Source organism: Podarcis cretensis (genome assembly GCF_951804945.1).
Source record: "Podarcis cretensis genome assembly, chromosome: Z".
NCBI classification, from domain to species: Eukaryota; Metazoa; Chordata; class Lepidosauria; order Squamata; family Lacertidae; genus Podarcis; species Podarcis cretensis.
This window is the reverse complement of record NC_137184.1, coordinates 37802334-37946512: the sequence shown is the minus strand read 5'-3', so window position 1 is coordinate 37946512 and position 144179 is coordinate 37802334. Positions and strand designations below refer to the sequence as shown.

At 43.0% G+C, this 144179-nt stretch overlaps 8 long non-coding RNA genes across 13 annotated transcripts in view; 4 read left to right on the top strand and 4 right to left on the bottom strand.

Annotated features, from left to right (window-relative positions):
- The window catches only part of LOC307208120, an 11913-nt gene extending 3575 nt beyond the window's left edge, over nt 1-8338 (bottom strand). Inside the window, exon 1 of the long non-coding RNA XR_013834997.1 lies at nt 8242-8338. This is a non-coding gene — a long non-coding RNA (uncharacterized lncRNA). The remainder of the gene's footprint in view (nt 1-8241) is intronic.
- Nucleotides 8339-49765: 41427 nt separating this feature from the next.
- Nucleotides 49766-50060, bottom strand: LOC307208121. Its single transcript, XR_013834998.1, has 2 exons — nt 50011-50060; nt 49766-49980 (listed from the first exon to the last, which is right to left on the bottom strand). It is a non-coding gene; the product is annotated as an uncharacterized lncRNA (long non-coding RNA).
- Nucleotides 49949-127499, top strand: LOC307208100. Of its 3 annotated transcripts, XR_013834968.1 has the most exons (12): nt 49975-50042; nt 51819-51949; nt 73579-73686; nt 75362-75445; nt 104450-104513; nt 106842-107066; nt 107381-107413; nt 108429-108475; nt 110399-110492; nt 114204-114270; nt 115265-115347; nt 124257-127497. It is a non-coding gene; the product is annotated as an uncharacterized lncRNA (long non-coding RNA). The 3 variants fall into 3 exon arrangements; XR_013834967.1 differs by lacking the exons at nt 51819-51949; nt 73579-73686; nt 108429-108475 and having other exon boundaries at nt 49949-50042; XR_013834966.1 differs by lacking the exons at nt 51819-51949; nt 73579-73686; nt 106842-107066; nt 108429-108475 and having other exon boundaries at nt 49968-50042; nt 124257-127499.
- LOC307208094 lies at nt 78162-81847 on the bottom strand. 2 transcript variants are annotated; one of them, XR_013834958.1, is made up of 4 exons: nt 81753-81847; nt 81067-81463; nt 80721-80881; nt 80665-80679 (listed from the first exon to the last, which is right to left on the bottom strand). It is a non-coding gene; the product is annotated as an uncharacterized lncRNA (long non-coding RNA). The 2 variants fall into 2 exon arrangements; XR_013834957.1 differs by lacking the exons at nt 80665-80679; nt 80721-80881 and adding an exon at nt 78162-78657 and having other exon boundaries at nt 80986-81463.
- On the bottom strand, nt 82275-83504 carry LOC307208097. The gene is made up of 4 exons (XR_013834962.1): nt 83410-83504; nt 82724-83120; nt 82337-82491; nt 82275-82289 (listed from the first exon to the last, which is right to left on the bottom strand). It is a non-coding gene; the product is annotated as an uncharacterized lncRNA (long non-coding RNA).
- Nucleotides 94073-98994, top strand: LOC307208093. Of its 2 annotated transcripts, XR_013834956.1 has the most exons (4): nt 94073-94174; nt 94464-94860; nt 95093-95129; nt 95177-95191. It is a non-coding gene; the product is annotated as an uncharacterized lncRNA (long non-coding RNA). The 2 variants fall into 2 exon arrangements; XR_013834955.1 differs by lacking the exons at nt 95093-95129; nt 95177-95191 and adding an exon at nt 98980-98994 and having other exon boundaries at nt 94464-95017.
- LOC307208096 lies at nt 95771-97263 on the top strand. Of its 2 annotated transcripts, XR_013834960.1 has the most exons (4): nt 95771-95865; nt 96155-96551; nt 96802-96838; nt 96886-97263. It is a non-coding gene; the product is annotated as an uncharacterized lncRNA (long non-coding RNA). The 2 variants fall into 2 exon arrangements; XR_013834961.1 differs by having other exon boundaries at nt 96802-97263.
- Nucleotides 98992-99630, top strand: LOC307208107. The gene is made up of 2 exons (XR_013834981.1): nt 98992-99068; nt 99190-99630. It is a non-coding gene; the product is annotated as an uncharacterized lncRNA (long non-coding RNA).
- Nucleotides 127500-144179: the final 16680 nt, after the last annotated feature.

The window sequence follows — 144179 nt, the reverse complement described above, 5'->3', positions numbered from 1 at the left end:
TCGATTGGGAGCCACCCAGAGTGGCTGGGGAGGCTCAGCCAGATGGGCAGGGTACAAATAATAGATTATTATTATTTAATTACTGTTAGCCATTATTATTATTATTATGAGCTTCTTCTCCTTTACAGTGGTGCCCCCCAAGACAAATGCCTTATTATTAATTATTATAATATTAATGCCTTATTATTAATTATTATAATATTATTAATATTATAAATCTATTGCTACCCACCTTCACACAGAACTTTACTTGCATGTTAATTTACATCTATGTCATACATTTATAGCATATTTAAAGCATATTGCTTTCCAGAAAGAAATGCTGGTAAATGTCATTTACCCCTTACAAAACTACAATTCCCGGCATCCTTTTTTAAAAAAACTACAGTTCCCAGAATTCAGAGAAGCCATTTTCTTTGAATGTTCTTAACTGTATAGTATGGAATGTGGGTTTCTTTGGGGGTTTTTTCCCTTTGCGGCTACAATGGTTTTTGAAGAAAAAAAGAATAGGCACATTTTATCTTTCAAAGCAACTATTCAGAATGCAGGCTCATATATATACATTGCAGGTTTCAAAAAAGGAAAAAAAGGCAGCAAAAGAAACAATAGCTCAACAACAAACCAGGCAATGTATTTTAGCCCTGTAGAGAACTTGATCCAAGTCCAATTGAAAAAGGCAAGATTAATCCTGTTTAGTGGGTGTAAAAGTATTTCATTGCATTTAATTACGTTTGTCTAGACATTTATGGGATGTAACTAAGTTGTCGAAAACGTACGACATCAAACTGCTGTGTGTGCTTCGTATTAAAGGGCCTCCTTTTGGCTCAAGAACAGTGAAAAGTTATTTTTTCTGAAAACAACTTCTGAGGCTACAATGAAAAACATGATTTCCATTGTCAAAGGCTTTTTTTTCTGGACAAACTCTTTTTTAAACTTAAACAGATGCTTTAAAAAATGTATGCGCTGAGAAGCTGGTTGAGATCTATGGAGGGATCACAACACATATGTGTTAAATGAGTCTTGCTTAATATGAACAAAGCAATTCATTATGTTTTACCCTGTTTTCCTAAGGGAAACAGAAGGAAATACGGTCACATAGAAATGCCAAAATAATCTGCTTCCTTTTAAAGGCTCAGCTAAACAAGGTTTGAAATAGAAATTCTGAACGGGGGGTTGTTAGGCAAAGAGGACTCAAATCATTAATAAAATGCAATTTTCTGGCATCTTGAATATTTTCCTGTAGCTATCATAAGCAATGTCTTCCTCTACATGTGCGCACACAAAGGAATCCAAACTAGCGGCACCTAGATTGAGGATTCTTTAGGAATCCACTTCAAGGGCCATATCTCATGATTTGTAGACAAAAAGTCCTATAAATGCTACATAAGGCTGGAAAAGACCCTTTTATGAAACCCTGCTAGACAGTGTAGAGCAGGAATAGCCAACATAATGGCCTTCCGTCATTGTGGAACTCCTGTTCCCATCATGTCTCATCACTGGCCATGATGGTTGTTGAGGCTTAAGGGAATCAGAATCCGGCAAGATCTGAAGGGTACCATGTTGACTACTCCTGTTGTAGGCAGTACAGAGCAAAATGGGCCAATGATCTGACTCAGAACAACAACAACAACAATTATATTCCTCCCTTTGGAGTATAAACAAACAAACAAATAAATAAATTATACAAGTCTTTTTTGTTTTTATACTGTGACTTTGTAGGTTATATCCAGCAGACAATTCTGATCCACTGACCAAGTAGGCATACAAAGCCAGGCTGCAGGTATTTATATAACAAGTCTGGACAATCTTGAAGCTTAAATGTGCCTGCCTGTTACTAGGCACAGTAACAACCAACCATATTCTCTTCCCATGCCTTAACTTGTGCCTTAATTGAGAGGTTCAGACTTATGTCACAAAAACCTGAGTAGGTTCCATAAGTTTCCTAATTCAAAAACTGGATAATCAACATCCTGTTCAGTTAACATCTCTGTGAATCAGAGTTCAACATGAAAGGCATGCGCTCTTTCTAACTTAATGGCAGAGCAGATTTCATTCCATGAGGCTGCTGAACAGAGGAAAGATAAGAAGCACTTCTATCGCCTCTAGTAAAAGACCATTTGTCTTTTGTTTCCCACAAAACTGTCACCTAGCAGCAGCCCCCACCCCTGCTTCCTTTGTATGGCATGTCTCTTGCACTGTAAGCCTCGGGACAGGTAAGTCTCTGGCTACAGATTTTTGTAAGCCACTTTGGGAGCCATTTCAGCTAAAAATCAGAGTTAAAACATTTTAAATAAAATGCATTTTGGGAATGATCTAGGACTTTGCCTGGCCAGTGGATTCCAGATTGTCTATCTAGTTTCAAAAATACTGTGATATGAATCATACCTAGATAACGTTAGGGACTAGACAATCTGTTTCACCTGGGTTGTGAAGAAGGGCAAATTGAAAATGTAGAGGTGAGAGGCTAGCTGGCTGATTGATGTTCAGATGATTCAAATTACAAAGTAAAAAAGCAAAAGATGAAGGCTTCATAAACAAGGCAAGTTGGGGGAGGATATAGGGAGTGTCAAATGAACATCAAAGAATGCATGCTTGTCAGTAGTGGGGAAGCATCCCAAAGCTTTGACAAGTCCAGCCATTTGAACATTTTAAAACAAAAAGCCAAATTATCTCTCAAATCCTAATCAAAAGAGTATTTTGGACTGAATGGTAAGGAGGATATATGAATTATGTATTAGGTAATTATAATTAATGCTATATATAGTATCTTCAATGTGCAACTTTCTTTTAAAAACTCACCCCTTTTCATCCTCCCACAAATCTTTTAAGATAGGTCATTTTCTATTTTACAAACAGGGAAATGGAGGCTAAGAAACCCTGAATTACCCAAGGCTAGCCAGTGAATCAGTCTGAGGCTTGAATCCAAGATGTTTAATATGTGCGTAATAGATTGTTTCCTATCACATGCAAGTAATCTCTATGTCTCAAGCTAATGGCTAAGAAAGAGTATGATCTCATGGAAGGTTGATTCACATTCTCAGGAGGAAGTGACAGACATAGATTATTGATCAATACATCTACATTGAGAAAAATATCAGTAGCTGGTAAAATATTTGCATCTATAAAATCACATTCTTCCATCTCCATTTCTAAAGAAACAGGGGCTGGGAAGAGCATTGTCTGAGTTCCTAAAGAAATGTAGACATTATATAGGCAGAGGATTGGTTTGTTGAAGGTGGAGATGGGGGGACTCCCACATTGTTTATGTCAGGGGGAGCTGCAGAGAGATAGAGAGGCAATTACTAAAGTCCAGGAGCTGCATTGGAATTGATGGTTGGCCTATCTCAAGAGGTAGCCCAGGCATGGGACTTCAGATGTTTCAGACTACAGCTCCCATCATTTCTGACTATTCCCATGCTGGCTGGGACTGATGGGAAGTTGGCATAGCTCCATTGGAAGAGCATGAGACTCTTAACCTGAGGGTCATGGGTTTGACCCCCATTTTGGGCAAAAGTTTCCTGCATTGCAGGGGGTTGGAGTAGATGACCCTCATGATCTCTTCCAACTCTACAATTCTACAATTCTATTTATTGCTATCAATATTTGACCTTTTAGGCTTGTGAATATGGCTTACATCTATATCTAATCAGGGCTGGGGAACCTCAGTCCTGAGGGCCAAATGCAACCTTTGGAATGCACTTTGGCCATGTCATCTTCTTAGGCCACATTACTCACCAGCCCTTGTTATCTGTGCTTAGTGTTTTTGCCTGGCTGGAATGTGTCCTTAAGTGGGTTCCCTAAATGAAGATATGTAGATGAACCTTTGGCCTCTGTGTAGCTAGTATAATGATTACTGTAGAAAGGAAAGAATCCCTGGAAGGTTTCTAGGAGAGAATGCAGTCCTTCTGGCTTCCTGTCTTTGAATGAGGGCTCATTCAAACTCCCTTTTGCACCACACAATCTGTGGAAAATCTGGTGGCTGTTTGTGGTAAAACAGGTTTTTTCAGGGGAAATTCTGGGACCAAAAAAATAAAAATGAAAAACACCCACATTTGGACAAAGAGCTTTAACACTCAGAACTGTGTCTAGAAATGCAATACCAAAGAAAGTCTGGCTGAGCCCTCGTAGCTATCATATTTGTTTCACCTATAGGGATTTCTGGCTCAGGTGAACTTTGGGTTAGGCACAATAATTTCTTTGATGTTTCAGTCATTGGTTTAGGACACACATTTACTTCTCAGTTCTCTGTTTCTTTCCCCTTGCTGCCTGGAGTAGCAGTAGACTGCCTTTGAAGGTCTCCACATGTACTGTCGGTAAATCTTAGTGCTTTAATTGCATTCATCTGGGGACTTGTTATTGTAAGATTTAATAGACTTTGGGGTGTTCTCTACTGCTGCTTTAAACGCGTTGGTGCCATCCTGCTTGTAGTGAGATTGAGGAGAAAAATGGGACCTATGGGAATGACGCCAACAGTCTGGTGACTAAAGAGATTCAAGATTTTTGCCTTTAAGTGTCCCCTCAATGACCAGCAGGCTCTACAGGGGGTGGTATGACTCACTCAAAGCCTTGGAGACGAAATATCCAGCGATAGCGAATTATCTTGGCAGAGGGGATATTCATCACTATCTTTGGATAGACCCCCTAAACCAAACAAGCTTTATTTTCTCCTGTACCCTACCAAGAAAACAGCTGTTGTTATTTGCAATCTAGCTGGTCCAGTAATGCTATTTACCGAGTGCTCGTTAAATGCTTCCATAATTATTCACAGGGACATAATGAACAGAACGACACATTGAAAGTTTATGGGCCGTGATAACTGCCCAAGCATATTCTGCTTTTGTTGTAAGCTGGTGACTCATTCTTCTGTTTATGACACAGAGCATTGGGGATATCTGAGCAGCTTTGACTCAGTCTGTGGAGTCGCATTGTGGTTCCTGTCAATTCACCCACTGCCCTTCGTGGGGTCAGAAAGTGCGGCTGAATCATGACACAATATCTGAGCTGAGCTAAAGTTCCTCAGATAACATTTTTTTTCTGAAAGAAAAAAAATCCTTTTTTCATTCCCCACACCCCAGAAAAAGGAGAGCACCTCATAGAATCTCCTTTGTATGTGTGGTGGGCTCCATTCTCTGCCCTGACCCCCCCCCCCAAAAAAAAAATCAGGGATATTTTTCAGATTCAGATGAAACCCAAACCAAATTGGACAATTTGAGTGGACTTGGGAGTGGGTCAACCCATTAGGAGCTACCCAAGGCTGCCAAAAGGACAGCCAGTCAGGCAGCAGAGGGAAGTAGGAGAGGACGGTAGCCTCTGGAACTCTTGCTTTGCCGGTGCAGCCAGAAAATCTCTGAGAACTGTCTGGAAATCCATTGGATCCATCAGCCTCTGAGGGTGGACCATCCTCATAGGTCCACCGCCTCTGTGCAGAGGACAAAAGATGTTATAAGTGTAAATCTTATCAGGAAGTGATGTGACAAAGAACTTATGTCAATATCCCCCACTTGCATGTCGAGGTCCCCAAGCCACCCCTCAATAACTCGCAACACACACATATTTTTTTTTGTTTAAGGTTTTTGGCATAATTTTGGCCACAACTTTATTGAAATACATAAAATGTGAGCGGTTGTTTAGGCATTGGTTAAGAATATCTGTCCCCCCCACCCGGGGACAGAACTGATTTCCGGACACCACCAAAAGTCAGTAAGGGAAAACAATCTTGGGGAGAAATGGAGCTGAGGCACAGACCCTCACCTCTCCCCACATGCTCCCCAGGACTTGCCGGCCCTAAGCCCATTCCAGGGATTTGGACGAAAAGATGGCAAGCCCCCTGGATTTCTTTAATGGAATTTCCCTTTCTGCAGCAACCTTGGAGGGGCAGGCCCAGCCAATCCTAACCCCTCCACCAACCAATTGATAACCAATGCCTAACCACAACCTTACAAGTTGTGACAATTTGCTACGCAGTAGGCAAAAACCAAATGGCCCCAGCCAATCAGCCAGATGGACAAAATTCCTACCAGACCCCTGCCCCAATGGCAGACGACCCCATGACAGGCATAGCAAGGTCAGAGCAACCTAAATTTAGGGTGGGTGGGTGGGTGGGTGGGTGATCCGTTGCATGCAGCGAAAGAGACCGCCCAAGCTGCGAGCATGAGATTTAAAACCTCTGATCCCTCCCACCAAATTGCAACATAGAATTTGCCCCAGCAACCCAGCCATCCATTCGTTGTCCCAGGATTCCATAGTAATCCTGCCTGGCAACAGAGGGGTGGCCCGGTAGTCCCCACCGCAACACGTGCTCTCCATGAGGGAGAACACGCTTTTAAGATCACTTTCTTCCTGCCCAGTTGATGACATAGAGTGTGCATGCCAAGGGGCATGTCCCCAGTTGTGGGGGCAAGCCGGTGCTACTGCTGTCAGTTCAGGATGGGAGATGGCTGGGCAGCAAGGTGGGTGGTAAACCAGCAGAATCCCCAATCTGTCCCCATTTCCCAGTGCCAGGAACACACACTCTAGATATTCCTGACTGGACAGAGAGGCTGGAGAGAAAGATGGAATCTCTATAGACTACAGCAACTCCCCCTCTCCAACCCTCAAATCTGCCCTAATGCTGCACTGAGTACCACAGTGGGCACAGCTGGAAGGGACCAGATCCACCCTGGTCACTCACCCAAGTCTCTGTGATACAGACCAGATCTGTAGCACTCTGCATCTGATACAATCAGATCATGAATGAGGGGCGTCTTACTCTGACCTGATCTGGCATTCAGCAACAGCAGCCACAGACCCAAGGGCCAGTTGATAGGACAACTAAGATCCCCCAAGTTACCTGTCTGTGTACCACTTACCTGGCCTGCCCCACATTCCACACCATGCCTCTCCCTACCCTGAACCACAGCAACTGTTCCCACCCTGCTCTCCCCCAATGCTGCTATGCTAGGATAGCCATATTTCAAAAAGTGAAAATGCGACCACAAAAGTTGTTGAGCTATTTAATGAAGCTTTCTTGCGGCGGGGGGGGGGGGGCAAAGTTGTTGACTTCCCCCCACCTCCAAAGTTGCTGAGCTATTTTTAAGGGGGGGAAATCACACTTTTTTGCAAAAAAAAAAAATAAATGCACTTTTGACATGGGTGCCATGCATCCGGACATTTCAGCAATTGCTACCCAGACCCTGTTTCCAACAGTCGAATCTGGGCTATGTCTAGGAAATTTCGGATATAAGGCAACCCTATGCTATGCTCCTCAATGGCCATGCATGAGTTGCCTCAGCACTCACTACCCTACTGTCTAAGAGCAGCCAGTCACTCGTGGTCCGAGTAGGAATTTGCTTTTTTAGTTCTTTGGCTGTTGACTGGATTGGCAGGAAGGATATAGTTCTCCATCCCATCCTATCTCTTTATCTCAGGAGGACTGGCAGCTGATATAAGGTGGTGCCTAAATAGTTTGGTTGGTCCTGACAGCAAGGCATTGTGTGAAAGTCTGTTATTAATTCAGCTGATTTCCCCCGCAAGCACACACACACACATTTGGTCACAAGGGGCAAACACAAGGCTCATCTGTCCATTCCTAATATAAACAGTGTTTTAGTGTAACTGTGCGATTAACCTTCACTGCTGTCCTTAATACTTTTTTCCTTTGTACGTGCAGAAAACCTGCAACATATTTGTGTGCCATAATAAATGTGTGGCCTGTACTTTTACCTGTAATTGGTTGGGTTTTTTTTAAAAGACATCAGAAGCTTCTTGTGACATCTACCCCAAAGGAAACTTATTTTTATGAGAGTTCCTTTGAGGCTCGAGCCACTTGGGGAACAGGAAGCAGAAGACATAATTAATATTTTGAAGGAAAGATAAATGAATGCAGAAAAAGAGATGTTTTCAGAGAAGAGCACAGAGCAGATGGAGAGTTGATGAGGCAAGAAGATGCCATCTTGAACCTCTATCAAGTTAGACAGGTGGCAAGCTGCAGTGTTAGGACCTGATCCTGTAAAGTGCTGAGAGGGAAGTCTTCTGTTAACTGGGACATCTTGAGGTAAGTTGGGAGATTTAGGCATAGTTTCAGCGGCTGCTCAGCACCTTACTCATTGTGCACCAGCAAAATGGGTTTCTGTGTACATGTGAGGACATGATATTATTTCTGCACATCGGCATCCATCACGAACTGTGAGAGATTTGCTGCAGTTGTGCATCCAACAGGATTTGAAAGGATGCAAGAATCCCCCCTGACCTATAATACCCTACCTTGTTCTGTTTTGGGTAAGATTACCTCAGCTCATCAATCTCCGATCTGCTTTGACCTCCTCTCACCTCAGCCTTTTTCCTGAAACATCTGAATTGGGAACCTATAAACATATGACAGGGTGAATGTGAATCCACTTTTAATATTAGCACAGGAAGCAACCATATACAGGATCAGAGCACAGGTTCATCAGTCTGCTGACTACACTGGCTGGTAGCAAATCTCCAGTGTTTCAGGCACAGAGCTATGGCCCTTCTCCAAAGATGCAGACCTACCTGAAGACACCAGAGACTGAACTATAGACTTCCTGCATGCAAAGTAGATGCTCTATCACTGAGCTAAATGTGACTGCGGCTGCAATGAGGCCAGAAGAGTTCACTTCCCTTTAGCTATGTTCATTTTTATGTGTTTCTAAAAATGCTGTAAAGATTTGTGTGGTGCTACTGTAACACTCCCTGGAAAAGACCCTGATGTTGGGAAAGATGGAGGGCACAAGGAGAAGGGGACGACAGAGGACGAGATGGTTGGACAGTGTTCTTGAAGCTACAAACATAAATCTGACCAAACTGCGGGAGGCAGTGGAAGACAGGAGTGCCTGGCATGCTCTGGTCCATGGGGTCACGAAGAGTCGGACACGACTAAACGACTAAACAACAACAACTGTAACATGCTCGGAGGGACACAGGTGGTGCTGTGGGTTAAACCACAGAGCCTAGGGCTTGGTGATCAGAAGGTCGGAGGTTTGAATCCCCACAACGGGGTGAGCTCCTGTTGCTCGGTCCCTGCTCCTGCCAACCTAGCAGTTCGAAAGCATGTCAAATTACAAGTAGATAAATAGGTACCACTCCAGTGGGAAGGTAAATGGTGTTTCCATGCGCTGCTCTGGTTCACCAGAAGCGGCTTAATCATGCTGGCCAAAAGACCCGGAAGCTGTACGCCGGCTCCCTCAGCCAATAAAGCGATATGAGAGCCGCTACCCCAGAGATGTCCACGACTGGACCTAATGATCAGGGGTCCCTTTACCTTTACCTTTATTGTAACATACTGGCACCATAAGGTGTGGTTTATGGCCTTCATGGAAAAATTGACACAAAAAATGAGAGTTCTGCATGGGACTCTGTTTCAACATGGTGTTCTTTTATTGTTTATGTCAATAATAAAAACAGCAGTCAACATCTTCCTACAGATTACACAAAAATTGGAACACTTAACTTTATAATTTTATGATCCTATGTTTACTCAAGTCTGTATTCTCTATATTGAAAACATTTTTCCTCATTCTTAACTGTAAATGGCTGTCTCCTTTTATTTTGTCTCCCATTAAGTCTTCTCTTTAAATTGTTTCAACTGACAGAACATTGATAGTTTCCTCAGCATTTTAGCTTTGATGTTCCCCTGCTGCATCTTTTTTCAGACCCGAAAAAAACAAATCAAATATATGGTTTGCTCAGGGCAGGGGTGGGGAGGAAATTGGCCTGAACTAAGGATGGGAGAGAAATTAGGTTCAGGTCTCATTTAAATCCAAAGCTATCAGATTTGCACACTTTCCTCTAACATATTTTTTTTAAAAGGTAAACATTGGTTGGCGGATTGCATAGAAAAAATTGAGCTCTGCTTCAAAATCTGCACTTTTTAAAAAAAAATCCTATGTAATCCACAGCCAATGTTTACAAAAAAAATGCATATGTTAGGAGAAAGTGTGCCTTAAAAAGTATGTATTGGTGGGAATTACACAAAATGCATATTAGGGAATATCTCTTGCCAGAATATATAAACATTAGTTAAAACTGCATATAAACATGTGCCTGTTAGGAGAAACTCACAGTAAAATGCTGGTAATTTTACACACAGACTTTTTCTAAAAAGAAAGAAGAAAGAAGCATATTGATGCAAAATGTGGAGAACTGCATTTAAAACTGGGAAAATTAGAAAAAAGGGGGCACTGAAATTGCCAGATCCTTCCATCCCTAGTTTGACTGGCTAGAGCTTTGTAACTGGAATTTGCATCTACTAGAAAGACGAAACCATCATCTAAGTACAATTCAAATGGACTCTTTTGACATCGCATCTTAGAGATATGGATTATTTCACCATTGGTTCACACTGTACTTCATCTAAGGAAGAAGTTTGGTTTGGGTTTTGTTTTTTTGGTAGTCTCAGATTGCCAGAAAAACATGGGGCATCACCAAATGGCCGAAATATTGGGAAATTCTGGAACAAGAGGGAGATAGATTAAAACTACAGAGTTTTGAAAAACTAAAAAAATAGAGTGTGGGATTGGCTCCATTATTATCAAATAATGGAGGCATATAATCTGGACAAAAAAATTGGCTTCCAGGTGGAAAAATCAAAATTGGAAATAGAGCTGTTAGATCCCAAAAGTAAGAACTTGTCAAGAATGTATAACTTACTGTTGAAATGGAACACTCAGGATGAAACGGTGAAATCAGTTATGATTAAATGGGCACAAGATGTTGGACATAATATTATGATGGCTGACTGGGAACAGTTATGGACCACAGGTATGAAATTTACGGCATGTAATGCCTTAAGAGAGAATATAATGAAAATGATTTACAGGTGGTACATGACACCAGTCAAGCTTGCAAAAATTTACCATTTGCCCAATAATAAATGTTGGAAATGTAAAGAGACTGAAGGCACATTCTTTCACCTTTGGTGGACATGCCCAAGGATTAAGACTTTCTGGGAAATGATTTACAATGAAATGAAAAAGGTATTTAAATATACTTTTCTGAAGAAACCAGAGGCCTTTCTCCTGGGCATGGTCGGCCAATTGGTGCCAAAGAAGGATAGAACTTTCTTTATGTATGCTACAACAGCAGCAAGAATACTTATTGCAAAGTACTGGAAGACACAAGATCTACCCACCCGGGAAGAATGGCAGATGAAGGTGATGGACTTCATGGAACTGGTGGAAATGACTGGCAGAATCCGAGACCAGGGAGAAGAGTTGGTGGAAGAAGATTGGAAGAAATTTAAAGTTTATTTACAGAAACATTGTAAAATTAAGGAATGTTAGAAGGAGGCTGGAATGAAGTTATGTGGCTTTAGTGGAAATATTATAAAGGATTAAGTAAAAATAGATTGTTAATGAATGAAAGGAGAAAAGGTAAAGTTACATTATATTAAGAGAAATTATAGGATAAAAATTGGGAAAGTTGGAAAGGATTTCCTGAAATAGCTAACCGAACTAGAATACAAAAAAAGGGAGGCGCGAGGAGGTCAAGGAAACAAGTAAATGAAAGATAAGTTATGGGATGGTTTGTTGTGTTTTTTAATTGTTTCTATTTTTCTGTTTTTCTGTTTTTTATAATTTTTTCCCCTCTATTCTCCTCTTTCTTTATTGTGATGTGTTGTTAAGTTTTTGTTTAACTTGGAATTATCTCTTTTTCCTTTTGTAACATTTAAAACTTTAATAAATATTATTTTAAAAAAGAAAAAAAAGAAAAACATGGGGCATCAGCCCCCAACCAATTCTCTCCCTTAAAACCATGCTAATGACCACATTTCCTCTACAGGGCAATCTTAATATGTTATGAAGCCCACGACTCTTCTCAGTAAGTTAGACCGACTCTTTAATTTTTTTTAATAAACCTCTGCTTGTGATTTATTGACAACCCTTTTAAATCTTGCTTTCCACCCACCCCCAAGACATTTGTAATATATATTGGCAACAGGATTCATTGGTTTTCTCTGGAATTTCTCACTAAAATATTATCCATCTGTCAAGACTGCATGGTATTAAGCTACCCATTGTGTCGTAAGGATATTTTAACAAGGTTCCACTGTGTCCTGTGTCCTCTGGGCTTTGGAGAAGTATATTTAAAACTGCCTTTTATTTATCCCCCCCACCACCACACACACACTGCAAGAGAAGGCTAAGGGCTTTTGTTGTTGTTGTTGTTGTCAGTAAGGCTTAAAACTCCACCCACTCATACATACAGATACAAAAGTCAGATGCTAACAGACACTCACCTCTGGTGGCACCCTATCAGGATTCATATCTGGGGAGAAATTACCCAAAAGACAAAGGTGGGAAAATATTGTTTAAAAAGCTGTCGTCATAGGTATATCACTGTATTCAAATCTGAATCGTCAAATTGTGTTATTATTTTTATTATGGTTTTTGTTGTATGTGTCTTTTGCAGTTGATGTTTATATTGAAAAAAATGATTAAACAAATTTTTTAAAAAAGACATGCTATCCACTAGGAGTAAAAGACTCCCATGATCCATCTCTGAAAAACTGAATACAAAAATGGGGAGGCTGACAATTCGAAATCAAGGTTTTGAAGTGATATTCAGTGTTCTGAAATAACACAGTATCTCCTGTGGCAGTCAGACTCTCAAACAGTTTTATTTGTAAAACAGGGCATTTGCTGACTTTTTTTAAGAGCTGGGGTAGCACCAATTTTTCTCTTATTCCTGTCCCTTTCCCTCAGATCTAAACTGATGTCTCCAGGGAAACATTCACTCATTAATATTGCAACTGCAATACCAGCATAATGCAATCAGATGCATCTCAATTCTCTCCTGAGTACGATGAAATTGTGTTGCTTTTAGTCCCAGGAGACCAAGAAAGTACAAACACACACACACACACACACACACACACACACACAATTGAAGGTTTACTAGATAAAAACTTCCTCATATATTATGGCAACATTACAGATGAAAACAAACACTGATACATACATCCACACACATCTATATAGTCCTCCTGCTCATTCTATCTGGCTGAACCTACTTAAAAACATAACTTGAGTTGCCAGCAAATTGCACCTGCAGTGAAATGTGAGGTGAATCTGAAAGGTGTTCCTACTTGGCAAAACATCTGTGGAGATTTCCAAGAGTCCTGTGTGTATAGAGAGTAAACTGGGGGAAAGACATGACAGCTCCATTCAAATACCTTCACAGCTGACACAAAGACAAGGATGCTACAGGGGTGTCCAACATGGTGCCCTCCAGATGTTGTTGGACAACAACTCCCACCATGCTTGCTTGCTGCAGCTGATGTGAGTTGAACTTCAACAACATCTGGAGGCCATCATGTTTGCTATCAGTCACATGAACCAGTGGTCACATGAACTAGTGGTTTGAGTCAGTATAAAGTAACTTCCCATGTTCCTATGGCATACAGGACCTGATCCAAGTCCAGTGTGTGTGTGTGTGTGTGTGTGTGTGTGTGTGTGAGAGAGAGAGAGAGAGAGAGAGAGAGAGAGAGAAGCTTTCTGCTTCTCCAGATGGCAGATGCAGATGTAAAATATTTCCAGGAAGGTATGTTTCAGTTCAGGCTCAGCCCATGACAGTAATGAAGGATAATGCTATCAATGGGTACTAGTCACATAACTATGCTCTTCCTCCACGGTGCCTCAGTGAGAGGCTGTATGCTTCTGAACACCAATTGCTGGAAAATGCAGGAGGGCATAGTGCTCTTGCATTCAGGTTCAAAGAATCATAGAATTATAGAACTCTAGAGTTGGAAGGGACCCCAAGGGTAATCTTGTTCAACTCCTCCAATGCGGGCATCTCAACACATTGTCTCTCATCCAATTTGAAAACATACCAGACCCTGCTTAACTTAGCCAATATGTTTGCCGTTTTATTGAAGCCCACCTCAGCTGTTACTTGTGGGCTTCCCGCAAGCATCTACTTGTTAACTACGAGAACGGAATGTTGGACCCAATGAGCCATAGGCTCCAGCAGGCTCTTCTTCTGTTTTTATTTGGCCCCCCAAGACAAAGAGCAAGTTGATGCTTTCCCCCACTCCATTTGCAGAAGCTTCAACTGGAGTGGTTGAAGGGACGCGGGTGGCGCTGTGGGTTAAACCACAGAGCCTATGATTTGCTGATCAGAAGATCGGCAGTTCAAATCCCCACAACAGGATGAGCTCCCGTTGCTTGGTCCCTGCTCCTGCCAGCCTAGCAGTTCGAAAGCATGTCAAAGTGCAAGTAGATAAATAGATACCACTCTGGTGGGAAGGTAAACAGCGTTTCTGTGTGCTGCTCTGGTTCACCAGAAGTGGCTTAGTCATGCTGGCCACATGACCCGGAAGCTGTACGCCGGCTCCCTCGGCCAGTAAAGCGAGATGAGCGCCGCAACCCCAGAGTCGTCTGCGACTGGACCTAATGGTCAGGGGTTCCTTTGCCTTTACCTTTACTGGAGTGGTAGTTGAATGCAACTTCAATGCTAGCAACAGGATAGCACTCTCCACGGCAATTAATTGAGGTGATTGCTACATTCCACCTGATGGTAGGGCTGGCCCTGTTTCCACTGAACATGGTCAGAACAGTGTAATAGAGAAACTAATTAAAATACCTGGGGTGGGGTGCTTTCCCTCATTGTAAGTGCAGGCTACATAGCCACCTGTCGAGAATATTCTACCTCTGGCTTAGTGAATCAGATAAGGAAAGTCAGTAGCTCAATGGTACAGCATGTGTCTCACATGCAGAAGATCCCAGATTCAACCCCAAACAAGTCCAGATAGGTCTGGCAATTAAGAGTAAACCAAAGTGAGTCACATGAACCAGTGGTTTGAGTCAGTATAAAGTAACTTCCCATGTTCCTATGGCATACAGGACCTGATCCAAGTCCAATGTGTGTGTGTGTGTGTGTGTGTGTGAGAGAGAGAGAGAGAGAGAGAGAGAGAGAGAGAGAGAGAGAGAGAGAGAAAACACCCCTTGGGTCAAATCTGCATTTCTATCATCAAACCCTAGAACATAGTCTGCCTGTCTGCTCTTTAGACCTGAGTGTGACAAACGAAAGGAAATGATCAAAGGACTTCAAAGTGTCAGAGAACTTCACAAGATACATGGGAGCCAAGGTGTTTGGTTTCATTTTGCAAGTCAAAAAAGGTATTAAAGATGCATTTGTCAAAAGGCAAATCTTCCCATTTTTCTCTCTGTAAATACAGTTTTTCCAAGGGAAGGGGGTGAAAAGGTTTGACAAGTTTAGCCAACGTGAGTAGGATATGGATTCATTGATTTTCAGTAGAAAAACGAAGCACTTTGGAGAACCTTTCTTTGAAATTCTAGGATAAAATGTAGAACTTTCTTTAGAAGTTATTTTTAATTGTGGCAAATGTAGCTTGTGCTATGTCTAAAGTTTTGTTTTGTGTTAACCATTCAACAAAATGATTTAAAAACAAATTGAAAGCCTGTTTGGTGTGTTAGAGTGCTTGAGTAGAACCTAGGAGACAGGGGATTACATCCTCACTCAGTCATGAAACTCAGTAGGTGACCTTGGGCCACTGACAATTTCTCACCTTACACAGTTGTTGTGGGAATAACTTAGAAAGATGCTGGAGACACCTCTGTGGGGAGGGAATTTCTTAGCTGCCACAGAGAATGTCCTCTCCTGGGCTAACACCACCCAAACTTCTTAGGACAGTGGAGTTATCAAGAGGGCTATCTCCATTGATCTTAACACTCAAGAGGGTCTGCAAGGAAGGAGATATTCAGATATTTAGAACTGAAGTCATTGAGGGCTTTAAACACTAATACCTTAAATTGGAGTCTGGAACAAATTAGCAGCAAATTTAGCTGATTGAAAACAGGAATTTTGTGAGCTCTAAATAGAATTCTAGTCTAGACAATAACCTAGCTGCTGTGTTTTGGATCAGTCAAGATTTCTGGTTTGTCTTCAAGGGCTGCCCTACACAAAGTACATTACAATAATCCAGTTTAAGCAAGCTTTCCAAAAACACATTTATCATAATGTGTACTTTGTCCTTGGATGTCTTGAAAATCTTTTACAAGGGTTTTCTCTCCTGTCAGTAAGTGCAACAGGGCTCCATCACAATATGATTGTTCCCCCAGAGAGCTCGAGAGAGTCAGAATTATTTTGGCTATTGTTTTTCATAAAAGAAATAATATTGTTCAAAACGATTGACTTTCAAAAAAAATGTCAAACTAAGTCATTGTATTCTACTTCCCACTACATCCCAATAACAATAACCAATAGCAATACCAATTAAGAACCTGCAATTATGTTCTCTCCCCACTTTTAATAACTCTTTCTATTTTGGGAATAATACAACTCCTGTGAATAGATTATTCTGTGATTTAATGAAACAGAATGAGCAGGTGGGCTCATTACAAATGGGTTTGATCGAAAGGCATTGTGCAAGCACAAGGTGTATTTTGGATGGAGGGGTTGAAGTAGAATGGAAGTCTCTCCCCCCCCCCCAGTTATTCAAAGGAGAACTCAGAAGAAAGTTTTTGGGTTTTTTTTAAAGAAAAATAATAATAGTTCAGATATTTATTTTCATTTCTCAAGGACACCTGCAAAGTATGCAGAGTCTTCGAAAATAGTTGCATGCAAACATGCAATCAGATCTATTTAGCTATCTCCTACCTGCCTATTTCTATGGTGGCATAGACTATTATTTTCCAAAAGATGCCAAACAAATAAATGGAAACTTAGAAGCAATTAATTGAGAAACCAATGTGGGATGTGGCCTGGCAATCTCAGGCAGCAGCTCTGTGGGTGGCTGTCTTACCCCTGCCGAAGCTGCATGCAGCTGGAAGCATGAAAGCCTTGCCCTGGTTTGCTCCTCTTTGGGGGCAGGATGAGGAGAGGGAGTAAGGAAAGAGGGGGAAAAGAAAGGAAAGAAGCAAGAGGCAAGTTTCTCCAGCCAAGCCAGCCTTCCCTGTAGGAATGGGGGTGGGGGGGTATTTGGAGAGGATCCCTAACCTGGCAGAGAGGAGGGTGCAGAGAAGCAGCAAAAGCAGCAGAGCAGAAATACAGAACAAACTGCATCCTGTATTGAGTATAGCATTTTACAATGGGACAATCTTGTATTGTACAGGGCAGTTAGCAACTCTACCTGTTCTCCAAAAATTCTCAAAGATTATAGACAGGGGTAATGAGACTACATCCGCAAGCTCCTTTAGTACCCTTGAGTGCAGCTCATTAGAACCTGGAGTTGTGAATGCATTTAAAGTAGCTAGGTGTTCCCTTACCACCTCTTTTCTTAGTTTGGAATATAACTCCCTCCTTGCATCTCTCCCCCCACCCCACCATTATCACCAGCTGTGCACTGCTTTTCTTTTGAGTGAAGACAAGAGGCAGCCACACCAGTTTCTTTAGATGCCTCTCACTTTTCTTTCTTGTTGGGAGTTGTCTTCCTTTGTGCCTTCAGTAGTTCACCTTTTAAAAAAAACTCCCATCCATCCTGGGCTCTCTTCTCTTTAAGTATTTCTGAGTATGTGATGATATTGCCATCATGGACAATATAGTCTAATGTGATCTGGACACTGCCACACTGACTGCCCCTGAAGTAAAAGTACTGCAATATGATTGGGAAGTCCAGAGTTCACAATCTCACTCCACAATGAACTTGGACCAGACAACATTTCTTAAGCTAACCTAAGCATTGTTTTGAATATAAAGCATGGGTGGCATATATTGCCTTTCACTCCTTGAAGGAAAGGTGGAATATAAATGCAATTAAGAAATCATGATCATATTTTGTCACTGAGAAACAACACAAGAACATCTTTTCCATGGTGAACAAATACCCTTGCTTTGCACCAATTTCAGCTGTTCATTTAGCAGTGGAGTAGAGGAAAGATAGCTTTAACCTTTTCTTCTTGGGACTTAGAGCAAGTAATTCCTTTTCAACAGTGGAAATAAACTTCTGGGGTTTTTTTCAACTGCTGTTTCTCCATTATAGCTTGCCACGTATTATTTCTTTCTCCCTAATTACTGTAGCCATACGGGTGCATTGGATGACATTGAATGTTGAGCGACATTGACATAAATATAATGGGCTTTTAAAAGTTTACAACCCAACAACTATGTCAGCCAAAGTGCCAGCCTCTGGAGTCTTTTAGTCACACAGACCTTTTAATCTGGGGCTAAACCTCAAGGAAAAGGCAGGTGGAAAGGTTAGAATGTCTAAAATGTCTTCACCAGTGTGGGCAGGTTTAACCATATCTTCTTAGGAAAATATGAAGCTGCCTATGAACACAGGAATTAAGGAAATCATTGGTTTATCTAGGCCAGCATTGTCTGAACTGACTGACAGTAACTTCCCAAGGTTTCAGATACAACATTTTCTGAGCCTTAGCTGGAGATGTAGGGATTGAATTTAGGACCTTTGGCATTAACAGCATGCATTCTGCCACCAAACGATGTCCCTTCCCCAAGAAGCGGGGAGTTGTTACCTTCATATCTTGCTTGTAAGCTTTCCAGAAGAACCTGGCTGGACAAGGCACAGCTTTCCCCAAAACAACTTCATCCTTCTTACAGGCAATGGCTGTTTTCTGTTTCAATTCTCTCTATATGGTGATTAGCAATGGACTTACTTGGCTTTAAAAAGTGAGGGATTGTTAATTTCTATCAGTGGTCATTATTGTTTTATGGAGATAGATGGAACCATAGAATTGAAGAGTTGGACGGGACCTCAAGTTTCATCTAGCGCCTGCAATGCAGGAACCTCTGTGATTTGATGATGGTTTATTTTTGTGGAAACAATGAAAAAAGAAGTGCAATTTCAAGAGTATCATGTCCTTCTCTCTCCTGACTTCCATCTCCACCCTCATTATCCTCCACATGTTCAAATTGTCTGCCTGCAATGGGGAAGACGTCAGTACCCATGGATTTTCCTCACATAATTTGGAACCCTGTATAATTTGGAACACCAGTATACCAGGCTCTCCACCATAAATAATCACCTTGAGACACCTTTTAGAATTCAGAACAGCCTTTTCACAAGTATTCGTCTTTTAAAAAAAGAATAAACTTTTATTGAATATAAACAACAGAAAATACAAACCACCACCCACTACAATATGCATTGTAGGCTCTGATTTGGTAGATCTTGAGTTTCCATTTAGTACTGCTTTTTTAAAAAAAAACATCTTCTGCAAACTTGCTCTTTAAAACTGTTTTTTAAAAAACAAAAACAAAAAACCACACCCTGTTTTTATTATATGTGCCTTGTCCTTTCATTATACATCTTCCGGTGTGTGCTAAAGATGCATCTCCTTATCCTGGTTTTTGACACTTGAGGTATAGATATAGAAATAGAAATAGATGATATAGATATAGATAGAGATGATATAGATATAGATAGGACTCATCTTATTTTTGTGATTCTAAATCACTTTAAGCTGTTTTTAATATGGTGTCTTAATGTTGCAATCTGGGACCTTAAGGTGAAGGGTAGGTAAATAATGTTAATATAATAATAATCCTTAATACATCACTTTGTGACATACGTGGAAAGAGCATTAAATCAGCATTAAACCACCAATATCCATGCACCAGAAATAGATTTCATCCAATTTCCATAGAGTGAAATAAGAACACTTATGACTTTCTGGTTCCATCATGCGCTGTCTTTCTTTGCCGTCCAGAATGGAATGGAAAGCAGGTGATATGTTTTCAGCGCCTTCTCCTTCCTCCCCCTTGCATACCATTTCCCTCAACATCCACACTGAGTTTTGTATCTAAAAGGGAAGATAATATTGTTTGATGTGATGCAAAAATAAACTAAAGCTGTGCCAAAGTGGATAAGAATGCTTTGAAATCATTTGTATGTGATTGAAAAAAAAAAAAACACACACACACACACACTTACAAAATATACACCTCCTTTATTGTTTTGGAATGCAACAAAGGAGATGCATATTTTGTAAATCTAATCATGCTGCAAAAAATGAAAACTGTTTATTTGAAAGGACTGGGTTTTCTTGTTGTTGCACTTTGTAAAATTTATCTATGGAGTCATGGTTATGAGAAACATATTAACTGCGACAGGGAGCATAGCACTAACCTTTCCTTCAGACTTTTTTTTTAAAAAAAAGGGGGGGGAGAAAAAAACCCACAACCAAATGCAAGGCTGTGATGTTTGATGTTCAAAGATTTCCTTGCATGTTTGTTATCAATAACAATTCCTTTGAATAATGTTCTCCCTTGGACTCCCTGAGTGCACATATGCTTTCCATCTCTTGATTTGCCATGCCAAACTGATTTGACAAGTTTGCTCCACAGATACATAGATATGCTGTTCCAGAAAGAGAAAGAGACTGAAAACTCCCTCCTCCTTTTGTGAGGCAAGCTACTTACACAAGGGTGGCTGGTGTGCATTGGGACTGGTAGGGCAGAAGGCAGAGAGAGAAGCTAATTTTTTTTTTTCAGAGGTCACCTCTCAGGAACTCCTGGCATCTCTGGACAGCTGTACTGCATGGGGAACATTTGAACTGCAAGACGCAGCTTTTCAGTGATGTATCTTCAGGCCCTAGACTGGTTTTGCTTAGCCAGGCTGATAATGTGATCCTTCTGAGCAGGAAAAAGTGTAAGCAGTATGAAAGGGCTTTCTGTTCTGCAGGAGGCTTGCTTGAAGCAAAAGGGTTTCCCTGAACTCTGGTTTGCTTCCTCTGTTTTTGGTTATTCTTTGGTCCTGACTAGGGATGGCCAATCTGTCAGTCTCCGTTTCTCTCAGATTCTCATTATTCCAATCCTATATTCTGTTTGCTACATTTCCGCATTAGTTTTGCAAAGAGACAGAGAAAGGCCTCATGAAAATTTGTCAGTATTTTAATGCATATTTCTCCTAATTTGCATGATTTTGCAAGCAATTTTCTCCGGTAGTATTTATTTTTATTAAAGTAATTCTGTGCTGCTGTATCATAAAATATCAGGGTGAACCGCAATACTAAAACATAAAACACAATTAAAAACAATACAAATAAACATTAAAATGAAAAAAAAAAGCTACACAGGCCTGTCAGTATAAATACATCTTCAAGAGAGCCCTGAAAGTCAAAAGCTTCATATAGCACTTTAAAGGCTAAAATTAGCAATTTGAACTGTACTATGAAATGGAAACAAAAAGTTTGGAGCCATTTCAACACTGGTGCGGTAGGTTGTTGTTTACTTAATTTTTTGCCAAGAGTTCATCATAAGGTTTGAGGGAAGGTTACAACAATGTAAATAAGAAAAATTATATTAAAATCATTAAGAATAGGGCAGGTCCTAAAATATCTCTCTCAAGTCTGAATATCCAACCCAAAAATTTACATCTTCAGCATGATGTAGAAATTATACACTGACAATAGCCACTTACCATGCTTTGCAGTGAGAGGCAGTTGAAGGCCCGCCACAGCGCCTCCTCCAGGTTGCTTCACTGCACTGCACCATTTTCTGGCTGTTTCTGCATCCCCCTCAGCTGCTGAGGGGGCTCACGGGTTCTGCCAACTTCTCTAATTCAAACAAGCCCATCTGCAATGGCCTAGGGGGCATGGATTGAGGAGCAGCCCTGGATGAAGCAGGCTTCACTCAGGTCCGCTTGCCAGCTATTTATTCCAGCCAACCCTGCACACAGCAGATCAGTGAGAGAAATCTGCATTTCAAAGGATGCTACAGAGAATGTTCTCTTCAGGCTCATCATTTCTTGTGCTTTGGAGGGCCTCCTCAGCTGATCTTAATACCCAAGACAATGGAACAATTTGGATGAAGTAGGCTTCCGGATTAGCGCCTCTGGCAATGGCAGAATTCCTCTGATTGGGAGGAATTTGCTTCGTGGAAATCCGGGTCTGGTCGCCACGGCGATGGCGGAGACCCACTAGAAATCACAGGCGGGTGAAGCCTGTGAACGTGGGATTCAGCTGGCACCTTTTGCGCCTCCCCTACTCGCAGGGAAACCCGGTTTCGGGGATCTGGAGTGACGTGGGGTGAGCGGCGCGGTGCTTCAAATTGCCTGCTTCTTTCATGGAGCGAAGCCACACAGCTGTTGCCGGAGAGCGCTGACTTTTTCCTGTGGACAATTTGATCTTAAAGCAACTACCCGTGAGTAGAGCGGAGAATTGGATTTTTAAACGTTTTAAATTGGTGCCGAAACGGGGAGGTCTAAAACAGGAAGTCCACCTTCCCCTTTTGTAAATAGGTTGAAGCAATGAGGATGCAAGCTGAAACCTCGGAAAGCACATTGTAAAGGACTAAATTTCCATCAGTAAAAAATATTAAACCCCCCTTGGTAGCAGGAGAAGAGGGGGGAAAGTTTTGGACTGAGTATACTGGCAGGAGAGAGCGAACAGAGTTAATATACCACCACTCCAATCCTGGAAACAGGCTGCCAACAGGACTGACGTGTGCTGGGAGGCTCATTGACCATGATTAGAACGTTTACTGACAGTTAGCCAAATAAGAGGAATACATTGTTTCCACTGTCTCCGTCTGCGTTTAAAAAGGAGTAAAAGTAACAGAAAATTGAAACTAACTTTATTGTTTGAATTGAGTTTACAAGGATTTACAAATAGAAACTGTTTCCCTCTAGAGGAAGCCTTTGAAACTGTCACAAGAGTTGAGCTGGGGGGATTTCCAGCTGTAAGATAAAAACTTGTGAGATTCTGGGGACCTTGAATCAGTTAAGAATGTCGACAGAAGAGGCCTTGGCGGTTGTAAGATAAGTGACTCACTGGAACAGCTTCACAAAAAGGTGGATGTGGTAACTACCAAAATTGACAATTTGGGACAAAAAGTGAACACTAATACAGAAACTATTCAGAAAGTGACACAGGGATCTACTTTGACATGGCAAACTGCGGAGAAGGCTAGGGAGGAAGTTATTGCCGTTGAACTTAAAGTAACACAGTTGGAGAGAGAGAGAGTCCCAGCCTTACAGATGCAATTTGATGACCATAAGTTGATGCCTGTTATGATTGAATTTAAAGAAAGTCAGACTTTGAGGATCAGAGCCCTACCTGAACTGGAGAAGGAAAGTTTGATAGATTTCCTCATACAGGAATTCGATGATTTTTGGGACCGGGACTTGGGTCAAGAAGAGATTAAAACTGTGAGGGGCTTCGGACTTGGAAGAGGAGGTAAAAAAGAGAAGAACAAAATAAGAGACTGTTGGAACTACCAGAAGAACTTAGAAGAACAACAGCCAAGAGTGGAAATTCTGAAAGCCGTTCTGAAATATCTTTTGGATCTTAGATTTAACTATGGAGATTTGGTTGCCCTGTCGAGAAGGAATAAAATCATCTTTAGGTGGGAGTTTCCCCAAGATCTACTCTTTAGCCTCAAAGGAAGGAAAATGAAAATAAGATCAGTGGAAGACAAAGTAAAGTTCATGTCTAAATATGAAGAAGACTCGCAGAAGGGACTTGGAAAAGAGTTAAGAGCATCGGACAGAAGATCACCAGGTTGATGGACTATTTGGAATTGGCGGATATGACTGGCAGAATCCGGGACCAGGGAGAAGGGTCGGTGGAAGAAGATTGGAAAAAGTTTAAAGACCATTTATAAAAATATTGTAAAATTAATGAGTGTTAGAAAAATGTTGGAAAGGAGTTATATGGCTTTAGTAGAAATGTTACAAGGATTTTTAGAGTATTAAAGGGAAAATAAGGTTAAAATATGTTAAGACAATTATATATCAAAGGGAAAAATAAGGTTAGAATATGTTAAGATAAATTACAGGACAGAAAACAGAGGAAGATGGAAAGGAATTGCTGAAACAGTTAATTAAAGTGGAATACAAAAAGGGAGGTGTGAGGAGGTCCTTGAAACAAGTGAATGAAAGTTAAGATACTGAACTTATTAGACGTGTTTTAAATTGTGTTTGGTTTTGTTAATTTAATGTTTTGATGTTGGTGTTGTGGTGTTTTCGTTTTTGTATTGTAATATATTGTTTTGTTTAATTTTTTCTCTTCTTTTTCTCTTTTTTGTAGTTCTTAAAATGTTAATAAATATTATTATTATTTTTTTTTAAAAAACACCAATCTGGATGAAGTAATTGAAGAGATGCTCATCAAATATGCAGATGACACTAAAGTGGGAGGGGTGGTTAATGCCACAGAAGACTAAACTGGGATTCAAGATGAGGGATTTCGTATATTTAGCCTGGAAAAGAAGAAACTAAGAGAAGATATGATAGTCATCTTCAAATATCTAAAGGGATGCCACATGGATGAAGGAGCAAGATTGTTTTCTCCTGCTCTGAAGGGTAGGAACCTAAAAATGGCTTCAAGTTATAAGACAGGAGATTCTGACTAAACAAATGGAAGACCTTTCTGATTATAAGAGCTGTTCACCAGTGAAACAGACTTCTTTTGGAGGTGGTGGACTCCCTTCATGGCAAGTTTTTAAGCAGAGGTTAGATGGCCATCTGCCATGGGTGCTTTAGTTGCACTTGATGTCCTTCTTTTTTATAATAATTTTTATCAAATTTTCCATTTAACAATCCAATCAAATCACATTAATTATTCCAAATTATACCAATGCATATTACAGAATCCGAATATTTTGCCAAATTTTAAATTTTTTTCGTTGGGGGTTCCCATATTTCGAGCTCAGTAAGAGTCCAATCATCTCATATTTCTACTGCTTTTGATGTTCACAAATCCCATCTTCCAGTCTTCTTGTTGTTATCATTTTTCTTCTTAATAGCCTCTGGGTTGTTTCTGCACTTGATGTCCTTCAGGGTCCCTTCCAACTCTATGATTCTATGAATCTCAGGCTGTCTTTCAGATATTTGGCACCTAAGTCATTGTCATAGACTGGTTGGTCACAGAGGAATCAAATGGGAAACCACCAAGGGAAGAAGGCTCAGAGCCCAGAGTGGCAGCACAATGATGAGTGGTCACTGGGAGATGAGGGGAAAAACTGTGAAGAGGACTTGTGAGAAGATGAAGAAATAACAGGGTTTAGTGAGCTGAGAAAGTCTCTGGCAGAGAGTAGTCCAAAATTGGAGGCAGAAGCTGTAGCAGGGAAGGAGGAAGGCCAAGAGGCAGGGATAAGCTAGAGTGGGGAAGAGTCACAGGTATCTCCCTCTCCTGCTGTGACAAGCTCCTCTCCCGCCTTGTCTCCCTGAACCAGAAGAGGCATGAAAAGGGCAGAAGAGAGATTGGCTGCAACATACACAGTCTCCAATTGCTTGGGAAAAACCCTGGAGAGGATGGGACTCTGGAGAGGCAGCTCTGGGGTGGTGGGGACCTTCAGCAACTGCTTCATGGGGGTAAGATCTACTAGAGATGAGTTGCTTTGCTCATTAGGCCTGGCACTCCACCAAGTTTGTGCAGATGTGTTTTTGCTAATAAAGACACCAAAAACTTGCCTGATGTGATTTACTGCTGGCTCACTCCTGGCTGCCATTTAGGACACATCAATGTGAATGCATTAAATTGGGTCTGGAAAGAAATGGGCTAGCTGTTTAAAAACAGGGCCTCCCTGTATGTTGAGTGTACTTCAAGACCTCTATAAGGATTCCAACATAGTTCTCCTAGCTTCAAATCTGCTGTTCTATACACTGAACTGGCCAGCACCACGCAAAGATTTCGAAACATTCAGCCAGAACTGAAACCATTGCCAATCTAGTTACAATGCAAGTTCAAAGATTAACCTGTCCTTTTACATAAAAAGTCAGAACCAACAGCTTAATTTTGTGCTAGCTTAATTTTGCAGAATTCCATTTTAAGTTTGTATCAATGTGACACAAACCTCACCAGAATGCATTGCTCTCCCCTCCCACCCATTGTTTTTTACACTGAGTTATAAATATTACCTCTTTACTTGCAACAAGCCCACTTCGTTGAGATTCTGATTATATTTGATTCTCGTTTAGGGTTATTCATTTTTGTTCTTTTTGTTAATACTGTCCCAAAGTGCCTTGAAAGAATTGACTCTATTTTCATAGGATATGAATTGTAAAAATAAATGGGGGAATAAAGAGAGAGCAAGAAAACCGCAACACATTAATTTCCGTGCAGGTGTGCTAGTATTTTCCCGGGGCATCCAATATGAAATTGTGCTTCTCACTGGTCTCCTGGGGTCCCTTGAGTAATCAAATTGTCTTGTAAAATGTTAATACAACAATCTTATCAGTTCATTTACATGGCAGGCAGCATGTATAATGAAGGAAGACCGACTGTACATGTGCATTTTACAGACCCCGTTTCTTTTATTCTTGTGTCTCTGCTAGCAAAATTTGTATTCAGACATCTTGATCAATGGCTATCAGGGATTGGGAATTTTTTTTTGGTTTGGTTTGCATTTTAATATGAATTTAACTAGTTTGAATTACCGAAATGAAATGTGGGGGGGACTGCAACTACCCTTTGAAATCTGCACTTTTCCCAGTTCTGCAGTTCTCCACAATAGGAAATGCATGTAATAAAGTAATAGTCAATTAAAATTCACATATCAGTTAAAAGGATATAGACTAATGCATTATATTCAGGAAAATTGCTTGAAAAACGTGTATAGCAGACAAAATTCCATATAAAAATATGTACATTAGGAGAAATGTGCACTAAAATGCTGAGGAATTTTCATGAGGATGTTATTTAAAAAAATATTTTTAAGCTGATGTGGAAATATGATGAACTAAACTCAAGATTTTAAATTGAGAAATTGAGACAAACTGAAATTTGGAAGGCTCAAACTTCCATCAGTCCCTGTAGTCTAATATGATCCGGAGGGCCATGTATTGGCAGCCCATGAGTTAAAGTACTAGAATGTGTACATAACGCTGTGATGAACTTGGACCAGTCACCATCTTTTAAGTCACCCTAATTATTGTTGTGAGATAAAATATGAGTGGAGCATGCTGCCTTCCACTCCTTGGAGAAAAGAAGGAATATAAACACAATTAGTCCAGTCGCAGATGACTCTGGGGTTGAGGCACTCATTTCACTTTACTGGCCAAGGGAGCCGGCGTTTGTCCGCAGACAGTTTTTCTGGGTCATGTGTCATGTGGCCAGAATGACTAAGCCACTTCTGGCGCAACGAAACACCAAAACCAGGGCAGCGTACATAAAGGCCATTTACCTTCCCACTGGGGTGGAACCTATTTATCTACTTGCACTTTGACATGCTTTTGAGCTGCTAGGTTGACAGGAGTTGGGACTGAGCAACAGGAGCTCACCCCATCACAGGGATTCGAACCGGCGACCTTCTGATTGGCAAGCCCAAGAGGCTCAGTGGTTTAGACCACCCGCGTCAAGAGGGATACCTAGAACTAAACAGATGAGGTACGTACTTCTGTACCAAAGTCAAACATAATAAACTATGATAAAGTAATCTCGCAAAATTCCAAGGAACACAACTGGGTTTGCATTATCATGTACCTTATTACTTCAGTACATTTTAAAGATACTTATCTTGTCTGCAGAGGAGCAGAAAACAAAAGCAAAAGAAACCATGATCATACGTTGTCACTGAAAAAAAACTTGGTGGGATCTTTTCCATGGCAAAATAACACTGTTGCTTTACACCAACTTCAGTTTTTCATTTAGCAGTGAGGTGGAGGAAGGGTGCTTTTAACCTTTGCTTCCTGGGACTACCAGCTAGCAATTCCTTTTTACCAGTGGAATTAAAGTTTATTTTCCCTTTACTGCTGTTTCTCCATTACAGCTTGCCACAGATTATTTCTTTCTTCCTAATTACTGTAGCCATACTGGTGCATTGGATGACATTGAATGTTGAGCGACGTTGACATAAATATAATGGGCTTTTAAAAGTTTGCAACCTAACAACTAAGTCAGCCAAAGTGCCAGCCTCTGGTGTCTTTAGTCACACAGACCTTTTAATCTGGGGTGAAATTTCAGAGAAAAGGCAGGGGGAAAGGTTAGAACACGTAAAACGTCTTCACCAGTGTGGGAAGGTTTAATCGTATTTGCAATTTCCCTATACCATGAAGATGTTGGTGTTTATTCTTAGGAGAATAAGAAACTGCCTATAAACACAGGAACACAGCATTAGTCTATCTCATGGGTAGGTAAACTAAGGCCCGGGGGCTGGATGCAGCCCAATCACCTAAATCCAGCCCACGGACGGTCTGGGAATCAGCGTGTTTTTACATGAGCAGAATGTGTCCTTTTATTTAAAATGCATCTCTGGGTTATATGTGGTTCCTGCCTGGTGTTTTTACATGAGCAGAATGTGTCCTTTTATTTAAAATGCATCTCTGGCTTATTTGTGGGGCATAGGAATACGTTCATATTTTCCCAAAAAATATAGTCCGGCCCCCCACAAGGTCTGAGGGACAGTTGACTAGCCCCCTGCTGAAAAAGTTTGCTGACCCCTGGTCTATCTAGGTCAGTATTGTCTACACTGACTGACAGCAACTCTCCAAGGTTTCAGACAAAGTTTCTGAGCCCTACATGTAGATATAAATATTCAATTTGGGACCTTTTGCTCTCTATCACTGAACTTTGTCACTTTCTCGAAAACAGGGTAGGAGGTGTCACCTTCATACCTCACTTGCAAGCCTTCCAGAGACCCATAGCTGGGCAAGGCTATGCTTACAGTGCTCCTTACAGGCAGTGGCTACTCTCTATTCCAATTATCTTGATATGGCAATGGGAATGTGGCTTTTGTACTAATTTATATCAATAGCTATGATGTTCTTTTCTATGGTTCTGTCCCATGGAGATAGATGTGATCTGTGATTTGATTATGGTTTATTTTGGTGGAACCAGTGGGGGGTGGGGAGCAGAGCATAATTCCAAGAGTATTGTATCATTCTCTCTTGGGGCACCCCATTTTCTTCCCACCAGTCATTCCATACACACACACACTCCCACAACACTCCCTTTCCCTCCTGTTGATCATTCCAAAGTATGTACAGTTGCTGATTTGAGCTCCGAAAAGCATATAGAGCTAAAGAGGGCAGTGATAAAGTCACTCTTCCAACTTCCTCATTCAACTCTACGCACATTTTAAGGGTGAGGGGCAATCACCATCAACACCTCATGATGAAGGGAATGGTGAAGACGGAGTGGCTCAAAGACTGCAGATTTTTCAGACAACATGGGATTCCCTTAAGGGTACCATTCTGCCCACAGGCAGTACATTGGTGACCCAAGGGTAGACAATACTAAGCTAGATGGTGAAGGAATCTGATCTGATTTTAGGCTGCCTCCTATGTTACTAGGACTTTCTGAATTCAGAGCATGTGCTCGATCACAGATCTACAATGGTGCCCCTCCAAACGCATTTGCAAACACTCTGCAAACAGAAAGCAAGCACATCAAGAGGAAAGCTTGGGGTTCATCCTTCCACAAATTGAAATCCCCTCTATAATCTCCAATTCATGTACATGTAGACCAGGCCAGTTGCATTCATCCAGCAATAGGCATGCATGTCTGAACCAACAGTCTGTGACTGCATCTGTTCTTTATCGGTGGCACAAACCATTGTTATTGCTTTGTGCGGCATGTCCAACTTGGATGAAGGTAAGCAAATTCCAGTGCCTTTATTTGACAAAGAAGAAGTTATATTTTACTTCTCCAGGATTATTTAATGCTCTTCTGTCTGGTAAAGAAATATGGTATCTGTATTGCAGATCAAAGGGCAGCTCATCTGTTTGTTCCGTTCAATAGCTTGCTCTGAACTGCCCTTTCGGATACTTGGTTCTGCTCAGCAAGAATACATTTGCTACAGCAGTTGCATGCAGAATAGCCATTCTGTATATACCGTACTTTAAAATTCACACTGCAGCAGTCATTACAGTTTTAAGAGGCTAGTTAAGACACACCTCTTTTGGTGGTCATTTGAAGGAGGAGAGACATAAGAAGAGCCTGCTGAGTCAGGCCAATGGGCAATTCCAGTCCATCAAGCTTTTCTCATAGCAAATAGTCTTATGCCTATGGAAAGCCTGGCAGCAGAACCAGAGCTCAACAGTGTACTCCCCACTTGTGATTCCCAGCAACTGGTATTCATAGGCATACTGCCTCTTAGCTGACTTGTTTAGTTGCTCCTGCTATTTGTCATGGATTTTATGCATTATTTGGGGTTGTATGTATAGGAGCTAAATAGATAAAAAGGTAAAGGTACCCCTGCCCATAAGGGCCAGTCTTGACAGACTCTGGGGTTGTGCGCCCATCTCACTCAAGAGGCCAGGGGCCAGCGCTGTCCGGAGACACTTCCGGGTCACGTGGCCAGTGTGACATCGCGGCTCTGGCGAGCCAGAGCCGCACACGGAAACGCCGTTTACCTTCCCGCTGGTAAGCGGTCCCTATTTATCTACTTGCACCCGGAGGTGCTTTCGAACTGCTAGGTTGGCAGGCGCTGGGACCGAGCAGCGGGAGCGCACCCCGCCGCAGGGATTCGAACCGCCAACCTTTTGATCGGCAAGTCCTAGGTGCTGAGGCTTTAACCCACAGCGCCACCTGCGTCCCGTCCGCTAAATAGATAGCAACTAGTTAAATAAATATGTCCATGTCTTGCTTACAGAGTTCCCAGCACTATGTGTATGGCCATTGTTGGCATATTGTTGGACTAGGTGGTTCATGGATTCTCCTCCATAAAACCTAATTTTTAATTTCAGAAAGATGCAAACTACACCTTGCTGCTATTTGCAACTAGAGAGTAAACAACAAAAAAGTTCTATTTTTGCACTATGTAGTTGTGTAAACCTTAAAATATCTGAAATCCTTTTAATGTTTCCTTCTCTCTCCCTTCTGAAATATATGTGTTGACAGGTAAATATACTAGCAGCAATAACAGCAACAAAACCCTGTAAAAGTGACTGACAGCCAACACAATCCAAAATCAGATAAAAGCTGTCTTTTTGATTTTGCTTTCCCCCATTCTTTTGATAGGTTGGAAACTTATGAGGACGTCAAAGGATAAATCTCTCTCCCCCCACCAATAAGTTACTTTCTTTAAGGAACAAAAATATTTGGAGTGTATTTCACGGAGGACCTGTCGAAATAATAGCTTTGTGATGTGAATTCAGAACATAAAAGACTTCTATTAGCAATCAACTAGAGACAAGAGATAAACCAATCTTTGCCGGATACAGTTTTGTTATCAGACCTATTTGTTATACTCCCTAAGACTGCTCCAAATCCATAACATTTACATAAAATTTACATCTGGCACTAGCATGGTATTCAAAGAGATCTTTGTGATTTTCATCTTAGCGGGATTCACAGTTCAGAAATACACACTATTGATTGATTTGCAGTCTCCAGATTACAGTTTTGTGTTTCCTAAAGGAGCAGACATCCCAATCTTTCACCTTTCAAACAGGAGTTGGAGGAAATGATGGTGCTGCAGTGTGCTAATACTGAGGTGCTTTGGGAATGACCGCTCCCCACATCAGATGGGGGCACTTTTTGCATGGTCGCGCACAGCCCCCCCAACCCCAGTGCAACTCCTGGTAGTTCAGGCTGCCTTCATCCTCCCCAGGCTGGATACCTGGAAGTCTCCACCTACCTCAGCCAATTGCCCAATCCCGCCTGGGGAGGCATTGCCAGGGGATTGACCAGGTAAGGGGAGGGGCCGTTCTGCCACACAACAGGTGGAATCTTAACTGCAAAGCTGCCGTCGGCTTCAGAGCTTCTCCCACCCTCCCCTCCATCAGTTAAGCCTTCTATTGCAGGTTAACCTCTTCTCCACAAGTACGCAGGTGCTGCTATGTCAGGGTCGCTGTTGAAGGGGTGGAAAGGAATTTTCTTGCATTGGCAGGTTTTGCCTTTCCCATAGCAAAGCATCACAACTTTGGCGGTTTCAGGCCTTGGGCGGAATCCTTTAGTCTACCTTCCTAAATGGGGGGGGGGGGGGGGCTGAAGCGGTGACCCACGCCCCCCCTTGCAGCGGTGATACCAGAGTTCCCCGTTAAAGGGGTCTTGAGGGAAGGCATTGGCCATACGCCAAGAGGTTGTCATTGCTCTCCCCTCCAATGGTGGCAAAACGGGGGGCGGGCTCTCTGCTTGAACATATGTTCTCCAGAGCCAGCCCAATCCCCACACATTCTGGGTAACCCTGAAGTCTCCCAGATCCCCGTTTGGGGACTGGGAAGTATAAATGCCCAATGCCTGAGCCAAGGTCTCCCTACATCTGAAACTTAATAAAGTCGTGGCCAATTTTAATCCCATAGCACATTGTCTTGAGTTGTTATTCCACTCGGGGGTCGCTTGGGGTTAGGGGGACTCCGCCTGTCCATGCAATAGAGCCCCTCCTGCTGAGGCTCTTCCAACAGAGATTGCAAGCAAAACCAACATAAAAACACTGTGGCGAGGTGTGTTGTTGTCTGCAGCCAGCTAGCCTGTCTCTCTTACAGGACATTCCATTCTATCCCTGCCCCCAAGAGTCACAGATGCTCAGCACTCATAGGACAGATTTTGCTTTCTGCCCACAACCCCAACTACTCTGATGTTACAAGGAAAGCCAACTTAAAGAAGGAGTGGACAAAACATATCTCACCTGAAAGATGAAGAATATTGGGATTGAGAACCTGGGTATGGGTGCAGAAAGACAGTCATGCCAATTACATTGTCAGATGAGCAGAGAAAAGATAGATTGATAGATTGAAATAATATTTTCTCTGGTCTTTAGCTTAGCCCTATTCCCACCACAAAAACGGTTTGACTTACAAAATGCTACGGGAAAAGCAACAACATTCCCTGCCATCAGCCTTGTAACATAAAATACATGGCACGAAAGGAAAATGAGTTGGAGGAAGGAGGAAATAAATCTCAGGTACCAGTTCTTAACTGCAAGTCCTTCTGCTGGCCAAGTGAGATAGAATCATTACAAAGAGATAAGGAGACATTGCCAGTCTATTAACAGCACTAACAGACTGACCCCTCCTCTCCTCTCTTCCTTTTCGGCCAGCGGTGTAGCTAGCCCCTTGGGCACCTAGGGTGGTGTGTGTGCCCTGCATGCACACACTGTGCCTGGGGGCAGGGTGAGCCACCTGGGGGCAGCATGGGGCAGCGTGCACTGCCAGAATCCCAGCACCCAAGCTGCCGGGTTCTGCTCGGGTGCGCTGCAGGCCCTCAGCTGGAGGGCGGCTGACGGGGAGGCGGTGGGCGGAGGCCAGCCCTTTGCTGCTTTTTCGGGTGGCATGGTGCCTGCAGGTGCCCGTCCACCATGTCACTCCCAAGAGACACACCATGGCTCAGGTGTGCTGCGGGCCCAGTGCCACTCATGGGGCCAGTGTATGACAGTTGTGTCCTTCTCAGCTGCCCTCTGGCAGCTGTGGGGGAGAAGCAGCAGCCCAGCACCCTGTGAGCCCAGCCCCAGACCATGCTGCTTTGGGACTTGGGTGGCACCTTGGGCTCCAGCATGCCGTCCCCAAGGTAAGTGCCTTGCAGCACACCCCACCCTCCCCCCACCCCCCTAGCTATGCAACTGTTTTTGGCTTTAGGCTCATGGAATGACTGCTGCCAGGAAAAGGCCTATTTGCCTATTTAATTGAGCTATGAAACCCAGTTGAAACATTCTTATGACTGTTAGGGATGCCAGAAAATTCCAAAGAAAATGGAAATAGAAGCAGCAATTGCTGTTCTGAGCTTTTTTATCCCATGCATTGAGTAGAAATCAATCCAACAAATGCCAAATGGTATTCACCATTGTTGTTTTTAGCCTGCAAATGATACATATTTGTTTACTCTCTTATCCCCCTTTCGGTTGTGCTTCCTTTGCATTGAAATGAATGGCGTGGAAATAATTATGTCATTTTGTTCAATTCACAACTTTTTTTTTGGGGGGGGGGGATAATTCATTGGAACTTTCTCACATCCCCAGCAGCCACAACAACATTTCAACTTTGTTCCAAAGCTAAATTACATAGCTAAATTGCAGTGGAACAGAAACAGTGCTGAGTGTGATAAAGACAGTTTGGAACAGAAATTGCTGTTTTCTCAAATTCCTCTGTCTGAAGACCTTGTGAGATTAAGCTATGCATGAAAAGAAAATCAATAAGGTTACTTGTTTATCACTTTCCAGAGAATAAGCCTTTGTTTAATGAAAATTATTTACTTCAACTTCAGTGATGCTGGAGGTAGATTTGCGTGTTGAGGTCCCCAATCCACCCCCCAAAATAACTCACAACGGACACGTAATTTTTGTTTAAGATTTTTGGCATGATTTTGGCCACAACTTTATTAAAATACAAACTGTGAGTGGTTGTTTAGGCATTGGTTAAGACTATCTGTCCCCCCGCCTGGGGACAGAACTGACTTCCGGGCACCACCGAAAGACAGTGCGGGGGAAAGCAAGTCGGGGAGGAATTGGAGCTGAGACACAGACCCTCAACTCTCACCCGCCTGCTCCCCGAAGGCTTGCCGGCCCTAGTCCCATTCCAGGGATTGGACGAAAAGATGGCAAGCCCCAGGATTCCTTTAACGGAATTCCCTTTCCGCAGCAACCATGGAGGGGCAGGCCCAGCCTATCCTGAACCCCTCCATGGAGGGGTAGGCCCAGCCTATCCTAACCCCTCCTCCACCAGATTTATAACCAATGCCTAACCACAACCTTACAAGTTGTGACGATTTGCTACGCAGTAGGCAAAAACCACCCAGCCAGCCAATTTGCCAGGTGGAAAAATTCCTACCAGGCCCCTGCTCAAAGGCAGACGACCCCATGACAGGCATAGCAAGGTCAACGCAACAAACCCCTTATTCTAGGGCGGGTGGGCGGGTGATCCGTTGCACGCAGCAAAAGAGAAAGTACAAGGCTGTGTGCAGAGTATTTAAACCTTTTACCCCTCCCACCAAAATTGCAACATAACTTTTGCCCCAGCAACTCGGCAATCCAATCAATGCCCCCCGGCCATCTTGGAGAACTTACCCAGCAACAAAGGGGTGGCTCAGTAGACCCCACCGCAACACGTGCTCTCCCTAAAGGAGAACACGCTTTGCGTGTTGAGGTCCCCAATCCACCCCCCAAAATAACTCACAACGGACACGTAATTTTTGTTTAAGATTTTTGGCATGATTTTGGCCACAACTTTATTAAAATACAAACTGTGAGTGGTTGTTTAGGCATTGGTTAAGACTATCTGTCCCCCCGCCTGGGGACAGAACTGACTTCCGGGCACCACCGAAAGACAGTGCGGGGGAAAGCAAGTCGGGGAGGAATTGGAGCTGAGACACAGACCCTCAACTCTCACCCGCCTGCTCCCCGAAGGCTTGCCGGCCCTAGTCCCATTCCAGGGATTGGACGAAAAGATGGCAAGCCCCAGGATTCCTTTAACGGAATTCCCTTTCCGCAGCAACCATGGAGGGGCAGGCCCAGCCTATCCTGAACCCCTCCATGGAGGGGTAGGCCCAGCCTATCCTAACCCCTCCTCCACCAGATTTATAACCAATGCCTAACCGCCAATCGAGCCCTTTACGCTCGCCGCCAACCACTCACAATCCCAACCCATTCTTCAACCCTTCAATTACCGCATCCAACCAGACATCATTCCCCAGCTCGGAAAGATGTACCCCATCATTGCGGTAAAGGGCCAGAGCCTTGAAGGTAATATCCTGGTGGTAAATCACCAAACCACCCAATTCCGTTACCCTCTTGCTCACTGCGGAATTAATGCGCTTCCTGGCCCTTTCAGCAGCCTTGGGTTGAGAAATGCCCTGCCAATTGCTCCTTTGCAGCAATTGTGACCAAAATATTTTAACGGTAGGTATTAAGGTCACCAACTCCCCCAAGTCTCTTTGAATCGTGGAGCGCAAAGTGGAGCAATCAACCTTTGCCATATCATTCTTCCCCAACTGCACTACAATCGCCAAAGGGGGACCATGTGAAAGCACCCTCCACTTAATTAGTGGGATGAATTCACTCCACCGCATTCCCCGTCTGGATATCCACTACACCTGTACGTGCTGTGGGAAGCCAAGATCCGGTCCCCTTCCAGACTGCCTCGCTCTGATGCCAGCCCAGTAAACGATGCTGTGCCCCACAATCCAAATGCGGACTGGAGCTAGAAACATGGGCAGGAAGGCCAAGATGGCGCTCCCAGTCCAGACTCGTCAGGGTGCTTGCCAGCTCAGTGCATGATGCTGTGGCCGACAATCCAAATGCGCACAGCTGCTCCTATGAGGGGAAAAATAAAAGGAATAACAGACAGGCATCATTGGCAATGCTTCCTGAGATAACCTTTGTCAGCATCATACTTCCAATGACCCGTATTCACAATCCTGTCTACTAACAGGCCCCAGTGCGCAGCCTTTGCAGCAGCACCTATTTGGAAGGAATGAGGCGTGTTCAGCAGTAGGCAAGCCACAGGCTGCAATAACTAGCGCACGACGTGAGCAATTAGATGCCCGTCGAACTGGAACCCATTTCTGTGCACTAGGATCGAGCCAGCCCCCAGGGGAATGAAAAGCCAAATATTTCCGGTATCCAATAACAGGGCAAGGGCCCACCTCACCTGCGACTGGAAGCCTGATGGTGGCAACCCTGCTCACTAGGTCTGACTCAGAGCTCCAGACACTTATGACAAGCTCCAAAGCAGATAAGGAAAAGTCCTGAGGCAATAAGCCTCCAAACTTCCAGCCCCGTGCTGGCTCCAACACAATTTCCCCAACCCTCAGTACACCAAAATTACAATGGAATACTGAAATAAGTCTCGTCTTGATCTTCAACCAGCCGACAAGTCTTAACTTGTTGCGGATACTGCATAGGTCAAAGATTGACCGGCTTCCTGCCTGCTGTCCTGTGAAGGTTGGAGCTTATTCCAACCTTCCGAGACCCTGCGCACGACACACTTTTTGAAGGGTCTCTGAAAAATTAAAGCTTTACTCTAGCAGACATTGCAGCGGACTGAAGTCTGATAGTTTTAACACTGCATCCGATCTGCAGCAGGTGGGCGAATTACTGCAGGTCCTGCTCAGAGGATGGGGGCAGGTTCCTCTGAATGGCCGAGGACTGCCAGCTAAATTTTAAGAAATCAGTCCAGGCCTTCTCATAAGACCTGAAAGCGAATGGGGAAACGTAAGCTACTACTCCTCATAATTATTAATTGTTGCCAAGTGCCACAGGAGCTCCAGAAAAATCCAGCTATAGCTGGGTGTCCAGAGCCCAGGGTCTGAAGCTCTCCAACTGAAAAAACGGGATAGAGCAACCGCAAAAACATTAGATGATCCCGAAATAAAGCGAGCAGAAACACAATATTAAACCTTAAGCAGTGCGAAGACTCTGCCAGAGCATGAGGACTGTTTTGCCAGGACTCTCACACTGCCTGGTTGTCAGACCAAGACAGACCCGACGGTCTCTAAACTCCTCAGTCCAGATGTGCGCTGACACTACAATGGGGAAAACTCACGAAAAGTTAGGTTACATGTGATTGCCTTGCCCTGCCAGGCTCAAGGCCACTGTACATGATGATGAAGGAACCCCGGGCCATGAGACCACCTGGCCAAGCAGGAATGGAAGGGGCAGCCTGGAGCAACCACCCTGCATGCAAAATTTAACTGACCTAGGAATGATAGGATCTGACAAAGCAACACTTGCTTCAGAGGAAGCATTACAAGAATAACATCCTTCAAGGCAAACAGCTTTTCCACAGGCAAGCAGAAGTTTGAGCAACGGTATCCAGCTAGCCCCCAAATACATTAAAAGGGGCAGTAGGACCCACTGTCCTCCATTGCCAACAGAACACCCAGCTCCTCAGGGAATAAAGGGGCATCTAGTAAGCTAAGCAGAGGCTGGTGTCACATGAACCAGCCAGTAAAACAATCCACATAACGATACCCCCAGCTAAACGAGTCTTGACTCGCAATGTACAATCCAGAAAGGCACTAAAGGACTCAAGTGCTGCACAGCCTATTGAGCAACCACTGGCATCGCCTTATCAATATAAGGACCATCCAATTAAAGCCTAACTACTTAAAATCTTGAGGGTGAACCGGCAGTAGCCTAACAGCCGATTCAATATCGCATAATGCCAACAAGGCACCTCCTCCAATTTGTTGGTAAGCTCAACTGCCTGATCCAAAGATGCATATTTCACGGAACAATTCCGGAGGGATAGCATCATTCACTGAGGTGCCCTTGGGATGCGATAAATATGGATCAGATGGAATTATATGGGGCTTTCTTTGGGACGATCCCCAATGGGGATAAATGAAAATCGGGACTAGAAGGAGAATCAAGGGGATCCCACCATACGTCCCAATGCAAGCTGCTTCCTAACCTTCTTTCTGGCTACCACAGGTAGCTCTCTAACTGGCTTTTGAGTTGCTGTATTCTGAGCCACTGGCTGAAAAGCCAGAGGAATCCCAAACCTTGGGGAAACCCTTCCCACAAGCACAAAGCTACTGACCCATCTAGATAACCTTTTAGCCAGACTTTCAAGGGCGATATTTTTACGGAAATATGGGCAAGAGGTATTGAGTTATTGCTTGCCAGCCCCCGCTTGGGCAAGATGCCCTGCCTTGTGTTGCCACCATGATGTGTAAATTTACAGGGCCAACACTGGCCAGAAACCCTAAAGAAGTCCCAACAAAGCTGCCACCAGGTCAGCTTCCTGCATACCAGCTTCCGGTTCTATTGCTCAGGGAATTTCCATTTGAAATGTGGAGCTGCGCAAGTGGTCCACATGTCCCCGTCCCTGTGACCCTAGCGAGCTAAGGGGATGATGGCGGCCCTGCGTCTAACATTCCCATCATAGTGAATTACCACTTATAGAATAGTGGGGTTGGAAGGAACAGTAAAAGCTTCCCTAAACAGGGCTATTTTAGATGTCTTCTAAAAGTCTAGTAGTAGACATCTGGTGGGAGGGTGTACCACAGGGCAGGTGTCACTTCCGAGAAGGCCCTCCAACTGGTTCCCTGTAACTTGGCTTCTCACAGTGAGGGAACCACCAGAAAGGCCCTCGGCGCTGGACCTCAGTGTCCGGGTAGAGTGATGAGGGAGCATGCAGCTGTCCCATACAGGGACCAATCCTGCAACCTAGGCATTACCGGCACCATACGCTGACCAGCTGAGCTATCCAGGATGATCCCTAAAGACCTGGAACAGCCTCACCCTGACCCCTGGAGAGGTCCAAGGTGATGTCTGAGTCATCATCAGAGCCCAGTGGTGATTTACCTGCAAGGAGGTGTAAGCATCATCCCTGCTCCGCTTTTTCCTGCCTCTGAAGACCTTCCTTCTGGAAGAAGGCATCTGGGGCATCAGCAAGTCATCCTCTGCAGGAGAGACAAGCTCTGGAGGCATCTGCAAAGGCCCTGTCAGTCTGCAAAAGGAAAAAACCTAACCAATGTGGGAAACAGGTGAAACTAATGCTTTGTGCACCACATGGGGACACTATTCAGGCCAGAAACGCTGCCAGAGGCCATCAAATTCTAGGGCCAAGCGGGCCAAGCCCTAGGATCACCTGCCAGGCCAGACATAAATGTTTCCAATGAGATAACAAACTCGAGGCAGCCCACCGCCTGTCCAGGTACCCCTGTTTGCCCTTTAGAGGGAAGCACCCCCTCAAGAAACCCAAAGTTTTTTTTTTTTTTAGTTTTTTTTTTTTGGGGGGGGGGGAGCAATATCACAAATGGGCCAAACTACCCAGCAACAAAATAGTCCAAAAGGAGCAGCTTGTTTTGCTTTGTTATAACAAGGGCTAAGTGGGGGATATGAACCCTGTCTCCCAGGTCCTAATCCTGTACTCTAGCCACTAAGCCACAATGGCTCATCTCTAAAATGGCAGTCGCCACTATCAGGGAAAAACAAACTTGAAGAAAATAAACTTGTTCAGAAACAGCATAGTTAAAGAGCATACAAAGAGTGCTCACTGGAGGCACAGAGAGCCTCTGGCTCCACTCTGTCTGCCTAAGATATACATTAGCAACAAGTGAGCCTGCAAACAAACAGATACATTCTTATAGAGAGAATGAGTCACATGTCACAGGAACTTAACAATTTACTGTACTGCTAACTGGAGCAGGCTTAGGCTTGAAAAATATGTGCAGGCCGAGCAGGCCGTGAAGGCCTCCCAGCTTCAGCTCTCTGCCTTTTATAGTCTCATTGCAATATTAAAGGAACTCAATATAGAGTGCCCGCCCAAGGCTAGATTAAAATTCAGCCAACAGCACTGCACCCACCCAAAATAAAGCCAACCTATGAGGATACTATAAACGAAAGTGATCCCAGGTAAGCTGGGAATGTATTGTACTGCTAACTGTAGCAGGCTTAGGCTTGAATGATATGTGCAGGCCGAGCAGGCCGTGAAAGCCTCCCTGCGTCTGCTCTCTGCCTTTTTTGTCTCATTGCAATATTAAATAAAGGAACTCAAAATAGTGCTCCAGCCAAAGGCTAGATTAAAATTTGGCCAACAGCACAGCAATCACCCAAAATAAAGCCAACCTATGGGGATACTATAAATGAAAGTGATTCCAGGTAAGCTGGGAACAGCCCTGACTAGCCCCACAGTTAAACAGGCAAAAATGGGGAAAACCTTTTTGCAAAAGAAAGCCCCGAATGGGGGCTCTCTCCCTACTGGGAAAGGCAAGCCAAGGAGGATTATGCCCAGGCAGCGCTCACAGGTACAGGGAGAATCTTCCCAAAGGGCAGGGTAAGGGGTGGGGTGAGAAATCAAACAGGGGAAAAAAGGGGAATTAAATTAATTAAGGGACTAGAGAAGATTAAAAAGAAGGGGAAAATAAAGAAATGTAACCAGACAATGAGACAATGAGAAGATCACTCCACTGTCCTCCAGACGGTCCAAGTGCTCCAGGTGATCCGTTGCACGCAGCAAAAGAGAAAGTACAAGGCTGTGTGCAGAGTATTTAAACCTTTTACCCCTCCCACCAAAATTGCAACATAACTTTTGCCCCAGCAACTCGGCAATCCAATCAATGCCCCCCGGCCATCTTGGAGAACTTACCCAGCAACAAAGGGGTGGCTCAGTAGACCCCACCGCAACACGTGCTCTCCCTAAAGGAGAACACGCTTTCTCAGATACAGTTGAGGAAGGGAAGTATTTAAAGATGATAAAGGTTGGTTTCATATGCACATTTTATGTATTTTAATATATCTATATCTATAAATGAAGCTCTTAGTTGGGTTGCATCATTTACAGGATTAAGGTCTATTCTGTAAGTATGTTAATTGCCTTGCTAACTTAGCAGGTATATGCAGGTATATGCAGGAAAAGGAACAGGCTGGCACAAATGGCAAATGCCCTGAGACACTTTTCTGGTAAATTGTGATTCCCAAGGCATGCACACAGGGCTTGTGGGACTCTGTTAGGGGCTTACAGGCCACTGTTGGGCTAACCTATATCATTCACTCAAAGCTTGTTGAAGTCTTTTCTTGCACATTGGTTCCTCAAGTAGGTAATAAATTGTATTCATTACAGTAGCCCTAGTTTACAACCCATATTTGATGTCTTCCCTCTTTATTCTTGTCTCTTTACCGAACTGTTTGCAATTTATTTTATGGACAGCCATTGTTGCAGGGTGGGGGAGCAGGTTATCTGAAAGGCCCGATGAAACTATATTAGATCAAAGATAGATGGATGGATAGATAGATGATAGATAGATAGATAGATAGATAGATAGATAGATAGACAGATAGAAGATAGATGATAGATAGATGATAGATGATAGATAGATGGATAGATAGATAGATAGATAGATAGATGATAGATAGATAGATAGATAGATAGATAGATAGATAGATGATAGATTTGACTGCTTTGACCTATTGCTACAAGAAGCACATACAAATACACAGACAGACAAAATATGGGATGTCTACATCACCAACTGCCTTCATTAAAGTAGCTTTAATTTGTCCTGACCGTGTTGTTAGTGCCTAATTAGCAGTATCTTATTCTCCAAATAGATACAAATGAAAGACACTTTGATTGAAGCTAGAAAGGGCTTAACCAATCTTTACTCAAGTGTGAAGCGAGCAGTTCTCCATAATAGAAAAGGAGAAGGGGGGAGGGAGGGAGAGGGAGCACTCAGCCCATTGGTTTTTACAGCTCTGCTCTAGCATTTGTTTTTGACATTTGAGTGACTCTCTTGTAAAGAGCTGGGCATGCATCATTAAACATGGCCCTTAATAAATCTCCCAAGCATCTCAACCCAAAGTAAATGACAAAAGGCCTGAACCTTTGACAAGGGCTTTGAGCACTCAGACTTAAAATAAAAGACTGATCACCAGGACATTCTGTGCAGGGACGTGACATCCACAAGACATAACCAGTATAATTGGTGACAGTCACAGCCCTCTGAATTTGGTGTTCTGAGGGCTGGTATTTTGGTATGATTTCTCAGGTGCACCCTCAGTCATATTAAGGTTTGGAAGTTACTTGCTGAGTGGCATTACCATATCACCTTTGCACAGACTTGCCAGGGCAGAAACAGAAGTTAAGAAACAGTTATGAAAATAATAGAAAGTGAATTATGTTTTAGAAGCCTGCTTGCCCCAAAATGTATAAAACTCAAAACTGAAGACAAACACCAGTATATTAGGAGAATTTGCACACTGATAACACCTCGCACTCAGGAAGATTTCATACATTAATGGAACATATGCCGTAAAATGATGGGTCAGCTGCACCTCACTTGGAACATATTTCTGAATGTGGTGGGACTGTAAGAAGATACAGGATTTCTGGAATATAGTTTTCCCCTCATAACTAGAAAGAAGACTGAAGACAACATTGGGAAAAGGCTGTGTTTATTAAAATATATTGAATCAGAGGATCTGACAATTAGCCAAATGCTCAAGTGTGGGCAGGAGAATAAATTATTACATCCGCTCCCCCCCCCCCCTGGCCAGGTGAACCATCACCTAATTTGCACCTCATTCAAGGATTGTGAGAAGTGTCTCCATCCTTGCTAAGTGAGCCTTGGGTAAAGGGATGCAGGTGGCACTGTGTTCTAAACCACTGAGTCTCTTCGGCATGCCAATCATAAGGTCAGCAGTTCGATTCCCTGCAACAGGGTGAGCTCCCATTGCTCTGTCCCAGCTCCTTCCAACCTAGCAATTCGAAAGCATGCCAGCGCAAGTAGATAAATGGTACTGCTGCAGTGGGAAGGTACCAGTGTTTCCATGCACTCTGGCTTCCGTCACGGTGTTCTGTTGCGCCAGAAGCAATTTAGTCATGCTGGCCACATGACCCAGAAAGCTGTCTGTGGACAAACACCGGCTCCCTCGGCCTGAAAGCGAGGTGAGCGCCACAACTCCATAGTCACCTTTGACTTAACTGTCCAGGGGTCCTTTACCTTTTACCTTTTTACCTGAGTAAGGGAATCCCAAGCTGTGTATCCATGGGTCCCTGCCCAGTGCTCACAATTGTGTGAAGGCCAGGCCTCAAGGACACCTTCCCCAAGTATCTTGAGAAATTAATTTTCCCAAGGGCTATTGCAAGGTCAGTGGCTTTATCCCATAAGGATAAAAAGGCTACAAAACACAGAGAAAGGAGAGAGAGAGAGAGAGAGAGAGAGAGAGAGAGAGAGAGAGAGCTCATTAGAGAAGATTTCCTCCTTCTCTCTGCTCTCTATTTTTAAGCTTTTCCATCCAGGTAAGTGGGGCTTCATGGGCTAAGGTGCAAGAAGGTGTAGGTGGATGGGAAGGCAGGGCAATCAAAATGAGTGGGTGAAAGGAATTCTTTGCCAGCTCAGATTTAAATAGGAACATAGGAAGCAGCCTTATACCCAAGTCAGAGCCTCGTCCATCTAGCTTAGTATTGTCTACACTGCTTAGCAACAGATATTAAGGGTTTCAGACAGGTGATATGCCCAGCCTTACATGAGCAAAAGTGCTACAAAAGTCATGCATAGCCAAAACACAGTGCAGGGCTGTTTGAAAGTCCTGTTGCAAACTGGCACACACTGCCACCCCTTGACAGTCCTAGGTCACATACATGGACAATCCAGGGTAGTCTCAGACAACTCTGCTGAAACTCCAGTCCACCACAATCCACCCAGTCCTTTTCAGGATACAGCCAAACCCAGTATTTTCATTCTTATGCACTGGAGGGTGAACTGTAATATATATAACCCTGCCAATTTTGGTTAAAATCATTGCATCTTTGAAAGATTCAGTTTGTCATCTTGATTCAAAACACAATCCAATTGTATCCAAACATTGGGACAAAGCTCCTCTTAAATTTCATGGGCCATAATGCAAAGCTTGTTTACTATCCTACTTCATATAAAATCAAATCCAGTGATCCAAAGTCAACCCACAGGAGCAACCCAAAACATGTGACTGCCCAATATCCAAATATCAAAACACAAGGAAGTCTAAACCACAATACACACTAGAGGGTTAATGTTATTTGAGCACTCTCTGCTAGAAACTATAAGCTTTTAACCACCTCTGGGCCATCTGTAGAGTTTGGTCCTCACAAGTAGCCACATACTTCTGAGGAGTCGTTCTTCAGGCAGGCAGCTGACTGGATCTACGCCTTTAGGTGTTGGCTCCTCCCAAAACTTGGTAGTGGTTCAACCTCTGCTTCCAATGTGGTGTAGGGATGCCTTGTGTCTTGTGGAGAAAGTTGGGCTGCTGTGACCCACGAAGGCCCCAGATTCCCCTGGTTTACCTCTCAGTTTTGCTTCTCTGTAACATTTGCTTTCAGAAATGCCCGATCCTCCTGTGATTAGAATTCCTCCAGCGGGGGATGGCAGTTATAATAGGTGTCCAAAATCAGTGCAGTTGTGATAGGCTATGTCCATCATCTTGGTCCAAAGGGGCATCTCATGGTATCTAAACATAGGCCAAAACTTGCAACTGAATCACAGGGGCCATCATGTCACATTTGGTATTGATATCTTTAAAAGGTGCCCAAATCAGATGGTTTGGTCCACCATCTTGATTCAGAATGGTGTCCAATGATATTCAAGGATTCAAAATGGTGTCCAGTGTGGTATTCAAGTATAGATGGAAACTGCACTCTCCATCTCAGGAATCATTGTGCCAATATTGGCAACAGTATCTTCAGATGTTTCTGAATGCATGGATAATGGATAGGCAGGCAGACAATTCTCTATTCCATATGCGTTCTCTCTCACTCTCACTCACACACACACATTATTATTATTATTAGTAGTAGTAGTAGTAGTAGTATTAATTAAATTTCTATACTGCCCTTCATCCGACGATCTCAGGGTGGTTTACAATATAAAAATATAAAAATACACAATGTAGTAACAAACAAAAACAATGCTCCCCCAGTTTAAAAGGCAATAGATTGCTTAATTAACCAAAGGCCTGGAATAACAGGTATGTTTTTGCCTGGCACCTAAAGATATGTAATGAAGTTGCCAGGAGAGCCTCTCTAGGGAGAGCATTCCACAAGTGGGGAGCCAATAGCCATTAATTCCATTCTATATACTATATTCAGAAGGGTACAGAGGGCATGACTTAGCTAAAGTTAGTGAGGCTTGTGGCTTGTTGAGCTAATGGCATAGCCCTACAATTATTACTTTTCTATCCAGACTTTCAGTACTGACTCCAACTCTGACACTGGGGTCCTTATACTTCAGACAGAACAATGTCACAGGATAGTTTAAGACAGAAAAGAAAACCAGTCAGGGGGTGGTTAGGCTATATGATGTTGACTATTTGTAGAGCTGGGCCATAAAGAAGGCTGATCGCCGAATAATTGATGCTTTTGAATTATGGTGCTGGAGGAGACTCTTGAGAGTCCTGTGGACTGCAAGAAGATAAAACCTATCCATTTTGAAGGAAATCAGCCCTGAGTGCTCACTGGAAGGGCAGATCCTGAAGCTGAGGCTCCAATACTTCGGCAACCTCATGAGGAGAGAAGTCTCCCTGGAAAAGACCCTGATGTTGGGAAAGATGGAGGGCACAAGGAGAAGGGGACGACAGAGGACGAGATGGTTGGACAGTGTTCTCGAAGCTACCAGCATGAGTTTGACCAAACTGCAGGAGGGAGACAGGAGTGCCTGGCGTGCTCTGGTCCATGGGGTCACAAAGAGTCGGACACGACTAAATGACTAAACAACAAATCTGTAGAGCATTCTTTGGGGGTGGGAGGGGTTGTGTGGGAGGTTATATGAAGGTGCACCAAATAATTGTTATCTCACACACTCCAATGCATTTCCCCACTGCTTTTCTTATCACCAAAAGTCATTTTTTTTTGGGGGGGGGAGCAAATTAGTTGCACAAAAGCTCCAAATCAGTTTTACCTGTGCAACCTGGATTTATCAGCAGTTGAAAAGAGGAAACTGTCTAGAAGCAACCAATGTCACATGAAAGTTACTTGCCTATCCCTAAAGCAAAAGCACCTTGGGGGGTACCTATCTTAATAGCAATAAATTGATGTTTGTGACTATTCTGTGAAACCTTATCATAAAAAAATCCAAATATGAAGAGGGATAATACATACTTTATCAGATTTAGCTGACAAATGGATTTCGTTCTAACCCAGCGTCACATATGCCTTGGCTAATTTGGTGCAGCTGTCATAATCGTGAGCTTTTTTTTTTTTTACACAAAAAAATTAGAACTCATTCTTTCGCTGATTGTCAGCTCTATTTCTCTTGCAAGCCAAATATAAAAATAATTTCATTAAAATGAATCTGTGACATTTCATTACCCCAAAACTGTTGCTGAAGAGGCTAATAATCATTTATATTAATTGGTGCATATTTCAAATTGTGGCAGACAATTAATCCAAATTCTGATCTCAGCGAAACATCTGTAGCTGTGGAGTCTGTTGTGGGACTACAAGCACACTTTTGCTGATGGAATAATGAGATGCATGCCTATAATTATGATTTCCATGAGACAGTTTACGCTGTTCTGTTTTGAGTGATGGCCTCAGCAGTGCAAAGGTGAGGCATGATGAGCCATCAGTAGTACTCTGAACAGTTCTGTGCAAGGTTGAGGCTGGAGACAGAGCTCAGGTGTTGTTTCAGTAGCAGTCTGTAGTCCCACTCAAATGTTTCTTATGTGTAGGGAAATTCAGTTTTGACTACAGAATAGGGCTGCACTTTTAGCTCTGTCACCAACATTAGAATTGCCTTCCGAGACAACTGCATATTGCATACAGTTCTCTGAAGAGAAATCCTGATGCATATGTTAACACATATGCACCTATATGTCCATCTATAGTTCATAAGTATCTTGTTTTAGCAAGAGACCAGGAAAAACCTACAAGAATAGCATCAACAAAATAATACAGATCATCCATCCACAACACAAGCCAACATCCATGATGTAAGAGACAGAAGATACCAGAGACACTAACAAACTTAAATCTAGCTTGATTTCAGGTTAAACCTCTGAATCACCATAACAATTTTCAGAGATTTTAGCTAATTCCTTTTGCTGTTTTTTCTTTGCAACCAGTACATAGAGGGTCACTCCCTGTGTTACAAAGTTATTATTATCAGGCAGGAGTCTTTTGGCTCAATAACTTCCTGCTCCTTCAAGTTGTCTTTTCCAGACTGCATTTCCCATTGTCTAGTGAGTACAGGGAATGGATATCTAACCCAGTGCTTCCCAACCTTGTGCCTCCAGCTGTTTTTGAACTACAACTCCCATCATCCCTGACTAGCAAGACCAGTGGCAAGGGATGATGGGAATTGTAGTCTAAAAACAGCTGGAGGCACAAGGTTGGGAAACACTGATCTAACCTGCCATTGGGTGGGAGCAGTAGAATGATAATTGTCTGCAAAGAAATCCCAATGTACAAGCAGCTACACAGGTGTAGGGGCTCCAAGTGACTATGACACCTGAACATTAGGATGTTCTGGTCACACGAAACTGCTTTACAGGAATAGGTGGTCACATATAGAGATTTCTCTACAGACAACCACATGCAACACATAATTGTTGCAGAAAGCATTTGCACATGAGGCTAAAAGTGCATCCCCACACCACAGTTACCATGGAAATGTCCTACACATCACATGTGGATAGGGCTATTCTCAGGCTAAGCCTTAAATAGGAACTGTAGCTCTGTCTGAAAAGCAAGTCATGCCTTCTGTTAGAAGAGTCTCTTCATTTGCTGGGGCATAGCCACCTTTAGCAATTTTTGATTCTGACAGAGCAGGGGAGAACGCAGTTCTGCTAGGACTTCTGAGTTGGAACTCTCAGAGTCAGAGTCAGAGGCAGGTAATGTGGAATGATAGGCTCCTGTCAGACAAGTGCCTTTGAGGCTGGCTCTGGGGCCCCCACTCCAAATTCCCAACTCATCCCCTGAACTAGGAGATCATGATGTAGTCCTTGAAACGCACAGTGAGGGTGACCAAATGCCCTTTGTTAGAGCTGAAATGTCATCAGCCTGGCCAAATATAAATGCAACCCAAAAGTGACCTTGGGTTGCTGTCACAATCAGAGAAAGGGTAGAGGAAGGAATTGTGTTGTGCTCCTAGGAGCGAAGTTGGGATGCTCAGCAATGTTATAGGAACCTGGGAAACTGCTTTACAGTGTGTTCTACCATTGGGTTTATCTAGCTCAGTGGCGTCTACCTTGAATATGCCTGTGTGTGAATTTGTTTTATGTGTGGAGATCAATGCACGCTGATCAACACACAGTCTTTGCAGTAAAGGTCTATTCCAATGGCATGAGTATCACTACAGTAGTTTTTTAATCTGCTGCAGCCTTCATCCACCTTCACAGTCGTTGTAACATAATGCGTGTAATTTTCCACCTGTTCTGCCATTGAGGATTTATTGGATTATTCTTTGTCTAGCTTCTCCCCCTTGACCTTACCTCCTTGGGTGTCTCTACTGGGAGTACAAGACTCCCGATGGCTTCGCTCATAAGGATCATAGGAACATGCAAGCCCAGTCACCACAACAAGGTGATGATCCAGCGAGTGAGTGTGTACCCTGAATGGTGATAGTGAATGGTGGCTCTCTAGGATTTCAGACAATGAGTCTCTCTCAGCCTTACCTCAGAGAATTGAATCTGGGGCCTTCTGCATGCAAGGCAGATGCTCTACTAATGAGCTATGTCCTCCGCCCGCCGCCAGCCAAACTGGTTTGGCAACCTTTCAGAGATTCTGAAGCTGCATCCTGCAGTGAGGGGATGAACTAGATGATTCTGAATTTTCAGAGCCTATAACTGACCATGGAAACTGCTCCCTTACGGCAAGTGAGGCACTATCCCACAAGCTCAGTCTGCAGCCAGCTGCCAGCTGCCTACCTCCTTACTAATAATAATAATAATAATAATAATAATAATAATATAATAATAATAATATTTTTTATTTATATCCCGCCCTCCCCAGCCAAGGCCAGGCTCAAGGCGGCTAACAAGCAATAATAAAAAAAGTTTAATGAATACAACTTAAAAACAAGATTAAAATACAACAATTAAAATAGTGAAACATTAAAATATTAAAATGCAGCCCCATCACAGGAGGAGAAAGGGGGGGAAAAAAAGAAAGGGGGAGGGAATCAAATTGGCTCCAAGCCAAAGGCCAGGCAGAACAACTCTGTCTTACAGGCCCTGCGGAAAGAAATCAGATCCTGCAGGGCCCTGGTCTTATGAGACAGAGCGTTCCACCAGGCCGGAGCCAGTGTTGAAAAGGCCCTGGCTCTGGTTGAAGCCAATCTAACTTCTATAGGGCCCGGGACCACTAGGGTGTTGCTATTTATGGACCTTGAGGCTCTCCTTGGGGCATACCTGGAGAGGCGGGCCCACAGGTAAGAGGGTCCTAGGCTGTGGAGGTCAACTTAGTCCAGCTTTGGTAGAGCTCAAGAAGTAGGAGGATGACTGTGGCATTCGTACGGAGCCCCTGGTCGTCTCACAGATTATTGAGCCTTACACCACTAATCCACTGCCACCAACCAGGTCCTCCCCAGTAAATCACTTAGTCTCAGTCAGGTTCTTAAGTTAACAAAGAAGAGTGTAGTTTATTGCACACACAAATAAACTTTAACTGCATTCAAAACGTTGTTACTCTTTACCTTCTTAGTCTTATTTTTATCCGGTCTCTAACTCTTCTACCTCCCCTCATGCAAGAACCAACTGCACTAACTGTCTCTCTAATTCCAACTGTCTGCCAACTGCTTTCCCAACTGCCTTTCCCAATCAACCAACCTATGAAAACCAACCAACTACCCACCTAACACAAACCTCGGGCGAAGCCCTTTTATGAACAGGTAGGCTCTGCCTCTGGCTTTCCTATTAACCCTTTCTCTCCCCCTGTACAGACATTTTCAAACAAACAGGCAAACAATTAGTGGCTATGCTTTCCTTTGTTATGTCTCCACGAAATACTGGCCTCCCTGTCTTCTGCGCTACCACCTCTAATGAGTGCCAGCTTCCATTAGTCTATGACTTCCCATGGCTAAAATCTGCACACCAAACAGAGGAGGATGCACAACTCCGCCAATTCCTCCTTCTCATTACCATTGCCTGCTTCAAAAAAAAAACTTTGACAAACAAGCACAGGTTCACTCCTACAGAAGGGGGCAATTGTGAAGGGATTATAAAATTATTTTTCGCAGCAGATGATCACGTTCAGTGATAAGCCTATGACAAAACTGTTGAACATTTAATTTCCCTGGGATGTGAAGACAGACAGATGACCGAATAGAAAAGGGGGTGTATGAAAGGAAGCTTGTAAGATATCCTAATGGTACTCATTTTAAAAACTGCCATCAAACGGTGATGGATAATGAAAGTGATTTTGCTTAGATAAATTACAGGAATGACACTCTGGAGAGGTAGAATGTACTTTCATTTATTAAATGAGTGAGTTAGTGCTAATGCAGAGGCTTAGCACTGAAATGTGCTAATACATTCAGAGAACTGGATTCAGAAGGTGTGAAGACAGATTGAACATGTGTATGGGCGAAGAGAGAGAGGGATTCATTTTGTAACCATTTGATTTAAGCATGTTAAGGATGGGGTGAGATTCATAGGTCTGTATCACCACCAGTGAATTATACCAGAGTGAAAAAAGTAAGATGGGAAAAGAATGGTATTTCGGCTGCTTGCTTCCTCAAATTGAATGGAATTTTAAAATTTTATAGACGAGATGTTTCCAATGATCTCTCATTCGTCACTCCGATATAGTCAGCCCCGACACTGCAGACATTTTGTGTCATTGTTCAACTTGTACAGAGCTGCCAGCAACACATATTACATATTTATCAAATGCTGACAATGCAGGTCTAATTCTATGCTTAACTCAATCTGCTGTCTTGGCAATGCAGTAGAACAGGAATTGTCTTTGTCTAGTGTGTCTCTGCAAATTATTATAAGCAAAATAGACTTAGGCTGATTTTGTCTAATAAGTGCCGAAGCATATATATATATATATATATATATATATATATATTAGATTATCTGGTATGGGTTGAGGACTTTGTGGGAAAGAATGGAGCTCATATATGCTGGTTGCATACTGGGGCTAGTGTGATTCAACAAGTGAATGTGTGCAAGTGTGGGAAGTGTGACTAATGACCATTGATGGGATTTTCCATGTTAATCTGTCACTACAGATAATTAACAGTGAATAAAGAATGTGATTTGGTCAGAGATGCACAACCTCCATGACATTTTTTATGCATTACCCACAATGCATAGTCCCCAAATGTGGAAAGGTGGAAAAGTGCATTGATGGGTTAATGCAAACAGAATGCAAGAGTCACTGCTTACTTGTGCATACCCTCCAACATCACTTGAAGACTTTGCACATTTTGATCAGGTAATGTGTGGAATCCATTTGTAAGTTCAGCATTGCTCTTTCTCCAAAGTGATGGCAAACAAATATATGTGTGAACCTTGCTTTATAAATTACTTGATAAACAGGGCTTTTTAAAGATGTTGTTCATATTTGTCACTTGATGGTTTCAACCATCAAGTGACAACTTGCACATGAGGATCATCCATCACATACCTATCAAAACTAAAATAATTTTCATATTAAGATTTAGTTCCTCCCATGGATTTGGTTCTGACATTCAGCTGACAATGCATGTTCCTTAACTGAACAATGAGAAATGAAGGAATGCATGTGTGAACAAGTTCTGAAGCTGCACATGGGAATTACTTCTCTATGGTAAGAGCTGCATTCAACCTGTGTGGTGATCATTATATAGAATCACAAATTTGTATACCACCTTTCCATAGTTATGCAAGATACATATCCTGGGAAGCTGTGACTGGCTGTTGGTTCCCATCACACACACAAATCTACACAAAAAGCAAACACATATTGGTCCACTGTAGTTGACAAGCTACAAACAGGTTGCATTCTGTACTAGTTCTTGCAGGGAACAAGTGCTTCTTGTATAAGAATTTGTCTCCATCTGAAGAAGCCCAGACCCATCAATAGCTGTTACAAAACGACACTGACATGGATTTATGGATGATGTACACATGCCTGTATATCACTCAGAAACACATCCCTCAATACCTCATACCTCCATAACTCACAGGTGACTGTGCATACATCCTATAAAGTGCTGGTGTAATTCAGCTCCATTAAAAATAACTGGAGGCCTGCAGCCAATGTTTTGGCTAGTAAATTCCCACACACTACCCTTCCCCTTAGCTACCTAATCAGTGGACTGTGCAAGAATATATCTTTTTCTCTTGAGCCTCCCTTCTTCTAATACGTGATCTCAGTGTTGCTCAACTCTTTTTCTCCTGTCTTATCTTGCCTCTCGTCTGCATGCTTCTTTTTTCCATGCATGACCTTTCTCTCCCTCCTCCCTCCTCTCAGCAGTTCCTTTTAGGATTGGGTGAATCAGACTGACATACATTCCATGTCAGTTTTGCACGTCTTCAGTCATAAGTGTATTCCATCCCATTGTCTGCTAATTATCCCCACCCACAACACCCACCCACAAACTTCACATTTAAATTATACACACATTTGTATGCCTTTTCCACATAAAATTCTCATTTTGCATGCATTTTAAGAACTGAAACTGCAGTACAATTTTCTGATAAGTGCACAATCAATTTCTTAACTGTGTGTGTTCCAATTTGTGCACAGCTGTGAATTGTATTGGTTTATTTTAAAATGTGCAATGAATAAAACTTTCCACCATCCTTAGGTTCCCCCACCCCCATGTCTAGTAACACACTCACACACATACACCTATCTCAGGTTCTCTGTGTCATCTTAGGTTGCCACAAACATAACTTTTTATTTGCAAGTCAATATAAGAAACTCCCATATGGACAGAAAAAGTGAGGGGTGTGTGGGTGTGGGTGTGGGTGTATGAATACATAAATCAATCAATGTGTGTGAAGTGACACTTAAGTTCTTCTTGTGGTTTTCAATCTATAGTGAGCAACCTCAGCCTGCTCTCAGTCAGCCCCTATCTGCCTTTCTCCTTGCTTTTGTCTTGAGACACTAGCCTGGGTGGTATCAGTGCAGAGAGAAAGGTAGGGATAGGATAGTTGGTTCCATCTGTCATTGGTTCTGGCTCTGGCTCTGCCCATCATAGGCTCTGGTGTCACCCAGTTTGTTTGTTTTTTAACTGCCTTCTGCCCTAGCAGTCCCAATGGGTACCAGCTGCCACTGGAAATCAGTGTGTGTGAAAATGCTTACCAAAAACTAAAGTATCACATTCAAAACGTCTTCTACACACCACCTGTTTTGTTAGGAGCCAAATTTGTACACAGGTTGTTTGAGATGAGCTACAACACTTTAAGAAGCTGAATGATATTTGCTTTTGGTAGCCCTTTTAAAAAAGATGGATGCTATCACCACTATATACTCTTATAACAAAGTTGTGAGTGTCGAGAGTGGGAGTAATAGCAACTCTCTTCTGCAACGAATAGGGTAATAATTCTCATTATCACCACATTTGCTTCAGTAAATGTTTGTTGCTTTGTGGCCAGCTTTCTACATTCCAGGGGTATGTGTGTAATTATTATGTCTTCATGATAAAGGTGACATATTGTGAAACGCTCAATTTTCTGATTTTAATGCTGTTTTTAATAGGGTGTGCATCAGAATAACTCGGTTATTATAAAGCTCAATAGACGGTAAGCTGTTTCATGGAATGAGGATACACTTCTGCAAAAAAAAAATAATAATTAAAAAGTGCTGTGCTGTAGTAAAAGCAACAGAAGGAGAGTTTTATTTTTAAAAACACATTTAAATCATTTATATGCAGCTTTGCTAGTGCTCCTAACGTCTTCCATAAAGCACACACATTTTTTTTTAAAGTCTCAGTATTAGGATGGAATAGTGTGTCTTGCATAATGTGGCCTGAGGAAAAAGATTGAGTTCAAATCTTCAATCATAGGGTAATGTTGTTGACTTATACAAAAACTTTGGGGTCTCAAGCCCATGGTTGGCAGAGTCAGAAGTAAAAGTGGGTGGTATTAGAGGCAAAGGTTTGTGGCAAAAGCAGGGAGAGCAATGGATGCAATCCTTGCATTTATACATTCTAGACACAGAGAGAGGTCAGAGGTTTCTAGACACACAGATATACCTCTCCATCCCCTTCAAAAGCAATAGGTGTTCAACAGCATAGTCTAGCCAGGGAAAAACACTTAAGGTGGGCATGGAACAGGTCTGGTCAGTGGAGTGGCTTGGGGAGAGTCCTGAGGGCCTGGTTGCATTCTCAGTGAACAAAATGTTTGCACAAAAATATGTATTTTATGTTTTTAAATGTATAAAAATGCAAGTTTTATTCATGTAATTTCTCTCTGTACTACATTTTTTGGGGGGAAAATTGTCATCATGCGGCTGTTCACATTGCTGATATATGGCCACACCTATTTTATATAAAAAATTCATATTTTATTTTAAATGTATGCACAAGTTGCATACAGGGTGCACACAAAGGGACAGAATGGCAAAGAACTGCATGCAACACAGTGGAAATGAGACACAACAGCACACAATGGGATGGAGCAGACATATGATTGAGTGCTAGCAAGACCAAAACAGGACCAAACTACTTACTTAGCCCATCCCATCTTACACTACAATCAATGAAACTCATTCAATAAAAGAGGACCTGACAGTGCACTGAGCACCTCCACCAATGGAACTTCAGTAATGGTGGAGTCTTCAAAGCGCCTTGAAAATATATCACAGCATGCTACTGAGAGTTACATTTCTCTTAGGGCCAGATTGCAAAAGGCCTCTACCTACTTGAAAAAGCTCCACTGAACAACCCTGGGAAGATGCAACAGCAGTGGGAAAAACTATTTCTATGCCACCATCACAGGACTGACTCAGTAACAAGCTTTGAACTGTGGTTCAGTTAGAACCTGACAAGCTTCCTTCTCCACCTTGCATTCTCGTTTGTCTGACTTCAAACTGAAACAGTTTCTTTATAAACAGAAAATGCAGATTTTGTGTGCAAATCCATGGTAAATCTTTGCCAGTTCAAAAAACATGGAGTTCGATTCAATCAGTGTAATAATCTCCTTAATTATGGGACACCTAATTAAGACAGCTGTTGAAAGCTTATAGCAGGAATTTAACAAGGCAGATATACAGTGTTAAGAGTCACAATGCAACACATTATCCAAGCCAAGTATATTACTGTGAAAGACATTTCTTGGTGACCCTTTCTATTGTTAAAGGGAACTTTCTTATTGTATATAAAATTAAAGTTCATCAAAATATCTGAAATCAATCTACTGGCAATAGAGCAATGCACCATGGTTGAATTCATATCTCACCAGTAGAGCATATATACTTTGGGTTGTATGTAACTACCTTAGATTTGACCTATTAAAATTATTGTGTCTAAATTAGTCATGCCCATCAATTTCAATGGGTCTACCCTGAGTAAAGCTGAGTTGGAAATTCTGTTCTTCAGCCAAGTCATGTCCTATGACCTAGGACAAAGTTTGTGTAAAATGCATATATTAATTAAGATCACATTAAAAAATGCATCATATAGGTGTGGGCAATCCCAGATTAAATCAGGCCTAATTTGATGGGCTGAATTAGACCCTAAACTGAATTAGCAGGGTCCTATATTCACATGTTGTAGGAAGAGTTTGTTACTGCTGGATACATTCTCCCAAAGGATTCCTAAACTGCTTCCCACTTTGGAATTTGAGAGCTTCTCTAATTATGCACACAACCCTAGTGAACCCAAGGTTCTAATGAATGTGATTTACTTGGCTGAATCCCAGGAAAATATAAACCCAATTCCATAGGCTGCTGGCTTATTGTAGTGGTGGGTTAGCTGTAGTTGCTCCCAAAGCAACTGGCTCCACATCTCTAAGGAGACTGGCCCCACAAGCTCAATGGCTTGACTGCCCCTGCTTGATTCTATCTATTTAGGAATTACCTATCCCTCCTTGAATAAACCTTTATCCCAAAGAAGGACAGTTATTCCTTGCAGGAAAAGCATAATGCGCATTAAATGATACACTGAAAAAGAACACTCCATGATAATTCAAACCAAATGGCAATCCTGCTGCAGTTCAATTCATCTTAACGAAACATCATACAATCACATGCCATTTGCTGACTGCTAAACAAAACCATATCAGCTTGCATCAAGGGCACCATCAATCTCGTGGAAATCAGCCCCTCCTTAGCAGTAAATCATGTAGCAAAAAGAACCCCCCCCTTTTTAAAAAAAAGTCACTCTCTTTAATGATGATGTCACTTGTATGTAAATTAGACTATCTAGATGTGAATGCTTTCTAAGAGGTACACAGTGTTTTATTTTACTTCCCCTTTTAATTGGCTTAATTACCATTTTCAATTTGATCCAATTTTCTTTGAATGAGTTCAAGCTAACTTTCTAAAATGTCAATATACATCTTTTAAATATTGAATAGTGTTAGTTTTCTAAAAGAACAAACAAATGGGTTTGAAACTATGAGGCAATGAGAGCCTGCTACAGAAATTTGGATTCTTTTTGCAGCAAGCATGCAGCAGGCATCAGCAGAAAAATGATATGGCAGCAGTCTCCTGTGATTCTTTGTTGTAGGGATGCGGGGGGGGGGGACACCCATGGCCCTCCACATTTTGCTGGATTACAACTTAACCCTGTATATTGGCCATGCTGGCTGGGCCTGTCCAACAACATCTAGAGGGCCAGAGGCTAGGAAGCCCTGCACAATGGCTTGGCTCAGATGATACCATCTCAAGGGGTGTGTAGGTGTGTGATACTGCACTTAATGAATTTTATTTTATGAGATATTTGAGAATGTGACTCCAAAATTCTTCAACAAGTAAATAGATAGAGGTGATGTGCACTGGTGTGCAGTGAAATTTTGTGTAGGGGAATGGCAGTTAGGGCCAGAGGACCAGCTTGTGAGGGTGATGTCGTCTGTGTGACGATGTCATGCATGTGACGTCGAAAGCATGAGCATCATGCTTCTTTCCCTAAGCTGGGAAGAAGCTTCCTGGGCTTTGGGAAGGAAGTGCCAGGCTTTAATACTTTAATACTTTAATTTACTGGAAACATTTAGGGGACTATCCTAGTTCCCCTGGTCCATGGACTGCAAGACACTGGTGATCTGGCTAACATAATGTTATTGAACTTTCAAAAAGCTTTCAGCAAAGACTCTTGAGTAAGCTCAACAATCATGTGATAACAGGAGAGGTCGTCTTGCAGATTAGGAATTAGAAGCAGAGAGTACACAGAAATGGACAACTCTATAAACTGAGAGACAGAAAGGTTCAGCATTGGGACTTGTGCTTTTTAAAGTTGTTCATAAACAATCTGGAATTATGTGTGCGCAGTGAGGTGGCCAAGTTTGCTGATAGTGCTAAATTGTTCAGGGTTGTTTGAACAAAAAGAGATTGCAAAGAGCTCCAACAAGACCTGTCCAAACTGAGTGAATGGCAAATGAAATTCAGTGTAAACAAGTGTAAAGAAATGCATGTAGGGGTATATATATGTGTGTGTGTGTTAATTTCACAAATATGTTTATGGGCTTTTAACTGGTAGTGATAGACCAGGAATGAGCTTGGGGTTGTAGTGGTAGTTTGATGAATACAGTGGTACCTCGCAAGCCGAAATTAATTCATTCTGCGAGTTTCTTCGTCTTGCGATTTTTTTCATCTTGCGAAGCACGGATTTTGGAAAAGCTTCAAAAATCACCAAAGTCTTCAAAAACCTCAAAAAAGGCTACCACACCGCGTGCTATGAGTTGCACCTCGAAGTCAAGTCGCAACTGCATCCCCTGAATGCACGGTTTCAAGAAAAAGGAAACAAACTTGCAAGACAAAGGAAACAAACTTGCAAGACGTTTTCGTCTTGCGAAGCAAGCCTATAGGGAAATCCGTCTTGCGAAGCAACTCAAAAAACGAAAAACTCTTTCGTCTTGCGAGTTTTTCGTCTTACGAGGCATTCGTCTTGCGAGGTACCACTGTATGTTGACCTAGTGCGTGGAAGCTGTGAAAAAGGCAAATTCCATGCTAGCAATCATTAGGAAAGGAATTGAAAATAAAATTGCCAATATCATAATGCTGTTGTACAAATCTATGGTGTGACCACATTTGAATACTGTGTACGGTTCTGGTCCCCTCACTTCAAAAAGTGTGTTGTAGGATTGCAAAAGGCTCAGGAAAGGGCAGCCAAAATGATGAAAATTAGAAAAGATTGCAGCATTGAAGCATTTGCGACTTAACAGTTTAGAGAAAATATGAGTGAGAAATTGGTTACCTGATGGATTATAAGATTATGCACTGCATGGAGAAAGTAGGTAGAAGTTCTTCTCCCTCTCTGGTAACAATAGGACTCAAGAGCATCCAGTAAAACTGAATGTTGGATGACTCAGGACAGATAAAAGAAAGTACTTATTTCTGCACCACATAGTTAAAACTATGAAACTCACTCCCAAAGGAGGCAGTGATGGCTACAAACTTGGACGGCTTTAAAAGAGGATTAGACAAATCAGTAGCATAGCTATCAATGGCTATGCTGTGCCTCCATGGTTGGAGACAGTGTGCTTCTGGCTGCCAGTTGCTAGAAACCAGAGGAGAGGAGAGGACGTTTGTGACTGGATTCTGCTTGCTGGTTTTCCACAGGTCGGCCCTTTTCCTTTTACTGTCACAGTCTATCTGGCCTGGTTCTGAAACGTTCATTAAACTGCTATACCTCTAAAATCTCATCCGCTAAGCTGCTTTCTCTGTAATGTAAGCATATTCACTATTGCAATACTATGCTAATCAGTTTCTATATTTGAAATAAGCATTGGTAACTTCTGCTTATGTCATGAAGTCCTAACTACTCTCAGCTTTTAACAGAGTGTCAGTCTTAGGATTCCATGTCCCCATAATCTTGAACCCCATTGATTTTCCTTTAATCAATCAATACATGATATATCAGTGTATGATATATGCACATTATTTTAATCCTACAATATCCTGCTTCTCCAAGCTCAAATGCCTACAAATGTGTGGCGTAATATTTGAAAAAAGTGCACTCATATTAGCCCCAATGGACAAAAGCCCAAATCATGCAGCTGATTCCTCAGTTTGAGGAAAGAAAACGACCATATCATTTGGGCCTATCAGTCTATTTCTGGTTGGTGTCACTTTTTCATGTCTTAATTCATGAACTCATACTTCCCCATTTCCCCATTAATCTGAATTTAATATGCAAAGAAAATCTGTATTTTTAAAATGGCATTGAAATATAACAGAGTCTTGCGGCACTTTAGACCTAACACATTTATTATGGGGATAAGCCTTTGGGGACTGTTGTCCATTTGACCAGATGCATTAAGTAAAAAGAGCCTGTTGGTTCTGGTCAATGGCCCATTCATTTATTTATTTTTAAAATTTGTCCCATATTTCACCATTTGGCTCTCAAAGCAGCTTACAACAATAAAAATTGCAATATACAATAAATAAATAAATTTGTAAATCAAATCCCCTCGAGCTAAAAACCTCATGAATCTAAATCCCCTTTCCCCAAAAAGTAAAACATCTGAGAAGCCTTCAGGGTGCAAAGGCCTCTCAAAATGAAACAGCCTGGCAGTCAGTAAGGACAGTACCTGCTTAACGTGGGAGGGAGTTATGTAGAGATAGGCTCACGATCCTAAAGACACGACTCCTCGTTGGCATGAGTCAATGTGTGACAGCTAGTCATAGACAGCAACTCTAAGGGACTCAGACCCCTTCTACTCCCACAAAAAAAAAAAAAAAAAAATAGGAGGGGACAGGCACTCCCAAAATTGACTGGGCCAAGCTGCCCCAGCCTCCACTGCAGCCACCGTGTGAGAGTGCAGGTGAGGTGCCTAATTGCTTACCCACTTCTCTCTCTCCTGGAGTGCCCACTCTCATCTCCTCCCTTCTGGTGTTTTAGCACAGACCCAACACGCTTCAAGTCCCCCACCACAGAGGGGACTTGGCTGCCGCTTGCTGGCATCCAGGTGGGGAGAGGATGGGCGATGCATATTGTCCCTCAGCAAGCCCCCCAGCTCAGCCTCTCAGTGCCGGCCCCACCCAAGGCTGTGCTGTGCTGCCTCCCACACCTGGAGCCTGGCAGTCCAGTCCTCAGAAGTGCTGGGTGAGGGTGTAAGGCAGCACAGCACTGCCAGGCCAGGGGACTCACCCTGCTCTTTGCTTGCTTGACTCTGGTCTCCCTCCGGTGCCTTTTTTGGGTATGTTGGCAAATGCCTAGTATTCAAAAATTCTAATCTTGCAGGAGTATAGGAGATTAGAAGAGGAACTAAATGTCTGCCTGAGCAAACCTGGCTATTGTGATGAAACTTTTTCAGCAGTTAATGGTTGCTCTCTTTCACAGCACTTGGACTTAGTACCATCATCTCTGTCTGCCACATCTCTCCTCTGAACTGAGCTCACAAACTGACAGCTCACAGGTATGAAACAGATGTATCCCAAGCCACGTCCACCAACCCCAATCTCACCCCCCCCCAAAAAAAAACACCACCAGTATGATGGTTGTATACATGCCCAACATATGAAAACATTGAGGATCCATTCTGGGTCTTCTGAAAAAGCTGGATTTTTATTTATTTTTATAATATAAGAAAAAGCAGGGGTTTTTCTTTTATTACATTATTCTGGAATACTAGCTAAATAATGATAACACTCTGTGGCAGCATGCCAAACATATCCGAAAAACCAGGAACTACATACCTGCCAGGATGCTGTCAGTGGCTGGTTTCCCAGGAAAGAATAAAGACAAGGAAAAGTTTCTTACCATCTTTTTTATTTCAGTCTTTACAGAGGGAGGCTATAGAACCCAGCCTCTTGGATAATGGTATTGTCCCAAGTGAATCTCCACCCCGTCTCTCTCACTTTCTCATTCATCATTCTCATCACCTCCTCTACGGGTGCTGCTACGTGCCCTCTGTCTTCAAGCTCTTTCCTCTCCTACTTTTAAGGCTTGCTGGATTCTGGGAAATGGAGGCTCTGGAGTGATTTCTAATGACAACATGTCAGCTGGGTGTTGTTTCAGCTCTCCCATGATTTCCCAGCTTCCCCCCTCACCTGCCTCAAACCCCTGTTGTAGATCTATACTGTCTTCTTCTTCCTCCTTCCTGGAAGGGTCATGATGGGGAGACGGTCTCCACCATTCTTTGCCCAGTCCCTGGCAATACCATTTTAAATGCTAAGTGTGGAAATGACACACACACACACACACACACGGGTGGTAAACAGTGAGGTCAAAAGGAGGGGGGAATGCAGTAAATAAATGAATTGATGATGATGATGATGATACAAATACTCATGTTGAAATAAATCATTCAATACATGTTAGAACAAGCATCTAATTTCCCTCTTTGCTCTCTTCCAGTTATTCTTCTGTGATGCACTGTTATTCTTGGTCAGATTTTTCAAATCAAACAAGTAAGAAATAACTTGGCATCCTTTGATCTAAAAAAAAAATCACCAATATAAAATTGTTTGGACATGCTGATAAAAAAACCAAAAAAACTTGACATCACATATCAGCTTCACATCTTTTATTCTTTTTCATAAAGAAATCCCAAACAGGATAAAAAATAATTGATCAAATAAACACGGCGACGTGTATAAAGGGCATAAAACTTTAAGGCACTGAATAATTTGAGGATTATTCTAGCAACAGCAATAATTTACACTACCCAAAAGTGATGCTGTATTTTTATGATGCTCTGATCTTCTTCACGCCAAGGGCCAGGCTATAAAGAGGCATGTTCCAAGAAGAATCAAAGATTTTTAACGCTGGCATGATTGATTGATTGATTGATTGATTGATTGATTGATTCATCCATCCTTTCTGCTCATTGTTGACCCTCCTCTTAACAGACTGGGAGGGCTGGGAGCAGAGGAACCAGTAGAGGCAGATAAGGAGACATTTGTGGGGTAACAAACAAAACACGTAAGAGATGGACCGTGCTCAATGAGCAACAGAGAATTCCCACTGCTATCCCAAAGGGGAAGGGTCATATCGAGGCCCACATCCAGGTTGCTTTATTATTATTACTTGTATGGGTGGGAATAGGGAAGGACAGATCTGTTAATTTTGGTTTCTCTCAGTTTCTCCCTACCCCCAATTCTAAGTTCAGTTTCCTACATTTGCACATCAGCATTTTTGCGGGAATTTCTACCAATCTACCAAATATTTGTACGCAATTTTGCTTCTCCAAAGCAATTTCCCCAATATATAATGCATTTCTGTATATTTTCATTAATATATGCACATATATATGCACACTTACCCCAAACAACAACAACAGCTGGCCAAACAACTGCATTGTAAAAACTGGAGAGGTGCAAATTTGGAGGAATGGCTGTGTTTGGGTTTACATATTGTTTTGGAAAGTGTAAATAAAATGAAGGAACTGGAAACTGCACCAAATGGCACTTACTTCAGTTCCCGGATTAATATTAGAAATTATGCCAATACTTTTTCACATGTCATTCTGACAAAAGTATAAGCTGATTCCACACTGTTAAAAGTGCTCATTTGAAAGAGTGTGTGCTTCTTAATTTGTACAGATCAACAACTGTACATCCCTTGAACGTTACACGATGAGAGCTAATGTGGGGAGGAGGTTAGAGTGTTGGACCAGTACCTGAGAGAGTAGGGTTCAAATAGCCACTCAGCCATGACGTTCACTGTGAGACCTTGAGCCAGTAGCTACCCCAGCCTAACCTATATCACTGGGCTGTTCTGGGGTTCAAATGAGGAATGGGACAACCATGTACACCACCTTAAGTTCATTGGAGAAAAGGGTGGGATACAAATGCAATAACCAAACAAACTGGATAACATTTCAGTGTACTGCTCAACTATTTGTGTACACACGTATAGAGATTGTACACTCATTCAATGTAACATGTGAACAGAACCCCTCTAGTTGAAAGCTGAAACAAAATCGAGGAGTGGGATACAACTGCTCAACTATTTGTGTACACACGTATAGAGATTGTACACTCATTCAATGTAACATGTGAACAGAACCCCTCTAGTTGAAAGCTGAAACAAAATCGAGGAGTGGGATACAACGGAGAGTAAACATCCGCACAAATAATGCAAGGATGGGAAAGCTGTATCGCTCCAGCCATTGGCAGTCATTGACCATCAACTATCCTTGCTGGCTCTCTTGGATGGGGGTTTCTCAACAACTGGAAGACACAAGTAGAATCATAGAATCATAGAGTTAAGAGGGATGCTGAGTTCAATCCCCTGCAATGCTGGAATGTGCAGCTATCCCATATGGGGATCGAACCTGCAACCTTGGCATTAGCAGAATGCTCTAACCAACTGAGTACTGGACTCAATGGACACACAGTCTGACCTGGTATATTACAGCTTTCATATAAAGCAAAGGTGACCAATCCAACAATCACTGGCAGGCAAGCATCCTGATAAGCAGCAAGGACTCTCCAGCACTTTTATATAAGTTTATTTACAAGGAAAATACACCCAGAGCACGGTGAACAGGGTGCTCTCAATAACAGTAGTTGTTCAATCTGACTCGTTGTCCCTCCCTCCCCCAGAAGGAAGAACGCCAAAGTCTCACCTTTCTCCTCCTTCCCTTCCACTGCTCTCTGAGTTTCTCTAATCTCCTAGTGCGGGGACTGAATTGCTGGCCTGTCTCTTGCCCACTCCCAGAAGACACAGCCCCTGACTCTGGCTTATCTTCTGGTTGCCTGGCAATGCTCTGGCTGACTTCCAACTCTTTCTCTCCCAGGGAGCTGGCAGTGTCTTCCATGGGAAGGAGGGGGGTTGGGCTGTCTTCTCTAAACTCTGACAGACAGCTGTCCTCTGAAGAGTCGGACCCTTGCTCGCTTAGTTCAATCTGCTGCGTCCTGGGGGGCCTTAGTTCTTCTGCTGCGTCCTGGGGGGCCACGTTCCTGGCAGCCAGTGTGATCCTCATCATCCCTGACCGCTGGTCATGGTGGTTGGGTTGGATGAGAGTTGAAATCCAACAATATGTGAATAGGCACAGGTTCCCACACTGGCCTGCAATGACTGGAAATTCCCATCCCTACCTATAGGTGCCAATGATTTAATCTGCAGCATTTAGATGTGCTCTACCAAGGAGATAAGCCAGGAGCATTTTCCAAGGAAATATCTGGAGTGCCATGGATTTTCAATCCCTGACATAAAGGAACAGATTGGGGGTGCTCCAGGCATCATTTATCCCAGGTCATCAGCAGTTATTGCCCTCTCCTCTCCAGCCTCATTGTTTTTAAGAGTAAGAGACTAGGATTGGAAGGACGACCCAACATTCCAAAATATGTAACTCCCATTGTTCTGCAATATGGTTAGCAGAATGAAAACTGTGTTACAGCTAACCCATCATTTCAACCCAGCACGGCAATATTTCTATATATCCCCCCCCCCCCGAAACACTCTACAATAGGCTGAAAAATGCACTTCCTGCAATGATTCCCCAAGGGAGAAGTTTCTAAAGAAATGTCACTCACAGTGATAAAGAAGGAATATCTCAGCTGTGTGTGTGGCGGAGTTGGGGGGGGGGAGAGACTACCACTTTCACAAACTACATTTATGTGGGCTCAGCTTTCAAAAAATATATCCACACAGCAGTTAGAATTGCCGCAAAAAAAGAGTCTCACAAAACAGTGCTAGGTACAATATACTCTCCTAAAGTGATGTTGAATATTTTTAAGGGCTGGGTTGAATTTATGTGGGCATATATTTCCAGAGTGAAAATGGCAGTTTCAGATCCCCAAACATATTGCCATTTTTATACCATTTTGCTCCACTTCACTACAGCTTTTAGCAGTTGCTTTGACTATATATATATATATATATATATATATATATATATATATATATATATTGTTCCAATGGTTAGCTATATGATCCAGCCAATAATGGATCATCTAGCCACTGTTATGACACCACAGTTTGCAAAGCCAATCAGATCTTCCCAAACTGTAAGACCAAAATTAAAATGAAGGCAGTGCTTCCTGTCCCCTTTTTAAATGAAAAGCAAATAAAAATGGGAGGTTGCCTGTTCTTGACAGGGTTACACACCTTGGGGGTACTTCTGGATCCTTTGCAGTCACTCAAGGGTCATGTGGCCTCACTGGCTCAGAGTGCCTTCCATCAGCTTTGGCTGATGTCCCAGTTGCGCCTCCATCTGGACGGAGATAGTCTGATTTCTGTTGTTTATGCTCTTGTAACTCTTAGGTTAGATTACTTTGATGTATTATACATAGGGCTACCACTAAAGATGGTTCAGAAGCTCCAGCTGGTGTAGAATTTGGCAGCCAGCTTACTCAGCAGGACATGATGATTTGAGCATATTACGCCAATCCTGGCACAACTACACTGAATGCCAATAGGTTTCCAGGCCCAATTCAATTTGCGGGTGTTGACTTATAACATCTTAAATGGCTCAGGACCTCATTACCTCAAGGACTGCTTCTTCCTATATGAACTGACCCAGATCCTACGATCATCATCTGAGGTTCTTCTTCATGCACCTCTTCCATGAGAGGTCTGGAACATGGCAAAGTGAGAATGGACCTTTTATGTGGTGGCTACCCACTTGTGGAATGCTCTCCCCGGGGAGGCTTGCCTGGTGCCTTCATTACATATATTTAGTTGCCAAGCAAAAATGTTTCTCATCAACCAGGCATTTGGCCAATTAACATTTTCTAACCTTGAAATGTGTCTGTGGGAGTGGGAGCTAATGGTTTATTTTGTTTTTGCTTCATTGTGTACTTTTCATTTTGTATTTTTATGCTGTGAACTGCCCTGTGATCTTTGGCTGAAAGGCGGTATACAAATTTATTAAATAAGTAAATAAACACTTTTGCAAAGGTAATGTACAAAATGCATTATATTGGAGAAATTGCACATATTAATTGAAATACATACGCAAATTGATAAGGAAATAGAGAGAACTGAATATTGGGGAAATGAAATACCCCAAACTAACAAATTCCTCCATCCTTGTCCACACATTGCTGTCTTTTCTTGTTGAGATACCAATTACAATGTATTTTCACCATTGCTTCCTTCTGAGTGCAAGCTCCATATGAGAGCTACCTAAGGAGAAACACCTCTGGAGAAAAGGAAACAAGAGCAGCCAGTGGACTCCTTTGAAGAATGGAGATTTCCTGGTTTGAAATCCTATCAAATTAAGGTTCTGATAAAATCTATTGCACCTCATTATGATCACCATATTTTCCTGTGCATAAGACTAGGGGGTTTTTTTACCAAAAAAATAGGTTTGAAATGGGGGCTCGTCTTATACACGGGTAGTGCTGAGGGATGTTTTCATAATTTGGAGTCCCCAGAAATAGGGGGTGTCTTATACAGGGGGGCGTCTTATACATGAAAAAATATGGTATGTCAGATTGAACTACATTAATTGATTTGTATTCATAGCCTCGGTTATCAATAAATCAACAGCAATTTAATGTAAGTTAATATTTTCAGCATGAAAGTTAATGTCAAGCATTGTCTTAACCAAGTTGTCTAACAAATTAGATTAGATTATGTATAGACTCAGGTTTCAATAACATGCATATGTCATCTTCAAATACTCTGATATTGCAAAGTATTTTGCATTTTACTTTTTAAGAACTGCTTGTTAATCGTCCAAGAGGTAAGTTGTTTGCATTTTCATCCAACATTGTTTAAAAATATGTGTGATGTGGACAGTTTCTGATCCATTCAAGACATTCATCATATTGATGTCCCCATTCAATTTTGGGGGAGGGGAAGAGAAATAAGCAAAAGAGAGCTGAAATAATAAATTATCCTGTGGTATAATCTTTAAGCTGCGAAAAGCAATACCTTAAGGCCTGCATGCATTATAATTCATTCTGTGCAACCTGGATGAAATGATCATGATGGAAAGGTGTCATTAACTTGGCTTGACCAAAAATGAAATAATATATTGTTGCAGCAAGTTGGATAGAGCTGTGTTTGATGTTTACAGGTTGCTGTAGACCATTCATTTAAAAAATACCATGGAAATGGTACCAAAAGAAGGGGTGGAAGGATGAATAAATCAATTTAGCCTGGGAATTGCTAGTGTGAAAGTTCAACCTGTATCCCAATTATTCAAAAAGGTTCTGTGACATTTTAACCATTTCATAGATAGTGGCATGTCATAAGCATCAGCCTATTTCATCTCATGCATGATATGGATTCATCCTGTAGTTCAGCCATCGCCTTTTAAAATGGGAGCCATGGGTAGCAAGTTGAATCAGTGTCAATATCCTGGAATCTAGGAGGTCAAGTTTAAATTTCTAAACCATGTTCACTATCTGTTAGAAACTTCCTGTGATTTCAGATGTCTAGGAGATTCCTGGAGATAGTTGTAAAGCACTAGAAAGTTGCTATTTCTGTATAAATATTCTCTATTTGTGACTGTAGGAATATTAAAGTCTTTCCAGTCCACTATATCAAGTTCTAAGAAGAGATATCTGAAAATCAGTTTTCAGACAGATTGTTGTTATTGATAAGTCATGTAAGATGCTTTGCCATGACTAGTAGTCATACTGGTACAATTACTTTTAGTAGTAATTAAGATATATCAGAAAGTGTCAGCATTTGCATTTGTGACTGGAAGAATGTTGTGGCATCAATATTTGATTTGTAAAGATGATTTTTCAGTCAATAGCCAATAGTACCATCTATACCGAGATTAGATTATACTATTGGCTATTGACTGAAAAATCATCTTTACAAATCAAATATTGATGCCACAACATTCTTACTGAGAATACTGAATTTATACTGAGATTGGGACACAGGTGGCACTGTGGTCCAAACCACTGAGCCTCTTGGGCTTGCCAATCGGAGGGTTGGCGGTTCAAATACATTCAGTGGGGTGAGCTCCTGTTGCTCTGCCCCAGCTCCTGCCAACCTAGCAGCTTGAAAGCACACCAGTGCAAGTAAATAAATAGGTACCGCTGTGGCGGGAAGGTAAACAACATTTCTGTGCGCTATGGCATTTGTCATATGACCCGGAAAGCTGTCTGTGGACAAACGTCAGCTCCCTTGGCCTGAAAGTGAGATAAGCGCCACACCTTATAGTTGCCTTTGACTGGACTTAGCTGTCCAGGGGTCCTTTACCTTTTAACTTACTGAGATTATTATAATGTTATACTGAATTTATTACTATATCTCTATCAGGAATATTTTAGCTGTTAAGTTGCTATAGTTTACTTCACTTAAAAATAAAGTTATGACAGTATTGATATGGGTGAAGGTACACCAAAAGATATACACCAAGATCAGACAGTGAGGATATGAGACAAATAGAAACCGAAATAATTTGCTAGGTATACCTTGGAGTATGTAGTCAGAAAGGACCATCACTTGTTGCTAGCAGCTGCTGGGGCTACTAGTGGGGAACTTACAGGTTTGAGCTCTGCTACTTCCTGTAGTGAGCTACTCAGAGATGGGCTCACTACAGGAAGTAGCATGGGCTATTTGGACTACACTTTCCATCATTTCTGACTGATGGCCACGCTACCTGAGAAGTTCAACAACATTGGGGAAGGATAGTAAAATATTAATAGAGCATCAGCTTTGCATGCAGAAGATTCAAACCCTGGCATCTCCAGGTAGAGCTAGGATTGTCCTCTTTCTGAAATCCTGGAGAGCCTCTGCCAGTCAGTGTAGACTGAGCTTGATGGACCAATGGTCGAATTTGGTATAAGGCAGCTGCTTGGTAGACTCCCTTCAGGCCCTGGTGCCATGGATTCATGCCCCCTGGTATGCATCCTTGCTAGTTCCCTGGGCTGCCAATATTCCTGCATCCCAATTCCAAACAGATGTGTTTCGTTGGGGTAAGTTGTCAAAATATTTCTGGGCAAAACAAAAACAAAGAAACACAATGATACATTTACCATCCAGATCACCTGGAGTTTTAAAATGCATTTGTTGGAAACCTGCCACAATGGACTATCAATCTGCTTGCATGAAAAGCATACATAGGCAACTAAGGTTGAACTTGCCTTAGAAAAGGAGGCATGTTTGAGAACATCCAGGCTTTCCATGACATGACGTGATTCCAGTACTTTGTTTTACCAAGCTTCTTGTTAATTTGAGATTGTGTTTAGTGTGTCTGTCACTATAAAGCACAACAACATTTTGGCTGTATGGCCATTTACCCAGGGGAAAGTTAGGGCCCTCAGATAGAGGTTAAGCATGGCAATCCTCTGGAATGCACTATCCTTTGAAAATTAGCTTGATTTGAGTTGAATATGTATGCTTTTCATGTACAGAACTCAAAAATATATTGTTGCAGGGTTTTCAAAGGAGTCCCTTTTTTTTTAACAACCTCCCACGGCTGAAGACTAAGCAGGAAACTACAGTACATCATTCATCAAACAATGTGGAACAAATTACACATGCCCTCATTAGCAATTACCTGAGAAACCTTCCTTCAGCCTACTTTACGCAATAATGACAGCTAATAATGGGTTCCATGACATGGCTGACCTATGAATGACTTCACACAAATCTGTTCAGTAACCTTTAAAAACATAATTATACCTGCCTTTCCAGTGTACACTATTATTTCAGTGAATGTGAAGCACACAGATCTTGCTATGCATGCCACTTGAATTGGTGGTTATCTTGAATTCTGATAAAACTCACGGTATGTCCACTATGCATATGTTTGAGCCTCAGATCAGTAGAAGATGCATAGGTACTTCATACTTTCTAGACCTTGTCCAAAGTACACAAGGATGGGACCTTGTCCAGTCACCTCCCCAACATACATTCGTTTAAGCAGCCAAAGGAAAACCTGAAGTCCAACATGATGATCAGTTAAGGAAAATGTAAATGTAACAACTATAATTGAAGTAAATGCAGCAACTATAATTGAAAATATATACCTGCATTTGACATCAATAAGCACAGTAATGACGTACAGTAGAGCAGAAATGGGACACCCATGTGGCCGCTGGACTACCGCTCCTATCATCCATGGCCTTTGATAGCATTAGCTGAGGCTCATGAGAGGTGGAGTCCCACATCATCTGTTGAAGCACATGTTTTTCTACCCATGGTATATAGAGCAATGGGGATATCATCAATGCAAAGGCTGGTTACAGAAGAAATACCCATAGAAAAAGGTACACGGCAGGGATGCCCAATATCCCCTTTGCTTTTTATATCAGTCCTGGAGGTTTTGTTAAACATGATTAGAAAGGACCAGTTGGTTAAAGGAGTTCAGGTCGGAGTTAGACATTACAAGTTAAGAGCATTTGCAGATGACCTAGTATTGACCTTGCAACAGCCAGACACTAGTACTAAAAGAGTATTAGAACTAATTGAAATATTTGGTCGAGTAGCAGGTTTTAAATTGAACAAACAAAAAACGAAAGTGTTGGAAAAAAACTTAACAATGGAAGAAAGAGAGAGTTTTCAGAATGAAACAGGCCTGGAAATAACAAAAAGGGTAAAATACCTGGGGTTAAACTTAACATCCAAGAATGTGAATTTATTTAGGGATAATTATGAAAAAAGTTGGGCAGAGGTAAAGAAGGATCTGGAAATATGGTCAAGGTTGAAACTTTCCTTGTTAGGCCGAATTGCTACTATTAAGATGAATGTATTGCCTAGAATGCTGTTTTTATTCCAGACGTTGCAGATTTTGGACAAGATGGATTGTTTCAAGAAGTGGCAGAAAGACATATCAAAATTTGTCTGGCAGGGCAAAAAGCCCAGAATTAAATTTAAGATTTTAACTGATGCAAAGGATAGAGGGGGGTTTGCCCTGCCGGACTTAAGACTTTATTATGAATCGGCAGCTTTCTGCTGGTTGAAACACTGGCTACTTCTTGAGAACACTGACATTTTGGACCTGGAAGGGTACGACAATAGCTTTGGTTGGCATGCATACTTATGGTATGACAAGGTAAAGGTGTACAAAAGTTTTAAAAACCATATTGTGAGGAAAGCATTGTATAATGTTTGGATTAGATATAAAGATCTGCTGGAAAGTAAAACCCCTAGGTGGGTGTCACCAATGGAAGCTAGGGAAGTAAAAAAGCTTAATATGGACTCTAAATGGCCAAAATATCATGAAATTTTAGAATATGATGGTGAAAGGGTGAAACTTCAGAGTTATGAGAAACTAAAGCCTAAGGTTCGAGACTGGTTGCATTACCATCAGATAAATGAGACATTTAAACAGGACAGAAAAATAGGATTTCAGAAAGAGAAGTCTAAACTAGAAACAGAACTGTTGGAACCCAATACTAAGAACTTATCAAAAATGTATAACTTGCTGTTGAAATGGAATACACAGGATGAAACGGTGAAATCAGCAATGATTAAATGGGCACAAGATATTGGTCATGATATTATGTTTGCTGACTGGGAACAGTTATGGACCACCGGTATCAAATTTACTGCATGTAATGCTTTAAAAGAAAATATTATGAAAATGATCTATCGGTGGTACATGACCCCAGTCAAGCTTGCAAAAATTTACCACTTGCCTAATAATAAGTGTTGGAAATGTAATGAGACTGAAGGCACTTTCTACCACCTTTGGTGGACCTGCCCAAAGGTTAAAGCTTTCTGGGAAATGATCTATAATGAAATTAAGAAGGTCCTTAAGTGGACTTTTCCTAAGAAACCAGAGGCTTTCCTCTTGGGCATGGTTGGCCAAGTGGTGTTAAGGAAGGACAGGAATTTTTTTATGTATGCCACTACAGCAGCAAGAATTCTACTGGCAAAGTATTGGAAGACGCAAGAACTACCTACTCTGGAAGAATGGCAAACAAAGGTGATTGACTTTATGGGACTGGCCGAGATGACGGGCAGAATCCGTGACCAGGGGAAAGAGACAGTGGAAGAGGACTGGAAGAAATTTAAAATATATCTTAAAAATAATTGTAAAATTGAGGAATGTTAAGATGTCAGGGGGTAAGAGGTAAAGAATTGCAGCAGTAATAAAAAAAAACTAAAGGAATCTTTATGAAAGGGAATTAAGATAATGGACCTAAGGGTTGCTAAAGAACTATTAAACAAGGATGCAGGGATGGGGAGGTATGGGGAAGTCAAAAGAAAGAAGGGTAGGAAATGATGAGATTGAAATTATACTGTTTTGTATTGTTTTTGTTATCTATCTGAAAAATGAATAAAAATTATTAAAAAAAAAAAAATATCATCAATGCAAAGGCAAAGGAACATAAGAAGATCCCTGGTACCTCAGACCAAAGTCTGCAAAGCCCAGCATTCTTTCTTCAAGCAGACCAATCATGGGAATCTCACATTCAGATGTGTAACTAGGGGTTGGTGAAACTGGACCCCACTGGTGGCAGAGGCCCAGTGTGTGTGTGTGTGTGTGTGTGTGTGTGTGCACACGCATGCACACACACAAACAAAAATAACCCCACATCTCAGACAATGGAGAGTATGTGCTGCTGCTGGCACTGTGAGAGAAGCTTCCCATCTCGCACCATGGCACAAAGGCTTGCAAAAAATAAATAAAAATGCCCTTCTTTCTTGCCTTGCCCTTACTCCAGATGTTTCAAGTACTTGGGTTGCATAAAATATAGTAGTTTGTAATGTGGCTATTGGAGCAAATAATTTTTTTTTCCCTGGGTGGAAGCCCAACCAATACAGCTCCCTGTGAAGGTGCAAGAGACACTAGGTATACTTCTGTCTACATATAGGACATGAGCACAATAGCCCTCTTGTGATCCTTTACAATTGGTATTCAGAGTGACACTGCCTCTGATACTGAAAGTAATATAGCCATCATCACTAGTAGGCACTGACGAGCAGGTAAAGTGGTAGAAGTCCAAAATATACTTTAACACATGAGAACACTCCAATGTATTAAATTCCCTTTGCTGGTCCTGGAACACACGACACAAAAATATCAGTTTTGATCAGAGAGTGCAAGTAATCTGATGAGTCTCTTGAATGACTTCAAAGAATGTAATTTCAAAATGTTGTGATGCAGTATCAAAAGAACATGGAATGTGTGCTCCCCCACCCTTATATTTAGAACCAAACTTCATTTGCTTTTTCAATCAGCCAGCCTGACATTCCTTCTCCAGTTAAACCCAGCAGTGTGAGCATATGCCCCAGTCTCCCTCATCCACATGCACACTATTCATTCCTCTTAAAAGTCTTTTAACAAGGCCTACACTTAAATATTCTCTTTTTGGATCCAGTAGGAGCCTTCAAAGCCGATTATCTTGAAAAGGCTATATGAATCTATAGTGAAATATTTATGGTAACTTGTCACCAGCACCTTCATATTGCAATATTTCTTTTTGTTGTCCATCCTTCTTCCTCTGCTTAATGACAGAATTCCAGTAGTAGTGAAGAAGTCCATGTGCTGGTAATGATGCTCCACTATCCGTGTGATTGGGATATAAGATGGTTCCTGTCATTTTCCTTTCACTCAAAGATGAAGGTGGATAAAAAGGACTGCCTACTTAAGTATTTATAGGCAGTGTTTATTTTTCCACAACAACAGTGATAACAGCCTGACACATGCCAGGAATATTATTGAAGCAAATTTGCACATTATCTTGAATGGGAAAAAATTATACTGAATAATTCATCTTGCTCTAGCCAGTGGTGTGGCGCTTTGGAGTCATTATTGTGTATAATGACATCACTTATCCTCTCCTTTCTACAAAGTGGGCTGTATGCAACATTGTCTACTAGTGCAAAGGATCTTGTGCTAGTGATGGGTAAATTTTGATGTTTAAATGTTGCACAACAGAGGAATCAAATGCAATGGTCGCACAAGCAGAAACTTGTTGAGCAACAGATTGCACAATCTATTGTGCAACAAGGTAACCAGCAACCTGCTTATGCATTTGTGTGTGTGTGTGCAACAATGACGTTCTACTTGTGCAAAACATTTCACTAGCAGGATCATCAGTTTACCACTCTGTGACTTAAATTAGTGCTTCATTGGATTCCACCTCTGAAATGTAACTTATGTCCTTGTCATTTGCAGTGATTTTAGCACAACCCTTGAGAAAAAAACTTCAATAAATGGTGGGCTTTCTGTAGGGTGAAGTGTTGTCATGATTCAATAAATAAATAAGTAACAGAAATGGCCATTTCCATTGGTCTGCCTCCACATGGGTGATCTCACTGTGTAGCATGTTGGGATGCTCCTAAGTAAATTATTGTGAAGTCAAACCATTTTCTTACATTATTTCAGCACAGAGTTTGAGTAGCTGCACAGGAACAAGTTAGTCCGAACTTGTAAAGTATTTTCTGGGGAACATTTTCAGTGTAGGGCGGGGAAAAGAGTTTTTATGGACTTGGGTGAGGGCAAAGTGTTTCTTCAAAGATAATAAAAAGTGTACACTTTCATGACTGTTCACTAATGTTTACAGCTTTCTCAGCTAAATGCTTCCATACCGTATTTTAAAATTTTAACTTCAATCCTCTTTGTAGAAACAACGACATTGTCGCATGAAATAACTTTTGGCCATGTGATGATGTCACATTGTAAAAAGCAAAGTGAATTGAGAGCAGGGGCAAGAAGAATGATGGTTTGAAGTAAAAACTGAGTTGAAGTAAAGAGAGAATTCCAAAGGAGGTCGCAAAATGAGGTCTGGCTATGTGACGATGTCACAGAAGGGGGAAAATGAAGGTATATAAGAGTGAAGGCAAAAAGAGTGCCACTTTGAAGGAGCCGGGCAAAAGCTGCTACCAGCTGATTTACAGAGATAATTGCAATAGAGCTCAAAGCAGAGCATGATAGTGAGGTACACGGAAGGTCTTAGTTTTCCTGAATATCTCTCGGGGGCATCTTCTCTTTTCTCTGCTCCCCACTGCAACAACCATAAAAAGCTTTTTTTAAAGGTGCTGATTAGGAATATAAGGCCATAATGGAATGGTTATTATTGCACCTCTTAGCACACAATTCTTTCATAATTTCATCTCTTTTACTCAATGATGCCAAAGAGAGAGAGAGAGAGAGATTGAGAGAGAGAGGGAGAGACTTAACTCAAAGCTAAATGTATGCTTTTGGGCAGCATCGTGGCTTTGCTGAAAGCCACTTTCCCTTATTGTGAACTTGACTAAAACACAATGGTGAGTAACTGTTCTGCTTTTCTTACTAGGTCTAAATTGAGCCGCTTCTGAAATAAGCAATAAGAGAATGTCAAGTCTTAAGTGAAAGAAAGTCCCTGAAGAGTGATTTGAAGGTATAGTCTGCTATTAGAGGAAGCCAGATATTAGACATAATAGTAGAGATACCTTTTGAAAGTCTAGGAATGTCTCAATATTTGTGTGCATGTGTGTTGAAGAAAAGTGGAGTTTTTGAAAGGGTTGCACATAATGGGTTGATCTCAGTGAAAAATGTGGGGGCGGGGGACGATGACACACAGGCTAGAATTACTTGGAGGCCTTTGCAGAATCTGTTTCTTGTCACATCTGCTCTTGAAATTCCCATATCTCCCAGCAAAAAAAAAAAGTTCCATCTGGGTTTCTTCGAGTTTGCCCAGTAGAACCCCAGATCATTTTTTAATCTTTAATCAATAGTGTATCTTGCCTTCTGGGAGTGTGAATCAGATGTGCAAACTGCAAATGCAGCAAGAACAGCTGCTGGGAGGCTTGGCTAGTTTTGGATAAGAGCAGCGAAGAAGTCTTTGCTTCCTGGGAGAAGTTATTTCTCCATTAACTGAATGTTACTCAGAGCTTTCATATGCTTGATGGTACCTTTCTGAGTAGGTCCTTCCTTCCTTCCTTCCTTCCTTCCTTCATCTCTCTCACTCTCTCTGTCTTTGTGTGTGCATATGAGAGAGAGAGAGAGAGTGCATAGATGGAAATATTTCAGAGGGAGGGGGTATTGTTTGAAGTTTCTTAATTATTTCACTCAAGCGAATGACCACATTTGCCTCTGTTTTAACTGTAGCTCCTGATATTATTTTGGTTTTTAACTAGGGCCACATTCCCTTTCAGGCAATCTTCAAACAGCCACCAAACAAACAAACAAATAAACAAATAAAATTGTGTACCTGTATTCATCTGTAGTTCGCAGGGTGGTTCATAGCATATAAATAAGAGATAAAAACACAAAATAAATGCCTGTACAGTACTGGGTGGGGCCGAGGCAAAGGGGGTGGAACTACTAACATAGATCTTAATGTGTATTGGTGGCTAATTTCTGCACATGCTTCCCTTCTCTATCCTCCATCCAGACAAGTAAGAGGCCTAAATCAGACTTCCAGGACACCTTTCAGTCAGGCAAACATACTCAGGAACATATATTCCTTTGATAATGGAATCGCTCCCACAGAACTTACAAGTGCACCTCCACAAATTTGCTTTAGGTACAGTAAGGGGGTGATTTTAGTAACAATTTTAACATACTGTGGAGGAGTCATATGTAGTGGCTGCATTGAAATGAGCACTATTGTGCTCATGCTCAACTTGTGGGCTTCCCATAGGCATCTAGGTGGCCGTTGTTGAAACAGAACGCTGAACCAGATCGGTCTCTAGTCTGATCAGGCAGGGATCTTTTCTTATGTTTTGTAAATCTTCATATTATTGCTGTCAAAATGTAACCAACAATGCGCAACCCTGTTATGGAGAAGCATCATTTGAACTCTTTGGGCATCTTTTCTTCATGAGAATAGGGAAACTGTTGTTGGAACTCTCTAAACTGTGCATTATGTCAGTGTAAAGCAGCCTAACTGGCTTCAGTGCCAGCCCATTGCTTTACTTTGAGCCATGTCTTGCCAACAATCTCTTTCCAGTAATTGTGCTTGTCCCCATAAAGTCAAAGAATTCAAGAGAAGCAGAGAAGGGGGTCTGGATACTGACCCCCCCCTTGCCGCTTCTGTTGGAAAAGGGGTGTGGTTTAAACAGACTGGTCACCACGCCCCTTCCCATTGTCCCCTGCTCCTTTCCCTGCAAGGGTTCAGGTGAGTGCAAAACGGCTTGGTGTGCAGCAAGCTTGGGGGGGGGGCTGGGGGGAGGATGCAATGCTAGGGATGCAATTCCTAGGGAAAGAAAGTGGCCACGTGTTCAGTTATGGAAAACTTAATAAATATTTCATACAAAAATAAATAAATAAAATAAATACTCAATGACCTGCCTTTCAAGTAAGTGGAAATGAAGCAGCTGGTTGCCATGGTGAAATTATGATGACACTGTCACTCTGTAGTCTCACTGCTGAAGTCATAAGTCAGATTCAAGGGGGGATTTGCCCCCAAGGCCCTGCCTACCAGTTAACAGTCACCTAAAGTTTTCCAGTAAAACATGAAATGGTGCACACGCTACATCTTGTTTGTGCGCTTATCAGGCATGTCCAAAGTCCATTTTGGGGGCCTAATCCAGCCCACTGGTCAGTTTAATCCGGCCCCTGTGGCAGTTTATTTATTTCCTGGGGTAAAATCCTAAAAAAACAAACCCTCAACAAATTCAAGTTGGGTTGGCTGTTTCGGCGGCCCTCACGGCCCTTCACTTCATCAAATCTGGCCCTCTTTGAAAAAAGATTGGACAGGGTTCCAGTCAAAGATTTCAAGAGAAGCAGAGAAGCGGGTGCTAGATGTCCGGAGTTTCATTCTCTCCCGTGCTGCAGAGTGTGTGAGACTACTGGATCACATACTCTGTGTGTTGACATTCCATTCTTTGGAAGAGAGGGAACAGAAGGAACTGTGCGCCACTTCCGTCTTCTTTGTTCTGTGTTCTATTCTGTTGTTGTTCTCTCTCGGAGGGCCCACCCCCCATGGTGCTGCCATTGGAAAAGGGGTGTGGTTTAAGCAGCCCGGTTGCCTCACCCTTTCCCATTGTGCCCTGTCCCTTTCCCTGCAAGGGTTCAGGTGAGTGCAAAATGCCCACTATAAACGCATGCAGAAAGACAAACGTATTTTACCACCCTGCTTCCCATGTTAATCACAACACTATACAACACAATACAATAAAAATACCTTTATTGGCATTTCAAGTTAAGACCTTCCAAAATGGCTTGAGATACAAAGTCTTTCTTCTTTCTGTTTCCTGTTTCCGAGAGATTTGAATTGGGAAATCCTTTCGATTCTTCATTATTAAGAGGCAATGGGGTGAGGGAGGCCAGGGCCACATCCACACCATTTAATGCGCTATGAAGCCGCTTTAAACACTCATGGCTTAAACACCCCCAAAGACTCTGGGAGCTATAGTTGGAAAAGGGTGCCAAGAGTTGTTAGGGGACCCCCTGTTCCCTGCCAAGGAGGGAACCCTACCTCTACCCCTACCCCCACCCCCACCCCTACCCCTGACGCTAACCCTAACGCTAACCCTTAAGCCTTAACTAGAGCTACAGTTCCCAGAGTTCCCTGGCAAGAAGGGAACCCTAACCCTTCCCCCTATCTACAGCTACAATTCCCAGAGTTCCCTGGCAAAAAGGGAACCCTAACCCTAACCCTGCCCCCTAAGAAGAGCTACAATTCCCAGAATTCCCTGCCAAGGGAACCCCAACCCTATCCCTGCCCTTGACGCTAACCCTAACTCTAACCCTTAACTAGAGCTACAATTCCCAGAGTTCCCTGGCAAGAAGGGAACCCTACCCTACCCCTACCCCTAATCCTACCCCTAATCCTAATCCTAATACAGTGGTACCCCGCAAGACGAACACCTCGGAAAACGAAAAACTCGCTAGACGAAGGAGTTTTTCGTTTTCTTAGCCACTTCGCAAGACGCATTTCCCTATGGGCTTGCTTCGCAAAACGAAGCTTGCCCCGCAAGCTCCGGGGATAGCAGGGAAGCGCAGCGCGCCTTCCCCTCTGTCCCCAGACCCCTTTTGAACCAAGGGGCGGCAACGGGGAGAAGCGATCTTCTCCCCTCCGCCCCTTGCTTCAAAAGAGGGGACAGAGGGGAAGGCATGCGGCCTTTTGAACCAAGGGGCGGCAACGGGGAGAAGCAATCTTCTCCCCGCTGCCCCTGGCTTTAAAACAGGTCCGCGGCGCTTCCCCTCTGTCCCCGGACGGTCTCCATAGGAACGCACTGATTGATTTTCAATGCATTCCTATGGGAAACCGTGCTTCGCAAGACGAAAAACTCGCAAGAAGAAAAAACTTGTGGAATGAATTAATTTCGTCTTGTGAGGCACCACTGTACTTAAGCACCGTAACAAGTCTCCGTCCCCTTAACCACCTACAGTTCCCAGAATCCCTAAGGGGAAGCCATGCCTGTTTAAAGTGACTTCATAGCAGTTCCAGTGGTGCACCTAATGTGGCCTAATGCTGCCTCCCTCATTTTCTTCTCTCTCCCCACTGCCCCATCACTTGCAACGCAGCAGATGTCTGCCTGCAGTCTCCCTTCAAAGCTCCTTCTCTCAAGTATGGCCAAGGCCTTGCCCATTCCTCACTGCCAGTATTTCACGTTCACTTCTCCGATGTAAATAGGGATGTCCTGCGGTTCTCTTGATGACTTTTAAGACTGGACTTGGGGAAAACCTCACCGGCTCCAGACATCCCTGTAAGGCAAAGGCAAACAGGTGAGTGGGATGGCCAACACCTGACAGCGTCCCCCCAGACACCTCCTCTGTTTGGCTGCCTGTTCACAAGCAAGGCTTCCAAACCAGTTTGCACCCATCTCAGCCAGCGTAGCCTCGCAACATCCACTAGCCTGAATGCAAATTCTTCCGACAACCATCCACCAGCTGCAACCTCATCAGGTCCATTGCCAGACATCAACCAGCTTCAGAGATGAGTGTCAGTCACCTTCAAGTAGTGATCCCACCAGCAAGTAATCTTTGTACTTGCCTTCTCCTTGCTCCACAGCATCCCAGCGCCGGGCGATTGCCTCCTTCCGCTTGCCAGCTTGCCGCCACGGAACAGGAGACCACCAGGGCAACAGCATCCCAGCGCCGGGCGATTGCCTCCTTCCGCTTGCCAGCTTGCCGCCACGGAACAGGAGACCACCAGGGCAACAGCATCCCAGCGCCGGGCGATTGCCTCCTTCCGCTTGCCAGCTTGCCGCCACGGAACAGGAGACCACCAGGGCAACAGCATCCCAGCGCCGGGCGATTGCCTCCTTCCGCTTGCCAGCTTGCCGCCACAGGACAGGAGACCGCCTGGGCTGAGTGTCTTCTTTCTGTTTCTTGTTTCCGAGAGATTTGAATTGGGAAATCCTTTCGATTCTTCATGAATAAGAGGCAATGGGGTGAGGGAGGCCAGGGCCACATCCAAACCATTTAAGGTGCTATGAAGCCGCTTTAAACACTCATGGCTTAAACACCCCCAAAGACTCTGGGAGCTATAGTTGGAAAAGGGTGCCAAGAGTTGTTAGGGGACCCCCTGTTCCCTGCCAAGGAGGGAACCCTACCTCTACCCCTACCCCCACCCCCACCCCTACCCCTGACGCTAACCCTAACGCTAACCCTTAAGCCTTAACTAGAGCTACAATTCCCAGAGTTCCCTGGCAAGAAGGGAACCCTAACCCTGCCCCCTATCTACAGCTACAATTCCCAGAGTTCCCTGCCAAGAAGGGAACCCTAACCCTGCCCCCTAACTAGAGCTACAATTCCCAGAGTTCCCTGCCAAGAAGGGAACCCTAACCCTGCCCCCTATCTACAGCTACAATTCCCAGAGTTCCCTGCCAAGAAGGGAACCCTAACCCTGCCCCCTAACTAGAGCTACAATTCCCAGAGTTCCCTGCCAAGAAGGGAACCCTAACCCCAACCCTTCCCCCTATTTACAGCTACAATTCCCAGAGTTCCCTGCCAAGGGAACCCCAACCCTATCCCTGCCCCTGACACTAACCCTAACCCTAACTCTAACCCTTAACCCTTAACTAGAGCTACAATTCCCAGAGTTCCATGGCAAGAAGGGAACCCTACCCCTAATCCTACCCCTAATCCTACCCCTAATCCTAATACTTAAGCACCGTAACAAGTCTCCGTCCCCTTAACCACCTACAGTTCCCAGAATCCCTGAGGGGAAGCCATGCCTGTTTAAAGTGACTTCATAGCAGTTCCAGTGGTGCACCTAATGTGGCCTAATGCTGCCTCCCTCATTTTCTTCTCTCTCCCCACTGCCCCATCACTTGCAACGCAGCAGATGTCTGCCTGCAGTCTCCCTTCAAAGCTCCTTCTCTCAAGTATGGCCAAGGCCTTGCCCATTCCTCACTGCCAGTATTTCACGTTCACTTCTCCAATGTAAATAGGGATGTCCTGCGGTTCTCTTGATGACTTTTAAGACTGGACTTGGGGAAAACCTCACCGGCTCCAGACATCCCTGTAAGGCAAAGGCAAACAGGTGAGTGGGATGGCCAACACCTGACAGCGTCCCCCCAGACACCTCCTCTGTTTGGCTGCCTGTTCACAAGCAAGGCTTCCAAACCAGTTTGCACCCATCTCAGCCAGCGTAGCCTCGCAACATCCACTAGCCTGAATGCAAATTCTTCCGACAACCATCCACCAGCTGCAACCTCATCAGGTCCATTGCCAGACATCAACCAGCTTCAGAGATGAGTGTCAGTCACCTTCAAGTAGCGATCCCACCAGCAAGTAATCTTTGTACTTGCCTTCTCCTTGCTCCACAGCATCCCAGCGCCGGGCGATTGCCTCCTTCCGCTTGCCAGCTTGCCGCCACGGGACAGGAGACCACCAGGGCAACAGCATCCCAGCGCCGGGCGATTGCCTCCTTCCGCTTGCCAGCTTGCCGCCACAGGACAGGAGACCGCCTGGGCTGAGTGTCTTCTTTCTGTTTCTTGTTTCCGAGAGATTTGAATTGGGAAATCCTTTCGATCCTTCATGAATAAGAGGCAATGGGGTGAGGGAGGCCAGGGCCACATCCACACCATTTAAGGTGCTATGAAGCCGCTTTAAACACTCATGGCTTAAACACCCCCAAAGACTCTGGGAGCTATAGTTGGAAAAGGGTGCCAAGAGTTGTTAGGGGACCCCCTGTTCCCTGCCAAGGAGGGAACCCTACCTCTACCCCTACCCCCACCCCCACCCCTACCCCTGACGCTAACCCTAACGCTAACCCTTAAGCCTTAACTAGAGCTACAATTCCCAGAGTTCCCTGGCAAGAAGGGAACCCTAACCCTGCCCCCTATCTACAGCTACAATTCCCAGAGTTCCCTGCCAAGAAGGGAACCCTAACCCTGCCCCCTAACTAGAGCTACAATTCCCAGAGTTCCCTGCCAAGAAGGGAACCCTAACCCTGCCCCCTATCTACAGCTACAATTCCCAGAGTTCCCTGCCAAGAAGGGAACCCTAACCCTGCCCCCTAACTAGAGCTACAATTCCCAGAGTTCCCTGCCAAGAAGGGAACCCTAACCCTGCCCCCTATCTACAGCTACAATTCCCAGAGTTCCCTGGCAAAAAGGGAACCCTAACCCCAACCCTTCCCCCTATCTACAGCTACAATTCCCAGAGTTCCCTGCCAAGGGAACCCCAACCCTATCCCTGCCCCTGACGCTAACCCTAACCCTTAACCCTTAACTAGAGCTACAATTCCCAGAGTTCCATGGCAAGAAGGGAACCCTACCCCTAATCCTACCCCTAATCCTACCCCTAATCCTAATACTTAAGCACCGTAACAAGTCTCCGTCCCCTTAACCACCTACAGTTCCCAGAATCCCTGAGGGGAAGCCATGCCTGTTTAAAGTGACTTCATAGCAGTTCCAGTGGTGCACCTAATGTGGCCTAATGCTGCCTCCCTCATTTTCTTCTCTCTCCCCACTGCCCCATCACTTGCAACGCAGCAGATGTCTGCCTGCAGTCTCCCTTCAAAGCTCCTTCTCTCAAGTATGGCCAAGGCCTTGCCCATTCCTCACTGCCAGTATTTCACGTTCACTTCTCCAATGTAAATAGGGATGTCCTGCGGTTCTCTTGATGACTTTTAAGACTGGACTTGGGGAAAACTTCACCGGCTCCAGACATCCCTGTAAGGCAAAGGCAAACAGGTGAGTGGGATGGCCAACACCTGACAGCGTCCCCCCAGACACCTCCTCTGTTTGGCTGCCTGTTCACAAACAAGGCTTCCAAACCAGTTTGCACCCATCTCAGCCAGTGTAGCCTCACAACATCCACTAGCCTGAATGCAAATTCTTCCGACAACCATCCACCAGCTGCAACCTCATCAGGTCCATTGCCAGACATCAACCAGCTTCAGAGCTGAGTGTCAGTCACCTTCAAGTAGCGATCCCACCAGCAAGTAATCTTTGTACTTGCCTTCTCCTTGCTCCACAGCATCCCAGCACCGGGTGATTGCCACCTTCCGCTTGCCAGCTTGCCACCACGGGGCAGGAGACCACCTGGGCCACAGCATCCCAGCACCAGGCAATTGCCTCCTTCCGCTTGCCGGCTCGCCGCCACGGGACAGGAGGCCGCCTGGGCTGAGTGCCACTGAGCTGCCCATTTCTCTCTGGGGAGGGCAACTGCTGAGGCTTGCGCCTTGGCCCACATTTATACCTGCTCAGCAGCCAGATATTTTTGTCACATCACAATCAACCCATGGACAATGGCAGCAGCTGGGGAGGCATCACCATCACCCCCTCAGCCCTCACAATGGTGAGCCCAGCTCAGCAGCCAAAACACACACACACACACACACACAGGTTGTGCCAATATCTGTGAAGGCCACACCGGAAACCCAAAGGGGCAGGAGGGGGACATTTTTCAGCCCAGTGGTTACATTTCCCTCCACACAACACTAGTCCAATACACAAATGAACAGAGCAATGAAAGGAAGCCTTATCTTTGCACAGGAAGTTGTTGAAGGAATGACATGCAGAGAGAAAGTTAGCATCTCAGGAAAAAAACACTTTTTCATCAGTCAGTCAATCAGTCAATCAATCATTTATTGTATTTGACTAAAACCCATTATAAATCCAGTTACAAAAGCACCAAACCCAATGACCCAAACTATGGCTCCCAGATTCTTGGGGGGGGGGAGGGGAGCCAGGTGGATGCCATGTGAACTCAGCGATGTGTCAAGTGATGGATACCTACTACCTCCAGGTTCAGAGGCGGCATATTTCTGCATATCAGTTCCTGAGAATCACGAGGGCTGTTGTGGTCAGATTCTGCTTGCAGTTTTTACACAGGCATCTGTGAGAATGGGAAGCTGAACTTGGGCCACTGGCCTGATCCATGCAGCTTTCTTATGTTACAAAGGAAGACTTCCAAGAGAATACTTTTAATGTAGCACCCCAAGAAATGCTGCAAGTTTCAGAAAGTCACATAATGCACTCCAAAAACAGAAATTTTGAAACCATTTCAGCACTGTGTCATTTTTCTATTTTTCTGCATCTCTTATCTGAAATATATACTTGCAGTTTCTTTGAGTATGTTTTTTTCCAATTTATTTTTATTTGTTAGTCATTTCTCCCTTTCCGAGGAAGGAACAAAAACATTTGAAGTTCTCAGTGTCCCTGACTTAAGGGTCTGACTCATCTGCCCTGCCTACCAAGTGCTCACTGGCTGGTGTGCCTTTCACTGTAGGGAGATCAGAAGAGGACCGCTACATTGGCAGAAGCCTAAGCAGCCACGAGCTTGCTATTCAGACACAAGGATATTGTTTTAGTCATTTATTCTTATTTTTAATTACTTGGCACCACAGGCAGCTCTCTCCAAAAATGGCAAAGGCTACAATCCCACCTACATGGGAGGAAGCCCCACTGAATTCAGTAGGACTTACTTCCAAGTAGACATGGGGGCAGCAGTGCTGCAAGGATCTCTCTTGGAAGTCCCAGTAAATAAACTGCCACAGGGGCCGGATTAAACAGACCTGTGCAAAAACTGCAAGGTTAGGATTAGGGGTAGGATTAGGGGTAGGGTGGGGGTAGGGGTAGTGGTAGTGGTATTGGTAGTGGTAGTGGTAGTGGTAGTGGTAGTGGTAGTGGTAGGGGTAGGGGTAGGGTTGTTTAGGGTTGAATTTGTTGAGGGTTTTTTTTTTTTTTTAGGATTTTACCCCAGGAAATAAATAAACTGCCGCAGGGGCTGGATTAAACTGGGGCCAGATTAAACTGACCGGTGGGCTGGATTAGGCCCCCAAAATGGACTTTGGACATGCCTGATAAGCGCACAAACAAGATGTAGCGTGTGCACCATTTCATGTTTTTCTGGAAAACTTTAGGTGACTGTTAACTGGTAGGCAGGGCCTTGGGGGCAAATCCCCCCTTGAATCTGACTTATGACTTCAGCAGTGAGACTACAGAGTGACAGTGTCATCATAATTTCACCATGGCAGTATGGTACCCATACTACCGTCCCATATCCCTATTAAATGTGGATTACAAAATTTTTGCTGACATTTTGGCCAAAAGATTGAAAAAAGGATTGATGGATGAGATTCACAAGGACCAAGCGGGCTTTCTCCCGGGAATACACATGTCTGACAATTTGAGGAACATAATTGACATTCTGGAAAAGTTAGAAGTGAATATAAACACTAAAGCAGTTCTGATATTTGTGGATGTGGAGAAAGCTTTTGACAACATTTCTTGGAGTTTTATGAAAAAGAACCTACAGGGTATGGGGGTAGGCCAAGGTTTTGAAAATGGTATAGGTGCAATATACTCTGAACAAAAGGCCAAATTAATTGTAAATAATGTGGTTACGGAAGAATTTAAGATAGAAAAAGGGACACGACAGGGGTGCCCAATTTCCCCATTGCTTTTTATATCAGTCCTGGAGGTACTGCTGAACATGATTAGAAGGGACCGGTTGGTTAAAGGTATACAGGTCGGAGCCAAACAGTACAAATTGAGAGCATTTGCAGATGACTTAGTTTTGACGTTACAGGAGCCAGAATCTAGTACTAAAAGGGTTTTGGAACTAATTCAAGAGTTTGGTCAAGTGGCAGGATTCAAATTGAACAAGTTAAAAACTAAGGTTTTAGATAAAAACTTAACAGCTATTGAAAGAGAGAGGTTTCAGAATGAAACAGGTTTGACTGTGGTTAAGAAAGTGAAATACCTGGGGATTAATATGACAGCCAAAAATGGGAATTTATTTAAAGATAATTATGAAAAATGTTGGACGGAAGTGAAAAAAGATTTAGAAATTTGGTCAAATTTGAAGCTTTCCTTGTTGGGTCGAATTGCAGCTATAAAGATGAATGTATTGCCTAGAATGTTGTTTTTGTTTCAAACATTGCAAATTGTGGACAAGATGGATTGTTTCAAGAAGTGGCAGAAAGATATTTCTAGATTTGTCTGGCAGGGCAAGAAGCCCAGAATAAAATTTAAGATATTAACTGATATAAAGGAAAGGGGTGGATTTGAAGAAGAAGAAGAAGAAGAAGAGTTTGGATTTGATATCCCGCCTTTCACTCCCTTTAAGGAGTCTCAAAGCGGCTAACATTCTCCTTTCCCTTCCTCCCCCACAACAAACACTCTGTGAGGTGAGTGGGGCTGAGAGACTTCAGAGAAGTGTGATTGGCCCAAGATCACCCAGCAGTTGCATGTGGAGGATCGGAGACTCGAACCCGGTTCCCCAGATTACGAGACTACCGCTCTTAACCACTACACCACACTTTAAACTTTACTATGAATCAGCAGCATTCTGCTGGTTGAAAGACTGGCTGCTTCTTGAGAACACAGACATTTTGGATTTAGAAGGTTTTAACAACGTTTTTGGGTGGCATGCATATTTGTGGTACGACAAGGTTAAAGCACATAAAGCATTCAAAAACCATATTGTCAGGAAAGCATTGTTTAATGTTTGGATAAGATATAAGGATTTATTGGAAAATAAAACACCAAGGTGGTTGTCACCAATGGAAGCAAAAGCTCAGAAAAAGCTCAATATGGAGGCCAAATGGCCAAAATATTGGGAAATTTGGGAACAAGAAGGAGATAGATTGAAACTGCAGAGTTTTGAGAAATTAAAAAACAAAGTGCGAGATTGGCTTCATTATTACCAGATAATGGAGGCATATAATTTGGACAAGAAAATTGGCTTCCAGGTGGAAAAATCAAAATTAGAAACAGAGCTGTTAGAACCTAAAACTAAGATTTTGTCAAAGATGTATAACTTGCTGTTGAAATGGAACACTCAGGATGAAACGGTGAAATCTGCTATGATTAAATGGGCACAAAAGATGTTGGACATGACATTATGTTTGCTGACTGGGAACAGTTATGGACCACAGGTATGAAGTTTACGGCATGTAATGCCCTAAGAGAGAATATTATGAAAATGATTTACAGGTGGTACATGACCCCAGTCAAGCTTGCAAAAATTTATCATTTGCCCGATAATAAATGTTGGAAATGTAAAGAAAATGAAGGCACATTCTTTCACCTTTGGTGGACGTGCCCAAGGATTAAGGCTTTCTGGGAAATGATTTATAATGAAATGAAAAAGGTATTTAAATATACCTTCCTGAAGAAACCAGAGGCCTTTCTCCTGGGGATGGTCGGCCAATTGGAGCCAAAGAAGGATAGAACTTTCTTTATGTATGCCACAACAGCAGCAAGAATACTTATTGCAAAGTACTGGAAGACACAAGATCTACCCACTCTGGAAGAATGGCAGATGAAGATGATTGACCATATGGGACTGGCAGAAATGACTGGCAGAATCCGAGACCAGGGAGAAGAGTCGGCGGAAGAAGATTGGAAGAAATTTAAAAACTATTTACAGAAATATTGCAAAATTAATGAATGTTAGAATGATGCTGGATAGAAATTAAGTGGTTTCCAGCTGTAATGCTTTAAGAGAATATGGGAAAAAAAGGTTTAGAAACAGGTGAAAATTTATTGATAAGGATTTGCTGAACTAACAATTTGAACTGGAATACAAAAAAGGGAGGTATGCCGAGGTCTGGGAAATAAGTTAATGAAAAATAAGCATTGGAAACCTTATGTGTTTTTTAAATATTTTCATTTTTGTATTTTTGTATTTTTGTTACTTCTTTTTTTTCTTTTTTCTTTTTTTTCCCCCTTTTATTCTATTATTATTGTAAACTTTAATAAATATTCTTTAAAAAAGAAGAATTTGTTGAGGGTTTGTTTTTTTAGGATTTTACCCCAGGAAATAAATAAACTGCCACAGGGGCCGGATTAAACTGACCGGTGGGCTGGATTAGGCCCCCAAAATGGACTTTGGACATGCCTGATAAGCGCACAAACAAGATGTAGCGTGTGCACCATTTCATGTTTTACTGGAAAACATTAGGTGACTGTTAACTGGTAGGCAGGGCCTTGGGGGCAAATCCCCCCTTGAATCTGACTTATGACTTCAGCAGTGAGACTACAGAGTGACAGTGTCATCATAATTTCACCATGGCAACTAGCTGCTTCATTTCCACTTACTTGAAAGGCAGGTCATTGAGTATTTATTTTATTTATTTATTTATTTTTGTATGAAATATTTATTAAGTTTTCCATAACTGAACACGTGACCACTTTCTTTGCCTTGGAAATTGACTTGATGATCCACAGTTACCAAGCATCTAAGAAAATAGAAAAGAGCATCCTGATCAGAGGTCAAGTGGGAACCTTGGCACCTCTTACTTAAGCTTTCAAGAAATATGTCTTCTTATGTCACAGATGGGTGATAGCAACCTCAATGAGCCTCCCCACGTAAATGTCAACTCTCCAAGCATTAATATAAATGCTGCCTCTCAGAAATAAAGATCTGCTCATGATCAGATCTCAAAACACAATTCCCTTCTTTTCTCTCCTATTTATTCTGGAGTAAGTCACAACTAAGCCCACTAAAGTTGATGACGCTTGACCAAGCACTTATCAGGCATGTCCAAAGTCCATTTTGGGGGCCTAATCCAGCCCAATTTCCAAGGGAAAGAAAGTAGTCACGTGTTCAGTTATGGAAAACTTAATAAATATTTCATACAAAAATAAATAAATAAATTAAATAAATACTCAATGATCTGCCTTTCAAGTAAGTGGAAATGAAGCAGCTAGTTGCCATGGTGAAATTATGATGACACTGTCACTCTGTAGTCTCACTGCTGAAGTCATAAGTCAGATTCAAGGGGGGATTTGCCCCCAAGGCCCTGCCTACCAGTTAACAGTCACCTAAAGTTTTCCAGTAAAACATGAAATGGTGCACACGCTACATCTTGTTTGTGCGCTCATCAGGCATGTCCAAAGTCCATTTTGGGGGCCTAATCCAGCCCACCGGTCAGTTTAATCCGGCCCCTGTGGCAGTTTATTTATTTCCTGGGGTAAAATCCTAAAAAAACAAACCCTCAACAAATTCTTCTTTTTTAAAGAATATTTATTAAAGTTTACAATAATAATAGAATAAAAGGGAAAAAGAAAAAAAGAAAAAAGAAAAAAAAGAAGTAACAAAAATACAAAAATACAAAAATGAAAATATTTAAAAAACACATAAGGTTTCCAATGCTTATTTTTCATTAACTTATTTCCCAGACCTCGGCATACCTCCCTTTTTTGTATTCCAGTTCAAATTGTTAGTTCAGCAAATCCTTATCAATAAATTTTCACCTGTTTCTAAACCTTTTTTTCCCATATTCTCTTAAAGCATTACAGCTGGAAACCACTTAATTTCTATCCAGCATCATTCTAACATTCATTAATTTTGCAATATTTCTGTAAATAGTTTTTAAATTTCTTCCAATCTTCTTCCGCCGACTCTTCTCCCTGGTCTCGGATTCTGCCAGTCATTTCTGCCAGTCCCATATGGTCAATCATCTTCATCTGCCATTCTTCCAGAGTGGGTAGATCTTGTGTCTTCCAGTACTTTGCAATAAGTATTCTTGCTGCTGTTGTGGCATACATAAAGAAAGTTCTATCCTTCTTTGGCTCCAATTGGCCGACCATCCCCAGGAGAAAGGCCTCTGGTTTCTTCAGGAAGGTATATTTAAATACCTTTTTCATTTCATTATAAATCATTTCCCAGAAAGCCTTAATCCTTGGGCACGTCCACCAAAGGTGAAAGAATGTGCCTTCATTTTCTTTACATTTCCAACATTTATTATCGGGCAAATGATAAATTTTTGCAAGCTTGACTGGGGTCATGTACCACCTGTAAATCATTTTCATAATATTCTCTCTTAGGGCATTACATGCCGTAAACTTCATACCTGTGGTCCATAACTGTTCCCAGTCAGCAAACATAATGTCATGTCCAACATCTTTTGTGCCCATTTAATCATAGCAGATTTCACCGTTTCATCCTGAGTGTTCCATTTCAACAGCAAGTTATACATCTTTGACAAAATCTTAGTTTTAGGTTCTAACAGCTCTGTTTCTAATTTTGATTTTTCCACCTGGAAGCCAATTTTCTTGTCCAAATTATATGCCTCCATTATCTGGTAATAATGAAGCCAATCTCGCACTTTGTTTTTTAATTTCTCAAAACTCTGCAGTTTCAATCTATCTCCTTCTTGTTCCAAAATTTCCCAATATTTTGGCCATTTGGCCTCCATATTGAGCTTTTTCTGAGCTTTTGCTTCCATTGGTGACAACCACCTTGGTGTTTTATTTTCCAATAAATCCTTATATCTTATCCAAACATTAAACAATGCTTTCCTGACAATATGGTTTTTGAATGCTTTATGTGCTTTAACCTTGTCGTACCACAAATATGCATGCCACCCAAAAACGTTGTTAAAACCTTCTAAATCCAAAATGTCTGTGTTCTCAAGAAGCAGCCAGTCTTTCAACCAGCAGAATGCTGCTGATTCATAGTAAAGTTTAAAGTGTGGTGTAGTGGTTAAGAGCGGTAGTCTCGTAATCTGGGGAACCGGGTTCGAGTCTCCGATCCTCCACATGCAACTGCTGGGTGACCTTGGGCCAATCACACTTCTCTGAAGTCTCTCAGCCCCACTCACCTCACAGAGTGTTTGTTGTGGGGGAGGAAGGGAAAGGAGAATGTTAGCCGCTTTGAGACTCCTTAAAGGGAGTGAAAGGCGGGATATCAAATCCAAACTCTTCTTCTTCTTCAAATCCACCCCTTTCCTTTATATCAGTTAATATCTTAAATTTTATTCTGGGCTTCTTGCCCTGCCAGACAAATCTAGAAATATCTTTCTGCCACTTCTTGAAACAATCCATCTTGTCCACAATTTGCAATGTTTGAAACAAAAACAACATTCTAGGCAATACATTCATCTTTATAGCTGCAATTCGACCCAACAAGGAAAGCTTCAAATTTGACCAAATTTCTAAATCTTTTTTCACTTCCGTCCAACATTTTTCATAATTATCTTTAAATAAATTCCCATTTTTGGCTGTCATATTAATCCCCAGGTATTTCACTTTCTTAACCACAGTCAAACCTGTTTCATTCTGAAACCTCTCTCTTTCAATAGCTGTTAAGTTTTTCTCTAAAACCTTAGTTTTTAACTTGTTCAGTTTGAATCCTGCCACTTGACCAAACTCTTGAATTAGTTCCAAAACCCTTTTAGTACTAGATTCTGGCTCCTGTAACGTCAAAACTAAGTCATCTGCAAATGCTCTCAATTTGTACTGTTTGGCTCCGACCTGTATACCTTTAACCAACTGGTCCCTTCTAATCATGTTCAGCAGGACCTCCAGGACTGATATAAAAAGCAATGGGGAAATTGGGCACCCCTGTCGTGTCCCTTTTTCTATCTTAAATTCTTCCGTAACCACATTATTTACAATTAATTTGGCCTTTTGTTCAGAGTATATTGCACCTATACCATTTTCAAAACCTTGGCCTACCCCCATACCCTGTAGGTTCTTTTTCATAAAACTCCAAGAAATGTTGTCAAAAGCTTTCTCCACATCCACAAATATCAGAACTGCTTTAGTGTTTATATTCACTTCTAACTTTTCCAGAATGTCAATTATGTTCCTCAAATTGTCAGACATGTGTATTCCCGGGAGAAAGCCCGCTTGGTCCTTGTGAATCTCATCCATCAATCCTTTTTTCAATCTTTTGGCCAAAATGTCAGCAAAAATTTTGTAATCCACATTTAATAGGGATATGGGACGGTAGTATGGGTACCATACTGCCATGGTGAAATTATGATGACACTGTCACTCTGTAGTCTCACTGCTGAAGTCATAAGTCAGATTCAAGGGGGGATTTGCCCCCAAGGCCCTGCCTACCAGTTAACAGTCACCTAAAGTTTTCCAGAAAAACATGAAATGGTGCACACGCTACATCTTGTTTGTGCGCTTATCAGGCATGTCCAAAGTCCATTTTGGGGGCCTAATCCAGCCCACCGGTCAGTTTAATCTGGCCCCAGTTTAATCCAGCCCCTGCAGCAGTTTATTTATTTCCTGGGGTAAAATCCTAAAAAAAAAAAAAACCCTCAACAAATTCAACCCTAAACAACCCTACCCCTACCACTACCACTACCACTACCACTACCACTACCACTACCAATACCACTACCCCTACCCCCACCCTACCCCTAATCCTACCCCTAATCCTAACCTTGCAGTTTTTGCACAGGTCAGTTTAATCCGGCCCCTGTGGCAGTTTATTTACTGGGACTTCCAAGAGAGATCCTTGCAGCACTGCTGCCCCCATGTCTACTTGGAAGTAAGTCCTACTGAATTCAGTGGGGCTTCCTCCCATGTAGGTGGGATTGTAGCCTTTGCCATTTTTGGAGAGAGCTGCCTGTGGTGCCAAGTAATTAAAAATAAGAATAAATGACTAAAACAATATCCTTGTGTCTGAATAGCAAGCTCGTGGCTGCTTAGGCTTCTGCCAATGTAGCGGTCCTCTTCTGATCTCCCTACAGTGAAAGGCACACCAGCCAGTGAGCACTTGGTAGGCAGGGCAGATGAGTCAGACCCTTAAGTCAGGGACACTGAGAACTTCAAATGTTTTTGTTCCTTCCTCGGAAAGGGAGAAATGACTAACAAATAAAAATAAATTGGAAAAAAACATACTCAAAGAAACTGCAAGTATATATTTCAGATAAGAGATGCAGAAAAATAGAAAAATGACACAGTGCTGAAATGGTTTCAAAATTTCTGTTTTTGGAGTGCATTATGTGACTTTCTGAAACTTGCAGCATTTCTTGGGGTGCTACATTAAAAGTATTCTCTTGGAAGTCTTCCTTTGTAACATAAGAAAGCTGCATGGATCAGGCCAGTGGCCCAAGTTCAGCTTCCCATTCTCACAGATGCCTGTGTAAAAACTGCAAGCAGAATCTGACCACAACAGCCCTCGTGATTCTCAGGAACTGATATGCAGAAATATGCCGCCTCTGAACCTGGAGGTAGTAGGTATCCATCACTTGACACATCGCTGAGTTCACATGGCATCCACCTGGCTCCCCTCCCCCCCCCCCAAGAATCTGGGAGCCATAGTTTGGGTCATTGGGTTTGGTGCTTTTGTAACTGGATTTATAATGGGTTTTAGTCAAATACAATAAATGATTGATTGACTGATTGACTGACTGATGAAAAAGTGTTTTTTTCCTGAGATGCTAACTTTCTCTCTGCATGTCATTCCTTCAACAACTTCCTGTGCAAAGATAAGGCTTCCTTTCATTGCTCTGTTCATTTGTGTATTGGACTAGTGTTGTGTGGAGGGAAATGTAACCACTGGGCTGAAAAATGTCCCCCTCCTGCCCCTTTGGGTTTCCGGTGTGGCCTTCACAGATATTGGCACAACCTGTGTGTGTGTGTGTGTGTGTGTGTGTGTGTGTGTGTTTTGGCTGCTGAGCTGGGCTCACCATTGTGAGGGCTGAGGGGGTGATGGTGATGCCTCCCCAGCTGCTGCCATTGTCCATGGGTTGATTGTGATGTGACAAAAATATCTGGCTGCTGAGCGGGTATAAATGTGGGCCAAGGCGCAAGCCTCAGCAGTTGCCCTCCCCAGAGAGAAATGGGCAGCTCAGTGGCACTCAGCCCAGGCGGCCTCCTGTCCCGTGGCGGCGAGCCGGCAAGCGGAAGGAGGCAATTGCCTGGTGCTGGGATGCTGTGGCCCAGGTGGTCTCCTGCCCCGTGGTGGCAAGCTGGCAAGCGGAAGGTGGCAATCACCCGGTGCTGGGATGCTGTGGAGCAAGGAGAAGGCAAGTACAAAGATTACTTGCTGGTGGGATCGCTACTTGAAGGTGACTGACACTCAGCTCTGAAGCTGGTTGATGTCTGGCAATGGACCTGATGAGGTTGCAGTTGGTGGATGGTTGTCGGAAGAATTTGCATTCAGGCTAGTGGATGTTGCGAGGCTACGCTGGCTGAGATGGGTGCAAACTGGTTTGGAAGCCTTGCTTGTGAACAGGCAGCCAAACAGAGGAGGAATCTGGGGGGACGCGTTCGGGTGTTGGCCATCCCACTCACCTGTTTGCCTTTGCCTTACAGGGATGTCTGGAGCCGGTGAGGTTTTCCCCAAGTCCAGTCTTAAAAGTCATCAAGAGAACCGCAGGACATCCCTATTTACATCGGAGAAGTGAACGTGAAATACTGGCAGTGAGGAATGGGCAAGGCCTTGGCCATACTTGAGAGAAGGAGCTTTGAAGGGAGACTGCAGGCAGACATCTGCTGCACTGCAAGTGATGGGGCAGTGGGGAGAGAGAAGAAAATGAGGGAGGCAGCATTAGGCCACATTAGGTGCACCACTGGAACTGCTATGAAGTCACTTTAAACAGGCATGGCTTCCCCTCAGGGATTCTGGGAACTGTAGGTGGTTAAGGGGACGGAGACTTGTTACGGTGCTTAAGTATTAGGATTAGGGGTAGGATTAGGGGTAGGATTAGGGGTAGGGTTCCCTTCTTGCCATGGAACTCTGGGAATTGTAGCTCTAGTTAAGGGTTAAGGGTTAGGGTTAGCGTCAGGGGCAGGGATAGGGTTGGGGTTCCCTTGGCAGGGAACTCTGGGAATTGTAGCTGTAGATAGGGGGAAGGGTTGGGGTTAGGGTTCCCTTTTTGCCAGGGAACTCTGGGAATTGTAGCTGTAGATAGGGGGCAGGGTTAGGGTTCCCTTCTTGGCAGGGAACTCTGGGAATTGTAGCTCTAGTTAGGGGGCAGGGTTAGGGTTCCCTTCTTGGCAGGGAACTCTGGGAATTGTAGCTCTAGTTAGGGGGCAGGGTTAGGGTTCCCTTCTTGCCAGGGAACTCTGGGAATTGTAGCTCTAGTTAAGGCTTAAGGGTTAGCGTTAGGGTTAGCGTCAGGGGTAGGGGTGGGGGTGGGGGTAGGGGTAGAGGTAGGGTTCCCTCCTTGGCAGGGAACAGGGGGTCCCCTAACAACTCTTGGCACCCTTTTCCAACTATAGCTCCCAGAGTCTTTGGGGGTGTTTAAGCCATGAGTGTTTAAAGCGGCTTCATAGCACCTTAAATGGTGTGGATGTGGCCCTGGCCTCCCTCACCCCATTGCCTCTTATTCATGAAGAATCGAAAGGATTTCCCAATTCAAATCTCTCGGAAACAAGAAACAGAAAGAAGACACTCAGCCCAGGCGGTCTCCTGTCCTGTGGCGGCAAGCTGGCAAGCGGAAGGAGGCAATCGCCCGGCGCTGGGATGCTGTTGCCCTGGTGGTCTCCTGTTCCGTGGCGGCAAGCTGGCAAGCGGAAGGAGGCAATCGCCCGGCGCTGGGATGCTGTTGCCCTGGTGGTCTCCTGTTCCGTGGCGGCAAGCTGGCAAGCGGAAGGAGGCAATCGCCCGGCGCTGGGATGCTGTTGCCCTGGTGGTCTCCTGTTCCGTGGCGGCAAGCTGGCAAGCGGAAGGAGGCAATCGCCCGGCGCTGGGATGCTGTGGAGCAAGGAGAAGGCAAGTACAAAGATTACTTGCTGGTGGGATCACTACTTGAAGGTGACTGACACTCATCTCTGAAGCTGGTTGATGTCTGGCAATGGACCTGATGAGGTTGCAGCTGGTGGATGGTTGTCGGAAGAATTTGCATTCAGGCTAGTGGATGTTGCGAGGCTACGCTGGCTGAGATGGGTGCAAACTGGTTTGGAAGCCTTGCTTGTGAACAGGCAGCCAAACAGAGGAGGTGTCTGGGGGGACGCTGTCAGGTGTTGGCCATCCCACTCACCTGTTTGCCTTTGCCTTACAGGGATGTCTGGAGCCGGTGAGGTTTTCCCCAAGTCCAGTCTTAAAAGTCATCAAGAGAACCGCAGGACATCCCTATTTACATCGGAGAAGTGAACGTGAAATACTGGCAGTGAGGAATGGGCAAGGCCTTGGCCATACTTGAGAGAAGGAGCTTTGAAGGGAGACTGCAGGCAGACATCTGCTGCGTTGCAAGTGATGGGGCAGTGGGGAGAGAGAAGAAAATGAGGGAGGCAGCATTAGGCCACATTAGGTGCACCACTGGAACTGCTATGAAGTCACTTTAAACAGGCATGGCTTCCCCTCAGGGATTCTGGGAACTGTAGGTGGTTAAGGGGACGGAGACTTGTTACGGTGCTTAAGTATTAGGATTAGGGGTAGGATTAGGGGTAGGATTAGGGGTAGGGTTCCCTTCTTGCCATGGAACTCTGGGAATTGTAGCTCTAGTTAAGGGTTAAGGGTTAGAGTTAGGGTTAGGGTTAGGGTTAGTGTCAGGGGCAGGGATAGGGTTGGGGTTCCCGTGGCAGGGAACTCTGGGAATTGTAGCTGTAAATAGGGGGAAGGGTTGGGGTTAGGGTTCCCTTTTTGCCAGGGAACTCTGGGAATTGTAGCTGTAGATAGGGGGCAGGGTTAGGGTTCCCTTCTTGGCAGGGAACTCTGGGAATTGTAGCTCTAGTTAGGGGGCAGGGTTAGGGTTCCCTTCTTGGCAGGGAACTCTGGGAATTGTAGCTGTAGATAGGGGGCAGGGTTAGGGTTCCCTTCTTGCCAGGGAACTCTGGGAATTGTAGCTCTAGTTAAGGCTTAAGGGTTAGCGTTAGGGTTAGCGTCAGGGGTAGGGGTGGGGGTGGGGGTAGGGGTAGAGGTAGGGTTCCCTCCTTGGCAGGGAACAGGGGGTCCCCTAACAACTCTTGGCACCCTTTTCCAACTATAGCTCCCAGAGTCTTTGGGGGTGTTTAAGCCATGAGTGTTTAAAGCGGCTTCATAGCACCTTAAATGGTTTGGATGTGGCCCTGGCCTCCCTCACCCCATTGCCTCTTATTCATGAAGAATCGAAAGGATTTCCCAATTCAAATCTCTCGGAAACAAGAAACAGAAAGAAGACACTCAGCCCAGGCGGTCTCCTGTCCTGTGGCGGCAAGCTGGCAAGCGGAAGGAGGCAATCGCCCGGCGCTGGGATGCTGTTGCCCTGGTGGTCTCCTGTTCCGTGGCGGCAAGCTGGCAAGCGGAAGGAGGCAATCGCCCGGCGCTGGGATGCTGTTGCCCTGGTGGTCTCCTGTTCCGTGGCGGCAAGCTGGCAAGCGGAAGGAGGCAATCGCCCGGCGCTGGGATGCTGTTGCCCTGGTGGTCTCCTGTTCCGTGGCGGCAAGCTGGCAAGCGGAAGGAGGCAATCGCCCGGCGCTGGGATGCTGTTGCCCTGGTGGTCTCCTGTTCCGTGGCGGCAAGCTGGCAAGCGGAAGGAGGCAATCGCCCGGCGCTGGGATGCTGTTGCCCTGGTGGTCTCCTGTTCCGTGGCGGCAAGCTGGCAAGCGGAAGGAGGCAATCGCCCGGCGCTGGGATGCTGTTGCCCTGGTGGTCTCCTGTCCCGTGGCGGCAAGCTGGCAAGCGGAAGGAGGCAATCGCCCGGCGCTGGGATGCTGTGGAGCAAGGAGAAGGCAAGTACAAAGATTACTTGCTGGTGGGATCGCTACTTGAAGGTGACTGACACTCAGCTCTGAAGCTGGTTGATGTCTGGCAATGGACCTGATGAGGTTGCAGCTGGTGGATGGTTGTCGGAAGAATTTGCATTCAGGCTAGTGGATGTTGCGAGGCTACGCTGGCTGAGATGGGTGCAAACTGGTTTGGAAGCCTTGTTTGTGAACAGGCAGCCAAACAGAGGAGGTGTCTGGGGGGACGCTGTCAGGTGTTGGCCATCCCACTCACCTGTTTGCCTTTGCCTTACAGGGATGTCTGGAGCCGGTGAGGTTTTCCCCAAGTCCAGTCTTAAAAGTCATCAAGAGAACCGCAGGACATCCCTATTTACATCGGAGAAGTGAACGTGAAATACTGGCAGTGAGGAATGGGCAAGGCCTTGGCCATACTTGAGAGAAGGAGCTTTGAAGGGAGACTGCAGGCAGACATCTGCTGCGTTGCAAGTGATGGGGCAGTGGGGAGAGAGAAGAAAATGAGGGAGGGAACATTAGGCCACATTAGGTGCACCACTGGAACTGCTATGAAGTCACTTTAAACAGGCATGGCTTCCCCTCAGGGATTCTGGGAACTGTAGGTGGTTAAGGGGACGGAGACTTGTTACGGTGCTTAAGTACAGTGGTGCCTCACAAGACGAAATTAATTCATTCCACAAGTTTTTTCTTCTTGCGAGTTTTTCGTCTTGCGAAGCACGGTTTCCCATAGGAATGCATTGAAAATCAATCAGTGCGTTCCTATGGAGACCGTCCGGGGACAGAGGGGAAGCGCCGCGGACCTGTTTTAAAGCCAGGGGCAGCGGGGAGAAGATTGCTTCTCCCCGTTGCCGCCCCTTGGTTCAAAAGGCCGCATGCCTTCCCCTCTGTCCCCTCTTTTGAAGCAAGGGGCGGAGGGGAGAAGATCGCTTCTCCCCGTTGCCGCCCCTTGGTTCAAAAGGGTCCGGGGACAGAGGGGAAGGCGCGCTGCGCTTCCCTGCTATCCCCGGAGCTTGCGGGGCAAGCTTCGTTTTGCGAAGCAAGCCCATAGGGAAATGCCTCTTGCGAAGTGGCTAAGAAAAGGAAAAACTCCTTCGTCTAGCGAGTTTTTCGTTTTCCGAGGTGTTCGTCTTGCGGGGTACCACTGTATTAGGATTAGGATTAGGGGTAGGATTAGGGGTAGGGGTAGGGTAGGGTTCCCTTCTTGCCAGGGAACTCTGGGAATTGTAGCTCTAGTTAAGGGTTAGAGTTAGGGTTAGCGTCAGGGGCAGGGATAGGGTTGGGGTTCCCTTGGCAGGGAATTCTGGGAATTGTAGCTCTTCTTAGGGGGCAGGGTTAGGGTTAGGGTTCCCTTTTTGCCAGGGAACTCTGGGAATTGTAGCTGTAGATAGGGGGAAGGGTTAGGGTTCCCTTCTTGCCAGGGAACTCTGGGAACTGTAGCTCTAGTTAAGGCTTAAGGGTTAGCGTTAGGGTTAGCGTCAGGGGTAGGGGTGGGGGTGGGGGTAGGGGTAGAGGTAGGGTTCCCTCCTTGGCAGGGAACAGGGGGTCCCCTAACAACTCTTGGCACCCTTTTCCAACTATAGCTCCCAGAGTCTTTGGGGGTGTTTAAGCCATGAGTGTTTAAAGCGGCTTCATAGCGCATTAAATGGTGTGGATGTGGCCCTGGCCTCCCTCACCCCATTGCCTCTTAATAATGAAGAATCGAAAGGATTTCCCAATTCAAATCTCTCGGAAACAGGAAACAGAAAGAAGAAAGACTTTGTATCTCAAGCCATTTTGGAAGGTCTTAACTTGAAATGCCAATAAAGGTATTTTTATTGTATTGTGTTGTATAGTGTTGTGATTAACATGGGAAGCAGGGTGGTAAAATACGTTTGTCTTTCTGCATGCGTTTATAGTGGGCATTTTGCACTCACCTGAACCCTTGCAGGGAAAGGGACAGGGCACAATGGGAAAGGGTGAGGCAACCGGGCTGCTTAAACCACACCCCTTTTCCAATGGCAGCACCATGGGGGGTGGGCCCTCCGAGAGAGAACAACAACAGAACAGAACACAGAACAAAGAAGACGGAAGTGGCGCACAGTTCCTTCTGTTCCCTCTCTTCCAAAGAATGGAATGTCAACACACAGAGTATGTGATCCAGTAGTCTCACACACACTGCAGCACGGGAGAGAATGAAACTCCGGACATCCAGCACCCGCTTCTCTGCTTCTCTTGAACTCTTTGACTGTAACCCTGTACAATCTTTTTTCAAAGAGGGCCAGATTTGATGAAGTGAAGGGCCGTGAGGGCCGCCGAAACAGCCAACCCAACTTGAATTTGTTGAGGGTTTGTTTTTTTAGGATTTTACCCCAGGAAATAAATAAACTGCCACAGGGGCCGGATTAAACTGACCAGTGGGCTGGATTAGGCCCCCAAAATGGACTTTGGACATGCCTGATAAGCGCACAAACAAGATGTAGCGTGTGCACCATTTCATGTTTTACTGGAAAACTTTAGGTGACTGTTAACTGGTAGGCAGGGCCTTGGGGGCAAATCCCCCCTTGAATCTGACTTATGACTTCAGCAGTGAGACTACAGAGTGACAGTGTCATCATAATTTCATCATGGCAACCAGCTGCTTCATTTCCACTTACTTGAAAGGCAGGTCATTGAGTATTTATTTTATTTATTTATTTTTGTATGAAATATTTATTAAGTTTTCCATAACTGAACACGTGGCCACTTTCTTTCCCTAGGAATTGCATCCCTAGCATTGCATCCTCCCCCCAGCCCCTCCCCAAAGCTTTCTGCACCCCAAGGCGTTTTGCACTCAGCTGAACCCTTGCAGGGAAAGGAGCAGGGGACCATGGGAAGGGGCGTGGTTACCAGTCTGTTTAAACCACACCCCTTTTCCAACAGAAGCGGCAAGGGGGGGTCAGTATCCAGGTCATTGAGTATTTATTTTATTTATTTATTTTTGTATGAAATATTAAGTTTTCCATAACTGAACACGTGACCACTTTCTTTGCCTTGGAAATTGACTTGATGATCCACAGTTACCAAGCATCTAAGAAAATAGAAAAGAGCATCCTGATCAGAGGTCAAGTGGGAACCTTGGCACCTCTTACTTAAGCTTTCAAGAAATATGTCTTCTTATGTCACAGATGGGTGATAGCAACCTCAATGAGCCTCCCCACGTAAATGTCAACTCTCCAAGCATTAATATAAATGCTGCCTCTCAGAAATAAAGATCTGCTCATGATCAGATCTCAAAACACAATTCCCTTCTTTTCTCTCCTATTTATTCTGGAGTAAGTCACAACTAAGCCCACTAAAGTTAATGACGCTTGACCAAGCTAAATCTTCTGTTAATGAGAAGTGAATTGGGCCATTTATCTTTGTGATTGAAGAAACATGGTGTGAACTTTGATGTCCTCTAGCATTGCACATTTACTCTGGATTCTTCCATTTTTATTTTGTCCATGTGACTGAAACATCTCTTTTTCTTTTTTGCCGCATTCTACGATGAAGGCTCCTTTTCCCATCTTCGCCACTCCGCTTCTTCACTTATGGTGAGATGCAGAGATCATAAAAGGCAAGGTTTTAAGAAAGCGTTTATAATTAAAGTGAACAGGTGGCTCCAACTAGTACGAGCGACCGAGCAAACAAACCCACTGAGAGCTGGGATTGGTTGAAGCAGATGGTGTATCCTTTTGTACCTCTTTTAATGAAGACTGCGCCTGATCTCTCTGTTGGGCTTAGCATGACACATATCCTTCTCATTTGTGTAAGTACATTTAAACTGACATCAAAAGAAAAGCCCCATATTTGTATCTAGATTATAGCAGCAAAAGATGCATACATTCTTAGGAACCCTTTTCAATGTCTGTTTCAGAGATCTGGGCACATTAGGCATGGCATAGCAACACAATTCAGAATGGGTACCTAATTCATGCCTATTATCTACTCCTGTCCACAAGGACTAACCCATCACATTGTTGATGTAATACTATTATACAGCTGGGTGATTATAGTCTCTCTCCCCCCCACCCCACTCCCACTCTCTCTGGACAAAGAACAACAATCTCCAAGCATTGGATATAGTCTCGCACATTTATTTTTCCATTGGGAGGAAGGAGGGGATATAAATTTAATAAATAAATTTAAAGCATAATACATTCCCTGTTTCTTCAAGCCATAGACCCATCTAATCCAGTATCCTGTTACCACAGAGGCCAAATAAATAGGGCATGAGTGGTACCCCCCCCCCCCAATCTTGGCATTCAAAGGCTCAGAAGAGTCATGGTGGGGTGTGCTGTGGGGAGGAGCTGTTTCCTATTATCTGGTATGCACCCTGGTGAGAATGGCTTTGTTCAATGGATGGCTCTGGAAGTTTTGGCTGGGATTACCAAGGATATCTGTTGACTCTAAACAAGGACTCTGAAGATGTTGTTGGTATGGTCTGAGCTGTTAGAGCAGCACAACTGGAGGGAGGCTGTGCACCATAATAAGTTTATAGGACACAGAATAAGGTAAACAGACTGGTATTCTTTTTTAAGTATTCTGGCCCATGGAGGCACATATATTCCCCCATGGTAGAACACTGGGGATCTTACTGTTTTGGGTTGTGACTTTTGTTTGTTTTTTAGGATCTGCAGAGAACTCAGCTTGTGTCTGAGTGGGTGGAAGTGAATTAGCTGGAGCTGATCGCTTCCTGTGGCATTGAATCCAAGCACATGAGAGAATTTAATATGGATTGCTTATATACCTAGGGCAGTATTGAGTTAGGGTACTCTTGAGTTGCCTTTCATTGACTTGGCATTGTGGGTGGGTGGGAGCCTTGGGGATGCTCTTTAACCTTAACATTCACTGTGCATGTCATGTTCACATGCCAAGGTACATGTAGCAAGGAAGGAGAATTATTTCCAAGTCCTTGCTGTGAGACCATAGAATGCAGCTGCCCAGATTACATTGAATTGTCTAATCTGCTTATTTGGTTTCTGAAGATTCTCTAATTTGTTACATTCCAATAAATATAACCTGCTTGTACCATAATTGTTGTGTCTCAAGTCTTCTTTGGGGAAGTAACGACAAAGATATTCATCTAAGCAAGTCTTAGTTGCCTTCAGCATTTGTATCCTGCCGCCCACTTGCTCCTGACGTTGCTCATGCCATTTATTTTGCTTTGGCGTAATTCATCTGGGAGCTTCCAAACAATTAGTCCGGAAGCGTGTACTAAAGGGTGAAGAATTTCAGTGTTGTTGTAATGCAAGATAACTATAGATCACAAACTCTGTCATGAAATAATGCCGCCGAGAACAAAGCAAATTGAAGCTTTGTTTCCAAATGATAAGGAGGCGCTTGGAATGCTTAGCAAGGGTTCTGCATTTCTTTTGCTGTCTACCTAAATGAGGACCCCTGCTTCCATATTTTCAAAGTCATTGGTTAATTATGCTCTAGTGTCATCACATTTTGTGCATTATGGTTTGAATGTGAGCATATGTAAAACTCTGCATTTGAATATGCAAAGCAATGTATTCCAAATTAATTCAGCCTGGTCTGGCACCATATGTTATTCCAGGTAGCCACTTCTCACCACTTTTCTTTTTTTTTAATGTGTTGCAGCCAAGGGGTCTAGGCTTTGGGCCTCCAGGTGTTGTCATACGTTTACTCCCATCAGCCCATTACTAGGGGTGGTGGAATTTTTATTCCAGCAACATCTGGAAGGTCACAGGTTAGCTGCCTCTGTGTTAGCTAGTCTCTGGCAGGGATGCCCACTTAACTTTCTTGCAAGTATGGATACAGTTATTCTTATTTTACAGACAAGAAACAGAGGCAGAAAGATACTGATTGATCCAATTAGACTTAAGGTCACATTTCCCAAATCTGAGAGAATGCAGATGGACCAGAAAGGTTCTCAGTAACTAAGATATAGTTGTGGCTGACACCATTCCATTATAATGGCTTGAGAAGTATGATACTGGCTATGTTGAATTGTTGTGTTGTGTAAGTAGATCATGGAGTCATGTAAACTGGGATGTGTGACATTTATTATGCAGGGTAGATGACCTGCTTATGTAATTTATCTCCATGGGCTGAAATTTTCTGACTTTTTCATCATCCGAACTTCTGCCTGAATTTTGAAATTCTGAATTACTTGAGGCGGATCTACACTCATGGTTTATAACATTAAGGAAGGATTAAGGAACAGTTCTAAGGGACGCAGGTGGCGCTGTGGGTTAAACCACAGAGCCTAGGACTTGCCGATCAGAAGGTCAGTGGTTCGAATCCCCACAACGGGGTGAGCTCCCGTTGCTCGGTCCCTGCTCCTGCCAACCTAGCAGTTCAAAAGCATGTCAGAATGCAAGTAGATAAATAGGTACCGCTCTGGCGGGAAGGTAAATGGTGTTTCTGTGCGCTGCTCTGGTTTGTCAGAAGTGGCTTAGTCATGCTGGCCACATGACCCAGAAGCTGTACGCTGGCTCCCTAGGCCAATAAAGCGAGATGAGCGCCACAACCCCAGAGTCAGTCACGACTGGACCTAATGGTCAGGGGTCCCTTTACCTTTACCTTTTTAAGGAACAGTTATCATAATGCATTTGGCTGCATTATGTTTTGCTTGTAACATTTAAATTTGTGTTATTAAAATGTGACACCAGAGGGCACTGCAGAGCAACCAGGAACTGGCAGAAAAGGAAGCTGCATTGTAATGGAGGAAACAAGGTAAGGAACATTTTTATTTTACCATTGTGCCCTGTGACATTCTAATAACATTAAAATAGTAAATGTAGATCGATTCTTGGTTTGGGGGTTAAAATGGAACTGCTGTGGTAGATTTTTTAATACTTTTTTTAAAGAAGCAAACATCCCACATGTTGTCCATGACATGCTTACTCTCTCAAGTGATTTGTGACCCTTCCCCATTCCCTTACCTAAGGGTTTGTGAATTAAGTCTTGAACATTAGAAGGAATATCTAAACAGTAAGAGACATTTAATAATGGAACCAATTATGTTGGGGCTGATAGGCTCATCCTCTTTGGAGGTCTGCAAGCAGGGGCTGGGCAGCCACTAGAAGAGCAAGCAAAGAGCACAGGGCAGACAAGAACAAGGTGATGCATTACTCCAACTTCCTTCTCCCAAGCACTGTGATTGTTCTGGTGAAACTATTCTGTCTGTTTAGAAGCTAGATATGTCCATCAGAAAAGAGTCACACCCCTCCCCCCCGGTGTTGTCCTTCTATGGTGAGCTTGGATTAGTAATGTTTCAGCTTTTGCAGACATAATGGGTGCTTCTAGACAGGCTGTGTGTGCTAATATTGCAAATGGATGGTTCAGATATTGCAGATGAGTCATTGGCAACATGTTTGTTTGTTATCTTTACTTCTCAAATTTCCCATGTAAAACATAAATATGGATTAGTGGGGGACATACAAACTGGTATTGTGAGTTGTGCAGACACTGCATTTTTTAAAAAAAATATTTATTTATTTTGCATGTTGGGTGCTGATCCCACAATAGGGGTGCCCACTGACTGTAGGGTTGTTGCTGGGTTTTGGTTTTTTGGGTTTTTTTTTTATACCTTCTACATTCAAAGCATGCCATTCAGCTTTGGTCAGTTCCCCAAACAAGAAATGTATCTGTGCATTTGCTCCCTCCATTAAAGTTAGTGGGGACATCCACATATGCATGAGTTCTGTGCACACAATAAATCATTGTTATCAGGCCAAAAATCTACCTTCCTTCTGCAGCATTTACCTGGCATCAAACAACCCCTTGTATTTTGTTAAGGGAAACATAACCCTGATACTTACAAAAATGACGAGTAGTCATTTTTGTAAGTATCAGGGTTATGTTTCCCTTAACAAAATACAAGGGGAAATGTGGTGTGGCACAGTGGTTAAGTTGTTTGGTTGAGGAACAAGTTCAAATCTCCACCCAACCACAAAGTCAGTGGTGGCTGGTGCTCATTTGGGTGGAAGATAGGGAGCCCAACAGCAGGTGGAGTCAGTGCCGGTGACAAGCAGAGAGCCAACTATTTCTAGATTTGTTCCCATCCTCCTCCCTGCTGAATTATTCCAGGGCAAGATTGAAATTAATGAGAAGCAAGCTGGTAGTCAGTCCCATGCCCTGGACTGTATGTAAGTAAGAAGGCAGGCAGGTTAGGGCAGACTAAGCTTGATGTGGCAGTATCACATCAGCCTTAATGGGCCAGCCTACACTGCACAAAGTCTGTTGGATGTGCTTCAGGCAGCCACTGTCTCTCAGCATAAACTACCCCATAGGGTTGCTGCTGCTGTGATGAGCTCTTTGGTGAAAAGGGTGGAACAAAAATATTAATTATTAATAGTATGTAAATTGGAGGTGAACAGGTGAGGTGCTACATCATGATTATTAATGGAGATTAAGTGGAGTGGGGGGTTAACCTCGTTTATCTTTGTACTGCATTGCAATGTTGTTTCTGTTGCATGGGAAACTGTGATGCACAGATGATCTAGCTAAATTAGAATTAAAATTGGATTTTAAAAAATCCACTAAAAATGTAAGGGGGTGCAAAAGGACAACACAAAGGGTAATCTTTTAAGTTTTCATTTCCAATTCCAGCCATTCTGATCCAGATGAATAGAAATCAGATAAGGTTCATTACAGCTGCAATCCATCCAGAAAAGCTGGAATGGGGGCGAAAAAGGTCCTGGTACATTAATTTTTTCACAGTTGCTCTCTAGTAAATAATGTTCCCCTTACAATTTAGACTCTCCAGGTCTAAGCTCATGGGACTTCTATGCACATTTGAAGCTAGAATTCTTAGCAATAGAAGCAAAGATTTATTTTCTTCCCCAGAATGGGTGGGGGTGTGATAAGGCGTCCCCTTCCTTTCCAAAGAATCAAAACATCCAATCCTCATTTATTTATTTTGATTTCAAATGTTGGGGTCCCGTGCTGATGCCCTCAAAATGAGGAAACTAGGACATTAGTCAAATGTAGAGTGAACCAAGTGAAGAATCAAATTTGTGATAAACTACCATGCCTTCATTTTCCCTTCATACTTGGAAGACACTAGGTTCTGAGTGAGTATGCCTCATTTAGCAACCTGCAATTCACAATTTGATGCTGACGGCACGACTTGAACAGAAAGCAAGAGCTGCATTAAGAAGATTTGAGACCTATCGTGAGCAGTGTGATCAACAGACGCATGTGGTCCAGCAGCTCTTGCTGGATTCTACCACTCCAAAATGTGCATGTTAGGAGGAGGATGGAGGGAGCCAACTTATTTGAAAAGTTGAACTAAACAGAAAAAAAACCATAGCATGGTAATTGAAAAATTAGGTGACAATCCTTCCCTGTGCCATTCTTATTTTCAATACAATAGATTTTAAATGGAAGGAGTATGCAAACATGCAATTCTGCAGCAATGGAATTCTAAAGCAGTGGTAGGGCCACATTCCTTTCTGAGCAACCTTCTGAGGGCCACATATCAGTGGCTGGAGGAGCCAGAAACCAAATATGGGTGGGGCAATTAATAGAATTTTTTCTTATGTACAATAGGCTAGTTAATTCACACATACTCATGCCTCTCTCTCCCCTCCATCCAGGTAAGCAAGAGTTCAAGGGAGCATTTCAGCCAGGTAAGGACACTCATGGATGGTGCAAAGCAGGGCTAGGGAGGGAATGTGGTTGAGGGGGAATTATGGTCTGGGGTGAGCCTCAGGAGCGAGTTAGGGAGGACTGAAGGGCCACATTTGCCTTCCTGGGCTTTGGCTTCCCTAACTCTCTTCTAAAGCCTTACAGTCAAGCAAAAGCTGCATCACATTGTGTCAGAGAGTCTGTGCTGAGCATTAAGTAGCAGAATGCAAACCAAAGTCCTTGGACAATTTTTGGAATGGATGTTGGGTGATTGTATGTCACTCTATGCATGCTCAAAGGAATTTACTATGGCTTTAAATGTTCTGGGTTTGTATCTTGACATTTAAAGTTCAGTCCAGTGCTTAACCCTGGCTCACATTAGCCCCTGCTGCTGTTCCTGTCCTTTGTTCTTAAGGGCTGTGTTTCCTTCAGTTCCTTCATTTGGCAAATACATTAAGCTAGAAGGTAGTCTGAATCAAGGCTCTTTCAAAGTCTTTCTTATGTCTCAGGAGGCTTCCTGCACTACCTTAGCAGCAGCTGTATCAAAACTAATCTGAGTCATTACAATTTAGGATCAGATTGGCTAGAGATAAGATAACTCTGGTTTATAATAACCTATAAAGATTTATGACGATTTATTCACCTTCCCTAGGTAACAGGCTGCTCATCCCCAGCAGACCCACAGCTCTTTTCTGTTAAAAGGTCACTGAAGAAAGAACTCTGAAATGGCAGAAAATAAAACCACTAATCGGCACATTTCTAATAAAACTATCATGCCTGCTAGAACCAGAGGGACATCAAATGCTAACAATTTCACATCCCATGTGGCACCATCTCTTGAAAGGACTAACAAGATGGGTTTTTCATGCAGTACTCCAATAAATCAAGGATCATTAATCAACCCTTCCTTTAAAAAATATAAATTATTAGGAGGGGGGAAGGAAAAGGAGCTTTCTGACAAATATAATGCATAGCCTAAATGTTGAAACTTGGGGGTTCTTTCTGTTCACCCTGAAGAGACAATTAAAACATAGACACAATGCAAAATCTGGAATTGTGCAAAGGTAGAGGAGATCTGTATGCTCTCTGTTTCTCAGCATGTGTTGTTGGTATCCATCTGTCTCGAGTGACAATGGAAGAGTGCACCATCGGGGGTAAAGTCACACCACTGGAGAGTTACAATGCCTACTGTGGCTGTAGATAATAATACAGGAGAGACAGTTTACCCCTGCTAAACACTGAAGCCTGGTAGATCTTCATCTTGGTATTGGTCATTAGCATCACATTATCCCATGTCCTTTTGGTTAGACTAGCCACTGCTATAGCTGCCTTACCAATATACTTGTCCAGCTCAGCATAAATGGAAAGGTTGCTTATTATGGTGGGCCGAGGTACACAAAATTGTCTACCACCTCAAGTGTGCGGTCACCAGTGCTAATGTGTGGAGTGCTGGCAACACCCTGACTCAGGGTGTTGGTCTTTGTCAGGCTAATGGTGAGGCTGCAGTTTTGTCTTGGCATGGATACATGCCAGGTTGAGCAGACCCCTGTCACTCCTTGAATGGAAGTCCACACTACAGTGGTACCTCGGGTTACAGACACTTCATATTACAGACGCTTCAGGTTACAGACTCCACTAACCCAAAAATAGTACCTCGGGTTAAGAACTTTGCTTCAGGATGAGAACAGAAATCATGTGGCAGCAGCATGGTGGCAGCGGAAGGTCCCATTAGCTAAAGTGGTACCTCAGGTTAAGAACAGTTTCAGGTTAAGAACGGACCTCCAGAACGAATTAAGTTCTTAACCCGAGGTACCACTGTATCTTCATTCAAACTGAAGGCATATGAGAACAACTGTGGGAATAACATGTCAAAGAAAGTTGGGGTAAGAGCACAGCCCTTTTTCATGCCACTGTTTATAGGGAAGGTTGTACTGTCATACTGGAAGGTGCTCCATTCTCATGGAAGGATATCATCTTGTAGAGCTTAGGTGGGCATCCTATCTTGTTGAGTATGAAGAGTCCTTTTCAGCCAGTGTGGTTGAAGACCTTCATCAGGTACATGAAGGCAATGTACAAGAGGGTATCTCTGTTTTTGGCATTTCTCCTGCAGCTGACACAGTGTGAAAATAATGTTGACCGTTCACCTCTAAACTTTAAAACCACATTGTGTCTTGAAATAGATCCTGTCAGTGAGTGACTGTAATCTGTTGAGAACTACAGGGGCAAAGGCTTTACCCACAGTACTCAGCAGGGAGATTCCATGGTAGTTGTTAGTCATGGCGGTCACCCTTGTAGAGGGTCACAATGCTGGAGTTGTTCATGCCTTGTGGTTTGGATCCTGTTAACGAACACTGCAAGAGAAGGCTGTGGAGGTGCATCATGAGGGAGGTGTTGAGACTGGCTTTCAGCACTTCTATTGGGATTCAACCTTTGTCCTGGGGATTTACCACATACTTGAGAGTTGATGGCATTCTTCAGCTCATTGATAGAGGGACATCCAGCTCTCCCAAGGTAAGCAGAGTTGCTAACTGTTCAGTTGAATACCATGTTTTCCCATGAGTTCAGTTCTTGATAGCGCTCTGCCCATCACACCTCCCTACATGTGTAGCTGTCAGCAGCAAGTTGAATGCTCTGACACAGCTTTAGCCAGTAGTCATTGGCACATTGTCTGGCAATCCACTGGGCATTACTCCTTGCCTTTCTCAGTGCAGCAAGCGTTTTCTCACAAGACACATGCTTATAGTTCACAAGAACCTAACCCTTTGCAGTGATAAAAGGTTCCATGTCCTTAATGCCAGCCCAAACCAGTTGGGGAACTTTTACTTTTGCCCAAAAGGACATAGCTGTGTTGTAGGTTGCTGTTCAATGCAGTTTCTAAAGCAGTCCAGTAGCACTTGTTCGACAGAATCAGAGAAGCATTTATAAAGTTCAGGTACGACTGTTCTGGCAGTGTTGATTTGAGGCCACATTTTCTGCTTGTCCTATAGGCCCCCTTTGGCTGGAGAAGGATCAGCATGGATTATTTTGTATGGATCTCCCAAGAGAAGAAGTTCCATTACTGGGGCACAGCCACCGAAACAGGTCTTCCCCCTTATAGTTTATCCTACACAAGTGAGGAGAGCCACCAGTGAAGGGGTTTCAGTGATTGTGACCACTGCTGAGCAGTTTCATACCCAAATTCTTCTGAATGCATTTCTAAACCTGGTATTTCTGAATTTGCAAGGGAATTAAGTTATTTCAGTTCACATATTGCTTCAGAAAGCACAAATTAGGTAGACGGGCAAACTGAATCAAACTTCTCCCTCATCCTTATTTGTAGCAGAGCTCAAGAGGACTTCCTCAGCATGTTCTGCATTCTCAATGAATTCCTTCCTATAAAGATGAGAACCACTCAAATATCTACTCCTGCCTTGCATTTCTGATTCATGACATCACAAATACCCAGCATAAGTCTGCTGCTGAGTGTCCCTGATTTTCATTGGCTCCCTGCCAATAGCAATGCTCTTGGAGTGGGGCAGGAAAGTAACTTTTGTGAGCATTAAGAGTAAAAATTGATTAATTATTTTGTCTTGTGTAGGGGTGTTTCTTTTTCTTTTTCTTTTAACCAATGAATTCGCTCCAAAAATTTAATGCATGGTGAAAAAATAATTTGGATTTCCTCTTTGTCAATATTTCATGAATAAAACTAATTAGGGGACAATGTGAGAATGAGTTTGAATATACAATGTCTTCAGCTAATTGGGTTTATTCATGAAATATTGAAGCGCAGAAAATTCAGCTTATTTTTCAAACCATATAAATTTTTGAAATAGTGGATTCAGTGTGTGGCTAAAACAAAGTAAGCAGAAGAATTTTTACAAGTGAAAAGTGTACAGTTCAGTTATTGGGAATGGATGATTTGCTTTAACCAACTAAACATGTTTCAGGAACAAAGGAAGCTGCTTTATACTAAATCAGACCATTGGTCCATCTAATTCAGTATTGTCTATGCTGCTTTGCAGCAGCTCTCCAAAGTTTCAGATGGAAAATTTTCAGTCTTTCCTAGAAATACTGGGGGTTGAACCGGGGCCTTTGGCAAGCAGAGTAGATGCTCTACCATGGAGCCACAACCTTTATACCTTAATGACCTAATTTGAGGTGGCAGCCCTGAAGACTAATGCAAAAGGTAACCGTGATCCCCTAGATCAGGCATAGGCAAACTCGGCCCTCCAGATGTTTTGGGACTACAACCCCCATCATCCCTGACCACTGGTCCTGTTAGCTAGGGATGATGGGAGTTGTAGTCCCAAAACATCTGGAGGGCCGAGTTTGCCTAAGCCTGCCCTAGATGTTGTTCATCTACTATGCTCACTTTATGGGCTGCGAAGGAACATTCCTTCATCCAGCAAGGGTTAAAATCTAAGCAAGGATTAAAAATCCTAGAGTAGCTTAGCTACCTTCCTGATGAGGTGATAACCTAGGTAATGGGCCATTAAAGGAAGAGAGGAAGTGGATGTGTGCCAGGTGGCAAAAGGGTGGTCCCCCACTCACTCACTTGTTGGACAAAGGCTCGAGCTGAGGGTGTGGGTGTGGGTGTGTGTAAGCTAGAAAATAGAAGCTTGATAAAGCAGCAGGCTAAAACCTGTGAGGGAGAGACATGCCTGATTTCTCCTGCAATCCAAGGCTGTGGCTATGTGAGATAGACCCTCTTGGGGTGTTAATGCTGTGAGCTCCTCCATCATGGGCTCAGGTTGTATATATGTAGAAATAAACCATATATAATAAAGATACCACAATCTCCACTGTCCCTCATTCCGAAAGGAGCACGAACCCTGGACAAGTGCTTTGAACCCCTTGAATCTTGCACCGCTTAGAGATTGGGGTGACGTGCAACATTTTGTGTGAAACGTTGCCGAATCATATACACACCTTTGCAATTGACCCTGTTTTAATGCATGAAATGCATACCGAAATTTATACACATTCTGATCTAGTACAGTATATCATTTTTGTAAACTGCACCTGACATTTCAAAATCCTATGAATTTCGGATGGCTGTTTTGCAGTTCGTGTATTGGTTCTAAGAGTTCAAATTATGCAGATTTAGCTTCAAGTGTGAACTAAAACAAACTTGGCCCTTATCCCTAGGAATGGATTCATTAAAGGGGCACCAACTATAGGGGTGGTGACCCTTTAATGAATTGAAGAGATTTGTGAGTAGGGGACTGAGGCCCCCCCCCCCATGCTGAGGGGGCCTCCATCCTCCACAGCCCACTGCTACCAAGCAGTGCTCGTGTGGTGGGCAGGAGCAGGACACAGGGAGGGTGAAGGTCATCCTCCATGTTCCCCATCCCCCACTGCTGCTGCCAGGTGAGCACCCATGCGCCATTCAGGGGCAGGACGGCAGAGGGGTCATGTGAGGCAAGTCGGTGCCCCTGGTTCATTAGATCTCATTTCTCCTACACATGCTGTTGTAAGATTTATCATGGCAGGAAAATCTGGGAGAGAAATAACCCAAGTAGAGGAAATACTCCACTGCTTTCTTCTTCGGTTCTAAGCTTCAGCTTTCATTCCAGATCTCCACTTTTCAACCAAGGTGATCCTCTCTAAGTTAGCTATCAGCTGCAGTTGATACAGAGCCATCATTATATTTGCCTCTCATTTCTTTTTTCATCAACCTGGCACATAGCACACAACCCCGAGACCACAAATAAGGAATATCCAGCCCTCAGGCTGAGTACACAGCCCTCCAGTTTTCTCTGTCCACCCTCAGGACTCTTCCCAGTCACACCCACTCTCCCCTGTTCACCAGTTTTGTTCCACATCCACAATGAATGATTTTTACTGGCTGAAGTGTGTCTGATAATGTCTCTTGCCATGGATGGAATGAAACTGACTTTAAGGATTTATCCACACTTCTTCTTGTCCTGATGCTTTTCCCCAGGGTAAACCACATTTTATGGGACACGGGAGGCACTGTGGGTTAAACCACAGAGCCTAGGACTTGCCGATCAGAAGGTCGGCAGTTCGAATCCCCACGGTAGGGTGAGCTCCCGTTGCTCGGTCCCTGCTCCTGCCAACCTAGCAGTTCGAAAACACATCAAAGTGCAAGTAGATAAATAGGTACCGCTCCAGCAGGAAGGTAAACGGCATTTCCGTGCACTGCTCTGGTTCGCCAGAAGTGGCTTAGTCATGCTGGCCACATGACCTGGAAGCTGTATGCCGGCTCCCTCGGCCAGTAAAGCGAGATGAGCGCCGCAACCCCAGAGTTGGCCACGACTGGACCTAATGGTCAGGGGTCCCTTTACCTTTCAAACCACACTTTAGCACTCAGTTGGAGCAAATGGCAATTCAGGTTTTCTATGGATTGATGTTTGCTCCGATTTAGGGGGTTTTCCATGGGAAAGAAGTGGGGTAAGGGGAAAACCACTCTGAGCTGTGCTTTCTAGGCATGAAGTGTGGGCAAGCCCTAAGAGCTACATCAATTGCTCTGTCCACTTTTGCTTCTGAAGCTCCCCACTACTGGTCATCAGCAAGCTGACAATCAGGGAATGAAGCTCTTAGGCTCAGAAAGGTTCCATAGCTGAAGATATCCAGCGACACTAAACAATACAAACAGGTTGGTGGTGAACTCCCTTCACCTTCCTTACCATACAGTTTTGAGAATATATTCTGAACGCATGTAGAGGATTGTTTTTAACCTGCTCTATAGACAGTAGGATACTTTGCAATATTACAGATGTCTTTTATGTTTCTGAAGTGTTTGCCCCATGTTAACGTTAATCAAAATCCATGATGTTTATTTTTACACAGTATCTCTCCAAGGTGTTTCATTTGAGGTGGCCTTTCCAATCAAAAAGAAAAAGAAGAAAAGAGCAAAGTAATCAGCTGAAAGCCTTTTAAAAGTGGGCAGGGGGGCGGGGGTGGAATGCCAGTAATGTAAGCCAGAAATATGATTGTAACATCCTTAAGTATAATCACAACTGACTATCATTTACTGGTTCACACTGAAAACGTTTATCATAAACTTTCTCTCAAATGAAACTTTGCAGCCGAATAGAACTTCCTGTCAAAGGGGCAGAGAAATAGCACCCTTGTTTTGAACAGGTCTTGTTCATGAGAAATGATTTTTTCCATTTCATTTTTTAAAAATATATTTTATTTGCCTTCCTTTTCCTTGCAAAATGGATGGATGTCTCTTGATTAAAACATCATTATAAATGAGAAAGTAGCCCATCATGTGGAAAATTGAGATTCTCTGGTTTAAGCAAACTGCCTCAAGCAATAGACTTACCCAAACTAAATGACAACTCTTCTTCTTCTTCCCACTTTTAGAGGAAAGGTGATTTGCACTTTTAAAAAGGTAGCATTAACATTAGCATTCTAAAGTAGCATCATGTGAGCTGATTGGGACTATTAAATTTATTAACTTTCCCTCTGCTATAAGCATTCTGCAAGATGTAAGATGTTCATCAGGAATTTGGGGACTAATTAATATACTTCTAATGTAAGCCATAATTTTATGAGGTACAAGTTCAGTGGTACAAGACAAGTTCAACCCCCACCTACCAAAACAAACAAACACTTGTGTTGGTGAATTCAAACTGTGTTAAATTAGGGACATAAGCATATAGGATGCTGCCTTATGCCTTATGCATAAGCAAACCATTGGTCCATCTAGCTTAGTATTCCATTGTTTCAGACAGGGAGTCGTTCCTTCTCCTGAACTTCTACTTCTATTACTTTAAACCAGAAGAGGGCACTGTTTGACTAGTGATCTGTTTGACTAGTGATCTAGTTATCCCGTGTTTGTAGCTTCTCTAAGTTAACTCCACCCCTAAAAACTTAGACATTTTGTTTGCTGTTTTCTCTAGACAATATGGCTGCTATTTCTCTCCTATCTTCACTCACATGTAAATAGTTCCTGCATGAATAAATCCTTTGAACTCCAGAAATTGTAAATAATTACTTCAATTTAAATCACTTAAGTTGCTAACAATATTTATTTTTTAAACAGCTCTGGGAATTGTAGTTTGGGGACAGGAATCTTCTAACAACTCATGGCACCCTTAAACTGCAGCTTCCAGCATACTTTGGGAGAAGCCATGACTGTTTAAAGTGATATCGTAGTACTGTAAATATATGGTGTGAATGTGGCCTAAGTCTCTGTTTTTCAGCTTGTTAATTTTTGTCCTTCTTTTGTACTTGTAATGCCTGTCTGGGACATGATAGTTCTGGCCTACATTTATCTGGCTGAGTAAAGCATGCTGCTGGAGAGAAGGAACGTTGCAGGTCTTCAGGGTCAAGTCCCATCTATCTCCTGAACAGAGCTCCAGAGACACTATCGCACCATGCCTTGAATTGAATGTAGTACCCATCTAGCCCAGCCCATTCTTCAGCATATGGTAAGTTCCAGTGCATGAAGCTTTGAATCAAATGCAGAAATCTGCCTTATCCAACTGCCCTACTGCTGCTTGTTATGACTGGCAGAAGCTTTCCACAGTCCCAGAAAGAAAAACATCATTGCAATCACCTTCTGCTTCAGGGTTGGGCCAGATTTTTTATCTCCCCTCATCTCTGCAAGGCATCTTTGGCAGATGGCCAGGACCACCTACCTGTCAATCTTGTGACATCATAAATATACAATGTAATTGCTGGCTTTGCTCAGCACTGCATACTGATTGCAGGGCACTTGAGAGGTGCTGCTCACAGGGTTTGCAAACTCTCTGTTTGGTGCTTAGGAAGTTTCTAAATCACATGACAGTCAGCTGGTTCTTGGGTGCTTGAGAAGCACTGTGTAAGGAGCTATATGCTGGTGGTGCTTGCAAAGCCCCTTTCAGTTGAGCTCTGCACATCTGATGTCAAATATGATGTCAGGTGCAGAGCAGGTGGGCATGCCTTGCCTGGCACATCCATGTGTATCAAACATGGAGGTATGACAGGCCAAGCAGAATTCCTGCTCAGAGATTGAGCCTGGGAACTTCTGCATGGAAATCATGCGCTCTATCCATTGAACTATGGTCCTTCTCCATGCTAGAACCTTAGGTCAGGGATCCAACACTGTACCTATTTTTAAGAACCCACTAGGCTTTGTACCCTGACCTGCCAAAATCAATGACCTACACCTTCTGGTTCCACCCCCTTTCCTTGTTGAATCCTAGGGTTTCACTTTAGACCCTATCCAAGTACCAACATAAATAAACAAAACAAAATACCATAAAGTGTGTTATTAGTGCAACTTCGTTGGCAAGGACCAACATTCCCCCGTGGTATAACAATCTGCAACTCTTAAAACCATAATTGGTGTATTTTTTGTTTGTATATTGTTTGGTTCAAAACTTGCTACATCTAACTATGGCAAGTTTTTACAAGACCAAAAGGAGGAAAACTATGGTGAAGGTTGAAATAAGAGTGTTTTAGCATCATGTACTTTTCTTATATACCTTCTATGATCTTTAATGTTAGCATAATAGATAACAGTGGGTGTACTGCAGATATCTATGGCTTTTTTCTTTTGGGCCTTAAGTGCATGTCTTGTTATGAGACCTTGAAGGGACATCCATCAATGGCTGACCTCAATCTTTCTGCAGTGTATTCTATTATATTTGCCAATCAGTGAAGGAAGTTTGCCAGCGTTGAGCCTTTCACCTCTATCAATTGAAGAATAAGTCATTTTATGATCAAAGGCATCCTTAGGTCAGGCCCTCTAATCTCACTTTCTTATCTTGAAGGGGGGAAAAAGGATAACAGAGTCTTCACATTTTACTCCCTAATGAGCAAATCTACACCCAACTTCCCAGACTGACTTAATCTGATCTGAAGTTTGAAAGATCTGTTCTATTCTGACTGGAAATTAATGGTATTAACATACTGGTGTGCCTGTTACCCAGTGGGAACTCTAGGTGCCCAGGATTTTTTGTTCTGGTTTTTAAAAAAAGGAGAACAAGACTCAAACAGGGAACACACCAGCCCTTTTCAAACATTCAGAACATCTGTAATGGACATGTATGGGGAAGGTGGCATTTGAGTGTAAATTTCTCTTATTCAACACAATAAATCAATCTCAATCAATCTCAAACTTTTATTGGCATGCAGACAAAATACTGAAAGATTCAGTACAATAAAATTGCTCAGCAGAATCTGCATCTAACAATTAAAATACCGTTGTATAGCATTCACTAATCTTCACTGCATGTCCACAAACCTGGCTATTGCTCCATCTTATGTCAATTCTTTTTTTTTATAGAATATTTATTAAAGTTTTCAGAAATAATACAATGAAAAAACCAAAAAGAAAAAACAACAAAAATACAAAAATAAAAACAACCAAAAAAAAGATAAAACATAGAATTTCCGTTACTTATTTTCTTTTAACTTATTTTCCAGACCTCCTCATACCTCCCTTTCTTGTATTCCAATTGAAATTGTTCGTTCAGCAAATCCTCGCCATTAGTTTTTAGTTAATTCTAACCTTATTTTTCATATCTCTTAAACATTACAGCTGGAAACCATTTAATTTCTGTCCAACATCATTCTAACATTCATTAATTTTACAATATTTCTGCAAATAGTTTTTAAACTTCTTCCAATCTTCTTCTGCTGACTCTTTTCCCTGGTCTTGGATTCTGCCGGTCATTTCTGCCAGTCCCATATAGTCCATCATCTTCATCTGCCATTCTTCCAGAGTGGGTAGATCTTGTGTCTTCCAATATTTTGCGATAAGTATTCTTGCTGCTGTTGTCGCATACATAAAAAAAGTTCTGTCCTTCTTTGGCACCAATTGGCCGACCATGCCTAGGAGAAAGGCCTCTGGTTTCTTCAGGAAGGTATATTTAAATACCTTTTTCATTTCATTATAAATCATTTCCCAGAAAGCCTTAATCCTTGGGCACGTCCACCAAAGGTGAAAGAATGTACCTTCAGTCTCTTTACATTTCCAACATTTATTATCGGGCAAATGATAAATTTTTGCAAGCTTGACTGGGGTCATGTACGACCTATAAATCATTTTCATAATATTCTCTCTTAAGGCATTGCATGCCGTAAATTTCATACCGGTGGTCCGTAACTGTTCCCAGTCAGCAAACATAATATTATGTCCAACATCTTGTGCCCATTTAATCATAACAGACTTCACCGTTTCATCCTGAGTATTCCATTTAAGCAGCAAGTTATACATCCTTGACAAAATCTTAGTTTTGGGTTCTAACAATTCTGTTTCTAATTTTGATTTTTCCACCTGGAATCCAATTTTCTTGTCCAATTTATATACCTCCATTATCTGATAATAATGAAGCCAATCTCGCACTTTGTTTTTTAGTTTCTCAAAGCTCTGCAATTTCAGTTTATCTCCCTCTTGTTCCAAAATTTCCCAATATTTTGGCCATTTGGCCTCCATATTGAGTCTTTTAAAAGCTTTCGCTTCCATTGGTGACAACCACCTCGGGGTTTTATTTTCCAATAAGTCTTTATATCTTATCCAAACATTAAACAATGTTTCCTGACAATATGGTTTTTAAATGCTTTATGTACTTTAACCTTGTCGTACCACAAATATGCATGCCACCCAAAAGCATTGTTAAATCTTTCCAAATCCAAAATGTCTGTGTTCTCAAGAAGCAGCCAATCTTTCAGCCAGCAGAATGCTGCTGATTCATAATAGAGTTTAAAGTCTGGCAGGGCAAATCCACCCCTTTCCTTTGCGTCAGTTAATATCTTAAATTTTATTCTGGGCTTCTTGCCCTGCCAGACGAATCTTGAGATATCTTTCTGCCACTTCTTGAAACAGTCCATCTTGTCCACAATTTGCAATGTTTGAAACAAAAACAACATTCTAGGCAATACATTCATCTTTATAACTGCAATTCGACCCAAGAAGGAAAGCTTCAAATTTGACCAAGTTTCCAAATCTTTTTTCACTTCCATCCAACATTTTTCGTAGTTGTCCTTCATCTTATGTCAATTCTGAGTAAATGTTTGTGACTGCCACTCCCTGCTAACAACCAATTGTTTGGTGAATTTTGTTTCATTGTGTGCCAGTGTTCTACTGATGAAGGTCTCAAAAGTACTTAGGATGTTCATATACATTCTATGACATTCCAAACCAGGTAATGCATAGATAATGCTCCCAAGAAAAAGTTGATGGCTTCTTAATGGATGCTCTATTTCAGGTTTCAGAGCATGGTTAAAATGGGCATTTATACAACTGCTTTGAAGCCTATGGAAGAACAGTTGTTGTCTAAATAAAAATAAATTTATGATATCCACCTGTTGGCTACACACTTTCATTTCAAATTGATCTGTTTTTGACTGTGTCTTAATGACAGAGACTAAATTTGGGAGTGCTACTTAATAATTAGAAGTAATGAGTGAATAGTTCTATCACAATCAAAATGGCAGATGATTTAACAAACAGCAGTGAGTAAAGTACCCTATGAGTCCAAAGCGATGCTTGAAGAACCTCTTCTTTTTGAGCAGACATCAGTGATTGAGAACTATAATTAAAGTTGCCTTAATAAATTGTAGGAGTTGCTAAGATACCAGCAGGTAGCTCTTGGCTAGCCACAAATACCTGAACACAATCTTTAAATATATTTGTCTTGTGTGTGTCAGTAATTGTAACCCTTTGCAGACAGAATACCGCCACCAATGACAGTCAAGGGTGTTTGATTAGGAATTTGCATTCTTATAGCACCCGATAATTAGCTATTTTTGCATTTTCTTCCACTCTTTTTTTTTTTTTTTTGCCTTTCTGAATAATAAAATGCAACCAAATTGTAAGAACAAAGTTTTCATCAAGAACATACCTTGTAGCAAAACAGGCAGTCAAGAAGACCCCATGGCATGTTGATTATCTTTTGAGTGCTAAGGATAGCAGTGGCATTCACAGCTTGATTCTTTACTTTGCCTGGCTCCACTCAGCAATTAAGTGTTATGCTTTCAAACTATCTTGGTTTAGAATGAGGAGGAGGAGGAATGAAGATGAAGCAAAACAGTTCATTTATAAATAGCTGAATATAAGCTCAGTGTTTCAAGTGTTGACAAAGATGAGTATCATACAGGGATGGAGGAGAAGTTAGTACAGTCTACACTTGCAAATGGATTGGCCTAGTTTAAACCTCCTGCAGTAACTCACAGGTTTGTTGTTGTTGTTTAGTTGTTTAGTTGTGTCCAACTCTTCGTGGCCCCATGGACCAGAGCACGCCAGGCACTCCTGTCTTCCACTGCCTCCCGCAGTTTGGTCAAACTCATGCTGGTAGCTTTGAGAACACTGTCCAACCATCTCATCCTCTGTTGTCCCCTTCTCCTTGTACCCTCCATCTTTCCCAACCTCAGGGTCTTTTCCAGGGAGTCTTCTCTTCTCATGAGGTGGCCAAAGTATTGGAGCCTCAGCTTCAGGATCTGTCCTTCCAGTGAGCACTCAGGGCTGATTTCCCTAAGAATGGATAGGTTTGATCTTCTTGCAGTCCATGGGACTCTCAAGAGTCTCCTCACAGGTTACCAAAAGAAATTCTGACTTGGACTTCTGCAAGTTTTGTGATGCAAGTCTCAGCTCAAATGTGGACCTTTTTTTTAAAAAAGGTGTATTTTGCAATGAAATGCATTTAGAAATGTGTACATTGAGATAAGATATGTATTTAAATAGGTATTTTGTAAGAAAATAGATATTAGAATATGAACTTTCATATGGATTTTGTGTTTTTAAAAAGCCATCACATAATGTAGAAATGGAAAGAAGGAACACATTCACAATTAACTTGGAACAGAAACATATGATTCTGCCCAACCATATAATATATTTTGTTAGTTTCTATATATGATGCATCCATACATTAATGTCTGAGGTATCACAGACCTTGTGATTTCTCTAGCATACAGAATCCAGAGATTTTCATACAGGGAAAATGTTAGGCAAACATCTCCCCAATTAGAAATGGCACAGTAAAGACATTGTGTGAGGGCTTCAGAAAATGTATTGTGAAATGTGGCTGTAATTTGCCTGGCAAGTTAATCTTCGTATGTAAGAAACTTTCCTCTCCTCCACAGAGATAGAAAAAGTCAAGAGTACAGAGGAGCATAGCTGTCAACCGTCCCTTATTTGGCGGGAAACTCCCTTATCCCAGCGCCGTGTCCCACTGCTGTCCCTTATGGATGATGTCCCTTAAATTTCCCGGGTTTCATGCTCGCCCAGCTCAGGAGGGAAGCAGCGGCTCGGGGTCCTCCGTCGTGAGAGAGAGCATGTGCATGAGCTGCCACGTCTCCATCTCTCCCTTTATCCCCTCAGGGGCGCGTTATGAGGAGACGGGTGGTGGCGGGCAGGCAGGCAGCCCCTCTCTTGCGAGACTTCCACCGCACTGCCAGGGGAAGCCAGAGGCGGCAGCGGCGGCGGCTGAGGAGGCAGCCTGAGGGAGGAGGAAGAGGAGGAGATGGGGAGGGATGCAGAAGGGTGGCACTTCAGGGCCGCTGCGGCACCACAACTGCCTCATGCTGGGCTCGCGGGTGGCATGGGCGAGAGTCTCTCTCCCTCCCTCCCTATTGGGCGGAGAAGGGCCGATGGAACTCCTTGTGCCAGGACGATGGCCGCCCCGACGTGCTGCTTAGCATACCCTCCAACCAGTGCAGCATCTTAATGTAGTGATTTCCACCTCTGCATCCCTTTCATAACTCTATTTTTATAAATCATTTGTCCATCCATAGTTCAAATTTTTACTACAAGTTTTCTGTCAATCCTACCAATGTATGTAAGTCTTGATAATAGCTTTTCAAATAAATTATAAACTTTTCCCATTCTTTATTAAAGAGGTCCTCTTCCTGGTTTCTAATTCTGCCTGTAAGCTTTGCCATCTGGATGTTGTTCATCAGTTTTGTCTGCCACTCTTCTTTGGTCGGAATTGTAGACCCTTAGGATCATCTAGTCCAACCCCCTGCAAAACACTGTCAAGTCACAGCAAAAGCAGCATGGCTTCATCAGTGCCGGATTTCTGTATAAGCTAAGCAAAATCCCTTATTTTGGCTGCTGATCCCTTATTTTTGAGGCTGCTGGTCCCTTATTTTCAAATCTGTAAGTTGACAGCTATTGAGAGGGGGAATCTCAGGCCCAGGCAGGGCCAGCCCAATACATTTTGGCACCTGAGGATAACCACAAAATAGTGCCTCCCTGCCTGCTAAGGGAGAAGGGGTACGTGAATATCTACGTCAGGAGCAAGGGGAATCACTGTGAATCCTGCCACTTGAGACGGTCGCCTCACCTTGTCTTATGATTGGGCTGGCCCAGGGCCCAGGAGCCAATTGTTGCCCCCCAAGCCTCTCTACCTGGCCCTTGGAAGCAACTAACTGCTCCAATTCACACCCCTCACTGTCCTTGCTTCACACACCCCAAACATATCTGTCTGGCTAAAATGTGTCCTTGAATTGTTTCTTGTCTGAATGGAGGTGGGAGAGTAGTGCCTGATCATGCATGAAGAAATTAGCCTACTGTCTGAAGAGAGAGTTCATATTCATTGCTTCACCCAGTTTGCCTTTAGTCTAACCCTTCACTGCCATGCGACCCACAGAACGTTGTTTAGAAGAGAACGTTGTCCTTCGGCTGATAAAGCACCTTCATACCTGGGTGAGGATGACACCCAGTTTGGACTTGCACTCTAGAAAAGCTGCCAAGCATTTCTTTGCTGAATTTGGGTTGCTAGTGGTAACCTTTAAGACTTTACAGGACTTGGAACTAGGGTTTCTGTGCCTGAAAGAATGTCTCTTCCCATATGAACCTACTAGGATCTTAAGATAATGCATTAAGAAGCTCATCAGAATGACTCTCCATCAGAAGTGCAGAGGGTAGTGATTGGAAAGAGAACTTTTTCAGTCGCGGTTCCATGCTTTCTAGGCATGGGTCTCAGTGGTTTTGCCTTTGCCCCACTTCTTTCCCACAGAAAACACACTCTTTAGCACTAAATTGGAACCAATGGAACGCTGTGGAAAACCCAGTTGTCATTTGTTCTGATTCCACACTAAAGATCCACTTTCCCTTGGGGCAAATGGAGGTGTGTATGAGCCATGAGTGGAAAACCTGTTCAGTTCATAGACCTTAAGTCCCAATATGAAGCAAGATGATGTTTGTTTCTTGATGTTTTTTGTCTGTATTGAACCCCTTCTTTTCTACACACACACACACACACACACACACACAGGACTTGGAGTTGTTAGAAAACTTTATTGTTACTTCTGCAGTATATTCTGAAATGATGTTGTCATAACACTTTCCATTTAGAGAAGATAATCATTCTTTAGATACACTCTCTTATTTTTACACCAAGCTTGTCTTTTTTTATTTTAAGCTAACACCAAAGATCAAAGTCTAATTCAATTAATACTAATCTCTAAAGCTATTAGATCTCAGCTTTTAAAAAAAGTTTCAACATTTTGCTAGGCTTTTAATCCTTTAGACAACGGCTTAGGCAGTCACATAGTATCCCTAAAGATAATAAGCACATTATAAATGCTGATAAAATGTTATCAGGCACGAATCGTGTATGAAGATTGGTTCACATCTTGGTAGGGAATAAACAGTGGAACCTGAATATGATGTAGGTATAAGCTGGAAAGAGATAATTGCAATGTTCATAGCTCATTGGACAGATGCAACACTTTTCAAAGTGTGTGTGTGTGTATGTATGCCCTCCCTCCAAATTCCTGCTTTAAAGAAAGCAGGAATAGTTATATGGATTCAATCAATGAAACGGAAGGACAGTGTCCTACAGTATCCACTGGATTTCATACTTCATACTTCTGATGTTCTGAGGCAATGCAGATGCTTTTATATATATATATATATATATATATATATATATATATATATGGGTTTTGTTTCATTAGATAGAAGATTAACTAGCAATCAGGACAAAATGGACTCTTTTCCCCTCCCTTCTGGGGTGACAAATGGGAGCATCACCCACTACACTATCTTGCCATGTGGGTAAAGCCTCTCACTAGAATGCAAGCATGACTTCTGGAGTTGCAGGGATTGGCAACAAGTCTGGCTGAATCCTCAGGATTGCAGGCAGAGAGGTGAGTGGCAGTGGTGACATTCAGGCATTACCACAAAGTCCTTGGGCCTACTTTGCTTAATTATTGTCAACAATATTGATCTCTTGATATTTACCAGAACAACTCTTCGAATGCACTTGATACATGAATGGACCAGCAAAGTTACCATCAAAATGTTGCCTAAAGTATCCCTACAGAATGTTATAACCAGTAAATAATTTATGAAGATTTGCAGTGAACTGACATGCAGTGAAATGTATCAATCACTGTATAAGATTGTGCTCAGATACAGGTGAAAAAGGTCGCATTACAGAGAAGTGCATCCCAAGTTGTTTAGAGCCTTATGTATTGAAAATGGAATATGTAATTGTGCCCACATAATTACAGGAAACCATTAAAGATTGTACAAGCAGTGCGACACATGTAACATTTTGGCATGATAAGTGCCATTTATATCCCCACCGTGCCACTGGTCTGTAAAAACCATCCTTAATGGTTCCCATGAATGATGAAGCTGATGCATTTTCACTCTTCAGCTATTCTCTTCAAGGGTCTTAATCTTCCGGTACAAGAATAATCCCATTAAGAAAGCATCCGCCCATGGACAGGGCTAAGGAGGCCGAATGTGCCACAGATGGATGCATGTTTCAAAGTCAAACAAAGTCATTTTATACTTTGCTACTAGATTCTGGGTCACAGTGGGTTGGATCAAAAGTTGTTGTTATTGTTGTCTATTATATTTCTGCGCCTCCCTTCACCCAAGGATCACAAGGCAGTTTACAATATAAAAACACAAAAAATATACCATAGTAAACAAGGAACCCCCCCCCCCAAATAACAGACACAGTTTAAAAGGCTGTGGGTTGTTTAATTAGTCAAAGGCTTGGAGGAAGAGGAATGTTTTTGCTTGGTGCCTAAAGATATGTAACAAAGGCATCAGGCAAGCCTCCCTGGGGAGAGTATTCCACAAGTGGAGAGTCAATACAAAAAAAAGGCCTGTTCCAGTGTTGCCAGCCTCCAGACATCTCATAGAAGAGGGCCTCAGATAATGATCACAGGGTCTGGGTCTGTTCATATGGGGAGAGGTGGTCCTTCAGATACATGGTCCTGGGTCATTTCAGGCTTTATAGGTCAAAACCAGCACTTTGAATTGGACCCAGAATCTAATAGGCAGCCAGTGCACTCAGGTCAGGATTGACTCTACATGCTCAAACCATCTTATCCTGGTGAGCATCCTGGCTGCTGAATTCAGCATCAGCTGAAGTTTCCAAACCATCTATGTATAATGTATTGCAATAATGTAACACAGAGGTCACCAGAGCATAAACAACATAAATTAAGCTATCCCTTTCCAGATAAGAATGCAACTGGGCTACAACCTGAAACTGATGGAAGCACTCCACACCACTGAGGCCCTCTCAGCCTCAAGTGAAAACAAAGGATCCAGGAGTACCCCTAAGCTTCTTGCCCACTCCTTCAGAGGGAATATAACCTCAATGAGAGCAGGCAACCTATAATCAATCAAGGGAACCGCCCACTAACAGTGCCTCAGTCTTATCTGGATTGAGATTAATTTGATAGCTCTCATCCAGTCCATTATCAAGGCTAGAAAATGGTCCAGCACATCCACTGCCACAGCTGCAGATGTAAAGGAGAAGTAGAGTTGTGTGTCATCAGCATATTGCTGCCAATGTACTCTAAAACTCCAGATGACCAAAGTTAGCCTTTCCCATTTGGAGAACAGCTTTCACTCACAAATACTGGTCTGCGTAATGCAAGTTGGCTTATGAACACTACTTCCTTTAATTGAAAACTCTGGTGATGGGTGCCCACAGCACTGGAACCAAAATAGGACCTAAGAAACAAGAGGGAGAAATCAGCAAGCTTGAGGGAACACTTGCAGTTTTCAGGAATATTTTAAAAGCTGAAAAATCCCCACTTACAAAGGTAATGAGGACTGAGCATGCTTGGCAGCTGTAGTCTTTTGAAAGTCATTTGGGGTGGTGGTAGAAAATTTAAGGGGTATGCAGAACAGCCTTCTTGAATGCCTTGCAACTCATTGTATCATATAGCAGGCATGGATGGTTGGCCAGAGAGGAACACTCTTGCGGGAAGGTGAGGATAAAAGTTACAATTTGTTGACAGTTCCACTTGTGTTTCCTTAGAACTGTTTACAGACATTGAAGGGATCTTGTGTAGCTCTTTTATCCTAGAACAAAGGAACGATCTCAGTTTCTCATTTAAATTTAGTCATCCATATTTTAATAGCAATCAGCATTTTGGTATGAATTTCTCCACTTCCCTAGACAGACTCCTTATCTCATGTAACTGATGCCTACTCAGGTCTTGTTTAGGAAGGAGAACAAATTGATGCCTGGTTCAGGTGTTCAGGGGTGTAAATGCCACACTGTTGTTCACATAAGGAAAGCAAGACTAAATCTAAAGATGCTATATTTTCATCCACTTGTCTAGGAAGTTACAGAACAAAATATATAGCCAAGCATATGAGGTGGACAGCCTGAGCTGCTGCCAGCCCAAGCTGGGGAAAGGGGCGCATGAATCCGGGTGCATGGGGCCACAGCCACCAAGCGCAAGCATCTCTTTCCATGGTTGAGGCTGGCAGTGGCCACAGCATGCAGAATGCCCACGGGCCTCTTTCCCCAGCTTGGGCTGGCAGCAGATGCATCATACACAGCAGCCCAAGCCCAAGTCACTGCCAGCCCAAGTGGAGGCAGTATCCCAGTTCCTACCTTATCTTCACTGTGAGGGCCTCACTCTACTCCAGTGTTTCTGCTTTGGGGGCACAATGCCTTCCTGGGCATGCATGTACCCCCCTACCCCCCAAACCCAGACATTTTCTTTAAAATGTAAAAATTTGCCTAGATGTGCATGTTGCCCGCCCCCCAAAAAAGAGGACATGTCTGAGTTTTCCCGGACGTACGGCAACTCTACATAATGATAGCGTAAGTAACTTTGGCATTCTTATTGCAAACCTTTTCTCTTAAACGGATTCCTGTAGTTACTCCTAAGCCACCTTTAAGCCCCTGGCTAGCAGAAGGGTGGGATTCATTCTCTCTCTTTTAAAAAATAATAATATTGAAAATAAATGCAAGATAAATGGCAACAACATAATGAGCAATTATAACTGATTCCACCACACAAATACCCAATATACAATCATGCAAGGTCGTGCAATTTCTTTATTTAGTTTCTCCAAAGTATCCAGCTTGCAAGACTTTCGGGCCCCGCAATGATGAACTTGCTATGTATCTTTTCCTCCCCCTTTCTCCTTTCTCCAACAATCAATACCTAGTGGACAGTTTCCCTTGTTTTGTTGTGAAGATGTAGCTGTTCTTTTTTGTTGCTTGCAGAGAAATAGATGCTTCCTTGAAGGCAGAGAAATATAAAAAAGAAAACTTTGGCATTGATATTGCATTTGTTCACAACTGAAGGCAGGAGACTCTGGCATACACTTGTGTTTCTTGCAAAAGAATCTATGAGCTATAAATCTTGTTTGAAGATTGGGGCCCTGGAGAAGAGAGAGTTCATGATGTCCTATTGGTCTTCCTCCATAGCCACTCTGAAAGCAAATGTTCCATCCCTCGATATTAAGGCTGGGCCGAAGTCACCACCACTCCATTTCCTGAAAACCTTCTCTCTCTTTTCAAGTTAAAAAGCAAGAAAAATATAAAACTGTTGGCCACCTTGTAAGCAGCAAATCCTTCCTGAAATTTTCAGACATTTCCCTCTCTCCCCCCCTTGTTTTGTAGAAAAGTTAATTCCCCTGCAAACATCCACCCCAAAAGTCTGATAGCACAGGTGAACAGGATAAAGCTCCATTGATTAGCTGTCATTGGGCATGGTAAATAAGTCTGCATTTTTCATCATTAGGGTTTTATTCTATGTGGTATGATCCCTTGGAGCTGCACACAATTGCTTCTCATTTTATGTTCAAATATGGATAGCGTTTTCCTGATGTTGGTCGGAAACTCCTTTCTTGTAACTTGAAGCCATTTGTTTGGGTGCTATTCTCCAGAGCAGGAGAAAAACAAGGCTACTCCATTTTCCATGTGATGTCCCTTTAGATATTTGAAGATGGTTATCATATCTCCTCTCAGTCTCCTCTTTCCCATGCCAAACATACCAAGAGACTTGTAAGACTTGGTTTCCATACCCTTGATCACCCTGCACTGTACATGTTCCAGCTTGTCTGATAGTAAGAGCTTTTAGACAGTGGAATGGACTCTCTTGGGAGGTGGTGGACTCTCCTTCCTTGGAGCTTTTAAGCAGAGGTTGGATGGCCATCTGTCATGGATGATCTCAATGAGATTCCTGCATTCCAGGGGTTTGGACTAGATGACCCTCAGGATCCCTTCCAACTCTACAATTCTACGATTCTATGAGTCTAAATGTATGGTGTGAGTATCTTAATATGACTCACAGGGTCCCCAATCTCATCCCCTGAATAAGCATAATCCGAGCCCGGGGTTATGACACTCAGCAATACATTTTCTTGGTTTCCCTTGAAATCAGTCATATGAACCTATCTCTGGGCACTCATAAAGTAATATTCAAACCAGTGAAATGCTAATGGAGGCTGGCCTATCTGGGCAGTGCCCCACCATCCTAATTCTACCCCTACCTGTTTTTCTTCCTACTCAAAATCACTCAAGGGAAGGAAGCACCAGCTTCAGTTTTGCCTTTGCACCACTCAACGGGGAGCAGAATAGAGACAAAGCTAGAATTAGCTGGCTCTGCCTGTCATTGGTTCCCCTTATTGTTGCTCTTCCTTCCTTCTGCCTCACCAGTCCCAATGGGCACAAGGCAGCACCATTAAATGTTCTGTTCAGAGTTTTCTAACTCTTCCTAATTTACTGGTCTACCAAATAGAACCACATAATTTGACCAAATTGTGTTATTTTCCTGTAAGATTTCTTTCTTTCCTTTTTTTTGGAGGGGGGGGGGCAAAATCCAGGCTCAGCAGGGCAATACTGTTATGTGTATACCATGATTGCCTTGTCCAATAACTATTAAATCAGATTGCAGTTACACTGATTAAATTTACTCTGGCAGACAGAAAGAGAGTAGTAGAATCTGAAGAGGTGGGTCTGCCAATTGTATTCCTCTTTCTAGCAGGATGCTTCACATGTTTAGCTTCCCCAAAGCTGCTAAATGTAGTCAGCTAAAACATTTTTATCCTACAGTTGTCCTAGCTGGAAAGAAAATGTAAAGGCCCAAGTCATGAAATGCACTCATCTATTCTAAGAAGAGAATGTAAAAAATAATTTAAAAAAAATAAAAAATAGTATCTTACCATCTAACTACCAGATGTCCTGAAATAAAAACATTTGCAGAAAATTGTTAAAACAAGTCTTTCTTGCAAGAACATTAGATTTCAGCAAACAGGCAACAGTTTCTGTATCACCACCTGTTACTATTTGGCATTCCCTAACACTTTTCTCAGGTGAAGCTCTTTACACCCACATCCAGTAACTCCTAAATTAATTATCATAAAACACAAATGCCAATAATCCTTCATTAGTGAAGCAGCCATCTAAACGAGGTGTTTGGGACTAGCCTTTTTTTATGACAACTGAGAAGGTTGCTCAGGAATGAATTAGTTCTGTTCCTCAGCAATTTCCACTATTTGTCAAATGGTTGTTCTCAACACTGTAGGCTGTTCCAATAGGGCAAATGAGGCACTGCCCCACCAATCTCATTCTACCCTCAGCCAGCCCCTGATCTGCCTACCTTTCTATTTAGCAGTTGGTTAAAGATGTGACACTGCCTGTAACCTTCCTCCTCAGTCATATTATTGCCCCTTATAGAAGCCAGCAGGAAGTAGAAGGAGCCATACTCTTGATAACCTTACATTTCTGGATTACACATTTCTGAATCACCTTCAAAGGCAGCCTCACAGAGAGTGCACTGCAGTAGTCCAAAGTAGAAGATAACCAGAGAATGTACCACTCTGGCAAGACAGTGGGCTGGTAGGCAGTGTCTCAACCAACATACCAGATAGATCTGGAAGACAGCTACCCTGGACACAGAGTTGACCTGTCCCCCCATTGACAGTTGTGAGTCCAAAAACACCCAGATGCTGTGCACCTGGTCCTTTCGGGACACAGTTATGACACAGTTACCCCATTCAGGACCAGGGAGTTCCTGCAATTTGCCTACCCCTGTCCCCCAGAAACAGTAGTTCTGTCTTATTGGGGTTCAACCTCAACCTGCCATCAATCCTCCAACTGCCTACAAACACTTAGACACCTCCTGAATAATACCACCCTCCTGAATAAAATAAAATTTGTTCATTGTGGTGAAATATGTAAATTTGATAGCACATCATAAGAGCTTAAGAACTGCCCTCATGGATCAGGTCAATGGTCCATCTAGTTTGTCATCATCTCCCCACAGTGGCCAGCCAGATATCTGTGGGAAGTCCACAAACTGAACATGACCACAACAGCACTCTTCCCTCCTACAGTTTCTAGCAACTGGTATTCCTAAGCATACAGCCTCTAACAGTGGAGGTAGAACATGGCTAGTAACCGGATATCAGGAGATGTGGAAATAATTTTGGGGGAATAATATGAAAACGTATTATATATGGGGAAGCTACTTGCAAAAATGTGTATACTGGCAAAACGGCATACAAAAAAAATGTTTATAGGGAAAATACACAAGACAAAAGTGGACATGGAAATCAGGCAAACCAAACTTAAGATTAGAGAGGGGGAGGGGGAGAAAGAGAAAGAAATAAAATTGACAGATTTGCCAATCTTATGGGTAGGAGATGGGAAATGTTAAAAAGGACTCTCATTTTCATGTACTATAGGAGATGGCAGTGAAACCAGTTGGCATTTTTTAAAAAAGAAAAGTCACATTCTGAAAACACATTAAGCAGTTCTTTCAAGTCAATGGCCTCCAAATGTTTCAAACTATGCCCTGGTAGACAGATGCTTATATTACAAAACCAACACGCACATTTCAGAACACACTTGTCTCCAGGGAGGAACTATCACAGGTGTGGCAGAATGATATTGAGTAGCTAAAGGCAAAGAGGGGGGGAAATCTAATTAACATCACAGACGGCAGAATCTGCTGAAGGAATAGGAGAGACAATTCCAGCCTCTGTTAGACAGATGAGTGAAAAAGCTAGGAGGGTAGTTCAAAAATAACCTGGGGCTTTCTTGTGGAAGCACCACTCGCCATGATGCTTTTTCAACAATCAAGTTCCAAGCTAACCATTGTTTAACCCATTGTGACATGTGTTTTGTTGGTACCGCTAAGAAACCATGTGCAACCAATGCATATTTCATAATCACAACTTCATGAGTGAGTGACAGTTCCTTCAAAATTAGCCATTATGACTTGGATTAAAAATAGCTGACTTTTTAAAGGAGCAGTTAAAAACTTACTGACTAGGCATGTGCATAATCTCATTGTACATGCATAGCTGGATAAAAACATATACGGGAAATGATGGTTTATTCAGAATATATTGTTATTATCATTATTGTAATAATAATAATAATAATAATAATAATAATAATAATAATAATAATAATAATTTATTATTTATACCCCGTCCATCTGGCTGGGTCTCCCCAGCCACTCTGGGTGGCTTCCATAGAAACCAAAAATACAGTAAAATATCACACGTTAAAAACTTCCCTGAACAGGGCTGCCTTAAGATGTCTTCTGAATGTCAGGTAGTTGTTTATCGCTTTGACATCTGCTGGAAGGGCGTTCCACAGGGTGGGCGCCACTACCGAGAAGGCCCTCTGCCTGGTTCCCTGTAGCTTAGCTTCTTGCAATGAGGGAACCGCCAGAAGGCCCTCGGCGCTGGACCTCAGCATCCGGGCAGAACGTTGGGGGTGGAGACGCTCCTTCAGGTATACTGGACCAAGGCCATTTAGGGCTTTAAAGGTCAACACCAACACTTTGAATTGTGCTCGGAAACGTACTGGGAACCAATGTAGGTCTTTCAAGACCGGTGTTATATGGTCTCGGTGGCTGCCCCCAGTCACCAGTCTAGCTGCCGCATTCTGGATTAGTTGTAGTTTCCGAGTCACCTTCAAAGGTAGCCCCACGTAGAGTGCATTGCAGTAGTCCAAGCGGGAGATAACCAGAGCATGCACCACTCTGGCGAGACAGTCCGCAGGCAGATTGGGTCTCAGCCTACGTACCAGATGGAGCTGGTAAACAGCTGCCCTGGACACAGATTTGACCTGTGCCTCCATGGACAGCTGTGAGTCCAAAATGACTCCCAGGCTGCGCACCTGGTCCTTCAGGGGCACAGTTACCCCATTCAGGACCAGGGAATCCTCCACACCTGCCCGCCCCCTGTCCCCCAAAAACAGTACTTCTGTCTTGTCAGGATTCAACCTCAATCTGTTAGCCGCCATCCATCCTCCAACCACCTCCAGACACTCACACAGGACCTTCACTGCCTTCACTGGTTCTGATTTAAAAGAGAGGTAGAGCTGGGTATCATCTGCATACTGATGAACACCCAGCCCAAACCTCCTGATGATCTCTCTCAGTGGCTGCATGTAAATGTTGAAGAGCATGGGGGAGAGGACAGAACCCTGAGGCACCCCACAAGTGAGAGCCCAAGAGTCTGAACACTCATCCCCCACCACCACTTTCTGAACACGGCCCAGTCAGAAATTATTATTTAATTACCTTCCATTACGGCTGGCTCAAGACATTTTGCAAGTTGGCGAAGGACAAGTTGGTGCCATTCCTGAAGGTACATACCGAAGCCAACTGGGTTGGCAGTTGAATCTTACTCCAGAACCAGTGAAAGAAAAGTATATTCCACTGTACTTGAGGGTGGCCAGCTACCATAGGAGTACAGGGCAGGTCACATGATACTCACAGTTCTGCCCCTTCCCTGTCCCTCAGCAATTGCCACCTGAGGCAGCTGCCTTATCTCCAAATGTTGCTGGACTACAACTCCCATCATACCTGATCACCGACCTTGCTGACAGGACTGTTGAGTGATGGAGCTGAACAACATTTGGGAGGCCATAGACCCCCCCCCCAAAAAAAAAACCTTCACTAGAACCTCTACATAAACCAGTCTTACAACAAGTTTCACATTAAAACTAAGGGATTGTCCTCAGGCAAAATGTCTTGGAAATGATGAGAGAAGTCAAAGGAGTCCTTTATTTTATTTTATTTTTTACTACCAGTGTCCGCTACACGAAAACATGAACTGGGTTATTTATTATGAATGTGCTTTTGTATTTCTAACAAGAGACAACAAAGAATGGTTGCTGTTCAAAGTTAAGAGATGAGGATTACATGTCCATAAGATTGAAATCTATACTGGTTGTTTGGTGCTGTCTTTTATCCTAACTTTCATTTACTGCTTAGAAAGCCTACTTTGGATCAATTTTGAGAGCCCAGAGACATAAAGGCATGAAAATGAAAATCTGTGTGCAGCAGATGAGTCTCATCCTGCAGGGCTGCTCAACAGATGGCAGGTTTAATAGCTTAATGAAATTAGGAACATTTGGGGACCAGGAGAAGTCCTTTCCAGGGCTGCCCTCAACTGCTTCAAAACACCAAACAGCCTACATGCTTTCAAGGCTCATTCCAGACCCCTGGCTTGTGTCAAGATCCTCAATACGCCAACTTCAAATATGAGTTATATTGATTCCTTCACTCATCTACAGTGTATGTGAATTTGCAAGGACTCCTATTGCCCAGAAGGGAATGAGTTGGATTTTGAGCTGAGTTTTTAGCTGATGAACCAAGAATCTAGCCAATGGGCATTTGTTAATCACATTTGTCTCTCAACCATCCTCAAGATTATTAGAAGCACCTACATGAAGTTAGCTATTTACGTTCTCATGGCAGCTTTGTGAAATAGGTTAAGCAGAAGGAAAGTAATTTAACAAGCTCCAGAGCTCAGCAGACACTTGAAACAAATTCTCCTTGTCTGAAGTCCACCATCTTACGCTGGCTTCACTTAGAGGAGAAGCTGTGTCCAAGGGCACATATTAATTCTTACCCCCAACTGAATTGACACCTACAATGTGCTATTGTTGTTTCTGTGTAAATAGATGAGGTTATTCTTTCTCTTGAGCCCCAGTTTGATCACAATGCACTATGGGAAGTGCAGAGAGCATGAAGCAGTAGTTTCAGCACTTTATCACTTTGGACAATCTGGGGCTATCTCCCCCAGAGTTGGCTGAGGCCCAGATCCCTCTGATTTGGCCCAGTTTGGTATGGGATTCAGGTTTTGGTTAGATCTGGTAAACATCATTAGGGTATACCACATTTAAATGAATGACAATTGAATGCTCCAACTCCTTCTTGTGCACTGCTGAGGAACCTGCAGTTCTTACTAATGTTGTTGACCTCCAATACCCAAATCCATCCCAACCAGCATGGCTGGTGGCCACTGATGATGGGAAGCTGCAACTCAATAGCACCTGGAGTGCCACAGTTCCCCCGCTACTGCTGTGGTGCTTTGGGCATAGGGAAACATATCAAAACACTGCATCCCAAAGAACACACACAATGCTACTGATATTTAGCTAGGGTGTGTGGAATATATTCCTTAAAATTACTTCCAAAGAAGAGCACACAAAGTGTTTTTTGCTGCACTCCCAATGACAACATAACAATATCATAATTACATGTTTTATTCACTTGCAGCTCTTGTTATAAAGTGTTTTCAGACTCCCCCTAAATTAATGTTATTTTGCTGTTCATGGATTTGAAGGGATTGTCCAGTAGAGAAGGAAGGGAAGGAGAGAGGAAGAGAGTGGAGAAAGGAGTAATGGAGAAGTAACAGAAAAAGGGATGAAGCCCACCATAACTCCAGAGCTGCCTCTAAGCTTTTTCTTATTTATTGTCAGCAGCCCAAACACAGGAAAACCTCCTGATGTGACCATGCCAACAGCGTTTTAATGTGCAAAAAAGAGGGAAGTTTCTCCTGTTACACATTTAACTTTAACCTGAAGTTACTCTCTGTCCTTGAATAGCATATTTTTGTCAAGTTGAAATGTTTCAGCAGGAGCAGGAAATTGATTCATATTTTAAGAAGCTACCCCTCCCTGAATGATCACAATTAACACTGATTAATGGATCAAAGAAAAGTAGTTCTATAAATACAGAAGGATGCCCATTTTGGAAAGAATGGCAGAGGTTCATGTGTGTGTTTAAAATATAAAATAAATGAAACTTGTCAGGCAGGTAACTTCATTGAAATGCTCAGAAGCATTTGTCATGGTTGATTAAACTAGGATGGGAAGGTGTTTTTATTAGGAAAAAAAGGAAGGAAGGAAGGAAGGAAGGAAGGAAGGAAGGAAGGAAGGAAGGAAGGTCTTTTCACCATACTATGCAAGGAATGATGATGATGATTTCTTACACATAAACCCTTCATCATAAGGATACAGGTTGGGCTGCAACAATCTAAAAACACAATATTAAAATCAGTTAAACAGGCAGAAGCAGGTGAGTCCAGGCCAGCAACCATACATAGCATTGGCTCCTGACAGAATCATCAGTAGTCTAAGAGAGCTGTTGGCACATCTCTTCCCTCACCTTCCCTGGGGCTTTTGAAGTCCTGTGTGTCCTGAGGGAAGGTATAAAGGCCAGGGAGCACACATACACACCACGGGCTCTCACTTGGCCTAAGAGAATTCTTGACACTTCACATCTTATATATTGTAATTATTTTAGTGTTTTGAAATTGTAAAAAACCTTGGGTTACTTGGCTGAAAGGTGGTATAGAAATCCAATCAGTCATCAATCAATCAAATTATAATCATAATGACAGATAGACAGATAGGATCCCTTCACCGTGCCTGTGAGAATTCACCAGGAAAGCTAATTTAAGCCCATCCTTGCCCACAGCACTTGTGGATTTGGGCAGCCAATTAAACCAGATCAATTAAGTCCCATACACTTGCAATCAAGGGTAGGCAAAAATGGGTGTCTTCAAGACCAGTCAGAAAATATCACCATCACTCCTAGTTCTCTGCAGTCTCAAAGGTGAGAGGGGTGGGATGAAAGGCTGCCATTAGAAAAAAATGGCAAATCTATCCATTTTGATTTCTCGCAATTGCTCACAGTGGCGAAGCTTCCTGCTCCAACACCGGGGGGGGGTGGAGAGCAGGTGGGGGCGGAGCTGGTGTGTGTTCCAGGGGCGGACTGCGCTGCCCGCAGGGACGTAGCATATGTCCTGGGGGTGGGGTGCCCGGGAGGGGGCGGGGGGCAACCACGATGGCACCCCGCCGGGATCGCGCTGCCAGGGGCCATGCGCTCCCCCTGCACTCCTCTTCCTCCGCCAGTGATTGCTCATACCCTCCCTAATTTTCAATTGAGTTCTCCACATTCCTACATCAGTTTGTGATTTTTTAAAAAGTTCTCTCCTCATGAAATTGTATACAAATTTCCATATGTACTTTAATAAAGATACATATTTTGTATCTAATTTTGCTAATGTATGCATTTTTGCAAGCAATTTAATCTAATAGGTGGTAATTTTTGTACATCCTGTCCACTTACAAACATTTTTGCACCAATGGTTCCATAATATACATTTTTTTCTAAGCTTTTCTTCTTTTGTTGCGGAACTGCACTGTAAAACTCAGAGAAGAGTGCATTTCCACAGATAACTGCATTTTGGTTCATATATTGGTTGAGGAAGTGCAGATTAGGAAAGTTCACATTAAAATGTGATTCGAACAAAATTCTGCCCCATCTCTAGTTGTGACCATAAATGGAGTGCTGAAATGGCCACTGAAGATCACTGTTGTCCATTTCCAATAAGGTTGTGCTTTGTGATTTATCCAGTTCATCTTTTGCAAATGGGAATTACAGCCTTTGATTGAGTTGCATATATAGATAGAGAGAGAGCTTTTCTAGCTATAGATAACATGACCAGTCTCAAGGTTATAGGAGGTATCTGCATGTGTGTAACAATTCCAGTAGAAAGCTACAGAGATCTTGTTAATATGCCTTTATGATGTAATATTACGATGGCAATTCAGTTTCATTGCAGGCCTAATGAGACCCTGTTAACAACGTCAAAGGGAAAGGAAACTGCTATCAATCAAATTCTACTGCCATTTGGTGGAGAGACCCCCCTCCCCCTCATCAACTGACTTTATAGCAATGTTGAATGTGCGAATTGAGCCTCTTGGCTGAAAACCTTGCCTAAATTCACAGGGGCTAAATTTCATGAATTCATGCAGCAGTTTTGACAGGGGGCCTCCTATTTGGCTATTAGTTCACCCCTGGGATTTGATATTGGGGAGAAGAGGTGAGATCAAGTCTTAGTTTGTATGAATTGATAGAAGAGGCCAGAGTGCAAAAGGGATGAAAATATGTAGAGTTAAAGATGTGTTAATGGTTCAGGGTTTCACAAATGCATAGTCATATCTTATTATATGTCACCTATAGATGGAGAGTTTATAAAAATCTGCATTATAGGAATGGGGCAGAACTGAACTTGGAAACAGCATCAGGTAGTCAAACTGGACACCCATAACAGAACTCCACAGATAACCAACCATATCAAGTGGGTTGGAGCCCTACTAATTGTGCCTGACAGGGATCCCTAGCAGAGCGATTTATACACCAGGTTTCCTCCTGCCCCTGGTTGCCACAAGCATAACTTCTATCATTCATTAAATGGATAAAGTTTATACTATACTGTGGAGGATCTTATTATCTTGGAATATTTTTCTCTAGTGGCGGGGGAGAGAAGAAGAGTTCACTTAAAGTCCACAATGAATATAAAGGTTAAAAATTTGAAATAATTAAAGGTAGGGGGAAAGCCATAAAGACGCTATCTACAAGAAGTCTGCTGTCAGTGACCTAAGGGTATAATATGTCAAGTGCAAGAAATGTCATCTATTGTTGGATATACAATAAGGCAGCACAAAGTAGCCGCACCTACCCATTGTGAGTTGAAAAGCAGTGCATTGCAATTATAGATGTCAAGCCTGTGTGGTTCACTGGCTGTCTGAAAAATGCCCAAATGGTTTCCACAAATTGTTACCCATTCTCATTTATATGTCTCCTATCTGGAGTCCAGCAGTAATTACTAATGCACTACCACATTTCCTTCTTAAAAAATAACAAGGAACTGTACAGATCCTTTTAGATTTTGCACATCTTGGTTCTTGATGTAAGGATGCTTCCGAATCTCCCTGACTGTGATTCCCATTGTACTTAGCCTTTCAGATTTACTTTGTCCTGAGCACAGTAACAGACAATGGGGTGGGATGGTGACACTTACCTGACTTCAGTAGTGACACTGCTGCTGTGATTACCAGGAGAGTAGGAGTGGTAAAGCAGTGAGGAAGTCAGCAGTGTGTATATGCATGGGGGGAGCTAATATGGCACTCTTACTGGTGTGTTAGCACAGCATTGGCCTCTCTGCCATTTTGCCCTCCCCCCACTGATAAGGAGTAGCAATGTCATTGTCCAGAGGTCAGGTAAGTGCCTCTGCCTCACCCTCACTGAGGTCTGGACATATGGTGGCATGGTTGCCTTTGCTTTCTGCTCTTCTTCTGGCTTGGATGTCCAGAATTTGCTAAATTCCACTACTATGGCTTTTGCCATAGCCTGCCGTTCCCTTTTGTTGAGTGATCATGCGTACTAAAGTACCAGCCATATTCAATTTGCGGGGGGAGGGATTTGAATTTGTTCCTGTGTCTCCTGCCAGTGTGCAGTAAAGTGTACTATTATGCAGATCATAGCATGTTTTAGATTTTGGAAATACAGATCTGCCAGGGGAGAACCTGGTATATCTGGGGGACAATTGTGGGCTATCTCTGATTGATCACAGACAGCTTGGTAGAATATAGGGCTTATTGACACAGTTGCTATACGATAAGATACTAGCCAGTTGATAAGGCTATTTTGGTAAATAGTGGAGTTCCTATGGCAAAATGGTTGGAAATTCAGACCAGAACTAGAGAGGTCAAACTTCAACACCCTCCCCCCTAAACCCACCCCCACCCCTCAGTGGATGAAAAGTCATTCTTGTTGTACAGTTTTGTCTGCTGATGAAGAACAGCACACAAATGTTATAAAGGAACTATTTACTGTGGCTCTCAGGTGGGGGGAAAAACAGGAAAGTGTATGCCACACAAAAGGAAAGCTGGAGAGAATTAATCCTGCTATGCTTCAGAAGCAGCACACAAAGGTTATAATTCCCTTTTGTCCAACGCAGTGTAGTCCATTTGTCTGAAGAGAGCAAGGTTCTGCTTTGGGTGCAATTGTGGAAGGAAAGCTTCAGGTCAGAAAATGAATACATCCTTTTGGATTCTACCAACTTGTCTTTCAAGGTTAATCATCAATACACTACAATTGTACTTCATATTGGCTACACACACATTTTGCCAAGAGTTACTTTCTAAATCATCTAGTGTGCATTTGACAGCATTGTACACAAAACAACACTTGCCTATTTGAGAGTTACAAGGTTCATTTCATGCATTTGCTGCTTACCATGTGACTCTCTTTTGTGAGCAGAGCAAAGCCACACCAGATCAGTTTTTATTCCTTCCTGAGCCCTGCCTAGTGGATCTGAAAAATCCACACTTTCTTGCTAGCAGGGGAGGACCCTGGTAATATGGCAATCTGTGCGAGGCCAAAATTAGACACCCTCCCCAGCCCTTGTGCTGCATTCCCAAAGCTGGATAAGTGAGATGCCAGTCTTTGGCAAGGAGTTGGGAGAGCTCTGGCAGGGTCCTAGAGCCCTATCTCCCTCCAAAGTTGGGCAAGTGCTAACTGGGCTTTAGGAAGGGTGCAGGAAGGCATCCACTCAGTTTTGCATCCTGTGCAGGGGAAGCCATCATGCTTCTCTAAATCCACCTCTATTGCTACACACATTTTGATCCTAAAATGGCAAATCCGCTCCACTTCCCAGTGGGGAGGGGTTGTGGTGGACCGCATGGCCACCCACTCCCCACCAGGGGCGGGGGACTTTGTCCCCCGTTGCCTGGGAGAACCCAGCCACGTCAGAGCCCGGCCAGCCAATCCACTGCCCGGGGGGCGGGGGCGTGGCTGGGGCTGTTCAAACAGAGGAGTGAGCCAGAGGACTTCCTCTTTGGCTCGCTTCCTCAATCACCCGCCTTCCATCCCTATTTTGCAGGTTAGGACTTGCTATGGACTTTGGCTGGTCGCCTTGGTTGTCTGAGGGGCCTGGTAGGAATTTTTCCACTTGGCAAATTGGCACTGGCCATTTGGTTTTCACCTACCTTGTAGCAATCATCACAACTTTGTTAGGGTTGCAGTTAGGCATTGTTTGACCTTGTGTGAGGGAGGGGAGGTGTGGCCATCACCTGCCCCTCCATGCTTAAGGAATCCGGGAGTGTTGATCTAGTGTGAAGCCCGGCTGGGGACTAAGGCCTTGACATGACCCCGACAGGAACACCAGGGGGAGCTTGAGTTGGTTCACATCGACAGGGCTCTCCCTACCAGTGGCTTACCCTTACTGGACTTCCTGCACAATGGGCAGGAGTTAGATATAGTCAGGTCCAATCAATGCCTAAGCCAATACCACTCACATTCTGTAATTTCAATAAAGTTGTGGCCAAAATTTGCCCAATAACATAAACCTAATATCTGTGTCCTTGTGTGAGTTATTTCCAACAAGGGGGTGGCTGCAGGGTCTCGACACGCAACTTGGAATAAGGCATGGCACAGACTTGCAGGAAAAATGCAACTCCTCTTTTTCACCTCTGCCATTCATTATTTGCTCACCTCTCCTAAGAGGGCAGGTTAGCAAGCAAGTAGCAATGAAGAAGAAAAGGAGCAAGTCTAGGGGTACTCTCTTGCTAGGGCATGAGACAGAGCAGGTGCCCAAATGTGCTCACTCCTGATAATTGCAACTGGTAATGGGCATTCCTGGCTGCTGGAATTGCAACTAGTGATCACTGAACCACTTGTTGTTGGCATTTGTCTGTCTCTGGAGACAAGGGAGGAGTCAAACAGTTGTAAGCTTGAAAAACAAACAAAACTGTTGTAAACTTACAGCGCCAGTTGGGGCTTCAGAGTCCGATATAGGAGAGACATATTTTTTGTTGCAACTGGGGTAGATGAAGGTATCTGGTTGTGGTGCTGCAGATGCACCATGGCATTTCTTCTCTCTGCACTCATCTGAGCAGTTATTCCTCCTCTGGTCACTGCCATCATGACCTGTCTGTCTCTGCGCTGTGGTCATCTGCAAGGGATTGCCCACACTGTGGGGTTGATGTTGCCAGCCTTCATGTCATATTTTTGCCCATTTTTGTAACACAGAGTTGGGGAAGTCTGTGGCCAGGTGCACTGTGATTGCTCAATCTGCTGACTAGGTGCTAACATTTTATGGCTAGCACCAAACACTTCCTTATTCTTCCTTTCCAAGTCTTCAATCCAGCCTCAGACAGAATTGTCCATTGAACAGAGGACTTCTTCAGATAAAGAACAGTTGTCTATAAAGAAGGATACATAGTCAGCCTAGCAATCATGCCAGGCAAGATCTTACAGGGATGGTAAATTTCCTCTCTCTTTTTAACAGAACTTAAGAATCCATAGCTGTGTTTGAAAGTCAGTGCAAAAGCCAGTCATTTTCTCTTCCTACTTTCCCCACTTCAACCTTACATTTGCAACAGTACACAGAAGGTCTAGTCTGGAAATGTGCAAATCAGTTAACGGTGCTTTTTCTGTGCTTCCAAGAGGCAAATGTCAAATTAAAAACATTGTGTATTGAATACCTTGGCAATGAATCTGCCACCGGATAGTACATGTCGAATCAATAAAGCAAGTTTCTATTTGCACTGAATCACACAAGTTTCAATAGAATGGGCACCTGAAATGGACTTTCCCCTCTCCCATCCCTGTCGTGGTATTAAAATAAGCCTGAATCAATGTTACTTACTTTTAGTGTGCACGCACATGCACTCACACACAACACACAGAGAGAAAAGGGTTGTTTGCACTCAAATGGATTCTGTATTGGCAAATCCTGATGGTTGCTTATTTAAACAAAGAAAAAAGGATGCTACATATTTACCATCATCAATTTCCCTCTGAGCCAAGGAAAAAATGTGTTCATAAATCTTTCCAAATATAAGTGAGACATAAGGAAATGAATTTATTTAAAAATGAATTTATGTAACACCCTTCAACTTAAATGTTTCCAGAACGGCTCACCGGGGATGGGGAGTGAGGGGTGGCGGCAGCAGGGGGGAATTTACCCAATAAAATAATAAACAACAAGAAGAACGCTAATAGAATAGATTAAAAATACTAGCAGCATTAATTTACTATGGTATAAGCTTGTTGTGTTGTTGTATACTCCCTTTCTTATGTAGTTCTATTCCTCCAGCCCTATACACACTTACTTGGAGTAGGGAATAAGAAGAATGAAAAACACTGGGGTTTATGTTTGGAGTAGATAGGATTGCATCATGAAACTTGAGAATGGAAAACTCTGCCCTCTAGATCACCGGTTTCCAACATGGGCAGTACCTCCTCCTGGGAGATGCTAGAGGTGTAATTGGCTATCAGTCTTTTGAAAAGATAGTATCAATTGATCCAGGTAATCAATTTTGTGGAATTAATTAAACTAGTTTTAAATGAATTTTGAATAAATATGCAAACAGTGGATCATGGACACCGCTATTCAGAATGTTGCTTTCTATAAGGTAGGGGGCACTTGGGATGAGATGATGGAGCAAAGGGAGAGATGGCCTGAAAAAAATGGGGAACCGCTGCTTTAAATTACTTTGGACTCTCAACTGCTAAACCAGCATGGCCAATAGAAAGGTATGATGGGAATTCAGCAACAGTTGTGCCATCTGTTCTGCACCCCTGCTAAAACGATCTTTGAGATCTAGGAAATAAAGCTTTCCTCAGATGCCACCACAACACCACCAAACAAACAAATTGTACAAAAACAGAAACTGTTGCTTAGCACCTGAGCAGGAATTCAAAATGGGAATCAAAGTGTGTGCAGTTAAGGTTGCTTCAGAAGACCTCTGCCCGGATTTTTACTTTTTGGAATATGGCAACCCTACACTGAAGGGAAGGCTCACCTTGGCCCTTCATATAGCCATACTGAATCCCTGAGGGCCCTCAGAACTGAAAATTCCATAATTCAAAATGGGAGGTCTTTCATTATATTAGTGGAAATTGCAATTAAAAATCTGTATATTAAGAGAAGCTAGCCTTGAAGAAAATTGTGTCCGGGCAGATTTTTGCTGAATCTGCAAAATAAAAATCAAAGAGAATCAAAGAAAAGCCCCAAAACTAATTCTTTTTGGGGGAGATGTTCCCAAAGAAAGAAAGCCCAACAACTTTAACGCCCACCCCCGATTGCACCCGCCAGGCACCCAGGCAGCCCCGGTGGGAGGGAACACCCTGACTCTCCTCTCTGGACACTCAGCCTGTTGCACCCTCCAAAATCTAATGCCCCGCGCCACTAACATCTATGGGTAAGATGCCCCTCCTATTGAAAACGCTAGTGATATGACACCCCAATGCGTCACAGTCAGCAGTTGACTCAGCAAATGCAACACAATCAACAACTGAAGGGCTACAAGTATTCAGGAAAACCTGGCGGCATTTTGCAACCCACATCAATGCCTGGACAGCATCTTCTTGAAAGACACAGTCATGTCCATCATATAAAACATAGTGCCTTTGCAAATGACATTTCCATGCTATAAAAGCTAATCCAGTGCTTCTTAAATGTCACTTTTTAAGGTACCTTCCAGGAATAATGAT